Consider the following 124,010-nt stretch of genomic DNA (forward strand, 5'->3'; position numbering starts at 1 on the left):
CCGTCGGGGGAGCATTTTGTCTCTACGTTTGAAGCCCCGTCCACGGCAACCCTGGGAGGAGTCCATTCCTCGTTGCTCCATTGGACAGAGACGGAAACTGAGGCCGAGACGGGCTGCGCCCAGGGTTCACACCCCAGAGCCTCACCCCAGCTTCGAGCCCTCACCATCGCACCACCCTGCCAACTCCCTCGGGACAGAGCCTGAGCGGGCAGGGGCCCAGAGGTGCTTGGGGGAGACCTGTTAGGGACATCGTGGGCACAGTGACCGTGCAGGTGTAAAAGCCGTGTCCTGGTGAGGCGCGCACCGACCCGCAGGAAATGCCCGCAGAGCCCGAGCAGGCGCCGGCACTGCTGCCCGCTCCAGCACCACGTGTAGCCCGGGGCAGAATCACGTCTGGGACACCCCCCTCACGTGCCGTCCAACGAGCCAGCCCACCGCACTCCACTGCCCCGCCACAGCCCAGCCCCCACAGACCCACCCCCTGGGGGGTAGGGAGCCCCTGCGGGGAGAAAGGCCGGCAGCACCCAGGCTGTCGCAGGAGATGTACAAGGAAAGAAGGCGCTGCGGGGGGGCGGGGAGGGCGGGGGCGGGAGGCTTTGATTGGCGGCCAGGAGGGGAGGGCCCGCCTCTCCCCAGACAAGCTGTTCGCGAGTCCCAGCTGACTTCGGGAAGAGAAGAAAACCCCCAGCACCATCTGTTCCCCAGCGCGCGGCTGCTGTGGGGCCCGGGGCTTCCTGCGGCTCCGGCAGCCAGACTCGCTTTGAGAACGCGAGACAGCTGCCCCCTGGATTATTCTGGGAAGCACCCCGGCCTTCGAGGCTTTTCCCGTGATGGCGCACCCCGCGCGGGCTGCCAGTGCCGCCTCTGGCCTGGCCGCCTTCCAGGACAGCCCACCGCCGTGACCCGGCTTCCAGCTGCCGCGGCTTTGGCTGGGGTTCCTGGGATGGAGGGAGAGAGGGCAGTGGCCAGGGACTGGAGAAAGGGCTCCCTCTCCCCTCCCCCCGTGCCCCTCCCCCCGCCCCCAGTGCCAGGACCTGCCCCCTCCGTGAGTGCCAAGTTCCCGGGAGAGGGCATCCTGGACAGAGACGAGCCTCGGAAAGGCCTGGAACGGGCTCGGGTCTCAGGACGTGGCTGAAGGCCACTCACAGAACCCAGGGCAGGGAAGGAGACAGCAGGAGCCCCGAGTGTGGGAGTCGCCCCCAGGCTGGGCGCCGGGGGGGGGGGGGGGTGGCCTCAGGGCAGAGCGGGGGCCGGTGCGGGTCCCCAAGACAGAGACACCCGGCTGTGGGTGTGGAATGGGAGTCAGAGGGGTGGGGCAGCGGGTGCAGGGAGAGACCTGCCAGAGGGCGAGGGTGAGCAGGGGACAGGCGGACAGGACCCCACACCTACACTGGGGGCAGTGACCCTGGTCTGCAGGGACGGGGCAGGGCAGGGCGGGCAGCAGGAGAGGGCCAGCTCTGACTTCAGTGCAGAGGTTGGCGTGTGCACCCAAGGGCAGCTGTGCCCTGGGCAGTGACCCACGGGGGCCTGGACAGCGGGACGCTGGTTGTCAGGGGCTCAGGGAAGGGAGGACGGGGCTGGGGGAGAGCTCCCCGGGGGGCGGGGCTGCACCCCGGAGTTAACACCCTGAAGCCGCCTGAACCGCACCCTTGGGGACGGAGTGGACAGCGGGGACAGTGGGGACGGCGCTGTGCGCTTCACCACAATAACAAGCAAATGCGAGTCTGGAGCTGGAGCTGAGGGTGGCGGGTGACCCCCAGAGAGGAGGGACAGGAGGTGAGGGCGCAGACGGCATCGCCAGGCAGCAGGTGGCCCGGCAGACCCTGGACCTACGCCGGCGTCGTCCAGGGAGACAGCGGGAGGCAGAGCAGGAGGCCTGGGTCCATGATGCAGGGACAAAGGAGGTCGGTGCGGGGGGCAGCCCTGGCCGTGTGGGGAAACTGAGGCAGCCACCAGAGAAGGAGGAGTGGCAGAGACCTCGGGAGCTCTCCCTGGGGTCAGGGCCGCTCTGCCCACACCTGTGTGCGGCTGGGAAATTATCCAGGGGAAAGGAGCGGGCAACACCCTGGAGCTCAAGGGGGCGTGGCTCACGGTGGCACCCGCCCCTCACAGAAGACCCCAGCAGGTTGCCCAGTAGCCTGGCCCGAAGCCCTGGACTGGAGTCTGCTCTGGCCCCGCCCACGAGGTGAGGGACCATGGGCAGGCTGCAGAAGCGGGCCTGAGACCTCACTGCTGAGGAGTCCTTTCCAAATCCAGGGCCCGGGGACGTAAGTTCCCGCCACGCCCAGCACCTAACACAAAACCACTGGGCTCGATTCGGAAGACACGGAGCACAGCCAGGGGAAATCCAGAAACAGGGAACACCCAGACCCAGCTCCGATAATAGAACTGGAAGACCAGGCGTCCACGCTGGTACGAAGGTGCTCTGTGTTTTCAAGCAGAAGTGCGAGAAACGGAAGGCGCTGTGCTTTCTGAAAGAAAGATTTTATTCATGTTTTTGAGAGGCAGAGTTACAGAGAGACAGAGAGAAAGGTCTTCTATCTGCTGCTTCACGCCCCAGATGGCCACAATGGCTGCACCAATCTGAAGCCAAGAGCCAGGAGCTTCTTCCAGGTCTCCCACACAGGTGCAGGAGCCCAAGGACTTGGGCCATCTTCTACTGCTTTCCCAGGCCATAGCAGAGATCGGGATCAGAAGTAGAGCAGCCAGGACTCAAACCGGTGCCCATATGGGGTGCTGGCACTGCAGGCGGCAGCTTTACCTGCTATGCCACAGAGCCAGCCCCCAAATTCAAGATCTTGAGCCGAGGTGACCCCAGATCTTAGTGAGCTCTGAACCCCGTGACAAGCGTCCTCCTAAGAGCTCCGCAGGGCAGGGGCGGGTGCCGTGGACCTCGGGAGGCGTTGCTGTCTGGCACACACATCCCACATAGGAGTGATTGTTCGAGAAGCTGATGCCTCCGCTTCTGATCCGGCTCCCTGCTAGTGCTCCCAGGGAGGCAGCAGATGATGGTCAAGTCCTCCGGGTTCTGCCACCCACGCGGGAGACCCGGATGGAGCTCCTGGTTCAGCCCTGGCTGCTGTGGCCAACTTGGGAGGGAACCAGAGGATGCAAGACCTCTCCACTCCCACCCGTCACTCTGCCTTTGAAATAAATAAACAAACCTATCTTACAGAGAGAGACAGAGAGCACCGTGACCACGGAGGGGGGTATCAGGTGACGCAGCCACAGCCCAGGGAGCTGCGGGAGGGAAAGAACAGGTTCCGCTCCAGCCTTCAGCCTCCGGAGCCATGGAAGGAAGAAACTGTGTTGCTTTAAGCCCCCCAGTGTATGAGAATTGGCTTTGGCAGCCCCGGGATGGTCTAGAGCAACCGCGGGAAACGGACAACAGAAACGCAGCTCGCAAGCCGGAACTGACATAAACGTAGCTCCCGCCAAGGCCCCCACCCGAGAGAAACAGGAAAGAGGAAAGACAGGTGGGACACGCGGAGAGCAGGAGGCCCAGGCCACAGCTGCGAGAGTTAAACGGGCTCGGGGTTCCTGGGAGGGTCGCGGGACAGGGGCACAGGCGGGCGGAACGGGGCTGCAGGTTCGGCCACAGTTCTGTTTGGTTTCATAGAAAAGTTCCGGATGTGGGTGCGAGGGGACTTCACAAAGTTCCTGGAAAATCATGAGAAAACTGTGCATTTCAAAAACAAACAGAAACGTGCACCACAGTGAAGCGAACTTTTAACCGTTTCCCACACGAGTTTGGAGCCTCTCGTGGTGGGGAAGATGGCACGCGGCAGGTGCACTTCATCCGCTGGCTCGTGCCCTTGCCGCGGCTCCAGCCACGGACCCTGAGCTTACGTTTGTCACAGTGAGAAATGTGACCAAGCTCTCGAACTGGAGGGCGCAAGTCTTCAGATCCTATAAAAAGACAGATCCACTTTAAATATAGACAGCTTCAGCGGACAGCGGAGAAAGGGCTGTGAGTGGCTACATTAACATCAGACAAAGCGATCTCAGAGCAGGAGATGTTACAGACAACAAGAGGTCGGAGCCCAGCTGAGTGTGTGCGTAACAAGAGCTCTCCGGCAGGAACAAGAACTGACGGAATCGAGAGAGCGATCTCCAGTGTTCACGCCTCCGCCAGCCATCGCTTTTCAGGAAGAATCCAGAAACCAGTGAGAAGGCGGAAAACCCGACCGGCACAGCCCACCAGGCTGGCCTCGTCCGCACACACGGAGCCTCCCTCTCAGCGGCAGCAGGCCACGCGTGGCCCAGGACACGTCCCAGCACGTCCCCGACGACTGACGTCACACAAAGCACACGCTCCGGCCATGGCACAGCCCCGTGATGAAAAGATACTGGGCACCAAAGCCCACAGGCTTGGAAACTGCGCCCCTGTAAGTACCCCACGGGTCCAAGAGGCGCCCGTGAGAGCGGAAGCTGTACCTCCAGCTCCGTGCAGGTGGAAATGCACCCGAGCACGGCCGGTGCGGCACAGCGAAAGCTGTGCTGAGAGAAATCGACATCAAACGTTTCCATGAGACAAGGGCTGGTGCCGGCCTTGTGCCGCAGCGGGTGATGCCGACATCCCGCACCAGAGCGCCCATTCAAGTCCTGGCTGCTCCACGCCCCATCCAGCTCCAGCCTATGCGCCCGGGACAGCAGCAGAGGACGGCCCGAGTGCTTGGGCCCCTGCACCCACATGGGAGGCCGGATGGAGCTCCTGGCTCCTGGCTTCAGCCTGGCCCAGCCCTGGTGTTGTGATGAGAACCACAGAGGTCCAGTGACTGGCAAATACAGCGTCCAATCTATGGTGCTGTACTCAGTGCTACCACATCCACCTGTGGTGCTGTACTCAGTGCTACCACATCCACCTGTGGTGCTGTACTCGGTACTACAGTGTCCACCCTGGTGCTATACTCAGTGCTACCACATCTACCCCTGGTGCTACAGCATCCACCCCTGGTGCTGTGCCTGGTGCTACCACGTCCCCCCCCCCCCCCGGTGCTGTACCTGGTGCTACAGTATCCACCCCTGGTGCTGTACTCAGTGCTACAGTATCCACCCATGGTGCTGTGCCTGGTGCTATAGTGTCCCCTCATGGTGCTGTACTCAGTGCTACCACATCCCCCCGGTGCTGCACCTGGTGCTACAGTGCCTGCCCGTGGTGCTGTGCCTGGTGAGACAGCACCCACCCCCCGGTGCTGTACTCTGCGGACACAGGAAGGGGTCTGGGTGCAGGAAACCGCGGGAACCTCCGCTGAGCTCAGTGAAAGAAACCAGACGCGCGAAAGTTGCCTCCCGGGAGACGGTTTATAGGAAACTCTGGCGCAGGCAAAACACGGCAGACGGAAAGCAGGCCGCTGGTTTCCAGGCGGGGCTGTGGCCAGGCTCACACGCAGGCCACCCAGCGCTGGGTGCTGGGTGCAGGGCGCAGGGCGCAGCGTGCAGGGCGCAGGGCGCAGCATCAGGGCCCAGCGCACCCCCGGCCTTCGTGGAGCCTTCCCAGGACCCCCAGGGTCCCTCCCAGGAGAGCTTTTGCTAAATCAATGCAGCGAGACAGAGGCTGTGGGTGCAGGGGTGGGAGGGGGTGGGGCCCAGGCCGGCCCTGGGTCCCCAGGTGGGCGACCCGGCTTCTGGGGGACAGCGCGGTTAACGTGGGGCTCCGTGGGGCGCCTCCAGCTTGTGCTTGCGGAACAGGCAGTAGAGCAGCCGCAGCGTGCTCCTGGCGTCCTTGTTCACGATGGCTGTGGACGGGGTGGGGGCGCGGGTGACTCCCTGTCCCGATCCCCGGGACTCAGGGCTCCCCATGGGGCTTGCGCCGCTGCAGCCAGCCGGGGCAGTGTCCCTGCCAGGCCTGTGCACACAGCCCGCCCCCCTGCTCCTGTCCAGGGCGCCCCTGCAACCCCAGGCCCTGCCTCCTGAGATGGCTCCGCCCATGACCTCAGGCCCCTCCCCTCCGCGGGGCTCCGCTGCTTGGCGCCCAGGTGTCAGGCTGTCACCGTGGTCCCCGTATGCCCCACGCCCCACCCCACCCCACCCTGGAGGGCCCCACCCCCCACACACCCTCACACCTGTGTCCTGTGTGCCCGTGGGAGACGAGAGGGCCCCACCCCCCACCCCCCACCCCCCACACCCCCACACCCCACCCCTGTGCCCCGCGCCCTGTGCCCGCTCGTGGCCCCGCTCACCTTCGGGGCTGACCGGCTGCTGCAGGAGCCCGTGGTCCCTCAGCAGCTCCAGGGCCAGGGTCACGTTGTGCAGCTACAAGGACAAGGCCCTGGGCCCATGAGGCAGGGCCCCCGGCCCCTCCCCACAGCGGAGGTCGTCCAGCACCTACAGATGGGGCCCCCTCCCTCGGCCACTCGCAGGCCCTGCCCTGAGCAGATGCCGGACACTGGGCGCCTCGGGGGTTGGGGGAGGCAAGTCCCGCCGGAGCAGTGGCAAGGGTGCGTGGTGGGGGCGGGGAGCAGAGACCCCCTCAGAAGCCCCCGGTTCTTTCTCCACCGGCGAGGCAGGGTCAGGAGACCCAGGCTCAGCGACGCTCAGGAGAGAGAAGGTGATGGAGCCAGGCCTGGCTCTCTGATGCCTGGGCTAAGCTGGCCGGAGGCTGGAGGAGCCGCCCCCCAGGTGCCGTCCCCCGCCCAGGCGGGAGCCTCAGACTCCGCCCCACACCGGCTTGGTGCCCGGCCTTTCACGGCAGGGCCCCCCGGAGCCCTGACCGTGCCAGGACTCATCACAACCTCAGGGCCAGGCCGGGCCCCACACTGTCTGCCCCTGCACCCCGTTTGCCACTGCGCCCGTCCCTAGGTCCATAGCTTGTCCTGAGCACCTGCTCCGGGCCGGTCAGGTGACAGAGGCCGAGGGACAGCTGCTCCCTGGCCTGGAGGAGCCGCTGCCATCGCAGCCAGCAGTGACACCGTCTGCCTGTCACCTTCGTCACCCGGCTCTATGGGAACAGGAGACAGCTCGCGGGAGGGCGGCCCAGGCCCTGCGAGCCGGCTCCCCACGCTCCACCCTAGCCTCGTCCACTGTCCTTGCTGGCCTGAGCTGAGGTCGCTAGCCCGCTCTGCTCCTCCAGCCGAGGGAAGGTCGCGACCTGGGTGGGCCGTAGGGGAAGAAATCATTGTGAGTGGGAGGGAGCCGAGGCCTGGCGCGCTGGTTCCGTTTCTGCCGAGCCAGAGAGCCAGCGGTCACCTCCCTCCCTGGTCCCCAGCCTCTCTCCCCACGGCGCCTGGCAGGTGCAGGGGCCGCAAACCCACATCCTTGGGGCCCAGGTGAGAGCCCCGGCCCTCCACCCACCTCCACGCTGCCTGCTGTGGGGAGCAGGTTCAGAGACAGGGGCCGGCGGCGGGGCCTTGGGGACGTGGGACACACTGAGCCCGGGGGTCCCCTCACCCGAGCGACAAGGAGAAGAGCCCCGTCGGCTCTGGGCTGCGCTCTGAACCCTGGGCACTCACAGTGCTGCCTCCTGCGTGTGGGCCCTGCAGGGCCACCTGGCCTGGACTCTGCCCCTCCTGAGCCCTGGCAGCCCCTGTTCTCCCAGGGGTCTTACCCTGGCTCCTGGGAAGGAGACTAGGAGAGGGACAAACCCAGACGCCGGCCCGCCCTCCATCGTGACCAGCGGGGGGCGCTCTCAGCCGGGCCCCAGCCCCTCTCTGACTTGGTTCCCCCAGGAGGACGCGGCAGCCGGCGGGACAGCGCTCCCCTGGCCGATGCTGCTCACCCCTCTGCACCACCAAGGCCACGTGTACGCTCTGGCCAGCAGCAGGAGCTGGCAACGGAGCCCCCCAGCCCTACCCGGGCCTCCAGTGTCCTATTTGCAGGAGCACCCACCAGGGCTGCCCACTGGTCCCTGGAGGAGCACCGAGGCACCCAGCCAACGTGGCCTGATCACAGCCAGTCCCAGACAAGAGTGCAGGCCCAACCGAGCCCCTGGCCACCAAGCCCGGCCAACTCACAGGTGTGGTTCCAGCCACTGGGTCTGCGGGCAGGCCCGTGGTGGCACTGAACAATTGGCCCGGGGCCTGGGCGTGGTGGGAACCCCAACATGCTGTCCCTGCTGCTACCCCCTGGCCTGCAGGCCCCAGCCCCGCAGCCCTGTCCTGGGGAACCTGAGCATCAAGAGCGCCCCCTGCTGCCGGGGCGCAGAGACCACACCCACTAACAGTGGCATCTCTATGCTGCCGCCGCCATAGCGCTGGTCCAAGTCCCAGCTGCTCCACTTCCGATCCAGCTCCCCTCGGACGCACAAAGACTGTGCCAGTGGCATGGACGTGTGCACCCAGAGGCCCCCGGGAACACTTCGGCAAACTCACCCTTTCCGCAGGAGAACTGGGCGTGAGGTAGAATTCCTTCAGGTGCAGGAAGAAGCCTTGCAGCTGTCCAATCAGCAAGAGCAGGATGACCCCGTCTGCGAACTACAGAAGACGGGGCTGGGGCCGCCGCCGGGGACAAGCTGCAGCCGGGCCACCTGCGGGGCCTGAGGCCCTGAGGGACTCGCACAGCCTCTCTGAGCCCTTTAGAGAAGTGGGGAAAACATTCCTGACCTTCCAGGGGTGTTGTAACCAGCAGGTGCAAAGCCTGGGTCGTAGAACACGCCCACCGTACAGAGCTCTTTGTCTAAACAACACACGGTTCCGGGCGCTACAGAGACCCAGGAGAAAACAGTGTAAAATCGTCCCATGAGGAACAGGCAGAGGATGGAGCACGGGGCTCATCCTGCCTGCTGCCGCATTAATATTTCTGCCTGTTCTCTCTGGGCTCACAGACGACGCTGTCGTGCCCCCACCAGCGGATCGTGTGCTACTATAATCCCACCGAATCTCTTCAAAGATTCAAAACCCAAGATCGGATACGGGAGGAAATCCACCCTCCCGGGCCTTAATGGGATTTCCTCCCATTAAGCCTGCTTCAGTGTCGTTTGCTCCGACCTAAAATCTCTCCTGCCGAAACCCCGGGAATCCAAATGCCACCCCCGTGCGCGTGACCACACGCCAGACATCGCCTCGCACCAGGGGAGAGAAGAGGAAGGCACAGGCTGGGTCGAAGCCGGAAACCACGGTTGCATCCACGAGAAGCAGGTGAGAGCCACGCCCCTGCCACTCACCCTGCTGGGCCGCATCCCAGGCAGCCCGCGTGCATCCCCCACGTCCTGTGAGGAGCCCGGAACGTGACAAGGTCACGCAGCTACATGGGTGTGCAGAGGCACACGTCTGGCGCCGGGGGCGGGTGTTCCCCTCCCTGCCTCGTCTCCAGCACATGGGAGCAGGTGCTACGAGCACAGACTCTGGCCCAGCTGCCTGGGTTCAAATCCCAGTCCTACCACTTACACGCTGTGGCACCTCGGACGCGTTAATTAGTCTCTCCGAGCCTCAGCAGCCTCATCTGTAAAATGGGTGGTAATCGGGCGCCCACCGGGGGCTGTGGTGAGGCGCCCGTGAGCTGACACTGGGAACGCCCTTTGTCCATCTCAACCATGGAGCACAGCGTGTATCCGAGGAGGGAGCACCCTGGCTACGGCCCTCCTAAGCCACCGGCCCCCCTGGGGGCAGATCTCGCCCTTCACCTCACCCCCAACCACACGGCAGCACCCAGGCAGCCCGAGGCCCGCAGGCCCCCAGCAGCCAGCAGACTCCCAGGCCACCAGGAAGGCCCCGGGCCTGGCGGTCAGTTCTCTGCTCCTGTGTCCTGCTGCGCCGTGGGCCGCAGCACCTGGTGGAAGGCCGTGGCCACCTGCTCCTACCCAGGACCGCTGAGTTTAACTGGGCCCAGTGTGGGCTGAGCACCAGGCAGGCTGCGTCCGTGCCCCCAGCAATGCCTGGCCCCAGCATCACACGCGGCACACGGCACCGGCCAGCAAAGGTGCCTGAGCCCGTGCAACCGCCCAGGGAGGACCCACGGGCCCCTGCGCCGGCCTCTCGTCCACGGTTTGTCATGAAAGCTGGGCAGCGATGAACAGTCACGCCAGCTCTGTGCGGGGCTGCACGGCCCCCTCTCTCCCCCACCCCGGGACTCCTCTGGGAGAGGAAGACACTGAGTGTCCAAGAGGTGGCCCCCCCCGCCCCCGCCACACAGGGTGTTCCAGGCCAGGGGCACCCTTTCTCCTCCCCGCACCCACGGCCCTTCCCTGCCTGGGGCCCCTCCCCCGCCCGAGTCCCTACCTGGGTGTCCAGGTTCTGCACGGACAGGCCCAGGCGCTCCAGCTTCTGGTTGACAAACGTCATGATGGCCTGGCCGGGGGGGAGAGGGACACCACCTGGCCTGGAGCAGGCCGGAGCGAGGGCGGGAGGGAGGGGTGGGGAGGGAGGGAGGGAGGATGGGTGGGAGGGAAGAAGGAAGGACAGGTGGGAGGGAGGGAGCAAGGGTGAGAGGAACCAGGGAGGGCTGGAGGGGAGGAGGGAGGGAGGGAACGGAGTGAGAGTGGGAGGGGGGAGGGAGGGAATGAGGGAGGGCGGGAGGGGAGGAGGGAGGGAGGACGGGTGGGAGGGAGGAAGCAAGGGTGAGAGGGAACCAGGGAGGAAGGGAGGGGAGGAGGGAGGGAGGGAGCGAAGGTGAGGGGAAGGGAGGAGGGAGGGCAGGAAGGGAGGAGGGAGGCAGGGGGAGGGGTGGGGGAGAGCGGGGGAGGGGAGGGGAGGAGGGCGGGCGGGCAGGGCCGCTAGCGCTGTGCTCTCCCTACCTCGCTCACCGCCTTCACTTTCTCCGGCGCCAGCTTAAATAATTCATCAAAGACATCCCCTGCAGACCCAGATCCGGTAAACAGCTCATTACGCGGCCATTAGCCCTGCCAAACAGGGGCTGTGCCTCCCCACAGAAGGTTCCAGAATAACCGGCCCGGAGGGAGCCGGAGTCAGTGCCTCAGGGCTCCGGAGTGGTGCGGGCCCTGCTCCCCGGCTCTGGCCCGCGTGGGTGACACAGGGGGCCCGAGCCTGGGTGTCCTCACCTGTAAGCCTCCCGGGGCGGGGGTGGGGGGCCGAGATCCAGCTGGATAGCCGCAGGTAACACAGCTGGGTGATGGCAGCTGGTCACAGGGTGGGGCCGAGGGAAGCGGCTGTCCCCTCTGAGCGGACGCCTGGCACCTCCCTCCCCTGAGGCCCCTGCTCCACCTGGGGGCTCATGGGGCTGGCGCCGGTTTCTGGGACCCCTGCAGGGTGCGGGAGGCCAGCCCCTTGGGCCCTCCCACCGGCCGGGGGACAGAAGGGGCCCCTGGGCGGCTCAGGCCCTGCGTCCTCGGGCACCTGGCTTCCCACTGTTGGCAGTGAGCACCCCCACCCCCGCCCAGGGGACCCCCATCCTCGGGAACCGTGCGCCCACACTCAGCGCCGTCCCCCGGCTGCGTGCCTGTCTCCTCGACCAGACGGGAGGAGGCTGCACACACAGCACCGCGCACTGCACACCACGCACAGGCACCAGGGTCCCGGGGCCTCTGGGCCTGGGGTCGGGGAGAGCGGCCCTGAAGGGGCCAGGGGCTCTGTGTCCCTGCCCATCCTCACGCTGTCCTGCCCAGAACCCTGCTCGCTGGGCAGCCCTGTCCCCATGCCGCCTGGGGTTCTGGCTGACCCTGCTCCCCATCCTGCCTCCCGCAGCCTCAGTCTCCAAATCCCTCCCAGGTTATCAGCTCTCCTCAGGCCAGCTGCCACCCCCAGCCGCCGGGCCCACCAGCACTGGGTGCTAAGTACCCACAGCACACCAGGCCCACCAGCACTGGGTGCTAAGTACCCACAGCACACCAGGCCCACCAGCACTGGGTGCTAAGCAGGGAGGGTGCAGGAGGAAAGATCGTGTTGGGATGGATGGGTAGGTGGATGGTTGGGCAGGTAAATGAATGACTGGTTGGTACATGGGGGGATGGATAGAGGGATGGGTGAATGGTGGAGAGATGAATGGATGGTGATTGGGTGGGTGGGTGGATGGGTGATTGATTGGATGGGCGGTGCTGAGATGGACGGGTGGGGGATCGGGTGTGGGGGGATTGCCGTGTGGGTGTATGGCCGGCCGGCCAGACCAGCTACCCTAGGAAAGGACGCCTGAGAGGTACAACATCACAAGGGGGTGGTCGGGGTGCGGCGCGGCTGTGCCGTGTGAGCACACACCCTGCCCCCAGCACCGTCAGTCTCCCCTCGGGCCCTGCAGCCTTCGCTGGTTTCAGACCAGCACACCGAGGCGAGGCACTGATGGCTCAAAGGCTTGTCCTCGATCAGGCGGGGAAGCAGCGTTCGACCCCACCCCTCGGCGTCCAGGCCCCACCCCCGACTCCACCTCTCTGTCCACAGGAGCGGCCCTGGGAGGGAGCGGCCAGCCGCACGGACAGATGGACCGAGACGGAGACGGAGACAGAGGAGGTGTGGGTGGGAGTGGGGGCTTGGGGCTCAAGCAGCAGAGGCAGGGAGGTGGGGAGGGGGGCATAAGCTCCGCCCACCGTCCTTCTTCATCCTCCCGTGCACGGTCAGAGCGTGCAGGAGAGCGGGAGCGTGCAGGAGAGCGCCTTGCGTGATGCGCGCACTCACCAGGAGGCCGTCCTTGTCTGCGCTGGGGGAGAAATGGTTACAGAAACCATCAGGAAATGCTGAAACAGTCTACAGACCCACAGCCGCTCAACAAGACGGGCGCTGGCCCTGACACCAGGAAACCCGGGCCCTTTCCCTCCGGGCCCCTCTGGGGCGGGCGACGACCCGGCCCCCGGTCCCCTGCCCTGGCCTGTCTGTGTGTGTGGTCTTACCGGCCAGGGGCGGGGTGGGCACCCAACACCGCACAGATCCTCTGTCTACAGCGAGTGCCTGTGTGTTCTTGCACCCAAGTGGCCCCGGGGCCTCCCGCCCACCGGTGCCTCCGCCCAGGTTCTCGCCTGCCCTGGCCCTCTGCGAGCGACACCGCCCACTGCTCCTCCTTGTGGCCATGTTGGTTGGTGTGGGACGTTCTCTTTGCTCCTGTGGCTAAGCCCAGGGCCCGGCAGGCTCAGCCCCGCAGCCCGGGCAGAGCATCAAGGGCACACACAGGAAGCCGCTGCGCGCGCCCGAAGGTGACTCCGACTCGCTGGGCAGAGCCGGCCTCCCGGACTGGGGGTCCACCCCGGGGAGGAGGGCAGGGTGGCCGGCCGGCTGCGGCTGGATTGAGGGGCCAGCACTGCCCTGCGGGGCACAGGGAAGCCAGCAGTGCGAGGCCCCCGCCCGTGGGGGTCGGGTGGATGGAGCCCCCACCCCGGCCCCAGGCCCAGCCGCCACGCCTGCAAACCCAGGCCAGCCCCGCGTGGGCCCCGACCCGTCCTCACCCGCACTCGGTGAGCTGCTCCACCGAGGTCTCCGACTTCAGACCGGTCCTGGTGCTCTGCGAAGGCAGGAGGGGGAGACGTGAATGAGCGAGGTAATGAATTAATGATGTCTCTGACTTACATAAGAGACGTACACAAATCCACAGAGCGGCCCAGCACGGAATTTTGGTCTATGTTTTTGGAACGTGTTGGGTGGGAGTGACTCCTGGACTCAGTTTATCATCAGGGCAGGTCAAAGGTTAGCAGCACGGGGCAGACAGGTGCGTGGGGTCCCTGTGTGGGGTGGGCAGAGACTGCCTGGGGGCAGAGGTCATGGATTCCGGCGTTCACCGTAGCCCAGGTCACACACAGGCTGCAGAGTACATCCCACGGGGGTAGAAGTCAGAGAGGACTTCCTGAAGGAGGCGGCAGGCAGCTCCACCACCGGGACTGACAAGGGACGGGCACCACTGTGGGGCGGGGCAGTGGCTTAGCCTCAGCGGTGTGCAGGCTCCCCGTGGCCATGACCAGAAAGCCGCAGGTGGCCCCGGGTGAGATCTCCCACGCCTGGCCCCAGGAGCCAAGTGGGACTGGCCAGCCCCCGGCCCCTCTCGGACCCTGGCCAGGGTCTCTGCCAGCCAGGACCCCGTCACCGTCCCGGGGGGAAGTGAGATCTCGCTCCGCTCCCTGGGCAGCAGCCCCCCTGTAGGTGTGGCCACGGGCACCCAAGACGGGGGCAGGCAGCCCTCGGGGCTTGGGCCGCACCTCGATGGTGATGACCTCCACATGGACGTTGGCTGGGAGGGGCAGGTCCGGCTGGAAGCGCTTGGCCAGGGCCACAAGGAGGTGCAAGGTGGCCAGCAGGTCCTTGCTGAAGATGGCTGGGGGGGAGGGGGCGGAGCTCAGAGCCGAGGGACCTCCAGGACCTGCAGCCAGAGACCTCCTCCCCTTGTCCCCCTCCCCCTCCTCTTCCCCCTCCTCCCCCCCCTCCTCCCCTTGTCCCCCTCCCCCTCCTCCTCCTCCCCTTGTCCCCCCCCCCTCTTCCCCTCTCCTCCCCCCCCTCCTCCCCCTTCCCCTCCTCCTCCTCCCATCCTCTTCTCCCTCTCCCTCCTCCCCCTCCCCTCCGCCTCCTCTCCCTCCTCCCCCCTCCCCCTCCCCTCCTCCCCCTCCTCACCACCTCGCTCGCAGACCCAGGGGGCCCGTGCCCAAGGACCTGGAGACCCCGCGGCGTGTTCAGAACCCGCAGACGATCACGCCCGTCCAGCCCCGGACGCCTGCCGCCCTGGCTGACCCTCGAGGCCCAGGATTATCGTTTCAAAGCGGCAGCGCCATCGTCCTTGTCTGCCCCACAACCCTCCCTGCGCTGAGCCTCTCTGATCTCCCGCACCTCCCGCACGCCCTGGCAGGGGGCTCCGGCGAGCTGCCCCCGGCTGGCCGCTCCCTCCGTTTGCTCTCGGCCTGTCGGGGGGCTGGAGGACCCCGGCCGCGCCTGCCGTCCCCGCAAGGCCCCCGTACCCTCCACGCTCCATGGGACCTGCCGCTCCTCCACCTGCAGGCTGCGGTTCACGGCGTCCAGCACCACGGCCAGCTTGCGCTGCTGGCTCGCAGAGGTCAAGGCCATCTCCTCCACTTCCAGCCGCAGCGCCGCCAGCTTCTCTGTGGGCGGGAGGCGCAGTGAGGGCTCCCGGGGAGGCCAGCACCCCAGGTAGGGAGGGCCCGGTGGCACCCACAGCCCCAGCTGCCTGGGAGCCCCCTGTGCACCTGGGAAGAGGCCCCGTGGGCACGCAGGCCCCGTGACGTGAGCAGGTCGCCACCCGCTGAGCTGCCCCTGGCCCCTCTCACCTTGACAGCCCTGCACCTGCACCCCTGGCTACAGGGCGGTGTGGTCTAGGGGTTAAAGCCTAGTCCACCCTCTCCCCCCCAGGCTCCATCCCATACTTTCTCAATCTGTGAGCCTCTCAGGGCCTGGCAGGTGGGGCTGGGGCAGTCTGGCAGTCTCTGAGGCCCAGCAGCACCTGCTACGTGGGCCCCGGGCCCAGCCCTGCCCCTAGGACCACAGGAAGACCGACCCACAGCCCCCACGGGACCCACCTAGGGCACAGGGGGAGGGAGACTGGGGCAGGAGGCAGCCCTGGCCATGGACGCCGCCCCCCGCCCCCAGCCCCCAGCCATGTCCCTGGAGACTACGCACTTTCTCTCCAGCAGCTGGGGGCAGCCGAGGGTGGGGGAGGGGGCAGCAGTGGGTTTCTGCGTCTCCCCCAGGGCCTGCAAGCAGCAGGCGCTCAATACATGCTCGAGGGGCAGTGTGGCACGGACCCCAGCATCAGCGCCCGGGGCAGCCCCGCCTGGCTGGCTGGCGTGGCAGGTGGCCCGGCCCCCGGGGCTGCGCCATGTCGGGGCTGGGCTGAGCCCTGCAGCCCTGGGCGCGGCCGCTTACGGAATAGGTGGTGCAGGATGAGCCCGTCGAACAAGTCCTCCTCCAGGCTGCGCGCCACAATGTGCTCGGGCAGGAGTGTGGCGTTGATCCACTCCATCAGCACCTGCGGGCCCGGGGACGGCCACCAGGTCAGGGGTCACGAGGCCGGGGGTCACGAGGCCCATCCCCATTCTACTCCGGCCTCTGCCCTGAGACTCTGCCTCCCACCAAGCCCTCCTTCAAGGCCTGGTCGGATGCCGCCTCCTCTGGGAAGGCCTCCATGATCCGGGCTCCTCCTGCGGGGCCGTCTCTGCTGTGTGCATGGTGTTGGCGCCCACAAGTGGGGTCTTGTCCCACACGGGGACACGGCACGTGCTGCAGACTTAGGGTGCCCACTTGGCCACCGTGGCTGTGATGCACGGGCTGCTGGGGTCCTTCCCAGCCCCACTGCAGCTCAGCCTGGGACTGCCCTGGAAGGCAACCACACCCCACAGCCCCCTGAGGGGAGCAGCCCTGTGTGTGAACATCCCAGCGGCTCTGCGGTCCCTGCCCTGCACTGGCTCCCGGGCCCCAGGCAGCTCCACCCCTCACCCCAGGTCCCCCTTCCTCCCTGGACCCTGGGACACCCTCCCCGCTCAGCTACTTGTGCCCAAATCCCCAGGTCAGCTTCTGGTGGGCAGGTCAGCCCCTGTCAGGTGAGCCAGGGACCCGCAGGGCTGGGCTCTGGTCAGCACCAGGCGTGTTTGCTCCAGTGGGACAGGTGGGGGTGGAGTGAGAGAATGGGGGATAGGAAATGGCCTGCCAAGCCTTGGGGCTGGAAGGTGATTTAGGCCTGGAGGTCTCCCTGGAGGAGGCCACACGGAGATTGGAGAACAGGACAGAGGGAAACAGAGGCCAAGCCTGCCTGTACCCAGCTGGTCCAGTGGCCTCAGCAGACCGGCCAGGAGAGGCCCGAGAACTGGGAGACTTGGGCCCCTGTTGCCCTGGGTGCTGAGAAAGTGGCAGAGGACAGGGCTTGGGGCTGGGGGCCTGGGTCAGACCCCAGCTCTGTCACTGGCGAGCCGTGTGCCCCGCACGGGTGCCTGGCTGTCCCCTCCCTGGGATTCAGGGGACAGCAGACCCCGCGCGCAGCAGGGAGGCCACATGGGACGTGTGTGTAAAGGCATGCAGTCGGCGCTCACTCAGTGCTCACCCAGCAGCCACACAGCCGGTCGCCCAGAGGCCTCCAGCCCCTCTCCCCCAGCCCTGCTGTCACTGGCTGCAGGTGAGACCCCCCACCGCGGGAAGACGGGCCCCAGGGGAGCGGCCGTACCTGCTGCAGCTCTTCAAACCTGGGGTCCTTCCGCGAGGCGGGTGCCAGGTACTTCTTCTTCTCCCCTGGAAGCACAGTGGGCGTGGCAGGGTCGGGGCCTCGCTCACCTGGAGCTCCCCACACCGGGGCAGCCCGGGGTTCAACAGACGGCCCCGTCCCTTGCTGCCCAGAGGAACCACAGCCCAGGGGCGAAGGGCAAAGGTCGTGCCCCAGCTCCCAGCCCGACCCCTGGCGCACCTGCACCCTCTGAGGCCTGGGTCAGCCCCTCCCACGTGTCAGAGGCCAGGAGCCCACAGGACGTGGGGTTTAGGGGGATTCTGAGGTCAGCTCACCCCAATGTGCATGGGGGAAACTGAGTCAGCGGGAGGGCAGCCTCGCCTGAGCCCACAGCCGTGACCCCGCAGGAAGAGCTCCCCGCACGTGCTGAGACCCCGCCCATCGCCTGGCCACGGCCTCTGACAGAGAGGAGGTGACAGCCACGCGCTGGACAAACTCCCGGGGACGGGGAACGGCTTCTGTCCCCGGAGCCTCCCTGACCGGAAGCGCTTCCCCGGGGGCCGAGTCCCACCACCACAACCCACAAGGACCTCGAGACACTGCCCAGACTGAACCATTTAAAAACGGGGGTCCCGGATGGCCAGGAAGCCCAGCCCCCCTCCGGGACCCTGCCTGTGTCTGTCTCTGAGCTGGCTCCGGGGAGGAAGACAGGGCACCCTCGCCCCGGGCTCTCCCCGCTTCCAAGGGAGCCCACGCATGTGAAGGGGCCACGTCTGCAGCCCCCAGCCTGTGGGCGTTGGTGCTGGGGGGGCGGTACTGTGCGGTGGGCGTGGCCCCTCGGAACCTGTTACGTTACCTGCCCCCCACCCCTGCCCCTTGCCTCAGTTCCCTGGTCTGGCAAGAGCAGGAGATGCTGCCCACCCTGTGTGAGGCGCTCACGGGGCCCACGGGTGGGCGCAGAGCCGGCTTCAGCCACCGGCTTCTGTCAGCAGTGGCATCCACAGCCTGGGGTAGAGGCTTATGTGGGTAACTACGTGGAAGGTTCTGGAAGGAGGCGCTGGGTGGAATAGGGCGGGACCCGCCAGCTGGGACCTGCTGCCCACCAGACACACATTCGGCCCCACCCCTGGCCCCGGGGCACCCACCTGGGGGGAGCTCCCCCTCCGTGGGGAGGCGCGCCTCTGTGGGGAGCTGCAGCAGGCCGCGGGAGGACTCCGGCTCCATCCTCTCCCTCACCCGCCCTGGAGGGTTCGGGGGACAGAAGGTGTCGTGGTTGGAGCACAGCTCTGAATTCACTCTGTGCTCAGCGGTTCCTGGAGGGCAGGAGGCACCGGGCCGGGGTGGGAGCTGCGCTCTGGCTGGGCCAGTGGCCAGGCCGGCCTGAGCAAGGGCATGGGGCCCCCAGGAGGAGCAGAGGCTGGGCGGCGACGTGGGGCCCTCGGAGCAGGTGCAGAGCCGCCCGCCCCCCGCCTGCCATCCGCCCCGCACAGGATCCCTGCACCAGCCCACAGGACCGAGCAGGGGTGTGGCTGCCCTCAGAACTGCCGGCGCCCAGGGGCATGTTCCCGGGGCAGCCTGTGTGGGCCTGGTGGAGAGGAGCACGGGACAGTGAGCTCCTTGGGCCAGAACTGGGCCTGCCCCTCGCGCCCTTGGCACAGCCAGCCTGGGAGCAAGCGGGCTGGAGCTGGGGTGCCAAGGCCACCCAGCCCCACCCCTACCCCCCTGCAGGAGTGGCTGTGAGTGGGGCTCTCTGCAGGGGGCTTGGGGGTCTCGGGGCTCTGACCCACACGCACACTTAATGGAAAGGGCACACTCCCAGGGGCCCAGGACCCTGCCCACTCCTCCTGGTGCCCAGAGCAGACCGGAAGCCAGCCTCCCTCTTGTCCCCAGCCACTTCCTCCCCGGCTGAGGCCCCTCGCTCTGCAGGCAACTCTGCCCCCTCCCGTCCTCTCCCTTCGGCCCTGGCCCTGCCCCACATTTCCAGTCCTGGGGGGCACAGGGAGGAGTTGGTGGTCAAGGCAGGAGACCCCCGGAGATGTGGGGAGACCGAGGCCCAGAGCCACCCCATCAGACAAGCAGCTGGGGACCCTGTCCCTCTCTGGGTCGTGCAGGGGAAGGAGGCAGCCCCTGGGGGGACGGCTGTGCCCGCAAGTCCCAAGCTTTCTGGGGACACAGAGACTCGGGCAAAATGGCCGGGCCAGGGGGTGGGGGCCCGGGTTCTGGGTGGCGCCTCCTCCCTCTGGCTGGGTGACTCTGGGCCCCTCCCCCGTGTGCAGGGATCCCTATGACTCTGAGCAGCAGTATGCGGTGGGGGTTCGGGGTCTACCACCCCCTCCCCGTGCGGCCCCAGCTAAGCTCTCGGCCTGCCTTCCACGTGGCGTGCCAGGCCCACTGTGGCCTGCAGCACCCAGCAAACGGACAGGCGGAAGGTTCCAGCAGCCGAGGGCCCCGGGGCCGGAGGGACTCACCTGGCTGCTTCTCCGCACAGGGAATCGTGGCCTCGGTGGCTCGGGCGCTCGGAACACGGCAGCTTCCGGGTTCCCCAGGTCGCGGGGCTCGGAGGCAGGGGCGGCCTCTCACTTCCTCCACGGCTGCCACTTCCCCCATCCCGTGCTGCACCCACAAACCCCTGGGAGGCCAGGGGCCTGGCCATGCCGGCTGGCCCCCGCCGGGCTCTCAGAGGCCACTCCAAATATTTCTGTCTCTCCCTCCCCAGAATAACAGCCTTGGGGCCAGAAGTGTGGGGTCAGCTCTGCCCCGGGCCAGCAGTCACCTCTGCCCACATCTGATCCCAGCAAGGCTCAGCCGGCACCCCCAGGCCACCGCGGGGCCCCTGCCTCCCTGCCGGGGCCATGCCAGAGCCCCAGGTGCTCACGCCCACTGCCCGGCCCTGAGCTGCTCTCCACAAGCGCCAGGGCCCTTGCTCCCTGTCTGGGCACAGCGACACAGCCGGGGCAGCCACTTTGCAGGGTGAGAGCAGGTGCAGGCCAAGGGGCCGCGGCTGGCGGTTGGCTTCTTGCTGTCCGGAGCGGATGCAGGACATCACACAGCCAGGGACAGGGGCGCACCTGTCCCTCTCCCTCTCCTGGTGCAGCCACTGCCACGGGAGAACGGGGGCTCCACACCGTGAGCTGGAGGAACCCTGACCTCTCCCCAAAGGCCCCGCCCCTAACACCACAGTCGGCTCAAGTCTCCACCCTTGGGGCCGGCGCTGTGCCACAGCCAGTAAAGCCACGGCCTGAGAACCGGCATCCCACAGGGGCTCCAGTTTGCATCCCGGCTGCTCCACTTCCGATCCAGCTCCCTGCTAATAGCCTGGGAAAGTGCTTGGGCCCCTGAGCTTTTGTGGGAGACCGGGATGAAGCTCCTGGCTCCTGGCTTCCACCTGGCTCAGCGCCGACCACTGTGGCCACCTGGGGAGTGAACCAGTGGGTGGGAGATCTCTGTCTCTCCCTCTCTCTAACTCAAATAAATAAACCTTTTTTTAAAAGCATGCAGGTTCAAATAAACACGCATTTATATTATTCTTATTACACGTATCTGGAAAGAGAGGGAGAGGCGGCGTGCAGAGGAAAATGCAAACGTGGAGCGACGTGAACGAACAGCCCTGAGCGAACAGGAACTCCGGGATCTTGCAAACTTCCGGTATTCCGAAACGTGCACGAGATAACGCCAGAAGTCCTCACGCTCACCTTGTCGCCAGTACCAACGCCCGCTGTAAACTCCAGTGTCCTGCCCACGCAAGGCGAGGCCGCCCCGAGCGCCCACGTCCCCCAGTCCACGTCGTCCTCCGGGCGCTCGCTGCCTGCACGACGCCCCACGCTCACCTGGTGGACGTTTCCAGACTCGGCGGGGGAAGAAGCCCACGGCACCTTCCAAAGGCTCCCAGCATTTGCGTGTTGAGCGTGAATCTGCATGCTGCCCCCCCCCCCGGACCCTGCCCTGGCAGCTGGAACCAGGCACACGACCCACCCAAGCGCACGGGTGCTGGGGAACAGACCGCGGTGAGGCTCGGCGCCAACCCCTCTGCCTAGGGCCTCCCCACCCAGCTCTGTCTAGCCGACATCACCGCCCCTCTCTCCCCAGCCCTGCTCCTGCCTGCCTTGCGGTGCTGCCTTGCCCCCACTCACACCAGCCACCTCCTCCCTGGGCCCGGCCTGGCCTGTGGCACACAGCAGGTGCTCAGTCAGTACTGACCCACGTGTTGGTTTGGGTTCCCACGCCCCAGTGAAAGCTCTCCCTAGGGACTGACGGCGAGGTGTGGAATCAAACGCCAGGGACTGGGGCGGGGGTTGTGGCACAGGGTCGAGACACTGCGTGGGACACCGCGGCTGCTCCACTTCCCAACCGATTTCCTACGAATGATCTGGAGGGCGGCAGAGAACGGCCCGTGTGGGAGACCCAGGTGGGATTCCCAGCTCCGGGCTTGGCTCTGGGCCAACATTGGCTGTTGTGAGCATCTGGGGAGTGAACCAGCAGGACAGACTCCACACCCCGTCCCATCCCCCATCACTGCCTTTCAAAACTGGATGAATGCATAAATAGATGAACGCATACACAATTAGGTGAGTGCATAATTAGACTGCGCATAAACAATTAGATGTTTGCATAAATAATTAGATGAACGCATAAATAATTAGATGAATGCGTATTTAATTAGACAAACAATAAGGTTTTGCATGAGTGAAACCTGACTACCGCCGAGCTTCCCGCCCCAGGCCCAGGTCCTGCCCAGCTGGCTTCAGCCCGGGGAAGGTCAAACGAGGTGACCTTCCCAGTCTCCATTCCTGGATCCGGCACACTGCCAGGCCAAGGACAGGTGGCCAGGTCGTGTTGCGGTTTCCCAGAGACCACCACGAGGGAAGGAGGGGACCCAGGCCCCCGGGGAGGTGACAGGTTTGGGGGGGCGGGGACTTCCCTGAGAGCACCCTGCTCACGCCAGGGTGTCGGCCCGGAGAACAGGATGAAACCACCCCATAAAAGCCAAAGGATCAGGGCCGCCCAGAGCAACCCAGTCCCCACCTGAGGCCCCCAGATCCTGCTCCTCCTCCAGCGGCTCCACATCACTTCCTGGGGCGGGGCTTATGGTACCACCTCCCAGGGGCTCCACATCACCACCTCCCAGGGGCGGGGCTTCCATGTCACCACCTCCCAGGGGCGGGGCTTCCACATCACCGACTCCCAGTCTCCCCAGTCAGTCCCTCCCGGGCAGGGCAGCCACCCCCGCTCCGCCCCCAGTGCCCTCCACAGTTGAATGCACACTCCATGTGCACAAAGGCAGGAGTCCATGTCCCCCGGCCCCTCACCCCCGGCATGGACACACCAGCGCCTCGGTGCACGTTAAACAGGACCCAGGAGAAGACGGGCCCTGGACCCATCCTGGCCACAGAGCGCGGGTGTCTATGACGAGTGTTTGTTTCGTCATGGATGTTAACAGATGAACCCCACCGAGGGCCTGGTTGAGACAGGCTGGCCCGGGGACCTGGCTGCCGACACCGACCTCAGCACAGCCGAGGTTTGGAGCCAGAGGAGTCTGCCTTGGGAGCGGAGCTGTCCTGGCCACCTGGGACGCTGCCAGCAGCCCAGGCCTGCACCTGCCACCCCATGCCAGCGGCCGCCCCTCCCCGAGCTGTGACAACTCGGTCTCCAGCCACTGCCAACCACCTGCCAAGGGCAACACTTCCTGCAGCGGCGAACGGCTGCCCGAGGGAGCCCCGGTGGAGCCGGCGGCTGGGGTTCGTGAACCCCTGGGGTGGGTCGCACGGGGACAAAGTCAGCTTGGAACTGGGGGTCTCTAAAGCCCAGGTTCTTTCCAGCCACGGTTTGTCAATTCTAGGTCTCTCTAAAGCAGCACTGCCCCCTTTGCAACCAGCCCCCGAAACCCAGTTTTCTCACTGTTATGTGGAGGAAAGTTGGAAACCCCTAAAACAGCCCCAGCTCCGACCTCTGCCAGGGCCCGAGTGGGGCCCGGGGTTAGCCCACCATCACGGGTCACCCAGGGCCCCTTGCCCAGCAGAGCCCCGAGGGGTCACTTTCTGGCCCTCCACGCCCCTTCCAGAGGGCAGGGAGACCCCCGACCCCGTCCCATCCTGACCCCGTCCCGTCCCGTCCCCGACGACCGCTCTGATCCAGCCTCCCCGGGACAGCAGCCGCGTCCGGTTCTGGTTTAGATTTGCCCTGGTCTGTTCTTTATTAGTCACCATCTGCAGCTGCGGCTCCCCCCTCGGCTCCCCCAGCCCCGGGCGAGGCTCCAGGCCCCCAGAGCGCCCCCCTCCCCCACAGCAAGGCTGTGAGCCAGCTCTTCCGACGGGGAGCTCCAGGCGAGCTCTGGCCCCAGCGCCGAGCACCGAGCACCGGGCTGGCACAAGCAACGACCACTGCGTGTGAGACACAGACGGCAGCCAGAAAAGATGGAGGCGGCCCCGAGCCGGGGAGAGCTTTATTGGCGCAAACGGCAGCGCGGGGTGCCCGGCACGGAACCTGGGAACGCGCGTTTCCTCCCGTCAGCCAGGCGGCCTCATCAAAGCGCCTTTTATTTAACTTCCAAAGTGAGCGTGGCTTTAAACAATTAAAAAGACAATAAAACACTGGCCCTCGGGGGTGTGGGGGGGAGGATTCGGTTGCTTAAAAATAAAACAGCTCTGTGCTGCAGCCAAGGAGGGCACAGCGGGGCCCCGGCTCGGCGCTTGCATAACGCTGGCCAGTTGTCACAGGGGCTTCGGGGCTGCAGGCAGCTCCACGCCAGCGGGCGCCCCGGCTCAGGGACCGAGCAGAACCCCGCCACTGCCCGACCCCCGAGGCTTTCAGCCAGCCTCAGGACCAGGCCGTGTTCAGAGAAAAACAGCTCCCCGAGAACCAGGGGACCAGGACCTCCCGGAATCAGGATCCACGGGAGGGTTAAGCCACTGCCCGCGATGCTGGTCCCCCGAGTCACCGCGCAGGTTCAAGCCCCGGCTGTACTGCCTCTGTTCCAGCTCCCTGCTTACACGCGTGGGAAGGCGGTGGAAGATGGTCCAAGTGCCTGGGGCCCTGCCACCCATGTGGGAGACCCTGGCTTCGGCCCGGCTCAGCTCTGGCTGTTGCAGCCATCTGGGGAGTGAGCCAGTAGGAACCATGGCGCTGCTCAGGGTGGGCAAAGCAGAGCTGGCCCCGAGTCTCGCCTCGGCCCGGCCTCAGCCCGGCCCCGGCCACACCACGGGCTCCGACTGGGACTGGAGGCACAGGCAGAGCTCTGAGGTGGGGAAGCCCCGAGGGACCCCTTCTGGGAGCCACTGGGGTAAAACAGCACATCCGTGCCAGTCTCCCTTCCCCACCACCTCAGCCCTCGAAGCACGGACAGGTGGGACACGGGCAAGAGGCCGGGGCTGCCAGGAAGCTGATGCCCCTCCCGGAACGGGCACAGAATGGGCTGGAGCTGCCCCTGGACACCAAGGCCCCGTCCCCATCCCCGTCCCCCTGGGGTAAGCAAGGCAGGGCCTCGAGCTGGCCCGCCTCCAGGTTGCTGTGTCTGTGTGCGTGCGGCACAGACGGCACAGGCAGCTCGAGCCGCGGATATTTTGTCACCGTGGCTCTTTAATGTCACAGCGTCCCGCGGGAGCCGCCGTAATACCGTTTTAATTATTTCTCGCGCCTGCTGGCAAAGCCACCTCCGTCAAAAAGGCTATTTTGAACCCATCCCCAGCCTGGCAACAAGGCAGGGCTGAAGGAGCAAATTAAAGTGTTCTCTACAACTCCGTGTTGGCATCCAACGTAACGTTAGCCAGCACCGGGCTGCGGCAAGGGGGCGGGGCCGGCGGTGAGCGAGGCCAAGGGGGCCCCAGGGGCCGGCCCAGAACTCGCAGCCGATGGAATCCTTGATCCTCTTCAGAGCCAGGCCAGCCAGGGCAAACGAGCCCCAGCGTCTTTTACAGAGAGGCTGCTGGGGGTCTAGGGAGAATGAGGCGAACGCTTCGTGTCCTGCTGCCCACCCGCCTCGTGGGTCCCCCCAACTCCCCAGGCTGCGGTCCTGACCCCGAGGACCCCAGAACGTGACTGTAAGGCAGAATGAGGTCAGGCGGGGGAGTCACACCGGGCACGCCCGGGGTTCTCAGGAGAGACCAGGAACCGGCACAGCACGCGGGGAGAAGCGGCACCCACTCCTCCACCTCGGACTTCCTGGTAGACGTGGCCACCCACGGCCTCGGGGAACCCACATGACCCCCTCTTCCCAAGTCCCCCACCGCACCCAGTCCCAATCAGGAGCCGGGAAGGTTCTGTCGGCAGGTGCCCTTCAGAGCCAGGTCCAGAGAAGCAGCCCAAGGCCGCCCCAGCGCACCGCGCACAGGGAGGGAGGTGGCGGCTGGGCCCCCGGGCCCGGTGCGTGTGCAGAGGCCCCACGTGATGCAATGGCGAGGCGCCAGGAGGGGCCGGGGCCACGGGCGGACACGCACGTCACCTGGGGGACTGTGATGTACAGTGTGAGACTGCACTGGAGTGGCCTTGCCCAGGACGCAGGGGGGCGGGGTGGGACGCAGGGGGGCTTGCTCGTCCTCGGAGCTCAGCAGGGCCTCTAACAGGCGAAGGGGGTGAGGAGCCCCGGGCAGAGCGGGGCGGGGGCTGCCGCCGGAGCCCCTCACTCCATGTTCTTGTACTTGGTGAAGAGGTTGTACAGGACCCTCAGGGTGGACTTCAGGTCCAAGTTCACCACATCTGCGGAGGAAACAGAGGCACGGTCGGTGTGATGTCATTTCCGGAGCTGCCCGCCACGTCCGAGCCACAACTGACCACTGGCCACCACGTCCAGGACACCCCGGGCAGCGCCACCTCAGACACACGGGCTGCAGCCAGCGGTCCTGGGACCTGCTGCAGGATGGGCTCCAGCGCCTCTGTGTGTGTGATGAGGGAGGGGCGTCAGGGACCCGCAGCTCCCCTGTGAGCCTCGGGGTGGGGGGGTGGGAGTTAGGCACCCGGTCCTTCTCCCCGGCTGTGACCTCAGGTTGGTGCCTCCACCAAGAGCCACCCCCTGGCTGCACCCCTACAGGTAACCGCCGAGGGAGGCTGCCGGGTGCGGCCCTTCTCACGGCCAAGCCACAGCGACTCCAGGGCCCCAGCTGGCAGAACTGGGGGGAGCTGACGGAAGGAGACTAAGACCCCGTGGGCAACGGCCAGGCCCCCGCCCATGAGTGAACCCCTCCAGCAAACCAGGACCGAGCTCAGGGTACCCAGGGGCTGCGTCAGCACACCCAGGCCTCCCCAGCTGGCAGGATCCACGCCAGCTCCCTGACAGCCCAGGCGGCCACGGAGCCAGCGGCGGGGGCGGGAGCAGGTAAACGCCCTGGAGGCCACCGTGCTGCCCCCAGCCTGGGAGTCCCATCCGGTGACCCGGGGGCCACAGCCCCTCCCCTGTGCGTCCTGAACGCTCGCCCGCTCAGCCCTGGGACCGTGAGCAAGGTTCTTTCCAGCAAAGGCCCTCCGAGGGCGGCGTGGGAAGGGCCTGGCCCTGGCCTCCTGCAGGCTCCCTCCCAGGGGACCAGGGTGACCCATGAGAGCCAGAAGCAGGCCCGGCTCAGCCCTCGAGGGCCCCCACCTCGGACCCACCTCCTGCAGAGGCGTGAGGCCTGCTCCCCCCACTGATGGGGCAGCCTCGGCCTGAGCCTCCCGTGACCCTGTGAGGCAGGTGCATCGTTCCCCCCCACCCTGCAGTGAGGTGTCCTGGGCACAGAGAGGTAAAGGAGCCTGCCCAAGGAGACACAGCCGGGGAGAGAGAAGAGCGGAGCCTGTGCTCGAAGCCCCTCCCCCACGCCCTGACTGACGCCTGCGCCCTTTGACCCCACACTGAAGGGCAGTGTCCGAGCCAGGCAGGCAGCGGGCAGAACCCTGGCTCCCCTGCGGCTTCCATTCTCGGGGGAGGCGGGGACAGAATCCACAAACAGCCACACACACGCTGACACGGGAGGGAGTGGAATCCCACAGGAACCCCGAGAGGAGGGTGGGGGGCGGGACCAGCTAGGAGCAGTGGGGGGGGGGGGGCTGCAGCGGGTGGGCAGAAGGGAGGGGACCCACCTTCCAGGGATCTCAGAAACTGGACAGACCGTGCTGCTGAGTGGATGTGGGGGAGGGGCGGGTAGAAGCTCCGCAGGCTCCACCCACTCAACCCCACCCACGGGCCCACGAGCACTGAAGCGTGCGTGGGGGTCCTGCGGGGTGGTCTGTGTTGCCCAGGTCAGATGGACACGGACGGCTGCACGCAGGACTTATCAGTGCCTTTACCATTCGCCTCTGCCGTGAGCTTTCTAGACGGGCTCGCGGTCCATGCCGCAGAGACCCAGGGCACGGCTGGCAGACGCGGCCACCACGGGCAGAGACTCTCAAAGCGCTGTTCCCAGACGAGCAGCCCCGGGGACACCAGGAACCGAGTTCCAGGCGCACCCCACAGCCCCGGACGGACCTGGGCCCTCAGGAGCCCTCCTGGGATTCTGATGTGGCCCCGAGGCACAGACCCGAGTCACGAGCCGTGGAGGGACGGCGGGGCCACCTACACGGAGAGGAGGGCGGGGTCCCCGCCCCCAGGCCCTCATCCCGCAGTCAGGAAGCCCCAGGGACGTGGGGCCAGCAGAGCCCGGGGACGCAGGGCCCACGTGGGAGGTACCACGTCCGGCCCTCCAGACGGTCCCGCGTCCCAGGGCCTGGTCGGGGGCGTTACCTTCGGGACGGGCCTTGGGTTTCTTGAGCCCTGCGTCCAGCATCAGCTCGAAGGCGAACGCCACGTTTTGCACCTGCCACGGAGGAAGGGGGAGCGTCAGGGTCGGGCGGCGCCCCCACGCCGGGCCGTGCACCACTTCCAGGATGAGGGTGGGTGCGCAGAGGCCTGAGCCTTTGGGACAGCCAGGACCACGGGAGCCCAGGGCAGGGCACAGAGTCGGAGGCTGTGGAGGGCGACATAATCACAGTTCCCACCCCCACACGGATCTGGGGTTGACAGGTGCGAGGTGCGTGGTCCACCCTCGAGGGCTCACGGCCCCGAGCACCTGCTCTGCCCAGGCCTTGGCCACACGATGCTGCGTGACAGCGACCCCTTTACAGATGGGGAAACTGAGGCTCGCAGGGGCGGCGCCCCTTGCAAAGGCGTCCAGCCCTGCACAGAGCGCCCTCCCAGCTGCAGGAAGCGCTGTTGGGAGCCAGGTGTGGAGGGGACAGGAGGCAAGGCCAGTGGCCAGGCTGTCTCTGCAGGACCCGGGGCTCTTTGGTCTGAGCAGGTGCTGTGGACACTGAAGTCAGGCCGATGGGGGCTGCCGGGGGGGGGGGGGGGGGCTGCACTGGGGGAGGGCGGAGCATAGTTCCCTGCCCAGGGAGCCAATGCAGCCTGGTAGCTGCTGGGGCCCCCGTGTGACTCCACTCAGCCCAAGCCTACTCCCCCCGACACACCCTCAGCCCTGCCCGGGGCAGGTCCAGTGTCCCAGCTCCCCGCTGTGCTGATAGACAGGGCACCAGCGTCCAGACATGCAGGGGAGGGGGACAGCACTGGAGCACACGGAAGTCTGCATGTGGGATCCGGGTCTGTTCTGTAGGACCCGTCTCCTCCCCACCAGGGATGGGGGCCCCACCCAGGGGGACCACGCCCTGGCTCCCCAGCCCCCTGCCCACACCCAAATGCTCCAATCCCGTCTGTAAAGCGGCACAGACCCTCCCGAGTGACTCACAGGGCAGGCGTGCGACCCCAGGGGCTGATGCCCACGTCCCATCCTGGAGTGCCTGTCCCACTTCCACCCTCCGATCCAGCGCCCTGCTCATGCGCCTGGGAAAGCAGTGGAAGATGACCCAACTGCTTGGATGCCTGCACCCACGTGGGAGACCTGCAGGAGGCTCCTGGCTTCGGCTTGGCTCGGCCCTGCCGGACCCTGGCCACTGGGGCCACGTGGGGGAGTGAACCAGCAGAGGAAGATAGATCGATCAATTTCTCTCCCACCCTCTTCTTTCAAATAAATAAATCTTAAAGAGAGAGAGAGAGACAGAGACAGAGAGAGAGGAAGGGGGGGAGAGGGAACAGACCAGCCCACTCCTCCGCCTGTCTCCGGAGACTGGAGGAGCCTTTCGCCCAGCTAGGGGGCGAGGAGCAGGGAGGCCCGGTTAAACAAGGGCGCTGGGGGAGAGATGAGAGGTGGCTCCTGCCAACTGCCCGGGGCCCTGAGCGGCCACCACGCCCCAGGGAGAGACCCCACCCCCACAGCCCCTCCCGCAATGGTGGCTGGCTCTGCCCGGCATCTCTGGGGCCACACCCCCCACCCGTCAATCGGCCCCACAGCACAGGCTTGGAGGCCCCGGCGGCCTCAGGGCAGGACTTCACCTAACAAAGCCACCGATCAGCTGAGCTGACCACGGGGAGGCCCTGCCAGCCGCACAGCTCTTCCCGGAGTCTTCCCCCAGAGGAATCTCGTGTCTCCGGGTGCTCTGCCTGCCACCGAGAGGGGCCCTGGGGGCCGGCCCAGAGGGCGCCGACCAGCTGCGTTCACACAAAAGCCACATCTGCGCCCAAGCACCTGCTCGTTCACGTGGAGACGGGAACCTGCAGGGCCCAGACGTCCGCTCTCACTTTCTCCTAAGATTTATTTTTATTTTATTGGCAAAGTTGGCGAAGGGGGAAGGAGAGGGAGAGGGGGAGGGGAGAGGTCTTCCATGTGCTGGTTCACTCCCCAGATGGCCACAATGGCCTTGGCTAAGGCCAAAGCCAGGAGCCAGGAGCTTCCTCCAGGTCTCCCACGCAGGTGCAGGGGCCAAGGACTTGGGCCATCTTCTGCTGCTTTCCCAGGCCACAGCAGAGAGCCGGATCGGAAGTGGAGCAGCCGGGACTTGACCTGGCGCCCATATGGCTTTACCACTACACCACAGCGCCGCCCCTCATTTTTTTTTTAATCCAATGCAATTGTTTAAAAACCGAACTCATCAATCACTACACTCGCGGGGGCAGCTTGCGAGGCTGCTCGGTCCTCCCACCGGCCCTGGGTCTGCCACACGGACCCCAGGGCCAGAGCAGAGGCCCCACCCCAGGCTCAGTCCCAGACAGCGGGGACCCAGCCGGCTGCCCAGGAGACAGAGTACAGCCTTCATGGGCTCAGAGGACGTGCTGTGGCTGTCACTGTGGCCGTCGCCCCACAGGGAGAGAAAAGGGGCCGCAGGCCTGGGGGCCGCGAGGGATCCTGGCCAGGATCCTGGACTCTCCCAGGAGAGCGTCCCAGCCCGCGGGGCCAGGCCACCCTGGGGGAGGCCTGTCTGGGAAGGAACCCAGCCCCCAGCCAAACACAACTTCCGGTATGGACCAGGAAGGGGCCCTGGCACGTCGGGCCCCCAGGCACGCAGGGGCCTGGCCATGTGGGGACCCCCCTTTCCTCGGGGCCTGCTCAGGGCTGCTCAGACCTCCCCCGCCCCGCCTCCGTCCAACGCGGACTGCGCGTGCCAAGGCCTCTCTAATCTGTCTGATCCACCCCAGCAGGCAGGACGGGAGCGCCGCTTGGCCACGACGGAGGCCGCCCGGTGCCAGGAGCAGCCAGATGGACGCGGCTGTCTCTGCCTCCCTGACTCACGGGTCTGGCACTCTGGGGAAATGAAACGGCAGACGCCCGCGAGGCCGAAGCAACACAGGCTGCCCAGAGCCACGCTTTGCAAAAGGGGCCCTCCGCAGCCGCTGCGCCAGGCTCGCGGGCGGGGAGTCCCCAGGGCGGGGCCGGGGTGCTGGGGGCGGGGCCACCCCAACCCAAACCACCAGCCCAAGTCAGCTGTCTTCCCTAGCAAAACAATGCACAGGATTACCTCTAATTACATTTCCCAAGATCCTTCGGAGGCCTCCTCGAATGAGTGTGAGTGTGCATAAGTGTGTGGGTGTGTGAGCGTACTGTGTGTGCGTGTGTGTGTGTGAGGTATGACAGTGTGGGGGTGTACGTATCAGTGCATGTGTGTGTGTGCAGGGTGTTGTGTGTGGGTGTGTGAGTGCATGTGTGTGTGCGCGCACATGGGGTGTTGTGTGTGTGAGTGCACACATGGGGTGCTGTGTGTGGGTGTGAGTGCATGTGTGTGTGTGCACAGGGTGCTGTGTGTGTATGTGAGTGTATGGGGTGTTGTGTGGGTGTGTGCACACACATGGGGTGCTGTGTGTGGGTGTGAGTGCATGTGTGTGTGTGCACAGGGTGCTGTGTGTGGGTGTGAGTGTATGGGGTGTTGTGTGGGTGTGTGCACACACATGGGGTGCTGTGTGTGGGTGTGAGTGCATGTGTATGTGTGTGCACAGGGTGCTGTGTGTGTGCACGGGGTGCTGTGTGTGTGAGTGTATGGGGTGTTGTGTGTGTGTGCACACACATGGGGTGCTGTGTGTGGGTGTGTGAGTACACGGGGTGCTGTGTGTGTATGTGAGTGTATGGAGTGTTGTGTATTTGTGTGCACACACATGGGGTGCTGTGTGTGGGTGTGTGAGTACACGGGGTGCTGTGTGTGGGTGTATGGGGTGTTGTGTCTGTGTGTGCACAGGGTGCTGTGTGTGGGTGTGTGAGTACACGGGGTGTTGTGGGTGTGTGCACACACATGGGGTGCTGTGTGTGGGTGTGAGTGCATGTGTATGTGTGTGCACAGGGTGCTGTGTGTGGGTGTGTGCACAGGGTGCTGTGTGTGAGTGTATGGGGTGTTGTGGGTGTGTGCACACACATGGGGTGCTGTGTGTGGGTGTGTGAGTACACGGGGTGTTGTGTGTGTGAGTGTATGGGGTGTTGTGGGTGTGTGTACACACATGGGGTGTTGTGTGTGTGTGAGTGCACACATGGGGTGCTGTGTGTGGGTGTGAGTGCATGTGTGTGTGTGCACAGGGTGCTGTGTGTGTGAGTGTATGGGGTGCTGTGTGTGGGTGTGTGCACACACATGGGGTGCTGTGTGTGTGTGGGTGTATGGGGTGTTGTGTGTGTGCACACACATGGGGTGCTGTGTGTGGGTGTGTGAGTACACGGGGTGCTGTGTGTGGGTGTATGGGGTGTTGTGTCTGTGTGTGCACAGGGTGCTGTGTGTGGGTGTGTGCACAGGGTGCTGTGTGTGTGTGCACAGGGTGCTGTGTGTGGGTGTATGGGGTGTTGTGTCTGTGTGTGCACAGGGTGCTGTGTGTGGGTGTGTGCACAGGGTGCTGTGTGTGTGTGCACAGGGTGCTGTGTGTGGGTGTATGGGGTGTTGTGTGTGTGTGCACACACATGGGGTGCTGTGTGTGGGTGTGAGTGCACACATGGGGTGTTGTGTGTGAGTGCACACACATGGGGTGCTGTGTGTGGGTGTGAGTGCATGTGTGTGTGTGTGCACAGGGTGCTGTGTGTGGGTGTGTGCACAGGGTGCTGTGTGTGGGTGTATGGGGTGTTGTGGGTGTGTGCACACACATGGGGTGCTGTGTGTGGGTGTATGGGGTGTTGTGTCTGTGTGTGCACGGGGTGCTGTGTGTGGGTGTGTGAGTACACGGGGTGCTGTGTGTGTGGGTGTATGGGGTGTTGTGTGTGTGTGCACACACATGGGGTGCTGTGTGTGGGTGTGTGAGTACACGGGGTGTTACGAGTGGGTAAGGGAGGTGTGTGCTCAGTCAGCCCTTCCATCTGCGGGTCCGCGTGCATGGATTCAAACACGCAAGCACGGGAACTACTTCGGGGAGAATCAGCCTCCAGACTGGACGTGCGCGGCCGTCTCTGCCACCGTCCCCCGACGCCCGTGCAGCAGCCGCGAACACGGCACGTGCAGCGCTGGGCGTCGCGGGTCTTCCGGGCCGATTCAGTGCGCGTGGCAGAAGCGCCCCACGGCGCCCCACAAACACGCGACACGTTTCCACGCCGACTGAACAGAAGACGGCGCTGAGAAGGATCCCTCACCAAAGGCCACTGAGTGGACAGGAGGATCTACGAGGCGCCGCCCCTCTCGTAGAAGGGGCTCGGCGTTCGGGGACCCTGAAGCCAGCCCCAGGGTCCTGGGACCACGCACTCAGTCCAGAGGAAAGGATAGAAACGAGTCGCCCACGACAGGGGACAGGGAAACAGGCACCAGGGCCACCGCGTGGGACCACAGACAACAGTGACGTGGCAGGGCCAGCAGGCGCGAGCACGGGTGACCCTGTGGGGGAGGCGCCAGGCTGCGGGGAAGCTGGGGCACGGTGGGGCACTGCACGCCCTGAGCACCTGCCTGCATTCCTGGGCCCAGGGAGCCCGGGCCACGCACCTACCTTCTGGTCGAAGCTGTCCGGCGTCAGGTGGAAGTTGTGGAGAGGGACAAAGTAGCCCTCCAGGAGCCCCATAAGCAGAACCAGGTACACGCCGTCTGCAAACTGCACAGAGACACCGGTGCCATGTCAGCCGCCTGCGGGAGGCGCACGCTCTGCAAGGGCTCGGGGAACCACCTGGAGAGAAGTGACCCCTCCCTCTTCTCCCCGGCAGAAGTCTCTGGAACCCAGCTCCCTGCACCAACAGCACAGGGGTGCCAGGCCCACCGCCCAGGGCGCTGGAGGGCGGGCGGGACGAGGCGAGCGCCCCTGGAACCAGTCCCACCTCTGGCCCAGGGACACCAGCTCCTGTCTCTCCGGTGGCCAGGCTGCAGGGGGAGAGTGGACAGGGGGCTTCCAGCTCAGCCAGAGCGAGTGTGGGCTGCTGGAGTGACCGCGTGTGGCTGGCGGGATTCAGGTGCCGGGGGAGGGGGTGGGTGTCGCCACCCTGAATGCCGCCCCCTAACCACGCCTGCGGCTAAGACAACACTTGCCCATTCCCAGTGTCATTGAGAGCCGACAGCAGCAAGGCCCACCCGAGGCACGGTCAGCACTGGGCGGGGGCATGGAACAGCCCCCAGGCTGTGACACCCCCACCCCACCCCCCATCCTCCAGCCCCTCTGCCGACACTGCCACGCTGCCTGGACCTCTGAACTCGGGACAGAATTCCAAGCACGAGGGCCGGGCCCCCAGCCCCACAGGAGGGGACCAGTGACTGTCCTGAGCGAGCCAGGACAGGAGCCACGCGGACGCGGGGACCTCTGACGTCAGCGCGGCAGGAGGCAGAAGGAAACCCAAGGCCAGAGCTCGCCCCGGCCTCGGACGCCTGCACCTGCTGGCCCGCACCGCGGCCCCGGCCATGTGCTTGTGTTCGAACAGCGCTGACTTATGCTGGTAAAACACACAACCCAGGACATTTTCCACGTGAACTGCGTTTGAGTGGCACCCGCCCTGCTGTGCAGCCGTCTCCAGCGTCGGCTCCGGAACTTCGTCTCCCCAGGCTGCAGCTCTGCACTCTCCCCACGCCTCCCCCCACCCCCGAGGCCCTGGCAGTCCCGGTGTCGCTTTCTATGGACTCAGGGCGGTGGAGTCACACACGGCATTTGTCCTGTGTATGGCTCGGGCTGACTTTTCTCCTGAACTCGCTAACCAACCGATGCTGGCAAAACACACATCCAACATGAAGTTTCCCGGCTTCACTGCAGGCTAAGCACAGTCATGCAGTATGGCTGGTACAACCGACCTCCACAGCTCCCGAAGGTGAACCTCCGGGGCCGGCGCTGTGGCGCACGAGGCTAAGGCTCTGCCTGTGGTGCCGGCATCCATATGGGAGCCGGGACTCGGCCCGGCTGCTCCACTTCCGATCCGGCTCTCTGCTGTGGCCTGGGAAAGCAGTGGAGGATGGCCCAAGTGCTTGGGCCCCTGCATCCGTGTGGGAGACTGGGAAGAAGCTCCTGGCTCCTGGCTTTGGATTGGCACAGCTTTGGCTGCTGTGGCCATTTAGGGAGTGAATCCGTGGATGGAAGACCTCTCTCTCTCTCTCTCTCTCTCTGTGTGTGTGTGTGTGTAACTCTCTCAAATAAAAATAACTAAATTAAAAAAAAAAAAAAGGCGAACGCCTTAACAAGTAAGTTAAGCACAATGCACACGTGCTCAGTTTCCCCGGCCACACATGGCCAGCGGCTGCTGCACGGGGCCGCGCAGCCTCGGGCGGTCCCCTCAGTACTGGGAGTTCTCTCGGTCACTGCCGGCCTGGGGGCGGGGGGACTTCCAGGCAGGAAGCGGGCAGGGACGCCCAAGAGGCCATCAGTGCCCTGACACGGGCCACAGGCAAGGGAGGAAGAGGACCTGGAGGAGGGGAGAGCGTCTCACTAAGAAGAAACCAAAGCCCCCCTCCGCCATCCTGGCCTCCAGGCTCCTGTCCCGGCCTGCACTTGGTGATGGAGGTCAAAGCCACAAACAGGCATGGTCACGGCTGTGGGGATGGCTTGGGACCACGGGGTAGGAGGGCGGTCCTCCAAGAGGGAGCCAGGCCCTGGGCGGTCCCTCGTGGGTGGATTAGGGCCATTGCCATGGCTGTAGAGGGGGTGTGCCCCCCCTGCCTTGGGAGAGACGGCCTCCAAGGGCCCACCCCTCCTCTTTACAGATTCATAAAACAAACATCAGCCTGCGGCCCTCTGTCATAGCCACAGAGAACAGACCAAGGGAGTGGCAGAAAACACGGCGAAGGGGGAAAACACACGTGAGGCCGCCCGGTGTCCAGGAGGCAGCTCCGGCCATCAGCTGGGCTCGGCTGCCCCCCGAGAGGCGGGCAGGGGGAGGTGACAAGGGAGGGCTTCCGTTTTTCCCCGAGTTCACTTCTGCATCGTTAATTCGCCAAACAGTACCCATTCGAGGCTACGTGGGCGGCACGCGTGGACTGCTGGAGTCACCAATGTTTGTGAACAAGGCACGGACGGACGGCTGCGTCAGAAACGGAGCCGCGCAGGGGAGGGGCCCCCAGCCCCCCCAGCCCCGGGCGCCGCTCCCTCTGGGCCGGATTCCAGGCCGTTTTTCATTTGCTTTGCTTATCTGCGTTTTCAGCCACTCTGATTGAACCTGAATTACTTTTTTAATTAGAAAAGCAAATGAGGAAAGGTAAAGGCAGACAAGGCAATCGCCGGGTTTGAGCCGGATCGGGCGCCTCGGGGCCGCCTGCACCCACAGCTCGGCACCCAGCTAATCCCGGCAAGATTACCTTTTGTCTTTAACGCGCGCCCAGCACCTGAAAATGTAGGTTGGTGATGCTCTCTAAGCTCTGGAGGGGAACAGCTTATAGACTTCTAACAGGAGAAATAGTGGGTACCGTACTCCCCGGAGGGATATTTACAGAGCATTTCCTAGCTGACGGTCATAGCGCTGCTCTGTTGCAGAGAGAACAGAACATTCTAGAACAAGAGACCGCACAGGCGGAGGCCCCAGGCGGCCCCAGAGCCGGAGGAGTCCTGACCCCCGAGGGACCCGGCCCGGAAAGAGGCTCTCGACAGACAGCGTTCTCCGGGCGGCTGTGTGCCGGGGACTCCCCGCAAGACGGACGAGGCCGTGCCACCGAGTGCCCACGCCTCCCGGGACAGCACAGGCCAGAGGCCCCGGCGGCCCCCAGCTCCGCCTACCTGGAGACCGGGCTGCTGTGTGCCGGGGACTCCCCGCGAGACAGACAAGGCGGCTCTGCCGAGTGCCCACACCGCAGGGACAGTGAGTGCCCACGCCCCCCGTTGGCCCCGGCTCCGCCTACCTGGGTCTCCAGCTCTGTCACCTCCAGGTTCAGCTTATTCAGGTGCTTGTTCACGAAGGTGATGAGAGACTGCAAGGGCACAGGGGCGGGGACCCATCAGCGAGCTCGCCCGGGACATGCTTCCCTGACCCCTCGTCCCCGCTGGCAACACCAAACGTGCCATTTCAAACCCTGGGAGGCGCCCAGGGCTCTCCTTTCCCCTGGGGCACCGTGTAGGACAGGAAGCCGTCAGGCTCATCAAGGGGTTTCGTCCTCACTGTTGGTGGCGCAGGTGCCCAAACCAGAGCTTTTCAGAACAGCCGGTGGAGACCAGCTCCGCCGGAAGCCGGAAGCAAACCTCACGTGCCGCTTGGTCGCCACGGCGCCCCAGAGATGGGAAGGCTGAGAGACGGCTTGCCACAGGCTGAGAAGTCGGGGGACCTGGACTAGATGCACCCACCGAGCCAAGTGTCAGGGCTCCTGGGGCCAGGCACGGCCGAGGGGCGGGGAGGGGGCATCCAGGGCTCACTCGTGACCCCAGGATGCTAAGAGGGCTCAGTCCCGGAGAGCCATCAGGACAGCTCCAGCTGCCTCCCAGAGAGCCCTCCAGTGATGTGCGAGCCTGGAACAGTGGAGTCCAGGAATGTTACGTTGTACCTCACTACAGACACATGAGCTGGGATACACTTCCTCCCAAGCCCTCCCACAGAGATCTGAGCCGCAGGTCAGCCGGTAAAGGCTCTGACACGGCCTGCACTGAGCCCAAGACACAGCAGCATGGATGCCGGGGTCGGGGGGGCGAGGATGCCGGGGTCGGGGGGGGGGGAGGGAGGAGGCAGAGCCATCTACGGCCGCCTCCCCTCTGCGGTCCTGACGGCTTGGTGTGCGGTGAGGGGAGCCCGCGCCCCCAGCTGCCGCAGCCTCCCCGGACTCAGGTGCACGGTGGCCCTGAGCAGCAGGCAGCCTGGTGACGCCCGCCGGGCCCCGGGCTGCAAATTCACCCCGCACTCGGGGTGGGTGCACGCGCCTGGGGTCTCGGCGGCGGCACCAGCCGGCAGGTTGGCTGCGGAGAGACATTTCCACGCTGGGGAAAGGCCTGGACGCGGTGGAAGGAGCTGCCGGAGCTGGCTCCTAACTCAGTTAGCAGAAGCGGGCGGGTGGGCAGGAAGACACGGGGGAGCCGGGAAGCTGAGTTAAAAGGTGCTAATTTTATGCACTGTAGTCGCGTTTCTGGCTGTAATTACATTTCAGTCCACGTGGCAAACATCTCAGAGATTCCAAACAGCGTCCCACCTTCCCCCCGCAGGTGCCAGCGCCGCCGAGAGCGCCGCAGCGGGAGCACGCGCGGCTTACCTCCTTCACCACGCTCAGCTTGTCCGGGGCGTGGTCGAAGAGCGTGTCGAAGGCGTCGCGTTCTGCGGGGACAGGAGAAGGGTGGGTGCCAGCCCGGATCCGGGGGCTGCTCAGCCTCGGCACTCACGCCCCCCGCCCAGGAACCTCGGGACTCCTGCCAGCGCCAGAGCTGCCGCTGCCGTGGCCTCCTGGCCAGGCCGAGCAGTCGGGGCTGCACGCCACTGGGCTGTGGCTAACTCAGCCGCCAGCTCTTCCAATGAAAACCGTGGACCCCGGCCCGCTCGCCCTGCTCCCACCCTAGGACTGGCTGGCAAGGGTCCTCAGTTCTCCCCTCCCCCACACTCCACTCCAGCAGGTGTCCGGGACTCCGCCCTCGCCACGCTGTCTCCTCCCGCTTCTCCCCTGTGCACCCCGGCCCCTGAAAGCACAAACTGGGTCACCCCTCCTCCCCACCCCCACAGCTCCTGGTCACTCTGGGGATAAAAGCCAACCCCTCTCCCAGGGCTCAGCGTCACTCCCAGCACCCTCAACGACTCCACCCCGCCCACCCGCCCTGGGGCCTCTGCACTGCTGTCCTGTGCCGCCCCAACCCCCGCTCTCTGGCCTCTCAACCAGGTGCACCCCCACCCCTCGGTGTCCATCACATCTCGTTTCCGTTTGTCACCCTGCGCTGCTCTGGCTCCCAGAACAGTGAGGGCTGGGACCGGAGACCCTGCCCCAGAATCGCTCTCCAGGGGCTTGAGGGGGTCCTCCTCCGTGGGACATCACCCGGGACAGGCAGCTCCCTTCTCCCAGTGGGTCACATCCACCCTCCTCCTCCCAGGTGAGCCCCAGTCATGCTCGCGGCCACTCAGCCCCTTCCCTCTCCAGCCGGGCAGGAGGCCACCTGGAGACCTGCGGCACAGCCGGCTGCAGCCTGGACTCACAGCAGGGGGCTGGGTCCCTGGGGAGGGAGGGAGGGGACAGCTGGAAGGGCACCAGGGCACCCTGACCTCTGTCCTCAAGGGTCCAGGAAGCAGGCTCGGGTACAAGCCCGGGAGGGGCCTGGGGGCTGGGGAGCCCAGCCCCGGGTGGCGGCGGGGTAGCAGGTTGGGGGAGGAGCAGGAACCTGCCTCAGGGACCCTGGCCGGCCCAAGGGAGGGGAGGGGAGAGACAGAGAAGGGCCACTGCACGGGCAGAAGCCCCAACAGAGAAGCCGGCCAGGCCCTGGGGAGGGAGCAGCCGTACCCCTTCCCCCCACCCTGCAGCCCCCAAAGAAAGCTGCTCTGCACCCAAGGAGGTGGCTCGCTCGCTCAGCCCAGCCTGGGGGGCTCTTCCTTGGCCTACGGGGTGGGGGTGGGGCAGGCGAGAGGCAAAGAGGAAGGGAAACAGGAAAGCGTGTGTGCGTGCATACACGGGTGCCCATGTGCGGGAGGGGGAGCTCCCCAGAGGCCCCGCCCTCCTGCGGCCGCTGACTTCTACCACAGCCCGTGCTGAGCGCAGGGCCCGGGAAGAAAGCTAAATCTTGACAAAGCCACACGCCAACTTCAGACGCGGCTTAGCAAGAGCCCGGGGAGCAGAGCGCCTGACGTCAGCGGGGTATATTTAGCTGGGCCACCGCTGGGCGGGCAGAGTCAAGCCAGGCGGGAGGCGGCACACGCATCTCCCACGCTGGCCACCGCTCACCTGCGAGGGGCTGCGGGCACCAGGCCGGCTTTGAAGCGCCCCTGGGGAGCACCCGGCGGGGGGACAGAAACACACCCGGGGTTCAAATCTGGGAGCCCGACCTGAAGCTCTTAGACTTGGCGCAGACGGCTTCCTTCTCCAAACCCACCTCTGCCCCCCAAGTGGGTCCTGACAGCCCCACTGCACCCCTGGAGTAAGAATTAAAGCAGGCCAAGCCCACAGCCCGGGCCCCAGCACCTGGAAGCCCCTGCTGCCCTGCGCCCACCTGCCGACCGAGGCACGCCTGGGAGAGCAACGAGACACAGGCCTGCACTTGGGAGGGGCCGGGCCAGGAGGAGAGACAAGCTGCAGGGGCCACAGAGGGGCCCAGAGCCCACCCGAGTCCACCCAAGTCCAAGTGCACCTGCTGTTGCTGCAGTCGATGTTTCTGAAATTGGAAGACTTTGTCCCAAAGCTCTGGGTCTCTCCCTCTCTGAGGGGCGGTGGCAAGGGTGGGCCTGTGCTGCCACTTGGCTCAGCGAGCAGTGGGTTTGGGGCTGCCCTACCCCTGCTGCGCCCAACACAGGTCGAGGGGAGGCCAGCGCTCGCCAGTATATGGTCAAGCGACCCTCCGGTGGGCTGAGGGCCTGCTCCCCACAGACACTTGAATTGGGGGCCCGTGGGCAAGGACGGGATGGGGGTAGGCACAGGAAGGAAGCTTTAGGGGCCAGAAGAGGGGGAAGGGCGTTCTAGCACAGGGTTGGTGGCCTTGAGGGAGTCTGGGGGTGGCCCAGCTGAGTGGGAGACTTGGGGAGCAGTGTGAAGGGGACAGGCCAAGGGTGAGGAGGCAGCGCACCCTCCCCCTCCCCCACAGGGTCCTGGGAAGGGGCTCTCGGAAGCCTGGGAGCAGGAGGCGAGAAGAGGCAGCCACTGGTCCGTCGCCATGGAGACCAGGCTGCTCCTGGCTCCCTGGGTGGGCGGTGGGAGGAGAGGAAGGCGCTCCCGCCTCCGCCAGGCAGGGAGGGTTAGGAGCCGGGGGCACAGCCAAGCCCCTCAAGGGCTCAGCACAGGGCGGGGGCAGGGGGCTCTGCGTGTGCTGGTGACGCCAGGCAGGCCAGCGGCGGGCCCCATGCGTGTGCGATGGTTAGAAATCAGTATGACCAGGGAGGGGCGGCAATGCCAGGGCAGCCTCCCCGGCACCTGACCTCGAAGCCAAGAGCTGGAGGGGCTGCGGGAGCGAGCGGCTTGGACACAGGGTGCTGGAAGTGGGGGCGCCCTGGGCAGCTGTGCGGGCAGCAAGGGAGCCCCAAAGCTGGGCCTGGCCACTCCGCAGTGAGCCAAGAGGGGGGTCCCGAGCAGGAGGGGTGTGATAACCGGGGGCTTCAGGACCCACCCCAACAAGAGAGCCTGTCAGAAGGGGCAGCAGAGACCAGTGTGTGGTGTTGGGGTCAAGGTGTTGGAGGGGGTGGTGTTGGGGACATGGTTGTTGAGCATGATGTTGGGGGCACGGTATTGGAGGTGTGGTATTGGGGAGCAGTGTTAGAGGGCGTGGTGTTTGGTGGTGTTGTGTTGGGGTGCAGTGTTGGGGTGCAGTGTTGGGGGCATATTGGGAAGCACAGTGTTGGGGAGTACAGTGTCGGGGGCATGGTGTTGGGGGCACAGTGTTGAGGCACAGTGTTGGGGGCACGGTGTTGGGGGTGTTGTGTTGGGGGCACAGTGTTGGGGGCACAGTGTTATGGGGCATGGTGTTGGGGGGTATCATGGGGTGCAGTGTTGGGGGAGCAGTGTTGGGAGTGTGGTGTTGGGGGTATGATATTGGGGAGCACAGTGTTGGGGAGCACAGTGTTGGGGGCATGGTGTTGGGGGTGTCGTGTTGGGGGCACGGTGTTGGGGGCATGGTGTTGGGGGTGTCATGTTGGGGGTGTAGTGTTGGGGGCACGGTGTTGGGGGCATGGTGTTGAAGGTGTGGTATTGGGGATATTGTATTGGGGAGCAGTGTTAGAGGGCGTGGTGTTCGGTGGTGTTGTGTTGGGGTGCACAGTGTTGGGGTGCAGTGTTGGGGGCATATTGGGAAGCACAGTATTGGGGAGTACAGTGTCGGGGGCATGGTGTTGGGGGCACAGTGTTGAGGCACAGTGTTGGGGGCACGGTGTTGGGGGCACAGTGTTATAGGGCATGGTGTTGGGGGTATCATGGGGTGCAGTGTTGGGGGGAGCAGTGTTGGGAGTGTGGTGTTGGGGGCATGATATTGGGGAGCTCAGTGTTGGGAGCACAGTGTTGGGGGCATGGTGTTGGGGGCATGGTGTTGGGGGTGTCGTGTCGGGGGCACGGTTTGGGGGCACAGTGTTGGGGAGCCACAGGCCCTGTTTGGAGGCAGCCAGCTAACTGGGCTGTGGGGGGAGGTCTTGCCTCTGGGCTTACAAGGCTGCCAGCAGTGATGTGGCCAAGATGGCTCGTGGGCTTTGGGAATGGGGTGGGAGTCCTCCCAGCTGCCCAGGGTGCAGGGCACACCCTTCCTACTCCACGGAACCCCTCCACAGCTCTGCCCAGGGGCAGCCTCGGCCCTCGTGGAGGAGGGACAGCGGGTGGCTGGCCGGCCACAGGTCCTTGGCCGAGCCCTAGGCCAGTGCCGCCCCTCCCACCTCAGCCCCATCCTGCTCGGCTCCTGCCCCTGGCAGTGGGACAGTCCCACAGCCCACAGCTCCCCCTCTCTGGGCACCACCCGGCCCCTCACGGGGGGGTGGGGTGGGGGGGTCCTGTGAGCTTTCTCCAGGACTCCAGAGTCACTGGGAACAGCAAGCCCTGCCCAGGAGACCCCCAACCCTGCGTGACCATGTGCACCCCAGGACCCCCTCCTCCGGGGTACTCACCGAAGCGCCCCATCATCATCCTGCAAACAAGAGCACAGAGCACCATCAGGCAGGGAGGGGCCCGGACGGGGGAGGGGCCCAGGTGGGGAGGGGCCCAGGCAGGGGCGGAGCCCAGGTGGGGAGGGGCCCAGGCGGGGAGGGGCCCAGGTGGGGGAGGGGCCCAGACAGGGGCGGAGCCCAGGTGGGGAGGGGCCCAGGCAGGGGAGGGGCCCAGGCAGGGGAGGGGCCCAGGTTGGGGAGGGGCCCAGGCTCTGCTGCCTTCCCACCCTGGCTCGGAGACCACAGCTTCCTCCCATAGCTGCAATGTACAGGGAGGGGTGTTGTCTCCCACCCTGGACCCTGGATGACCCCCAGAGATGCAGAGGGCACCCCGGGAAGAGGCTGGCCCCCAGCGCATGTGGGGCAGCAAGTGGAGGCCACGCCAGGTGCCCCACGTGTCGGGGAGGCCCCAGTGCAGCCCTCTGGCAGGAACCGCCAGGCTGAGCCCAGCCGCAGTCGCCAAGCCGGAACTGGAAGCAAAGGCAACGGCTGTCGTTGCCACCTGGTTTGGGGCCTGCTGGTCCCCAACATCACGACCAAGACGCTACCCAAACCCAGCTCCTTGCAAGGAGCCCCAGGCCGCCGAGCCGGGCCCAGAGCCTGCGGGAGGGGCTTCTGGGGTCGGCCCCAACCTTGACAGACCCCAGGGGGGCTGGTGACTCGGGGGCTGGTCACTGCACAGGGGACCAGGACGTCCCATTTCATCGGAAGCAGGGCGAGTGGGGCACAAAGACTGTGGTCTGCAAAGCTCCTTCCGGGGGTGTCGCGAGGGCTCCCAGAAACCACACAGCGCGCTGCTGGCTCGGCCCGTTTCCACGGGGCTGGAGACTTGGACGTCTTTAAAAATGCCCCCGGCCTTGTCTAGGAGCGCGGGCTCATGGCCGGCACAGCAAGGCTCAGCAGGTGGATCGCGTGCCCTGGGGGTCTCAGACCACCTGGACTCAGTCTGGCTCTGGCTCTCCCTGTCTCCACACTCCCTATTTTTTTTTTTTTTTAAGATTTATTTATTTACTTTGGAAGAGTTACAGAGAAAGAGGAAGACAGACAGACAGAGAGAGAGAGAGAGAGAGAGACCTTCCATCCGCTGGTTTACTCCCCAGATGGCTGCAACAGCTAGGGCTGGGCCAGGCAAAGCCAGGAGCCAGGAGCTTCTTCTGGGTCTTCCATGTGGGTGCAGAGGCCCCAATATTTGACCCATCCTCTGCTGCTTTCCCAAGCACATTAGCAGGGAGCTGGGTCAGAAGTGGAGCAGCCAGGACTTGAACCGGTCCCCATTTGGGACACCGGAGTTGCAGGCAGTGGCTTTACCCGCTACGCCACAGCGCCGGCCCCTCCGTACTCCTCATTCTTAAAGCTCACCATCCGGCCGGCGCCGTGGCTCACTAGGCTAATCCTCCACCTAGCGGTGCCGGCACACCGGGTTCTAGTCCCGGTCGGAGCACCGGATTCTGTCCCAGTTGCCCCTCTTCCAGGCCAGCTCTCTGCTGTGGCCAGGGAGTGCAGTGGAGGATGGCCCAAGTACTTGGGCTCTGCACCCCATGGGAGACCAGGATAAGCACCTGGCTCCTGCCATTGGATCAGCGCGGTGCGCTGGCCACAGCGCACCGGCCGCGGCGGCCATTGGAGGGTGAACCAACGGCAAAAGGAAGACCTTTCTCTCTGTCTCTCTCACTGTCCACTCTGCCTGTCAAAAAAAAAAAAAGCTCACCATCCAGGGGCCAGCACTGAGGCACAGAGGGTTAAGTCCCTACAATGCCAGCATCCCATATGCCCGGGCGCCGGTTCGAGTCCTGGCTGCTCTGCTTCCAACCCAGCTCCCTGCTGAGACACCTGGGAAGGCAATGGAAGGTGGCCCACGTGTTTGGGCCCCTGCACCCACATGGGAGACCCAGATGGAGCTCCTGGCTCCTGGCTTCAGCCTGGTGCAGCCCCGGCCGTTGCAATCATCTGGGGAGTGAGCCAGCAGATGGAAGTCTCTGTCCCTCCATCTCTCTCTGTAACTCTGCCTTTCAATTAAACAAACAGATTTTTTTAAAAAAAGCAAAAAAGCTCACCACCCGAAATGAGCAGTGAGAAATCCCAAGGCTTGGGAGAACTGCTGGGTTCTAGCATCAGAAACGCCGCAGAGCGCGTGGGGGAGGGAAGCCTGCCGGAGCCGGGCCGCGGCCCAGGCTGGGCTCACGTGGGCCACTTACTCTGTGGTCGTGGTCAGCTCCTCCGTGACGTGGCTGGAATGCAGCAGGCCTTCCCGCTTCTGGAAATGCCAACACACAGACGGGCGGGCGGGCGGAGAGGTGAGAGGAAGGACACGCTGGGGGCGACCCAGTCGCACGCGGACCCCCTCCCCACTCGAGCGCTGCCAGCTATGTGGGTGTCGGGAGAAAGGCCCCACCCAGCTCAGACCCCCCAGGGGCTGCTCGTGTCCCACAGCCGGCAGAGGTGAGGCCCAGGGGGGAGGAGCAAGTGGAGAGGAGGCACCCCCAAAACGACACGTGTGTGTGCGTGTGCACGCGCCAGGCAGGACATGCTGCCCCCGGCTCACGCGACCTCAGAATGCCAGCTCATTTGGAAAGAGCCTTTGCAGGCATTGTGAGTCCAGACTACACGGGGTCCTAATTCCTAGGGGACCGGTGTCCTTGTAAGAAGACAAGCGACCCAGACAGTCAGAGGGAAGAGGCCCTGTGATGGCAGAGGCAGAGGCTGGAGGGGCGTGGCCACAAGCCTAGGATTTCGGCGGCCAGCAGAGACTACAAGAGGCGCAGAGAGACGGGGGCTGTGGGCCTCGGAGGGGGCCTGGCCCTGCCCACACCTGGTTGGCAGAACGGCGAGGGACTAAACAGCCCCCAGTCCATGGCGCCCGTTAGCACAGCCCTGGAACACTCCTTCTGGGGTCAATGAGGCCATGGTGGGGGTGTGGGGGCAGTAGGGGGGCTGCCACGTGTCACAGGAGCTCCAGTACAGCCTGGCAGGCAGCTAAACCACTACTTGGACGCCTCTAGGGACGGGGGGGCCCCCTGCCTGCTGAGGCGGCCGAGATGGGCTCGCCTGTGGGCTGAGCTTCCTCCGGGGAGGTCTCTGATGGCTGGGGCCCACCCCTCCGGAGGGCGCAGACACCTGCGGTCACGCAGGCACACGCCGAGCGCCCGCCGGGTGGGAGACGAGAAGCAGAACACGCAGAACGGCCCATCAGGGGATCGTAGCCCGTTACCGGGGAGTTCAAGTGATCTGCCCGAGGCCACTGGCCGGGCATGCCCCGGGGCAGCTCTGAGTGCTGTGGAGGCCGACCCCAGCTCCAGGGACCTCTGCTCCTCCTTCCCTCCCGCGGGCGCGGCCCCGGCCAAGGCAGCCGGTGCCAGCGAGTGCTTGCCCGGGGCAGCCGGTGCCAGCGAGTGCTTGCCTGGGGCAGCTGGTGCCGGCGAGTGCTTGCCCGGGGCAGCCAAGCTCACCGCAGACCCACAGAGCGCCTTGGCCCCAGCACAAGCCCGAAAGGAGACATCCATGAGCTGACGTCGGCGGGCGGGGGACGGCTTCTCCTGTATCCTTGGCACGCCTCTCCCGGCCAGCTGCCTGCGAGCCGGCATCCGAGACGAGGGGGCTGACCACAAGCGTCTGCCTTGGGAAGGACGCGGGGTCGTGGCAGGTGAGGTCCAGGCCGGGCTTGGAGGCTAACAGAGGGGTCAGAACCGCTCTGGAAATCACAAGTCTGGCCAAGGCCCCCCGAGATCCCGGCGGCCACGGGACTGACTGATGATAGGTTTAAAAACCAAACGGAATGGAGCCGGCACAAATACCAAGACATCCGGGTTCCAAGGGCAGCTGACTCCGTGGGCCCGGCCCCAGATTGGGGGGGGGGGTTCTCGGCATGGGGCGTCTGCCATGACCCACACAGGTGCTTGGTGCGTAGTAGCTGCTTCACACACCTGCACAAGCCAGGAGGCTGGCGGCTGAGCTGACCCTGGGTCCCCGGCCCCTCTCTCCGAGTGAGTCGGGGGAGATGAGCCCTCAGCAGGAGCCCGTGGGGCATGACAGGCAGCCCTGGGAGCCAGCGCGCAGAAGCCCTAATGTGGGGCTCGGTTCCATCCGGCTGGGCCTGCCCTCCCGCGGTGGGCAATCAGCAAGCGACGGGACTGAATCCGAAGAGCTGGCTGCCTTTTCAGAAATGAGGAAAATGAAAGCCCACGCCCGCCCACCCGCCTCTGCCTCTGCCTCTCTCCAAGTCAGCGCCACGCTGGCCACGCCAGGGCTCCCGTGGACGTCAGGGCGAGACGGGCGTTTCGTCAAGTGGAAGGAAGGCAAGGCCGCCTCCCGGGGACGGGAAGCAGACGAGGACAAGCGAGCGTGTGGCCCCCGGGCCGAACTCACCCGCACGACCACCACCTGCACAGACACGTGCTCGGGCAGGCGGATGGGGGCCCGGAAGTGCATGGCCAGCGCCACGAGCAGATGCAGGATGGCCACCAGGTTCTTCCCATGGATTGCTGTGGGCGGGCAAGAGGGGAGGCGGCTCAGAGCAGACCCCACGGCCCGCGTGCCAGCGAGCGCTCAGAGGCACGGGCGGGGCGGACGGGGCGAAGCCGAGCGCGGCCGGGGCACCTGGGGGCATGGACGCCCACGGCCGGGGGCTGCTTTCCCACCGGCCTCTGGTGACCCAGGCCGCCGCTTTTAAAAGCAGTAAACTGGGGAGCACTCCGGAGACGGCACAGGGTAGCAGAGTCAGCACGCCAGGCGGGCAAGGAGCACGAGAGAGGGGTCACAGCTACGTGTCCCTCACGGCAACCTCCGTGACTCCTAGGCACCGAACAACTTCTGCTCTGTGGTCAGCAACCCCAGCAAGGGGTGGCTGTCCCGGGTGGGGGTGGCTGTCCCGGGTGGGGATGGCTGTACCATGTGGGGGTGGCTGTCCCACGTGGGGGTGGCTGTCCCGGGTGGGGGCGGCTGTCCCGGGTGGGGGTGGCTGTCCCGGGTGGGGGTGGCGGCTGTCCCAGGGAGGGGTGGCTGTCCCGGGTGGGGGTGGCTGTCCCGGGTGGGGGTGGCGGCTGTCCCAGGGAGGGGTGGCTGTCCCGGGTGGGGGTGGCTGTCCCGGGTGGGGGTGGCTGTCCCGGGTGGGGGCGGCTGTCCCGGGTGGGGGTGGCTGTCCCGGGTGGGGGTGGCGGCTGTCCCAGGGAGGGGTGGCTGTCCCGGGTGGAGGTGGGCTGTCCTGGGTGGGGGCGGCTGTCCCAGGTGGGGGTGGCTGTCCCAGGTGGGGGTGGCTGTCCCGGGTGGGGGTGGCTGTCCTGGGTGGGGGTGGCTGTCCCAGGTAGGGTGGGCCGTCACGGGTGGGGGCTACTTCAGGGTAAGGAGGATGCCAGCTCCGACCCTGTGCACATCAGCCCCTGGCTGCCCCCTCAGCAGGTGGACTGGGCGTCCGGGACGATCACCACTTCTGGGCGGGTCCCACCTGCTCTTCTCCCCACCACCCTGCAACCGGCGAGGCAGGCTGGCTCCGGCCCAGATCTCCACTGCCAAGAAACCAGGGCACCAGTCTCACCCCACAGCCTCAGGCTTGGCTCTCCAGCCCCCAAAGACCTGGCCCCCGCAGAGAGCTCTGAAGCCCCTTCCTCCTGCCCTGCACTGGGAGAGGGGGTGGCCAGGGCAGAGCAGACCTTTGCCATGTGTCTCAAGCCAGCCCACCCCGCCTCACCTCCCCCAGCCCTGCCCAGAACCCGTGGGGACTTCCGCCTCCCCAAGCCGGCCCTCTGCTCTGACAGCCGGCCTGCAGTCTCCCGGGCGGCAGCGGGGGTGGGGGAGGAAGGCGACGGTGAGCGACAGCGGCAGAGAGGAAAGGAAGGAGGGGGCCCGCACCCCGCTCCCCCGCGGCCACTCACAGTCCACGTTCCAGCGCAGCACCCAGCCGTGTGGCCGCAGCAGGTCCTGCACGGCTTCCAGAACTGTCCGCAGCTTCTGCTTCTGGCCCGTTTCGGACTGGGTCACCTCGGCCACGTTCAGCTTGCGGTCGGCCAGTTTCTCTGCAGCGACAGGACGAGCGTCAGAGGCAGAGTGTCAGGAGGGCTGGGGCGCCCGGGGCCGCCCGGCACACCCGCCAGACGGGGGTCCCCCAGCCAGGGGGCCAGCTGGCACTTCCACGTTCCTCAGAAGGGGAGGGAGGGAGAAAGCCATGGCGGCCACGTGGGAACCTGCCACGCACACCCAACAGGGACCGTCACTGTGATGCACTGTGGAGGCGGGGGGGGGGGGCCTAGCGGGGCGGGGCTGTCCACAGGCGGTGGTCCCTCCCTGCACGCCCAGCCCCCACGCTTGCTCCTCTAACATTTCGATGCCATGGGAGGAGTTCTGGGATGTGCAGTGTCCAGACAGGAAGCGTCACGCTCGCTCAGGATTCAATCACAAACACAGAGACCCCGGTCCTGTCCGCACGCCTTCCATCTCCCTCGGGAGCAGGGCCGAGGGCCCCACACCTGCAGGCTCCAGCGGCCCAGCGCTCGGCCCCACACCCACCTGCGGGCTTCCCTCCCGCCTTCTGTCTCTGCAGAACAGCCACGGTGCCACCACGGAGCGTCCCAGGACAGCGCCCCGCCCGGCGCCCGACACCCAGCCTTCCACACACAGCCGCTGTAGGAGACGCGGCTCCGGCGGCAAATCAGCAAACCAAGCGAGTCCTGGCTGCCGCCGACGGGGCTTTGGTTCCGACCCCCAGCTCGGCTCCGCTGACAGCCACGTGGCTGGAGGCCCCCGTGACCCTTCTACCCCCCCCCACTAGCGTCCCAGGTTCACACGGTCAGGGCTGACCTCCCCGCGGGCTCCCCCCAAAGCTGCACCTGCCTAAACACCCACAGGCTTTGTTTCATCGTTGTCCCCTCACGATAACAAACCAGGTGTCACACGGGTGCCGTGACCCAGAGACGGCCTGAGCACACAGGAGGGCCTGAGCCGGCGCAGGTGTCGGCAGCCAGGGGGTCCTGGAACCAGCGCCCAGGGACGACTGTTGGCCGTGAGGCCTGCCGTGTGGATACCCCACAGGCGCTCACGACTTCATTCCTTCACTCACGAAGGGTGGCCGAGCTCCCACCGTGTGTCAGTGTGCTGCGCGCAGACCAGACGGACCCCACGTGGGAGAAGGACCCCACGAGGGAGACGGACCCCACGTGGGAGACGGACCCCACAGGGGAGACGGACCCCACAGGGGAGACGGACCCCACGAGGGAGACGGACCCCACAGGGGAGACGGACCCCACAGGGGAGACGGACCCCACGAGGGAGACGGACCCCACGAGGGAGACGGACCCCACGAGGGAGAAGGACCCCACGAGGGAGACGGACCCCACGTGGGAGACGGACCCCACGAGGGAGACGGACCCCACAGGGGAGACGGACCCCACAGGGGAGACGGACCCCACGTGGGAGAAGGACCCCACGAGGGAGACGGACCCCACGAGGGAGAAGGACCCCACGAGGGAGACGGACCCCACAGGGGAGAAGGACCCCACGAGGGAGACAGACCCCACGAGGGAGACGGACCCCACGAGGAAGACGGACCCCACGTGGGAGAAGGACCCCACGTGGGAGACAGACCCCACGAGGGAGACGGACCCCACGAGGGAGATGGACCCCACGTGGGAGACGGACCCCAAATAGGAGAAGGACCCCACAAGGGAGACGGACCCCACAGGAGAGAAGGACCCCACGAGGGAGACGGACCCCACGTGGGAGACGGACCCCACGTGGGAGACGGATCCCAAGTGGGGAGGACCCCAAGTGGAGAGGACCCCACGTGGAGAGGACCCCACGTGGGGAGTCTGACCATCTGGAGATGGCCAGAGGCGGGGTTGTGAAGAGACTGACCCCAGTGTCAAGCCGGGCAGACGCAGAGCCGCCCTCACACCCCCCGGCCGCCCGCCCTGGCTGAATCCCCCAGCCGTCTGTCTGCTCCTGAAAACAGCCAGCGAGCCGGTCCCACGGGCACTCAGCATGGGACAGGGACAGCGCCAGGCAGCAGTGGGGAGAAGGAAGGTGGGAGAGGCTCAGGGAAGCCCAGGCCCCCCAGGGCCCTCCCGTCCCCTCCCATCCCCTCCCGTCCCCAACCTGCAGGCTGCGCGTGGCCACAGCACCTGGGGTGCAGGAGGAGCAGGTGACAGGAAGGGGGGTCAGCTCAAGCCGGCACAGAGAGGGCTCCCGCCTGGCAGTCACACCACCAACCTTTGTCCCCACGGTCTGGGGACCAGGAGCCCAAGACTGAAGTGCAGCTGTGGGCGGGTGTCTGTATGCGGGGTGAGGGTGTTGGGGGGTTGTGGGTGTGGGTGTGTTGGGAGGGTGTGGGGGTATGGGGGTATGGGGGATGTGTGTGGATGGGGGGTGTGGGTGTGTGGAGGTGGGTTGGGGGACAGCTATGTGTGTGGTATACATGGGGGGTATGGACATGTGTGGGTGTGGGGGGAGTGTGTGAGGGAGTGTGGGTGTGGGGAGGTGTGGGTGGGGGATGTGGGTGTGCGGGGAGGGTGTGGGTGTGTATATGTGAAGGAGGTGTGGGTGTATGTGGGTGTGTGTAGGGGGTGCTGGGGGAGTGAGATTGTGGGTGTGAGAAGGTGTGGGTGTGTGGGGAAGGTGTGGGGGGGTGGGGAGGGGACTAGGGGGTGTGTGTGCAGGGGGTATATGTGGGTGTGGGTGTGTGTGGGGCTATGGGTATGTTGTGTATTGGGGGTGTGGGGGATGTATGATGTGTGTGGGGGTGGGTTGTGGGAGGGTGTGGGTATGTGGAGGTGGGTGTGGGGGATTGGGGAGGGGACTAGGGGGTGTGTGTGCAGGGGGTGTATGTGGGTGTGGGTGTGTGTGGGGCTATGGGTATGTTGTATATGGGGGTGTGGGGGATGTATGATGTGTGTGGGGGTGGGTATATGGGAGGGTGTGGGTATGTGGAGGTGGGTGTGGGGGGTTGGGGAGGGGACTAGGGGGTGTGTGTGCAGGGGGTATATGGGGGTGTGGGTGTGTGTGGGGCTATGGGTATGTTGTATATGGGGGTGTGGGGGATGTATGATGTGTGTGGGGGTGGGTTGTGGGAGGGTGTGGGTATGTGGAGGTGGGTGTGGGGGGTTGGGGAGGGGACTAGGGTGTGTGTGTGTAGGGGGTGTATGTGGGTTTGGGTGTGTGTGGGGCTATGGGTATGTTGTGTATGGGGGGTGTGGGGGATGTATGATGTGTGTGGGGGTGGGTATATGGGAGGGTGTGGGTATGTGGAGGTGGCTTGGGGGTATGGGTATGTGTGTAGGTATGGGAGTTGTGGGGGGTAGGGTGTGTGAGTATGGGGGATGTGGGGGTGGGGGGATGTGGGGGGTAGGGTGTGTGAGTATGGGGGATGTGGGGATGGGGTGTGGGTGTGGGGGGATGTGGAGGGTAGGGTGCGTGTGTATGGGGGATGTGGGGGTGGGGGGATGTGGGGGGTAGGGTGTGTGAGTATGGGGGATGTGGGGATGGGGTGTGGGTGTGGGGGGATGTGGAGGGTAGGGTGCGTGTGTATGGGGGGTGTGGGGGTGGGGGGATGTGGGGGGTAGGGTGTGTGAGTATGGGGGATGTGGGGATGGGGTGTGGGGGTGGGGGGATGTGGGGGGTAGAGTGCGTGTGTATGGGGGGTGTGGGGGTGGGGTGTGGGTGTGGGGGGATGTTGGGGGTAGAGTGCGTGTGTATGGGGGATGTGGGTGTGGGGGGATGTGGAGGGTAGGGTGCGTGTGTATGGGGGATGTGGGGGTGGGGGGATGTGAGGGGTAGGGTGCGTGTGTATGGGGGATGTGGGGGTGGGGGGATGTGAGGGGTAGGGTGTGTGAGTATGGGGGATGTGGGGGTGGGGGGATGTGGGGGGTAGGGTGTGTGAGTATGGGGGTGTGGGGGTGGGGTGTGGGTGTGGGGGGATGTGGAGGGTAGGGTGCGTGTGTATGGGGGGTGTGGGGGTGGGGGGATGTGAGGGGTAGGGTGCGTGTGTATGGGGGGTGTGGGGTGGGGAGGGGTGGGGGTGGCTGGTTCTTCCTCTTCCTGGCCACTCTAGGCTGGGAGAGCCCAGGTGCGGTCCTCAGACCTCCGTGCTGTTCCGTTACCCACGCGGAAGCCAGCCGTGACGTTCGGCCAGAGTCTGCCTGGTTTTAGCTTCCGCCTTTGGGAAGCCGGCGACTCGGATGCCCGCGTGAATGTCACAGCCGGAATCCCTGGGCTCAGGGTCACGTGCTCACAGGGTGTACCCCAACATGGCACTCACAGGGGTACCCCAACACGGCACCGGCCTCATCCACACAGCCAGGCAAGACGCTGGGCTGCTCTGCTCATATCTGGGCCGATGTCAGCCCACTTGACACACGGGAGACTGCGGAATCGCCTCCCACGCTGTCTGGAGATTCTCAGGTGAGACGACACAGCGGCCACCCACGATCGCGAGGCTGCCTGAGCCATCGCGGGGTCACGCGGGGCTTCACAGACTCGGAGAGCGGCGGGGCGGGGCTCAAGGACGGCCACGGCAGCCGGCTGAAGAGGGAACCGCGACGTGCCCCGAGGGGGCGGGACCCCGTCCCGAACACGCCCCTGCCCCCTGCTCTAGGGCGGCATCCGCACCCGAGACGCCGTGGAGCTCGGCCTGCCGGAGGTGAGGCTTAGGCCACGGCTTTTCAAAGGATCGGGTGCATAAAGCCACAGGTGCGTGCCAAAGAGTCGGAAATTAAAGACGCGAGTGAGTGCGACACTCAGGTTTGCTTCTTCACCTGACGCCCGAGCTGCCCCTGAGGTCTCCCGACCGATGCGTCAGCCCCCCACCCTGACCCTCCCAGGAGCCCAAGGGAGCCCCCACACTCATGGCCCTGCCCCAACCCCCAGCGGCTGCCTGTCATCCAGAATCAAGGCCTGTCTACCAGTGCCAGACATGGCCTGACCCTGCCTGCCGTCACCGCCCCCCCCACCCGCTCCACCAGGGCTGGACGTGGCCTGACCCTGCCTGTCATCACCACCCCCACCCCCACTCCACCAGGGCTGGACGTGGCCTGACCCTGCCTGCCGTCACCGCCCCCGCCCCCCAGCCTCCTCCGCTGCTCCTCACAGGCGCCCCCTCGCTTCAGAGCTTAGTTCTGGAACATTCTCCACACGCGCACTGTGCAGGTGTCAGCTCCCAGAGGGGCTGCCCCCGACGTGACCGCATGGCCCTCGCCCAGCCCGGCCGCGCGGTGCCACACAGCCCTGTGTACCCTCGCCCCCATCACTTCCACCACAGCCACGCCACAGCGAGAGCCACAGCGGCGCACGGGAGACGGTGAACGTGTGTCCAACACGTGGAGCAAGCGAGTGAACGAGTGAGTGCCCTGCTTCCCTCCAGCGCACCTGCTGGGGACAGAATAACACGGTCCGGCGAGCCCTGCGGCCTCCGGGCTGGGTGCCGCGACCCGGTCCCCAGCGCCGCCTCGGCGGGTTTCCCTCCCGGATGGCAGAGTCTGTAAGAGACGGCTCCACTGAGGCTGCAAGCCCTGCCCAGAGGGTCTCGGGTCTGGAGGAGGAGAGGGATGCTGGCCCCCGCACCCCCGGGACACCCCCTCCAGGGAGCACGCCCTGGCTGCGCCCCCTCAGTATCTCCGCCTCCTGTGCAGTATCTCCATGCCAGGCAGCCCCCACCCGGCTTGCCCACCGCCCGGGTGCCCAGGCTACAGCTGTGCGGGGGAACATGGTCCTGCCTCCCCCCGCTGCTGCTCTGCCATGGGGCGTCTGCTGGGGAGACCCTTTCTCCAGCTTGGCGGGGGCGGGGTGGCATCAGAGGGCAGGGCCTTGGGTGAGAACGGCAGCTCCAGACAGCAGATCCGCCCGCTCCCCGATGCCGGGGGCAGGGGTCTCCCGTGACCTGTAAGAGCTGTGTTATCCCCATGCACACGGGGACGCCAAACCCCCGGAGCCACCTAGCAGGAGCCTGGACACACGCCGGCAGCCGTCGGACACACGTCCCGTCTGCTCCTTTCTTCCTGCCAAGGGGCCCACGGCCGTGCAGGGGGCCAGCAGCAAGGCCAACGCCGCAGCCCTGCTCTCGCTCCCCACGCCCGCGTGTCCCTCTTAGCCACACAGAACACACAGACACCACCTCAGCCAGCAGCCCGGGGACAGCAGACAGATGGGCCGACGTCACACACCCCACGCACGCACTCACGGCCTCGGGACCCTCCTCAGTCAGCACGTCACCCCTGCCATGGCCCCAGAACCGCTCTGGTCCCAGCCACCGACCCGGCGGTCACACGGCAGGCGCCAAGGCAGACCCAGAGCCAAGTGCACAGTTATCCCCTGCCGCCCAGGAGAGCACCACACGGAGTGACGGGGAGACAGTCCTGGGACCATCGACCCAGACACACAGCCATGGGCAGGATGGAGGGAGCCCGACACGGTCCCAGCTCCAGGACAGGAGCACCACTCAGGACAAAGGAAGTGTGCGAGAGAACACACGGTGCAGGGAGGAAGGGAAGTGTGTGTATGTGTGTATGTGTGTGTGTGCATCCTTTTTATCATGGACGGGGGCCTCGTCTCAGAACCAGGAGCGCCCACCAAGGCCCAGTCATCACAGGAGGCGACCCGACCCGTGCCGGCCGTATGTTCCCCAGGGACTGCGCGGGGTCTGCTCCACGGCCACCACGTCCCGAGCGCCCAGCGCGCAGGGGCACTTGGACACGGACGGATGGACAGCCAGGTTATCCACCCAAATGTCCTCAGCGGGGAGGGTGGGCGATGGGAGCCGCCCCTCCGGGGCACAGTCAGGGCTCACCTGGCCATGTGCTCAGCTCACCCCAAAGTCTGTGTGGCCGCTGCCCTCCCCCCCGCGCCTCCGATCCTGAGACAAAGGTGCCCGTGGAACAGGGAGAGGCAAGGCCGGCGGGGAGGGAGGCGGCCCCGTTCCGCCCCATCCCTGTGGGCACGGACAGAGGCTCAGGACGCTCCGGAGGCTGGGGGTGATCTGAGCCGGCCCCTGCCCCTCCCCCCCCCCCACTGGGTGCACAGCCCAGGGCCTGGGAACCCGACCAGGGGGCGGGGAGTGCTGCTGGGGTCTGTGGCCGGGCGCGCAGGGCTCACCCAGCAGCCTCTGCAGCACCTGCCCGTCTGTCACACAGCCGACCAGGGGGCGGGGAGTGCTGCTGGGGTCTGTGGCCGGGCGCGCGGGGCTCACCCAGCAGCTTTTGCAGCACCTGCCCGTCGTACAGGTCCTCCTCCAGCTGCTTCACGATGATCCGCTCCTCCACCAGCACGTCGTTGATCCAGTCCAGGAGGACCTGGGGAGAGGCGGCGTCAGGGCCTCGCTCCACCCGCACCACGTGGCCCGGGCTGCCGGACGTGCCCTGGGGGGCCCTGGCGGGGATGGGGGAGGTCACGCTGGCGCCTCTGGGCTGGCTCCCAGCTCCACAGGAAGTTCCTGCTGACAGTGCCGGCAGCCCCTGCGGCCCTGCCCTCCACTCCCATGGGAGCCACACAACACCCCCCACCCCCAGTCCCCACCTCAGCCTGCAGCATGAAGGGGTTGCCACGTGGAGGTCAGAGTTTCAGAGGGAGAAGGAGAGACAGAGACAGAGAGAGAGAGCGAGATCTTTCATCTGCTGGTTCATGGCTGAAATGGCCAGGGCTGGGCCAGGTCAAAGCCAGGAGCCAGGAGCTTCCTCCACGTCTTCCACGTGGGTGCAGGGGCCCAAGGACGTGGGCCATCCTTGGCTGCTTTCCCAGGCCATAGCAGAGAGCTGGATCGGAAGTGGAGCAGGTGGGACTGGAACCGATGCCCGTGTGGGTGGCGGCACCACAGGTGGCAGCTCTACCCGCTACGCCACAGCACCAGCCCCTTCTCTGCGGCTTTGGGGCTGTTTTGTGCCGGTCGCAAAAGCACCTTTGGAGAATCTGGATGCCCACGGAGCAGAACTCCGATTGGCTGCCGGCACTCACTTGCGCTGCACACAACAAGACGGACGGCCGCGCAGACCTGGCCGACAGCAGGGTGCCCAGGATTTTCCTGCGCAAGCAAAGCTAATAAAACTCCCTAATTGGTCGCGGTAACCTTTCGGAACCAGCAGCTTACGGCCCCTCTGGGAGACGAACCAAAGGGCACAGATCCCGAACACGTCACTCTCTGTCGCTCACCAAACGCCTGCAGAACAGCTCAGAGCTGAGCTGGCGAAGGATTCTATTTCCCCACTAACTGAAAAGCATTCAATCAGACACGAGCGCACAAAGACCGGCAGGGAAAATCCACCCGAGGGGCTCAGGGAGGCGGGGAGGCGTGTGGCCCTGTGGCGTGCAGGCTGTGCCAGAGCCAGTGCCGCAAGGTCAAAAGCCCAGAGCCGGCACCGGGCTCGCCCTGACAATCCCGGGAGTCCCAGCTGAGCACGCGTCCGACCCGGCCACCTGCAGTCCCCTCCCGCCCTGTGCTCTCTTCCCAGGCCAGCGCACGCCCTCCTCCCATCAAGTCCGGAGCCAGCGCTGACCCAGGAACCTCGGCAGCCAGCCCCCCCTCGGCGTGGGTTCCCGTGGGTGTCCCTCACCAAACCCTCCCCTCCCCGAGCCGGCTCCTGCTCTGGGAAGCAAACAGGACCCCTGTCCAGCCCCCGCTCCTGGACTCCCCTCCTCCCCCAACTGATGCCCCCTTCCCAGCACCGTCCTCTTGCCCGAATCGCCACCTCTCCCCGGGCCCGGCCCCACCGGGCACCCCGCCTCCTCACGGGTTTTCTTCCAACGCTCCAAACTCCCCTGGCCTCAGGGCCCTCACACACGCTGCTCCGGCACATCCCTTCCCCCACGGCCGGACATCCTGGGCCAGTCCCGAGGGTCTCAGCCCCCGTCACTGCCTGCCCCCATGCCCTGGCCAGGCCACCTCCCCCGCCGCAGCTCTCACTGCACCGGATGCCTGGAAGAGATCTTTGCAACGACCTCCCCTGTAGACTCGGAGCTCCCCGAGGGCCGGGACCATGAGCTTCTGGCCCGTGGCTGTCCCCGGCACTCAGGGCTCGCTGCGTGGCACAGCCACTCTGAGAATGCAATGCATGTGTTTAATGAGCACCTGCTGTTGCCAAGCTTGGGATCCAAGGAAACAGATAAGGGCTCAGCCTGGAGGCCCGAAAGCCTAATCAGACACTAAATGACAAACAGGTACACACGCCCGGGCTGGGATCGGCTCACGGGAAAACTATGGAAGCAGAAAGCTTCCATAGCCAGGTGACCGAGGCCAGCCGTGAGGGAGGCAGCCCCGCCCCTCCGCCAGCTTCCTCCGAAACCCAGGGCCCCGATGGCATCCTGGGACGTCAGACCACACCCCGCGAGCTGCCCAGCTCGGCCACCACGAGGGACGAGTGGAAACACGCGGGCTGGACACCACGTGGGTCCCCGGGGCGACCCCGGCGACGGGAAGGCAGCCGGGCCGGAGGAGCAGACACGCACCAGCGTGGTGCAGCCACGTGTGGACGTGGGTTCAGGGACTGAAGCCACCGCGACGGCTGGCGCTGGGGACAGGACGCGTGGAGTAGGGCGAGGGAGCTCTCCACTCTACCTCCACTTTACCCGTACACCAAACATTATTCCACAAAAACTACTTCAGCAGGGCAGGGTCTGGGGAGACAGGGAGGAGGTGACGCGGGGGGTGTCGGGGGCCTGAGGGCAGACGGGGAGCAGGTGGGTGCTGAGTCCCGGGGGCCCCTGAGGGGACAGCAGCCAGGGGGCCGGGCACTGGGAGTGACAGGGTAAGGAGGGGAAGTGACGGCGCTCTCACCTGGGCGGAGGGCCACGGGCATGCGGGAGGGGGAGGCTGGACACCGAGACGCGAGGGGCACAGCTGGGCAGTGACAGGTGCAGGGACTGGGAGAGGGGACGGGGCGGGGCAGCCCAAAGGACAGGGAACGGGGGACAGGCACTGCAGGTGTCCCCAACCGGAGGAAGTGACCCAGTCAGGGCTGCGGACAGAGGGGCTCAGGGTCAGCGGACTGCAGGCGGGGGCAGCACCCAGGAGCTGGGAGAACAGCTGGCCGATGCCCACGGGGCAGCAGCCAATGACGATTTGGGGGACACGCCCATACCTCACCCCCTCCCACCTCCTTGGATGCCTTCACCAGAGCTCTGGGGTTCGCCGTCTGGGCCAAGTGAAGCACAGTACCCGACCAACGCCCCACCGGGTGCCTCTGAGCCGGGCTGTGGGGCCAAGGACACGGAGCAGGGACGACAGCGAGAGGGACCCGCGGCCCTGGGGCCCCAGGGGCCGGCACAGGAAAGGGGGGGCAGAAAGCAGAGTGCGGGCAGGGAGCTGGGAGGGATGGCAGGAGCCCGGGCCTGATGACCCCACCACTGCCCACAAGGAGAGGCCCAGGGACCCCCGGTGACCAGGTCTGGAGGTCAGACCCCGGGGAGCTGCGGAGGGTGTGGTGAGAGAGTCTCAGTGCTGGGGTCATCTACAGCTGCCGTGAGCTGGAGAGGCCTGTGTAGAACGCACGTGGGTACCCCAGAAGCTGGGGCGGGGTGGGGGCGGGGGCAGGTCCCTCCCGTTCCCCCAGGAGCCCTGGCTGGGCCTGCAGCCGGGCTTCAGGTTGGAGACGCGGAGCAGAGGGCTCGGCCCCAGCACGTGACCCGGCCAGAGAACGAGCGTCAGAAGCAGCTGTGGGCTTGGCGGCCGAGCCGGCGGCCAGCTACACAGCGACGGGAAACTGACGGCACCGTGCTCAGCCAGCAGGCAGCCTTGGGTACAAAGCACAGGAGCCGGTGCCAGCAGATGAACAAACCACACACACACACACACACGTATACATACACACACATATACATACATACACACACATATACACACACGTATACATACACACACATATACACACGTATAGATACACACATGTATACATACACACGTATACATATACACATGTATACATACATATACACATACACATACATACACACACGTATACATACATATACACACGTATACATACACACACGTATACATACACACGCATATACACACGTATACACACATGCACACACGTATACACACATGTATACATACATACACACACGTATACATATATATACGTATACATACACACATGTATACATGCATATACACACATGTATACACACACGTATACATACACACACATACACACACAAATGCAGGATCGAGCGCCCCTGTTTGGACCCAGCTTTCCCGGGGCGTCTGCTGTGTGGCCTTGAGCCACTCCTCAGCCTCTCTGGAGTTCAGAGCCTTCCTTAGTGGCGCTGTGACCCAGCAGCTCCAGTTCCCAGTGCGGTCCCAGCCCTTGGGCAGAGAGCAAGGCTGCAGGGCCCGCACAGGCTGCCTCCCGCTCCACGCCCAGCCCGCCAGCAAGCAGCAGCGCCCCCACACATCCAGCGCCACGCAGGGACAGGTGCTCCTCCACGCACACGGAAACCCTAGGGGCCCCTCCCCCACACACAGGAGAGAAGCACAAAGGCGGAGGGCTCGCGCTTCCTGTGTCCGATCTACCGCAAAGCCGCAGGAACCAACACAGCTCCGCTCTGACAAGAAGCAGACACCGGCCTGGGTGCCACAGAGCCGGAGCCAGAAATAGACTCGGACCGCAGTCAGCCGGCAGCAAGAAGGTGCCAAGGGGAACTCGGCCTCTCTCTAAAGATCCATTTATTTATTGTATTTGAAAGACAGAATGGCAGAGAGAGACAGAGATCTTCTCACTCCCCAGATGGCTGCAACAGCCGGGGCTGGGCCAGGAGCCAGGAGCTCCAGCCGGGCCTCCCACGCGCGTGCAGGGGCTGGGCCAGGAGCCAGGAGCTCCAGCCGGGCCTCCCACGCGCGTGCAGGGGCTGGGCCAGGAGCCAGGAGCTCCAGCCGGGCCTCCCACGCGTGTGCAGGGGCTGCAGCACTTGAGCAGGGAGCTGCGTCGGAAGCAGGGCAGCCGCGCTCGATGTGGGATGCGGGCGTGGCAGGCGGCACCACAGTGCCGGCTCTGGGACGGCAGCACAGCCACGCGCCCCACGGAAGCCGGGCTTTGCCACGGCGCTGGGCATCCACGTATGGGCCGCGGGTTAGGCTTCCCCGGAGCAACGTCTGCTCAGCCCCTGGGCCCACTTCTGATTGGGCCACTTGCTGGGCACGCTTAGCCCTGGGCGAGCTTAGTCCACGGGTCTGGACACAGAGCCCTCGGGGCGCGTTTCCCAGGTGTCTGCCTGCCCGTGGGGGTCGCCTCGCTCTCGTGAGCGAGAAGCACAGAAGTTTCCAGGTCGTTACGCCCAGCGTACTAACGTTCTATAAATGCTTGTGCTGTGGCGTCACATCCCGGAGGTCACGCCTAAGCCACGGCCCGAGGGCTCACCCGGTCTCCTGGGCGCCCTCGGTCAGCTCTGTGGATCACAGAACGTGTTCCCTCCACGGGCAAAGGGGAAGGAGCCCCCGAGGCACCGAGCAGAGAAAGCGCCCGCCCGCCGAGGCGCCCGCGTCCAGTAGGAACGCAGCTTCGACCTGAGACCGTGGAGACGCAGAGGGACTCACACTCGTACTGCTCCTGTGTCCCAAACCCCACGGGTTACGGCCACGGGGCGTGGCACCAGCTTAGCGAAGACGGCAAAGGCTCTGAACGGCAGGCCTGGCTCCGCCTGCAGGCCCAGGCATCTTGGAGCGCATCCCGGCAGACCGGGGCTGGGGGCAGCGTCCACCAGGCAGGGCCCTGGGCACTAAGATGCAGGGAAACCCGGGTCATGCCCCAGGGGGGTGGTGAAGGCGTCGCAGACATGCTGGGAGGGCGCAGGTGGGGAGGGCGCCCCCGAGAGGACATCGGAGGGCAGAGCGCCCTGGTCTCCCCACAGCCGCGGCAGACAGCGGGTCCCACCGCCCCTCTCGCTAGAACCCAGTCGCGCATGAGACGCCGTGGGACCCTAGCACCTGCTGCTGCTCCCCCCAGGGAGTCTGCCCAAACGCCACCTCCCTGACCACGCTGCCTAGAACAGGCAGGGGTGGGACGGCCCTGCTTCCTGCTGTGGCCAGCGGAACGGCTGTCCCTGCCACGTCCGTCTCCCAGCTGAGCCGCCCCCTTCCCGTGGGCGGGCCCTCCGCTTTGCGCGGTGCTCCACGCCCGGCAGCTAAACGTGCACACGTCCAGGGAAGAGGTCCAAGCAAACCGCAGGACGGCCAGGAAACCTTCTGGAAAGTTCTCCCAGGCAGGGACGCTGTGGGTTCCAGAGGCTGCCCTGCCCCCAGCACAGCTCAGTCAGGAAACTCAGGGAGGCCACATCTCTGCTTTGTAAAAACTCAGACTTGAGGCCGGCACCGTGGCTTAACAGGCTAATCCTCCGCCTTGCGGCGCCGGCACACCGGGTTCTAGTCCCGGTTGGGGTGCTGGATTCTGTCCCGGTTGCCCCTCTTCCAGGCCAGCTCTCTGCTATGGCCCGGGAAGGCAGTGGAGGATGGCCCAAGTGCTTGGGCCCTGCACCCCATGGGAGACCAGGAGAAGCACCTGGCTCCTGGCTTCGGATCAGCGCGGTGCGCCGGCCGCAGAGGCCATTGGAGGGTGAACCAACAGCAAAAAGGAAGACCTTTCTCTCTCTCTCTCTCTCACTACACACTCTGTCAAAAACAAACAAACAAACAAACAAAAAAAAACCCTCAGACTTGAAAGGAAACGGGAGCTGGCATCGTGGTGCAGCAGGCGAAGCCACTGCCTGCGACGTTGGCCTCCCATGTGGGCACCGGTTCAAGTCCCGGCTGCTCCACTTCCACTCCAGCTCCCTGCTAATGCCCTGGGAAAGCAGCCGAAAATGGTCCAAGTGTCTGGGCCCCTGCACCCATGTGGGAGACCCAGATGAAGCTCCTGGCTTTGGCCCAGCCCAGCCCTGGCCATTGTGGCCATTTGAGAAGTGAACCAGCAGGTGGACACTCTCTGTGTCTCTCCCTCTCTCTCTGTAACTCTGTCTTTCAAGTAAATAAACATATCATCAAAAAGAAAGTTAATGTTGAAGAGCTGAAGAGACTAGAATATCTTAGAAGGAAAAAACAAAACCAGCTCAGTGGAGTCCCTGAGTCGGTTGCAGCCCAAACACAGCAGAGAGGGACAGCAATCGAGCTCCCTGCCCAGGCCACACAGCCGGCTCCCCCCAGCCCCCACAGCTGCTCCCCGCCCCCAGCAGGTGCAGCTCATTCTGGGCCCCCGAACCACCCCGCCTGCGCCTTCCCAGGCCATCCGTCTCCACCTGTCGCTGCACTGGAGATGTTAAAGACGGCGGCTGGTCATCACTCATAGAGACAGCCTCAGCCTCAACCCCGAGTGCCCGGGCAGTGTCCGGGCCAGTATTGATGGCGTCCTCGCGGCGCATCCATCACCGTGTTTTACGAGCCTCTCGGGGAATAAAACACTGCTCATGCCCATGGGGCCTGCAGTCTGTCTGCCCCCAGCAATGGCGGCTCCAAACAGGACAAGGGCGCCTCTCCCGGGCGAAGAAAGGAAGTCAAAGCCCACAAATGGGGGAGTGAGTCTGCGAGGGGGCCCCGCCCGGGAGGAGGCGCGCCCTGCGGGGCCGAGCTGGCGTCCTGTGCTTTATTCCAGCACCAGGCGTGGTGCCCCGGCGCCAGCTTCTCAGAGGCCGCCTGGTGTCTGACGTAGCCACGGGAGCCAGGGCCACAGCTACCAGCGGGGCCCCGGTGTGCGGAATTCAGGAAGGAACCAAAGCGGCCGTTACACGTTTGTTACCAAGGACCCGGGAAGGGCTGTGTAGAAACAGAAGCCCAGGGCAAGGTGGGGAGGGGCCGAGCGTCCAGCCCTCCCTGGTGCCCCCAGCAGCCCCTTGCCTCCGCAGCCCTGGGGCGTGAGCCTCAAGTCTCCGTGCCCGTGAGGACGTCCTCGGCCCCGCCCCTCCCCGTGGGGGCCGCGGGGAAGCGGGCGGTGTAGGTGGTCAGAAGTCAGCAAGGGCGCCCCTCCTGCTCCACAAACCCCCAGGGTTTCCAGAGCCTGGGCTGGGGACGAGGACTCGGCACGGGCCCGGGCACGCCCCGGGCGGGCACGGCTCTCTCTGGCCTCCGCTCCGGAAAGCATAAGAACCGTGGCTCCTGCTTCACGGATCGTTAACGACACACGCGGGGTCTCCCCGGTAAGCCGGGAGCGGCTGCCCTCCCTGCTGACCCAGCGGGAGGAGTTCAGCCCGCGTCTGGAAGGTTCGGGAAGAAACTCACGGCAGACGGCTTCAGGATGCTCCACCGAGACTCCAGGAGCCACTGGAGCCCTGGCCAGGTGGGGCCACCATCAGCCCCCGCCCCAAGCTAACAGGTGCTCCCCATAGGGCCTCGCTGTGTCCCCACAGCCCCCGGGGAGCCGGGACCTGAACACAGAGGCTGCCCCCAGTCCCCAGAGCCCACCTCACTGCTCAGCGGGTTCTGAACCCCCACCACACGCTCAGTGCCAGGGATGTTACCAGGGACTCTCTGGGAGCCGAGAGCAGCTGGAATTCTCTGAACAGCACCAGACCCAAGGTGCCAGGGCCCAGGACCGGGAGATGGGTCCTGAGGCACGGCCGTCCCCACCGTGTCCAGCAGGGCGGGAGGTCAGGCGACTGGCGGTCCCTCCCCACCTCCCCGGCTCAGGCTGGCACACTGTCCACACCGCCCCAAGGCACCTGCTTCTGAGCTGAGGACCGCGAGGGCCCCTAGGAGGTGGCCCCTGGAGGTGGTCACTAGGAGGCGGCCCCTGGAGGTGGCCCCTGGAGGTGGTCACTAGGAGGTGGCCCCTGGAGGTGGTCACTAGGAGGCGGCCGCAGGCTTCACGCAGCAGAAGCGTCCACCCCATCAGTGTCCACAGAGGATGGTTTGAACAGCGTCAGAGCCACACGGGGAACGTGGACGGGGGTTTCTCCCTGAGCCTCCCAGGCTGGCCCTCTGCACCTGCCCCTCACCCCTCCTCCCGGAACCCCCAGCTCCCACCCACCAAGACACAGGTGTGCAGGGGAACAGACCCCCGCCCCTCCTCCCAGAATCTTCTGGGGAGGGGCAGCCACACGGTGTGCCGTGTCCTTTTCCTGTGGCTGCCGAAAGAAAGGACCACAAACCTCAGGGCTCCCGACGATGCCACGGATCTTCCCACGGTTGGGAAGTCCAGACAACCCCACTGGCACGCTGGCAAGGCGTGGGGGCCCCTCTGGGGGCGAGCCCGCTGCGTCTCCTCCGCCGGCAGAGGCGCCCGCCTCCCCCTCCCCCCCTGCCCCCAGCGTCTGCCTACCTCAGCGGCATCAGGGCTCCCTCGGCCCCCTCGGTGGTCCTCCCGGACCCACCTGGGCGATCCCTAATCGCTGCCGTGGAAGGTGGCACTCGCGGGCTCCAGGGGCTGCACACGCCAGCTTCAGGGCCAGCACGTGACGTGGCCCAGCGCGCCCGGGTCCCCAGCAAAGCCGGGCCCCACAGCCGACCCCTGAGGCTTTCCCGGGGAGCCGCGCCCCAGAGCAGACCAGGGAGGGGCAGCCGGGGGGACAGGCAGGTGCAGGACCAGGCTGGCGGCCACTGGGATGGGAGCAGCAGTCAGGGGCTGGCGTGTGGCTCTATTGGCAAAACCATCGCCTGCAACACGGGCATCCCATGGGGGCGCCGGTTCAAGTCCCGGCTGCTCCACGTCCGATCCTGCTCCCTGCGCTTGGTCCCACTCTGCCCCCCGCCCAGACCTTCCCAGATGCATTAGCAGGGAGTGGGGTCAGACGTGGAGTGGCTGGGAATCGAACCACACGGGACGCCAGCACCACGGGCAGCAGCTTTACCTGCTACACCACAGTGCCAGCCCTCCACCAACTTTTTAAAGTACCCTTGTATGTGCACACACGTGTGTGTTCACACGTGTGTGTGTGCACTGGGTCTGTTTCTCTGGGGACCCCCGGTGATTCTCATGCTTCCCTCCCTTACCCACGCAGCATGAGAAACATTTTGGTGGCCAAGACACAGAGCTACTTTCCTCATGGAAATTCTGTTCAAGGGCCCGGCGCTGTGGCACAGCAGGTAAAGCCATTGCCTGCAGCTCAGGCATCCCATAAGGCCGCCGGTTCGAGTCCTGGCTGCTCCACTTCCCATCCAGCTCTCTGCTGTGGCCTGGGAAAGCAGGAGAAGGTGGCCCAAGTGCTTGGGCCCCTGCACCCGCATGGGAGACCCGGAAGAAGCTCCTGGATCCTGGCTTCAGCCTGGCCCAGCCCTGGCTGTGGTGGCCATCTGGGGAGTGAACCAGCAGAGGGAAGACCTCTCTCTCTCTCTCTCTCTGCCTCACTTCTCCGTAAATAAAGAAATCTTTTTAAAAAAGGAACTCGATTCTGTGTAAGATAACGAAGTGGGTGGTGAGGAGAAAATAACAAACCAAAAAGCCTCTTCAGAGACGCCGGCTGACGCTCGCGCCCCTCTCGGGGGGGCCAGCCTCCAGCCCCAGCTCGGATTCCCACGTCCAGCTCCCCGGGGGCAGCAGGTGCGGGCGCCATGTGGGAAGCCTGGACTGCGCTCCTGGCTCCCAGCGGCAGCCTGACCCAGCCCCTGGCACCCTGGGTATTCAGGGAGTGGACCAGCACACGGGGACGTGGTCTCTATCCATCCATCAAAGCCGACCAGTGATCTACGTTGTTGAGGATCAACCTCACGGGGCTGGCGTTCGCATGCTGTGGGCTATGCTGCCACTCGCAGTGCCGGCATCCCGTGTGGACGCCAGCTCTGGTCCCGGCTGCTCCACGTCCGGTCCAGCTCCCTGCTGATGCGCTGGGGAAGCAGCTGTGGACGGCCCGCCACGCGGTGTCATGAGGGTCCGCCCCAGGGCTCGCTGCACACCCCCACACCGTGCCGGGCACAGTGCAGAGAGGCGTCTGAGAGGTGCTGAGCAGGGCCGGGCCCACGCCAAGGCTCCCCATCAGCACTCAGCCCCTTTCCCGCGCCCAGGCCTGGCCCACCAGGGCCCTGAACCCCCACAGACCCTACCTTGACCAGCTCCTTGAATCTGGGGTCTTCTCTGGAGGTGGGGTCGATCATGGTGCGTTCTTCATTCTCCTCTGCCAGGGACAAGAGAGAGGCAGGGGCAGTGTTTGCGGGGGCGCGGCGGGGACGCTGCGGCGGCCGACTCCCCCTTGCTAACAGGTGGGCACAGAGAAGCAGAGAGCCTGGCTCAGTGGGGCCGCCCTCCAGGGGGTGGACGCCCCAGCTGTGCGGGGCTGCCACCGACCCTCGACCCTGCTGCCCAGGGCACTCCCGAGGGACAGTCACCAGCAGCCCTGGGCGGACCACAGCCTGGACACAGGTGACAAGATCTGCGGGGAGCAGGCGGCCGCCAGCTAGCAAGTCACGGGGCCTGGGCCCAGCGCCGGCTCCAGCTCCCTGTAACGCACGCCCTGGGCGTCAGCGGTGCTGGCTCGGGCTCGGGCCCCTGCCACCCACAGGAGACCTGGACGGAGTTCCTGGCTCCCTGGCTTCCTCCTGGGGAGTGAACCTGTGGATGGATGGAAGTTCTCGCATGCGCGCGCGTGTGTGTGTGTGTGTCTGTCTGTCTGTCTCAGATAAACACAGAATTTTTAAACAAGAGCCCTGTGAAATATGAGCAGGGAAAGCAGAGCGGAGCGTGGGCGGCAGGACCCTGGGGAGCCCGGGCAGCCCTGGGCCCCGGCATGATTGGCAGCTGCACTTGGGATCATGTCTCCTCCCCGCAACCTCCTGCTGGCCCAGCCCTGCCTTGGAACCCAGAGAGAGGGATGAGCCGGGGCCTCCCTGGGAGCCCGAGTCCACACCGCTGAGCACATCAGCTGGGCCCCAAAACACACTTGCGGGGACACGCGGGGGCTGCGTGGGGCTAAGCACGCGCCCCTGGTTCTGGGTCCTCTGATGCACTGACCATGGGGGCCTCGCTGCCCGTGGGAGGCTGCCCCTCCAGGGCCGGCTCTCTCTCGGGGACGGCCACTGCTCTCCCCCGAGGGCACACCTTTCTCCCTCGGCTCCCACCCCTCAGGCCACCGTCCCCAGCCCTCCACTCCCCCAGGAGCAGGTCCAGCCAGCTCAGGACAGCTCCTGGGCCCCATGGCCCCAGAAACACCGTAGACCAGCTGGGCCTACACCCGCTAACCCGCCCCACTGGGCCCTTCTTGCCAAAACCACAGAGAGGGCTTTGTCCACCCACCCTTTGTCCACCTCACCCGTGCCTCCTGTCGGGCACCGGTGCTGCCCCACGCGGCCCCTCCACGAGCTGCGAGTCTCACGGCATCGGCCCCTCACCCATCGGCTCCCCTACACCTGCAGACGGGCACACGCTTTACTCCTGCATGTGTTTCTAAACGTGACCGTGAGCTAAGAACCCCGCCGTCAATCGCTGTCCGCCACGGGGCACGACCCGGAGGCCTCTTGGAGGGAGCCCACAGTACCTAGCTGGGTGTCCTCAGGGTGGACGTCCGGGGTGGCAGACATCGGTGAGTTGATGGCATTTTTCCCTTCTTCCTGCAGGTCACTCACTGTTGAGAAAAGGAGAGAGAGATCAGGGGAAGGCGAGTGGGAGCAGAGACAGACGCGCTCCTGGTTTGGGCATTTAACAAACATTTCCTAAACAGCTTGGCGCCCAGCAAGGGTGCAGGAAAAATGCTGCAAACCGAAAATTTATTCCACAGTCTCTGTCCCAGTTCCCTGCCCGTCGACTCTCACTGCTCCGTGGAATACATGACTTAGACACGGAAGCTTCCAGAAGCCTCCGGATCTAGCCAAAGCTGCCAGAGCAGACAGCTTAGATGACAGCAACAGCAGCTGAGAAGGCAGGGCTGCCCGCCCTCCCGGGGACCCGCGGCACTAAGACCCCTCCTGACACGTGGACGGCTTGGAGCAGACCGGCCGGGGAGGACCCCGCCCAGTGCTGCCTGGGGGACCCCAGCCCCCTCTCGGCGCCCGTCTCCCCACATGGCATGAGTGGAGGATGGCAGGGCCCCCAGCGGGGCGGAGAGAAATGATGAAGCCAGGTGCCCAGTCCGGCCCCAAGCACGCGGTGGGCTCGCAGGCCTGGGTTGTGGAGCTGGCTCTCTGGGGACGACCGGCCCCCACCCCACCCCCATCCGTCACAAGGACAACAGCAGTGGGCCCCAGCCCATCAGCAAAGGCGCCGATGCTCAGCTCCTGCGACAGTGGAGCCCCCACCCTCACGCGGTCAGAGCAGCGCCTTTCACAGTGCCCACGGACAGACGAACGGCCAACGGGGTGGCCCACCACCACCTCAAACCCTCTGCACCCAAAGAGCTCATCACTGAACCCCACGTTCCGCAAAGCACTGGAAGTGGGCCAGGCGGGCAAGACTAACCGGGAGGCGGGGCAGCAGGTGCCGGGGCGGAGGTGAGTGGGATGGTTTCCACCTGCAGAGTGCGTGGCTCTGGAGAGGGCGATGGCCGGGGCCCCGAGCTGGGAGTGGGAAAGCGGCCGAGACGGCAAATGGCTAGCGGGTGATGTGCACCTTACCACGGGGAGGGAAAGACAACGAAACACGGAGTCCCTCCCCAGCAGGGCAGTCTGGAGCTCACACCGCGGGGGGCCCCGAGTTGCCTGTGCACCCCGAGCCTGGGCCAGCGAAGTTCAACACCACGGCGGGGAGGTGGCGGCCAACCCGCACACAGGGAGCTGCTCTGCCCAGCGCCCTCAAAGCATTGCAAAGACCCCCGGGCGCCCAGGGGTGGAAGCAGAGACCAAGTGTCCGAGGGTCACCGACTCGGGGCCGCGGTGTGTGTCGGGTAGCACGCAGTCCCCGAAGGCGGCCAAGCCGAGGACGCAACACGGACTTCCCAGAAGCCGTCATGCACATGGCAGCCCTGAGGCCAGGGGTCTGGGGGCTCCTGGGCCTCCTTTCCAGGGCCGGCTCTCACGGGGGAGGCCGTGCAACGCCCAGGAAGAACAAAGACCCAGGACGGCACAGGTGAGCCAAGCAAGTGACTCCCGTCAGAAACCCCAGGGGGCGGATCCCACGGCGGTTACCACGCCACGTGGAACATCCGGGTGCCTGGGCTCGAGCCCCAGCTCTGCCCCAACTCCAGCTTCCTGGGAACAGGACCCTGGGAGGCAGCCGTGACGGCTCCAGGTGCTGGGTCCCTGGCACGCACGGGGACCTGGGTGCGCTCCTGGCCCCCAGAGCTTACCCTGCACGCGGCCAGCACGGGCACCTCTCGTGTGGCCTACAGGACGTCTCCCAGGCGTCTGCCCATTTCACAGATCTAATCCGAGGCACCGCCGGGGACCCCACGGGCTGCCGGCGGCCGGGCTGGGATCTGAACCGGGCAGCCTGGCTCCAGAGGACAGGCGCTGTCTCCCCGTCCGTCTCTCCCTTCCCAGAACATAAATGATGTTTAAGTGTTTCAAAGAGAGCCCCGGAGCCGACCCCCTTAACCTGGCCATCGGACCAGCAGCCGCGCGGCCGGGGGGGGGGCGGCCGAGCCCGCCTGGCTGCAGATCACCGAGGGGGCGGAGGAGACAGCATTTGCAAAGCCTGCAAACTGGCTCACGCAAAAACAGAAATTTCCACACCGCCTTGAACATCGAAAATAGCACCTAACGGGCCAGGTCCTGGGCGACCTCAATGAGAAACGCGCTCAGGCATCCGCAGGGCTGCAGGTCAGCCACGCCACACACGGGGCCCCAGGGCCCGCGGCACAGAGCCCTGGGAGATCTCCGCCCGTCACGCCGGGACCCTGCAGAGGCTCCACCTCCCCTCTGCACCGTGGGGCAGCGGCAGAACCTCTCGCCTGGGGAGCAGCCAGGAAAGGCGCACACTCCGCTCGGCACGTGGGTCAGAACGTGGTACCCGGGGCCGGCGCTGTGGCACAGCTGGTTAAAGCCCCGGCCTGCAGTGCCGGTATCCCATATGGGCGCCGGTTCAAGTCCCAGCTGCTCCTCTTCCGATCCAGCTCTCTGCTGTGGCCTGGGAAAGCAGTGGAAGATGGCCCAAGTCCTTGGGCGCCTGCACCCGCGTGGGAGACCCGGAAGAAGCTCCTGGCTGCTGATCAGCACAGCTCTGGCTGTTGCAGTCATCTGGGGAGTGAACCAGTGGACACAAGACCTCTCTCTCTCTCTCTCTCTCTCTCTGCCTCTGCCTCTGGCTCTACCTCGCTCTGTAATTCTTTCAAATAAATAAAATAAATCTTAAAAAAAAAACACACACACATAAAACACAGTGCCCACAGACAGGAGGGACAGCCGCAGATGGACACGGGCTCCGTGGGAATGACCTGAGCCACGAGTGACCAGCAGGGGGCTGAGGGCCCGCACTCCAGGCAGAACCACTGAGGGCTCCCTGGAAGAGGCAGCCATGGAGCTGGGACAGTCAGGGCAGGGCCCCGTGCTGAGCGCGACAGGCGACAGCCTACAGCAGAGGCCCTGTCGGGGCAGAGCCACACAGGGTGTCGCGGGACGCAGCCCCGGCACGGAGGCCCCCGTGTCCCCAGGGCCCCCCCGAGGACCTCACCCTGCCAGTTCAGGGGCTTCTGTGCACCCCAGGGATGTCTGGTTTGAAAGCACCAGGGAGACGCGCAGTCTGGAGTCCCAGAGGGCCGAATGCAGGCAGGCGGGGACGAGAGGGGGCGGGGCTCGGCTCGGCTCGGGGTAACGGCAAAGGGCAGCGGCCGGCTCGCGCCGCCCCAAGTGTCCGCCTCTGTCCACGCAAAGCCCACACCAGCCACGAGGGGCAGGGAACCGACGCCCGGCGTTCCCGCTGTGTCACCGCTCACCGTGCAGCACCGGGGCTGGAGACGGGTGGGGGGTGGCAGAGGCAGGAGGGGCTGGGAAAGGAGGGCTGGAGGCCAGGGCGGTGTCCGATGGGGCGGCCCCCGTGCCATGGCGGTGTCCCTGCGCACAGCCACTCCTCACCGCTACAGGTGACCACGGCCATGATAACAATGCTGGGCACCGACAGGGTCACCAGGCTGCGCCCAGCCCCCTGCCGACCCCCTGACCTGGGCACCTGCTACAGGCAGGGCACCTTCCTTGCTGTCCATCCGCTCCGTCTCCGGGTTGGGCTAAAGGAGTGGTGGGGCTGGCGGGACGTGAAGCTGGTGGAGCTGTCGCCCCAGGACAGAACCCCACCCTCCCAGGGGCCCGCACTTCCCAGCAGCCACACCTCCTCCAGGAAGCCCTCCAGGGCACATCTCTCTCACCCCAGCTCCGTCTGCCTGCATCATGTCCCACAGCCCTGTAGCCACCTCTCCACCAGTGCTAACTCCGCCCCCACACACAGTAGGTCTGTGAATATACTGGAGGCCCCAGAGCCAAGTGTCAGACCCCAACTCGTCTGTGGACAGGCTGTGCGATCTTGGCCAAGCTCTGTCATCTCTCTGTGCCTCGGTTTTCATCTATGAAATGGGTGTGCACCCGGGAGAGATGATGAAGACGGAGCAGGACTCGAACCTGCAGCAAGCAGGAAGCCCTGGGTGACTGCAGGTGTTGGAGTTGGGGGCCGGGGGGACGGCCAGCTCCGCGTGGGTTTCCAGGGCTCGGCCTCACCATCACGCCACCCACAGACAGAGCAGGGTCTCAAAACAGAGACAAAAGCGCCCGCTCCCGCCCGGAATCGCAGTGGACGTGGAGCCGCTGGGATCGTCCAACTTGGCGTCCTCTCCGAGCGGCCTCGCCTGGTTCTCTCTGTGTCCAGGCACCACTGAAAGGGGCTGTGGGCAGCTCTTCTCCTTCCGCCACGATCTGGAAACCGCAGCCCGGAGAGGCACCAGGGAGCACAGGGCAGGCGGGGACCAGGCCGGGGACCAGGGCGGACCCCAGCAGACGGGCACTAGCAGCTCGGGGCATGGGGTGGGATGGGAGCTCGGTTCCCAGGGTGGCGCCCACCCAGCCTACACCACACACGTACCCCGGCCACGTCCAGTTCCCACCGAGCCCACCCAGACAAGCCCTGGGGTCCTTGGGGCGGCCAGGGAAGGGGCGAGGAAGAGGACCAGTGCCTGGGCCAGCGTGGGAGGGAGGAGCCCCCAGACGCCCCTGTTAAGACCCCAGGCCCTCGGGGTCCCTGCCCCGGAGAGAACTTTCCATGAATTTCCCGGTTTCCCCTGCACCCGGAGGCCAGCTGAGTGCGGAAGCTGTCATTTATCAGGATAATTAAATTCCCCGCCACGAAGATCTTAACAGCGCGGCGCTAAAAATAAACCGAGTATACTTCAAGGAAGAGCGGCAGCCCGGCCCGCGGAGTTCGAGTGAGGCCCAGACGAAGTCCTCGTCAGACTGGAGTGGCTGTCGGATCCGACGGCGGAGGCGGGAGGCACCTGTCACTCACTCGGCCGCCAGCCGGTCGGAGGCGCGCGCGTCCTGCCCCCCCCCCCCCCCCCCGCGAGATGCACCCTGGAGACAGCAGTGACCCTCCCGACCTGGAGGTGGGGCCCCAGCCGTGGGAAGCAGGGGGCTGCGCCATGCTGGAGAGACCACTGGAGCCAGAAGGCACCACTCCTAGTGCCCCGACCACGCCCACGTTCTGCTGGGCACGAGGTCCCGCCCCACCGCTCAGACGCACACGGGAGACCCCGGAGGGAAGGCAACAGCACCCTGACCCCCGGCATCCGGTTCAGGGGCCGTGAGCTCCATCGCGGGAGCTGCCCGTGTGACACAGACCCATGGAAGGGCCGGGCAGCCGGCGAGGGCAGGAGGCACCGGGCCACCTCGCCCTACTCCTCCTAGCACCGGGGCACAGAGAAGGCGCTCACAAGACCCAGGCTATGGACACCGCGTGTCGTGGGGCGGAGCTCTTTAAACAGCGGGTTTCAGAGCGGTGCAGCCGGCGACGGGCAGCTCCCAGGAACATGGGGGATGGGCTCCAGGGCTCCCCAGGGACCCCAGATTCCACAGGTGCTCAAGTCCCCGTCTGTAAGACTCCATCCACACCCCGCCCTGTAACTCTACCCCTCCAAGCAAATACAGTCTTGGTTTTTACTTTTTAAGATTTTATTTGTTTATTTGAGAGGCAGAGTTACAGAGAGAGGGAGAGACAGAGAGAGAGAGAGGGAGAGACAGAGAGAGAGAGAGAGGTCTTCCATCCGCTTGTTCACTTCCTCAATGGCTGCAACGGCCGGAGCTGAGCTGATCCGAAGCCAGGAGCCAGGAGCCAGGAGCCAGGAGCTTCTTCCGGGTCTCCCATGTGGGTGCAGGGGCCCAAGCACTTGGGCTGGCCTCTACTACTTTCCCAGGCCACGGCAGGGAGCTGGACTGGAAGTGGCACAGCTGAGATTCGAACCTGCGCCCATATGGGATGACAGCACTGCAGGCAGGAGCTCAACTGGCTACGCCACAGTGCCTGCCCCAAATAAATAAAGTTTTTAAAAAAACAAAAAAAGGGGCAGTGCTGTGGCATAGCGGGTAAAGCTGCCACCTGTGGCGCCGGCATCCCATATGGGTGCTGGTTCAAGTCCCGGCTGCTCCTCTTCCAGTCCAGCTCTCTGCTGTGGCCTGGGAAAGCAGTAGAAGATGGCCCAGGTGCTTGGCCCCTGCACCTACGTGGGAGACCAGAAAGAAGCTCCTGGCTCCTGGCTTCAGATCAGCGCAGCTCTGGCCATTGTGGCCAACGGGGGAGTGAACCATCAGATGGAAGACCTCTCTCTCTCTCTCTCTCTCTCTCTGCCTTTCCTTCTCTCTCTGTGTTCTGACTTCAAATAAAAATAAATACATCTTTAAAAAAAAAAAAAAAGATGTTGCAGTGTTTGCATGAGACTCCACCCACCCGTGTACTTTTTGTCACCAGCCGGAGGCCAACAGCAGGGCGCGGGCCGGGAGCAGAGCCAGGGACCTCTGCGCACCACGTGGAGCCACAGAAAAAGAAACGCGAGGGCAGCGGTCCCCCCGCCCCCGAGGACGGGGAGGGAGCCCCTGGGGCAGGCGGGCGGGACAGCCACTACGGTGCCGCTTGGGACCCTGTGTTGGAGCCCCTGGCCAGCTCAATGCCAGGAACGCAGGGCAGGGGTCCAAGACGCTGGCCCCGGGATGGCCACCAAGGCCCCTTCCCATCGGCCCCAGCCTCTCCTGCACGGAGCACCCCGCCCTGGCTGCTGTGCCATCCCCTGCAGTGCCCCCTCAGCCCTCCCTGGGGAGAACCAGCCCCGCCCACTACCACTCCCAGCCATAGATCCCAGTCCAGGTAGAGCAGGCCACAGCCGGGCAGTCAGAGGCAGCGGACGGCACCGAGGCCACGCTCGTCCCCTCTGGCCTTGACCCTGAAGCTGCCCGTCAGCGCCCCACACACCTGGCGATGACGGCACCGGGCCAGGAGAGCTGACAGCAGAGCACAGAGCGAGTGGCCGCCTCCGGTGCCGGATCCGGCCTTCCCCGCCGCCCGCCGCCCCCAGACCGCTTGGCAAATGCACCTCTGGGCTCGGCTTCGTCCCCAAGCCCCTGAGCTGGGTTTTCTGTCACTGAAACCGAGGAAGGGTGGAGCAATGCTGGCGACACACAGAGCGGGCCACACCAGTCCCTGGTGGGCGGGTCCCGGGGGCTCTGCCAGCTCTAGGGCGGTACCCAGAGACCCCAGGGGCGACCCCTCCGCTCACACACCGGCTGCGGTTGCCCCACAGCCACACACAACTCCCGAGGAGGCCAGCCCAGACAGCCGCCCGCTTCCCCTGCCAGAAACCCGTCCTCTGTGCACCCACCCAGCCCAGGGAGCTGCAGACCCCAGCCCCACCCCACCCCCACCCCCACCCCCACCCCCAGCCCAGGGAGCTGCAGACCCCAGCCCCACCTCAGCCCCACCCCCACCCCCAGCCCAGGGAGCTGCAGACCTCAGCCCCACCCCAACCCCACCCCCACCCCCAGCCCAGGGAGCTGCAGACCCCAGCCCCACCCCAGTACCACCCCCACCCCCAGCCCAGGGAGCTGCAGACCCCAGCCCCACCCTAGCCCCACCCCAGGCCGGAGGCGTGGCTGGGACCTGCTCCTGACCACAGCCCCGCACCAGCACTCAGCAAACACCTGTGCCATGAGTGAGCGAGCGAACACAGCCGCAGATACAGAAGCCAAACGGAGCTCAGCACAGAATCGGGGGCGGGGGACCTCCCACCGACAGAGGATAAGGGGGCTCCCATCACGGCGGACACGAGCCTGCCTGGCACAGGCCACCGAGACCCCAGTCACCACGAGGCGCCCCAGACCGCGCAGGAGGGCTGCGCTCTGCAGCGAGGGGCTCACGGTGCCCGGGCCGCTGAGCCAGCCCGGCGCTTCCCACTGGGGACCAGCCACACACCCGGTCGGCACCCAAGTCCCCTCAGCAGATGTGTGTGTGTGTATACATACATACAGTACATGTGTGTGCATACATACATACAGCACGTGTGTATACATACAGCACGTGTGTGTATACATACAGCACATGTGTGTACATGCATACAGCACGTGTGTGTGTGTGTGTGTGTGATGCTAGCAGCCAGCGAGACCAGCTCACTCCCTCCGCCCACAGCCAGCCCTCTCCTCCCCTCTGTCCCCAGGTGATCAGAACAACGTTGGAGCGGGAAAGGAACAGGAGGCTCCCAGCGGCACCTGCAGGGTCAGGGCCCGGCTCGCTGCACAAAGCCACCGTGGGCGGGCGGGAGCCGGCACCGTGGGGCCGCCACTGCTCACACAAAGGGCTGCCGAGCCGGTGGGGAGGACGGGCAGTGGCTCGGCCTTGCAGACAAAGCCACGCAGGGCAACCGCTCCACCTGACGCCTGCAGGGGCCCCGGGGGCCATCCTCAGCGCAAGGCCGGGGCAGCAGAGCCTCACTCTCGGCTTAGGCCTGGAGTCCTGCCTCCGCCCCTCCTGGCCCCCTCCCCCACCACACCTCTGCCCCTCCTGGCCCCCCCCCGACCCCCGCCTCTGCCCCTCCTGGCCCCACCCCGACCCCGCCTCCGCTCCTCCTGGCCCCCCACACACCTCCGCCCCTCCTGGCCCCCCCCGACCCCGCCTCCGCCCCTCCTGGCCCCCCCCGACCCCGCCTCTGCCCCTCCTGGCCCCCCCGACCCCGCCTCCGCCCCTCCTGGCCCCCCCAACCCCGCCTCTGCCCCTCCTGGCCCCCCCCGACCCCGCCTCTGCCCCTCCTGGCCCCCCCCGACCCCGCCTCTGCCCCTCCTGGCCCCCCCGACCCCGCCTCTGCCCCTCCTGGCCCCCCCGACCCCACCTCCACCCCTCCTGGCCCCCCCGACCCCGCCTCTGCCCCTCCTGGCCAGGCCCCGGCTCAGGGCCACGGAGCACCGGGTCCTGGCCAGGCCCCCGCTCGCGGCCACGGAGCTCCGGGGCCTGCCCCTGCTCAGGAGCCACCCTCCTCTCCTCCCAGCCCCCACAGCACGGACCACGACCAGCCAGGGAGAAGGTGGCAGAGCGGCAGCTCCTGAAGTGCCTCCGAGAATGGCCACGTGGCCACGGCCCACGCTGCAGCCTGTGTCCCGCTGCCCCATCACAAGGCTGTGGCGCCAGCTGCCGGAGCACGGTGGCGCACACCGCGCCAGCAGCCAGCCCCGGCTCCTCTCCTGTCGTCGGCACCCGCACGGGGACCAGGGAGCAGCACAGCGCTACGCCCGGGCATCTGTCAGCCAGGGCGGGCATGCACCAACGGCCTTGGCTACCTGCAGGTGCCGGGCAAGGAGGGGGCTCGTCAGGGAACTGTCCAGACCTCCCGGGGACTCTGCTCATCCGTGAGACCCGAGCCCGCGCCCCGGCATCTCCCACGGTCACCCACATGTGCCCTGAGCGGTGCTCACTGGCACCGACCAGCCCCCATCGGAACCTAAACTCCAGCTCTCAGGGAAGACAGCAGGACGGCAGCAGGACACTGCCCACCCTGGGAAGGGCCAAGGCCACCCAGAGTCCCCACGGCGAGCTGAGGTCGGACAGGTCCACAGGGACGCCCAAGGCTGCAGGAAGCGAGTCCCTCGGGCCGGGGAAGGAGGGTGGCAGGGGCCCGGTGCAGACCGTGGGGCTGGCCTAGGGACGGGAACGAACCAGCACTTCAGCACTTGCCAACCCCCACCTCTCAGGTGGGCAGCTGGACACACATCCCGGGCGCCAGCTTCCCGAGGCCCCAAAGGCCCCCACTCCCCTCCCACTTTCCCAGCACCCCCTTAGTGCAAGCCCACCGACCCCCCCCATCACCTCCATCCCGACCCACAGCGAGCGCTTGCTGGGTTTCCGGAGGGTGCACCCGTCACCTGTCCATCAATCAACCACACTGGGCGACACCAGTCACGAGACGCGTCACTCATTAATGACAAGGGACAAAAAGAATCTAGAAGCAGCAGAAGGTAGGGGGGTTGGCATGGGCCCCGAATCAGCAAAATAGCGACTGCTCCATCTCCCCTGGGACAGCCACAGCTCCAACACCAAGCCACTTGCCGACAAGCTGCACGTGTGCCACGGAGGCGGGGAGGTGAGGAAACCCACGGCGGCTTCCGGCAGCGGGAAGAGCCCGCTGGGGCTCTCACGTTGTTAGAGAGATGTGCTTAATAAAGAGAACACAGAAACAGCCGCGGGAAAAATAAGCCGGCAGAAGCGCGTGCAGCTGGTTCTCGGAGCTGCGAAACTCGTATTAATTAATCTGATCAGTAATGTCCCAACGTATCTAGGGAAGTCCAAAGCACGCTCTGCTGAGGAAATAAGAAGATTAAATTATTAAGTCATTAAAAAAAAATGGACTCCACTGTGCACCTGCCAGAGATGCTCCAGTGGGGAGGGCGCAGGAGAGCCGGGAGGACGGCGCCCTCTAGTGGCCGGTCTTCGCCTGCAGCAGTGAGAGGAGGCGCTGGCTTCCAAGGCGGCGTCCACTAAGAGACCCAGGCCCCTTCCAACTGTGGGTGGTTGGGCGGTTCCGGAAGCCACTGGCCCCTGGTGCTCGCATCTCGGTCCCCACCTGGGATACTCAAAGACCTGGCTCTGCCCAGGCACAGGCTCCATGTAGCTGAATAGGCACAGCGCCGTCCCGGGCAGTAGAACCTGGTACCCCACAGGTGCCCCCGCTGCCAACCCCGAGACCAGGCTGTGAGGGACTGGGGGCTGAAGGCCTGGTGGGAGTCCCTCCCCACCCCCACTTGTCCACGGCACCCGTTCCTTTCAAGGCCCCATCCGGCCAGGAACAGAGCACGTTACCAGATCCCACACCGGCTCTGGGCGGCGGGTGCTCGGAACAGCCTGGCAGCCCCATGGTGGATTCCCCCTCGGTGTCTCTTGGGAGCCACAGGACCGACCCTCTGCTCCGTCCTCTACAGCTTCCGTCTCCGCCAGGCTGGCTAGGCACGCCCACCCCCACGGAAGACACGGCCAAGGGGGCTGTGCGGACGTGGGTCTGTGTCTTGAGACCGGAGAGCAGCCGGGGTTCTGCAGTGTGGTCCCAAGGGCCCCTGCAGCCCAGAGAGGACAGGTGGCGAGGGAGGCAGGGGGGAGCGGCTGACGCCACCCTCGGGGTTGCCCAGGTGCACGAAGGGGCTGCTCGCCCGGGAAAGCCGCGCTCTGCAAACAGGGAAAGGCAAAGGAGCCCCTGGGGGCCGGCACTATGGCGCGGAAGGTTAAGTCGCCACCTGCAACGCAGGTCCCCCTTATGGGCACCAGTTCAAGTCCCGGCTGCTCCTCTCCTGATCCAGCTCCCTGCTGTGGCCTGGGAAAGCAGTGGAGGATGGCCCAAGTCCCTGGGCCCCTGCACCCGCATGGGAGACCCGGAAGCAGCTCCTGGCTCCAGGCAGGACCTGTTGGAAGTGAGACGGGGTTGTCTGCTCCCCCGGGCACATTCTTCGGCGGCCCCTGCTCTCTGCCAGACGCCATGCCAGGTGACAGCTCCCATTACCGAAACAGGCAGCCTGCGCCACACAGCAGAACAAACACGGAATGGGTGGGCGGAGAACGCTGTGGATGAAACCACACGGTCCCCTAGGCTGCCCAGGTCTCCCCCCCCCCACCTCCACCCCCCGCCACACCGAGGCCCCGGGAGTTTCGGGTCCCGGCAGCAAACTCGCAGGAATGTGAAACATTCACGTGGGAAACAGCAGAGCAGGCTCAGGTCAGCCAGACCCGAGACCACCTCCCCAGGGTGACCTCCGGGACACCCGCGCACAGCAGCCCGGGCTCGGTGCTGGACAGGGACATGGCTGCAACAGCCGGAGCAGCCGGCGGCCTCCGAATGGTCGGACCTTTCTGGCCACAGCTGTGCCCTTGAGCCTTCTCTTCACCAGGAGCACCTGGCACAGGTACCGGCCCACCAGGTTCAAGCACAGCCCCAAGGACAGCCGGGGTCAGGGGCGGGACCCCAGGGGGGGCTCCTTGGTGCAGAGACATCCTGGACTCTGAGCTGTCTGCACGGCCACACTCACCTGGCCACACACTCCCTGCAGCCACGGCAGGCGGGGGAGGGGCAAGCACCATGACGCTTAGTGCTCCCCCACCCTGGGGGTGGGGAGGGGGCCTGCACGCTTCCACCCAGCAGCCCAGAGTCAGCCGGCCCCGGGCTCCCTCCCAGGGCTGGGAGAAGCTTGGCTGGTTGCCCAAGGCCTTGGCCGCCCACTTCTGGTTGCCAGGGCAACCGGGAAGGGCCCCCTCCCCCGCAGAAACCTAGCAAGGTGTTCGCTGGGGACACGGGTGACAGCTGGGGCCGGGCAGGGACGGCCAGACCAGCCAAGTGTGCAGCCCAGACGGCCGCTGCCCAGAGCCAGGGGACACAGTGGCCGCATGTGTGGGGTGAGCCGTGCAGGTGATGTGGACCGCGGGCTCAGGACGCACCCCCCACCCTCCGCTGGAGCCCACCTGCTTCCGGTGGCCAGCTCCCTCTTGGGCCTCCCTGCCAGGTGTCCCCTGGTGGCCCTGCCAGCACCCTGTGCGTCCCTGACCCAAACCTGTCCCCCTCTTATTCTCTCTGCCACCTGCAGCTCGGCAGGAGCTCCCTGGGAGCAGGCCCTGGTCCACTGCCACACACCCCCCACGGGGGGATGCCCGGGGACCTCTGAACGTCCCTGGGGCTTGTCCAGGCCAGCTGCCTGCGGGGACAGCAGCTGCGACTCCAGCCCTTCTGCCTCCGGCTGTAGCTGACGGTGAGAGCCTCACGGGTCAGGCTGGGACGAGCAGGCACGTGCTCACTCACTCTGAACTCAAAATGCGTCCCCGCACACGTCCAGGAGACAGGGCCGCGAGGGCACAAGTGGCAGTCCTGGGGGGCTCCTTGGAGGTGACACACTTGCAAGTGAGTCTTAAAGGTGTTTTCCTACAGGGCGGAGGGAGAGGGGGCCAGGCCTCCTTCCCCCACGGCCCCAGCAGGTAGGCGGCCCGTCCACAGAGACCACGTGTGTCTGCCTGGCGTGGTCCAGGTGTAAACACAGGACAGGCGGCCGTCACCTCGCCTGGAACCATTTGGGGGTGACATCAGTTCCTTGAGCTTTGGAAACCCGGGTCCTTCTCCAACGGCAAACTGACCAGCGCTCGCTGCGAAGTGTAAGTAAGTGAACAAATAAATAAAAAACACAAGCGAGCCCTAGGCCACGGCCTCCACGCTGCCCTCCCTGTGCTCTGGGGGAGGCGGGGCCACGGCCCACAGGGGCTGCCAGCAGGCCTCCGTGGACGGAGCCCACGCGCAGGCTCACCACACAGAGCCAAAGCCGGGCAGGGCTTCCGGGCGGCCATCCTCGCGTTCCCACCCCGAGGGACTGGGCGGCTCCTCAGTGTCTCCGCCCCTGCCACCGGCGCTGATCCCAGGATGCCAAGGGGAGCGAGGCTCCGGGACCCCTGCTGACTCTGACCCCCCCCCACCACCACCAGGCTTTGTCGGGAATTCAGAGGAGCCCGGGTGACTGCTGTCCCTGTCCCAACACTGGCACTGTCCTGTCCGGCACCGGCACTCTCCTGCCGATTGTCGCAAGGTCTGTGTGTCTGCCCCGGACCAGGGGAGCCGAGCCCCTCCCTCCCCTCCCAAAGTCGGCTCAGAAGATCCAAGGCACAAAGCAGCCGGCGTCCAGGAGGGCCGGCTCTTGTTCCTCTTCCTGCCTGGAGCTTAAGCAGCCACCACCTGCCGGGAGGCCGTCTGAGCGGACAGCCAGGCTGCTGGGGACACCCCTGACTCCTGACCCTGGCTCTGTGGCCCGGGCCAGGCTGCTCAACCTCTCTGGGCCTCGGGCTCCTCAACCGTGCCCAGCGGCCGCACCACCGCCTCCATCTCCCAGCGGGAAAACAGAAGGGCAGGGCCAGCAGTCACGATTGGCACCTGTCACTCAGCGCCGAGCCTCGCCCAGGCCCGCCCAGTGCAAGCACTGTCCCTCAGCTGTGGCCTCCCGACGTGGAGCACAGCCAGCAACAGGACAGGACGGGACCGAGGCCCACGCGTCACACACCACCACGCCACCACCAAAACTCCTTCAGCCGCACTCGGACCCCTCCCCCACCCTGCCCAGCGTCCAGCAGCCTAACAAAGCCCAGGCAGCCGCACCCGGACCCCCCCACACCCCGCCCAGCGTCCAGCAGCCTCCCTAACAAAACCCAGGCAGCTGCTCAGAGTCTGTCCAGGACAAAAACAAAAAGAGCTCGGGGCCGGTGCTGTGGCGTAGCAGGTAAAGCCACCTCCTGCAGTGCCGGCATCCCATACGGACATGGGTTCAAGTCCCGGCTGCTCCACTTCCCATCCAGCTCCCTGCTAGTGCGCCTGGGAAAGCAGCAGACGACGGCCCGAGTGCTTGGGCCCTTGTACCTGCATGGGAGACCCGGATGGAGCTCTTGGCTCCCGGCATCAGCCTGGCCCAGCCCAGCTGGTGTGACCATTCGGGGAGGGAACCACAGATGGAAGATCCCTATCCCCCACTCCCTGTAACTCTGCCTTTCAACGAACTAAATCTTGAAAAAAGAAAAGAAACAAAACAAACACCTCCAGCATAGAGCAGAGAGGGGCTGGACAGGAAGGGAAACCAAGCAACTCACTGGTGCGCAAGTGCGGCTGCAGGCGGCGAGGGCGCAGGCAGGGCGGTGGGCACGCGGGGCACGCGGCGGGCTCCTATATGCACTGGCAGGGCTGCGGCCCCGCGAGGGAGAGAGAGGAAGGGAGGAAGGGAGGATGGGGCTGGTCCTCGCTGATAGCAGCCACCCACCCTGCTCCTCTGGGGCCGCACAGGCCTGGGAGCCGCTCCCCAGGAACGCCAAAAACCGCAACACTGGCAGGAAAGGAGCCCGGGCCAAACCCTGGGCTGGACTCTCTCTCCCTCTCCCTCTCCTCCCCCCCCCCCCCACAACCGCCTCCCTTTCCCATAGCCCTGCCTTTCAAGTAGATGAACACAATAAATAAGAATTTTTAAACAAATAAAAACAGGGGCGGCACTGTGGCATAGCAGGTAAAGCTGCCACCTGCAGTGCCAGCATCCCATATGGGCGCCGGTTCGAGTCCTGGCTGCTCCACTTCCGATCCAGCTCTCTGCTGTGGCCTGGGAAAGCAGTGGAGGATGGCCCAAGTGCTTGGGCCCCTGCACCCACGTGGGAGACCTGGAAGAAGCTCCTGGCTTCAGATCAGCACAGCTCTGGCCATTGTGGCCATTTGGGGAGTGAACCAGTGGATGGAAGACCTCCCCCACGCCCGCCTCTCCTTCTCTGTAACTCTTTCAAATAAATAAATAATTCTTAAAAAAAAAAAAAAAAAGAGAGAGAGAGAGAAAGAAAAAGCAAGCAGAAATGTCGGCCCCTCCCGCCGTCTGTAACTGGGCGGCTTGCTGGTCACCAACTCTGCCCCCGCCCAGCCCCGCCTGGCCCTGTCCTGTGCTCGCTCTTCCCCTCCCCACAGCGAGCGGAGAGAAGACGTGGCCACGTGGGCGCCACGAACCAGACACGCAGCACAGCACAACATAGGGAAGGGAAGGGCTGTGCCGACGCCCACCGTGTCACCCACTCCACCCCCACCCACTGCCCGACTCCAGCCCTTCCCAGAGCCAGCCGCAGCCCCTCCCCAGCAGGGCAGGAGGGGGGACCTGCTCAAGCCCAGGCCGCTCCCCTAGGAGACCGCAGGCCCCCCCTCCCCAGCAGGGCAGGAGGGGGGACCTGCTCAAGCCCAGGCCACTCCCCTAGGAGACCGCAGGCCCCCCCTCCCCAGCAAGGGCAGCCCCTGGCCAGGAAGCAGGAAGGTCTGAGAGCTGATAAGGAAGTGGTAACCAGGAGCACAGGAGACCCGGGGCCCTGGGGGGAGGGCGGGGGGGGGAGGCCCCCAGCCCTGGGAACCTTGCGCCCCGCCCCGCCCCCCACCCCTGGGCCGGGCTACACAGCAAGGATTCCAGCCCTGTGACTCCCTGAGCAGCAGGTGCTGCTGGGAGCGGCTCTCCTTCCAGGGTTTGCATTTCAACCCCAGCTCCCAGACCTCTGGGGAGCTCCGGGGCCACAGCAGCGTCTGTCCCCTTTGTAAGGCGACTCTGGGTGCGCTCCTGGCTGTGGCCGGTGGCCAGGAAAACCAAGCCAGGCCGAGAAGCTTGGCCCTCTCGGCCCATCCCCCACCCTCTAGAGAGGGCGCCAACCCCGGATCCCGCCCATGTGGGGCCACCTCCATAAAACCCCTGAACCATGGGGTCCCGGGCGTTCCAGGCTGGCACACACAGCTGCGGGCCAGGACGGCTGCCCCCAGCTCCACCGGGACAGGAGCTCCCACAGCCGGGACCCTGCCACACCTCCCCCTTTGCTGTTTTGCACCTGCCTGTTCATCTGGATCTTCTTTTTGGTACGATGTGGTTATTTATTTGAAAGAGTGATAGAGCTGCTGGTCCACCCCTCAGTTGCCTGCACCAGCCGTGGCTGGGCCAGGCTGAAGCCAGGAGCCAGGAACTCCATCCGGGTCGCCCACGAGTGGCAGGTACTGGAGCCGACACCTGCTGCCCCCCAGGTGCCTCAGCAGGAAGCTGGACTGGAACTGGCAGAGCCACGATACGGGATGTGGGGTCCCAGGCAGCGGCCCAGCCCGTGGCACAACGCCGCCACCTGCATCTTTCACCGTTCCCTTTATGAGCTGAGAAAAGGAAGACAAGGGACCGCGCTGTGGCACAGCAGTGCAGACCGCCTGCAACGCCGGCATCCCCTAGGGCGCGGGTTCCCATCCTGGCCACTGCACTTCTGTCCCAGCTCCTGGCTAACGCACTCGGGAAAGCAGCAGGAGACGGCCGAGTGCCTGGGCCCCTGACCCCACGTGGGAGACCCGGATGAGTTCTAGGCTCTTGCATTCAGCCTGGCCCAGCCCCCAAGAGCAAGGAAGGTGTTGTCCCGAGTCCTCCGGGCAGTCCCAGCACACTGCTGAGCCCCGGGAATCCCGGCAGCCCTGGCTCCCGGCCGGTTGGAGAAGCCTGGGTCACGATGGGTGCTGTGGCCGGCATCTCACGGGGCTGCTGGCCAGGTCCACGGCACGGCTGCCCGGCGTGTGCGCCAAAGCCCTGCCTCTGCAGCCCTCCCCCTTCCTGGATCACAGCAAGGTGGTTCCTCGTGTCACAACCGCCCCCACGCCCCGCGCGGAGAGCGACGAGCGCTATTTAAATCTTCGCCACGGCAGACTCCGCATCTGTTTAACAACACGGCTTCTGTGCCTGTCAAGCGACGCGCCGCTTTCCCAAGGCAAAATGAGCGACGTCGCTTCTCTCAGCCCAGACGGGCGGCAGGGAGCGCCGGGGCGGTCCCCTCGGCTGCCCTGAGCGCGGGGCCGGGCTGCGGCGCCAGCTCCGGGATTCCCCAGGGCTGACCGTGCGTGGCATTTATCTCAAAGGAGGACAGGTGGAAAAGCTGCCGTGTATCCCATGGCTGCCCGAAGTGGCAGAGGCGACCCCGAGGGTCCTCGGGCCTGGCTCCTTCTCTCACCAAACCAGGGCGGGGCCTCCGTGGCTTCGGGGAGAGAAGCCCCGGAGCTTCCCCATCCCAGCAGATGCCGGGACCATGGGAACCGGTGGCTTTCAGACAGCAGCCAAGTGCAGGTTCCATGGCATCCCCTCGGGTCCACCTGGAATCCGAGCGCCTCAACCGGATTATCAGGGGCTCTGCAGCCGCACCCAAGCTCACACGAGACCACACCGGTGCAGGTGCAGCCAGCCGCTGCCCTTATTAGGACACTCGGACACAGGCTCACACGCAGTGGACAGAGACAGAGGCCAGGTGACAGCAGAGACAGAGACAAGGGACGTGGCCACGAGCCCGGAGTGCCGAGGACCACGGCTGCGGGAGAGCCTGGAAGGACTGGGGGGGGGGGGGGGGGGGGGCAGGGTCCGTCCCACACTTGGTCTTGACCCTGGCTGCAGAGCCATGAAAGAACGGAGTTCCGCCCTGCGAGCCGGGCGGGTTCGGTCAACGCAGCCCTGGGCCCTGGCTGCCGGATCTGCGATCTCTCGTTTACCATCTCCGAGAGGTGGAGACGGAGCCGCGGCTCAGGCAGCTCGTGGCCCCGGCCCAGGGGACCTCACAGGACAGCGAGGCGGGGTCCGGGAGGCTCCCGGTGCCCACTCCAATCCTGCCCTCCTCCAATCTGCCCAGGACGTGAGCCAGGCCCCCTAGCGGCTGCCCTGTGCCTCTCCACCCTCTCCTGCCTGTCAGCCTGCCTACCGCACCTGGCAGGTGTCTGGTGCTGGGCCAGCCCTGCCCCGACCCCGCGCCGAGGGCCGAGACCCCGCTGCACTTGCCAGGCACTGTAAGCCACAGACCACAGCGGGCACGCGGTCCCAGCCCCAGTCGCCCAGGCCCTGACCCCGGCGCGCTCAGGTTGGCAAACTCCAGCCGGGGAGTGTGGAGGTCAGGCCGGGCCCTCGGCGCTCACCCTTGGCTGACCCGGCAGGAGCCTCGGCCGCACCGGGGGATATTTTTAAAGCACACGGCTATTTCTAGCAGCTGTCACAGCTCTCGAGTCGGTTCATTAGTTTCAGGAGCAAGTAATCAAGTTACGCCGCCTCCATCGGCTCCGGCGATCGCTGCTCCCGCTGACAGCGCCTCTCGGCACTCGCCGCAGTGCGCCTGCCTGGGAAGCTCTGCTAATGATCACAGATCTGCTAATTTAATTTACCCCTAAATGTGTTTAACTTTCCCAGAGAGGCAACTAGCCGTTTCCGAGCCAGGCGCTTTCGCCAAGTTGGGACAAGCAAGAGAACAGTGAGGGGAGCAATCACGCTCCCCACAGGCAGCCAACCCCGGGACCTGGCCAGGGACACGGGGGCACAGAGAGCCACGGCCTTGACCGAGGACGGCCAGCAGGCAGGCGGTGCCCACAGGCCATCCCGGCTCAGCCTGCACCGCAGGTTTGTGGATAGGAAAGTCACATCAATGTCACGATGTTCTCACGGGAAAACACAGCGTGGCCCCGGTCAAGGCCAGGGCAGCCCACGGAGCGCAGGGCGGGCAGGTGCGTGACCCTGCGAGGGAGGGCGGACCGATGCCACCCCTACCCCAGCCTCGTTTGGTGGAACATTTTTCTGGGTGTGTCTGCGAGGATGTGAAATAGCACCTTGACAGTAGGGACTCCATTTTGGAGAACCTGAGACTCCGTTCTGGGAAGGTGCCCCCCCAGGAACACACACCGTGAGACTCTGGTCTGAAACTATGATCTAAAACAGTAGAACAATAGCAGTCCACTACCTCACACTTGGCAGAGCACAGAAACCCCCTAGCATGATTGCTCAAGCTTGAAAGTAGAAAGGTTGCACCTGGGTCAATGATAAAAATGCAATTTGTCTATGTCCTACATATAATTAAAACCAATACCTGGATTAATGTCAGGATTATAAGATTGTAACTGGTGTTGTCAAGATTATAATTGATACTAGTTTCGCATAGGTTTTAGGTCGGCTTGACCCCGGTAACCATGTATTCCCCCCTGTTCCTAGCAACCATGAATTCCCCTCCTGATTTTGTGGTTTTTGCCTTTATAAACCCTGTTGCTTTAGGCTTCAGGGTCAAGAGTTCTTTAGGGCATGAGCCCACTCTCCACCGCCGGCAAATAAAGGACCATCAAATGTTATCAATGTGTGGAGCTCCTTTGTTCATACTCGCTCAGGTACAACAGATGTTTCTAGGTGAAATTAACCCGGGAGTCAGACAGACGCCTCCCCGGCCTGGGCGGCCTCGTCCGATCCCTCGGGGGTCCGGACAGACGGAAAGGCTGAGGGAGAAGCCGCTGGGAGCCTGGTGCTCTCCTGCCCAGGGACAGACACTGACCATCGGCTGGCCTGGTCTCCAGCTCACACGCCTCCCTAACTTGGACAGCAAATGCCTTGCAATAAACCGAAGTCAGGGAGGGAGGGGCACAGACGGGGTGGGGATGCCGGAAGCAGAGAACCGGTGGGTATCAAGATGCATGGCTGATGGACAGACAGACGGATGACTGACAGGTTGTCAGGTGGATAGACATGACTAGATAGACAGTAGGATGATTGACAGATGATTGACAGCTACACAGGTGGTGACAGGCGAGTAGACGCATGATCGACGGATGGATGAGAGATGGCAGACACGTTAGAGACAGTTTAGTTAGACGACAGCTGAGTGATACTCTATTGACGCTGCAGACAGAGCTAATAGATTACCTATCACCCATCCACACATGGCTGGGCTTCTTCCGAGTGACGCAAGGCTGAACACGTCACTCAAGACGGCGCTGGCCACCTGTGGCAGGGAGGGCACGAGGAGGGGACTGGCGATTACGGGAGCACGGGACCCTTTCACAGTTAATTCCTGCACCACACACGTGCACACTCTCGTGTGTGTAAAATCTCACAGCGGTTTTCCTCTCGTAAGCTGTAGTGGGATACACGTGTGTTCACCCGGCTGTGCGGCCATCACCGCCACCACTCCCCGGGCCAGCTCTTGCCTTGCAAACCTGGAACCCCCTCTCCCCTGAGCTCCCGGCCCCCGGCTGCCAGCAGCCCACTCCGTACAGACCACCCACCTCTCAGGTCCCCAACCCACCACCCAGACACTCGACTCGCGCCCCCTGGTCAACTGCCAGCAACAACCCCATGACGGCACAATGCTTTGCATGACAGCGCGCCCCAGACGAGCGAGCCAAGTAGAAGACAGACCTCGTCACACCTCCTGGGCCCTCCCCATCTGCCCACGTGGAAAACCATTGCAGATGCGGCGCCACCTGCGACACCGGCATCCCATCCATATGAGCGCAGGTTCGAGTCCTGGCAGCTCCACTTACGATCCAGCTCCCTGCTGTGGCGCCTTGGGAGGGCAGCAAAAGATGATGGCGCAGTGCAGGGGCCCCTGCACCCACGTGGGAGACCCGGAAGAAACTCCCACTCCTGGCTTCCGCCTGGCCCCACCCTGGCCGTTGCAGCCATTTGGGCGGTGAGCCAGCAGACAGAAGGTCTCTCTATCGCCCTGTCGCTCTGTCTTTCAAAAAAAAATCTCCAAAGGACACCTTTCCTGCTAATGTCCAGAGGATTTTGGGGGCCGCACAGATAAGCCATCCGGGACGAACTCAGCTCTCCCACGGCCACGGCTTGGTGCAGGCAGGGCCAGGAGGCTGGTGGCCGCGGTGGCAAGGGAGTCGCAGGCCCCCTGGCAACTTCGGAACAGATCGGTCGAGAGCAGACAGCTCAGCACCTCAAGGGGGCGCCCCTGGGGTGCAGGTGGCACCGAGTCCCAGCCCAGCCCTGGCTCGGTCTCCGTTCCCACAGCTCTGTCTGCACCATCACCACACTTCGCCCCCCACAACGCTGCGAGACAGGGAACGGAGGTGGAGCCGTGGGCCCCCTTGACCAGAAACATCGGGGCTGAGCCTAACTCAGGGTCACAGAGCAGACCGGGGACGGGGGCCCCAGGTCCCGCCTCCAAGCCGCACAGCCGCCCCACGCCTGCCACACCGGGGATCCGAGAGCGTGCAGAACGCAGCGGAGGGGCTCGGCTTCCGGGGTCTCCTTTGAACCAACAGTTTGGGAAGGCAGAAAGAGAACCCCAAACACGCTCAGACCCAGGGCAGGGCCTCCCCGCCACAGGCACCGGGTCACAGCGTCCGTCAGCACAGTGGGGCACCCAGATCCACGCTGCTCGGTCCCCTGATGGGAGAGGGCACAGTATCCGCACGGGACCCGCGCCCTGGACCTCAGCCCTGGATGGCACAGAGGGCCCACGCAGGCCCACATCGATGGCGGTGAGGCCGCACTGCCCGGGGAGCAGTGAAGCGAGGCCTGCACCTGCTCCGCCAGACGGTTTTATTGTTTGAAATATCTGGGGTCCCGGGCTGCGGAGTCTGGGGGTGGCAGGGCCGATGGCACAGCTCGCGTGGCTGCCTCACAGGTCTCCCCGGCAGAGACCGAGAGGTTTACTATCTGTCCCCTAGGCTGAGCGAGTGCCGGCCCCCGGGCAGAGGACCCCTGGGAGATGAGCGAGTGCCGGCCCCCTGGCAGAGGACCCCGGGGAGACACCAGGGAGGACGGGGACTTGTGTCTGGACAAGCCAAACGGCCCCCCCAGCAGGACACGGGCAGCAGAGGCACCGCTTGGTGAGGAAGACAGGCCGGGCTCCCCTGACAGCTGCCCTAGGTGTGCCTGGGACCCCACCCGCTGCGCTAGCGTGAGCCGGCAGGGACAGGCCCGGATCCCATGGCTGTGCCGCCGGCAGCTTTGCAGTAAAATCGGCTCACTGGCGTCCCTGTGGCCCTGTGGCCCCAGCCGGCCTCTCCCTGGCAGGGGTTAAAGGACTGGTCACACCCTTCCCCGCCCCATTTCCTCCCAGTAGTGGAGACCCCTCCCTAACCAGACCCTTCTCAACACCTTGCAATGCAATGGCAGCCAGGAAACAGATGGGGGCGGGGAATTCCCAGAAACTTCAAAGAGCCCCCTGCTCTTCCGCCAGCGGCCCTTCCACACCCCTACCCCCACCATATTGGCAAATTCCCTCCTCCTAACCCGGATAAAACCCATCGCCAGAGCAGGCTGTCGCCAACCTCCTTGCTTCCAGTGAAGCGGCCTGTCTCTGCTGAGGTCGGTCTCCGGCTCCTTCTTCCGTCCCTCCTTTCTGCGGGACGAAAGGCCAGAACCCCGAGCCTTCCACACCCAGCAGGGGTCTCCCGCTGTAACAGGACGAAGCCCACTTTGGTTTCCGGCCCATGTGGCCGAGGGCTGCGGGGCCCCTGGAGTTCCTTGCACGGGGCTCAGAATTAGGACTGGAACGGGATCAACACCACCCAGGGTACTCGCACCACCCACGGCGCTGCAGCCCCAGGCCTTCCGCAGCTGGGAAACCAGGCCCCTCAGGCCGCCCTGCACTGGCGCACACTCTTACCTCGCGATGCGAAGTGCGGCCAGCACCTGGACTGGCCAGAGGGGAGCAGCGGACCCTGGGTCCTTGTCTCGAGCCTGGACCGAGAAAGCAGGGAGGACCACAGCCCCCCACTTTACCCCTCGCTCCCACGTTCACCGCTGGGGTCGCTCACGTCCACGCCTGTGCCTGGGACTGTCGTGCACAGGGGTGAAGGTCAGGCTGCCCCCGGCTCCTGCAGCCTCACTCTCCCCATCTGTAGAATGGGACTCCCTTTCATTTTTGGAGGTAGGCAGCCTGGAGCACAGCTCACCCCGTGGTCCAGCCCCGCCTGCTGCCCAGCAGGGTGTCCCCAGCTCCTGTCACACACCGGAGCAGAAGCAATACCTCCAGGGGCTTGTGACCCCTCCCCAAAAAACCAGATCCGTCCACGTGGTCCTGAATGCTCCCCGCGTCTGGACAGACAGCAGAGAAAGCTGGGAGGAGCGCTGGGGTCTCACCCCCCACGCCCTCGCCCAGCCCCTGGAGCCCGCAGGCGGCAGACCCAGGTCCCCAGAACCGCTCCCCCAGTTCTTCCCCAAACCTGCAAACGCGCTACAGGGGGCCCGGGGCCCTCACGAGGTTTCCCTTCGTGGTACCTGCTGCTGCCGGGGGCAGTGAGCGGCCCCTACCGCCTCTCTCAGCCTTGGAGCTCACGGAGCCACGGTCACTGTCAACAGCACTGTCCCTGTGCCGGCACCCGAGCTCCAGCTGGGGCCCAGGGAGGTCAGGGTCGCGCCCCACCCCCCGCCCCGAGGAGAACGCGAGGTGCGGCACGGCCTCAGGACAGCGCTCCTGGCGCCAAGGGCGTTCCCGGGAAGCCGGGGCGGTCCCGTCCCATTTCAGCGTGCTCCTGACCTGCAAGGAACATCGGCCCGACGGCAGCAGGAGGGCGATGCCGGGCCCGTGCTGCAGGAATCGGCCCAGGGAACGACCACGGACGGCAGCAGCCACGGCAGAAGCCACGGCAGAGGAAACGCAGCCACAGAGGCCACACTGGTTTCCATCGCAAACGCCAGGGCTGTGCTAAAGGAAACTAAGGGAGACTTGAGCCAGCAGCCAGGCAGCCGGGGCTCAGGACCGGAAGACCGAATACTGCGAGGACCACAGCACTGCCCCAAGATGTATTTATCTACTTATTTATGTATTTGAAAGGCAGAGTCACCAGAGAGGTCTTCCATCTGCTGGTTCACTCCCCAAATGGCCACAACAGCCAGGGCTGGGCCAGGCCAAAGCCAGGAGCCAGGAGCTTCAGCCAGGTCTCCCAGGTGGGTGCAGGGACCCAAACGCTTGGGCCATCTTCTGCTGCTTTCCCGGGCGCATTAGCAGGGGGGGGATCGGAAGCGGAGCAGCCAGGGCTCCAATATGCAGTGCCGGTGTTGCAAGCCTGGGCTTAAGCACTGCACCACACCCAGAGCCATCTGAAAGTCCAAGCGATCCCTATCAGATTAACTCAGGGCCGGCGCTGTGGCACAGCAGGTACAGCCACCACCTGTGGGGCTGGCATCCCACATGGGCACCAGTTCAAGTCCCAGCTGCTCCACTTCTGATCCAGCTCCCTGCTATGGCCTGGGAAAGCAGAAGATGGCCCAAGTCCTTGGGCCCCTGCACCCACGTGGGAGACCCAGAGGAAGCTCCTGGCTCCTGGCTTTGGATCGGTGCAGCTCCGGCCATTGCAGCCATCTGGGGAGTGAACCAGCAGATGGAAGACCTCTCGCTCTACCTCTGCCTCTCAAATAAATAAATAAAATCTTATTTAAAAGGGGAGGATCGCAGCCCCTTAGTGCAAGGGGCACGGCACCCCCCAGGTGCCAGCCTCCAGCCCAGCACCTGTGTCAGGAGAGCCCAGTAAACACCGGTGGTGACGAGCGGTGACGTCAGACCCCAGACCCAGCGAGAAGATTCCCCGAAGCGCACCGCCCCTACGGCCCCGGCTCGCGCGTCCTCCCAACGCCACTCCAAACAAAACTTCCCAGCCGTGCCCGGTCCGCCCATGAAGTGGGTGGGGGTCAGAAGGTTGTAGGCGGGGCCTCGCTCCCGGAGCTGGACCACGACCAGCCACGAACCAGCGACCACAGCTGTCACAGCGCGGCTCACGACCAGCGGAGCGGAAGCACCGGCCTGGCGAGGCCACACCGGGCTCTCTATGGCTGACTGTGCTCCTGAGGGTGAGGGCTGACTGTGCTCCTGAGAGGGTGAGGGCTGACTGTGTGCTCCTGTGAGGGTGAGGGCTGACTGTGCTGTGAGGGTGAGGGCTGACTGTGTGCTCCTGTGAGGAGGGTGAGGGCTGACTGTGTGCTCCTGTGAGAGGGTGAGGGCTGACTGTGTGCTCCTGTGAGGAGGGTGAGGGCTGACTGTGAGCTCCTGAGGGTGAGGGCTGACTGTGTGCTCCTGTGAGAGGGTGAGGGCTGACTGTGTGCTCCTGTGAGGGTGAGGGCTGACTGTGAGCTCCTGAGGGTGAGGGCTGACTGTGTGCTCCTGAGAGGGTGAGGGCTGACTGTGTGCTCCTGTGAGGGTGAGGGCTGTGAGCTCCTGAGGGGTGAGGGCTGACTGTGCGCTCCTGTGAGGAGGGTGAGGGCTGACTGTGCGCTCCTGTGAGGGTGAGGGCTGACTGTGCTGTGAGGGTGAGGGCTGACTGTGTGCTCCTGTGAGGAGGGTGAGGGCTGACTGTGCGCTCCTGTGAGGAGGGTGAGGACTGACTGTGCGCTCCTGTGAGGGTGAGGGCTGACTGTGAGCTCCTGAGGGTGAGGGCTGACTGTGTGCTCCTGAGAGGGTGAGGGCTGACTGTGTGCTCCTGTGAGGGTGACGGCTGACTGTGTGCTCCTGAGAGGGTGAGGGCTGACTGTGTGCTCCTTTGAGAAGGTGAGGGCTGACTGTGCGCTCCTGTGAGGGGGAGGGCTGACTGTGTGCTCCTGTGAGGAGGGTGAGGGCTGACTGTGCTCCTGTGAGGAGGGTGAGGGCTGACTGTGCACTCAAGAGGGTGAGGGCTGACTGTGCGCTCCTGTGAGGGTGACGGCTGACTGTGCGCTCCTGTGAGGGTGAGGGCTGACTGTGCTCCTGTGAGGAGGGTGAGGGCTGACTGTGTGCTCCTGTGAGGGTGAGGGCTGACTGTGCACTCAAGAGGGTGAGGGCTGACTGTGCTCCTGTGAGGAGGGTGAGGGCTGACTGTGCTCCTGTGAGGGTGAGGGCTGACTGTGTGCTCCTGTGAGGAGGGTGAGGGCTGACTGTGCGCTCCTGTGAGGAGGGTGAGGGCTGACTGTGCACTCAAGAGGGTGAGGGCTGACTGTGTGCTCCTGTGAGGGTGACGGCTGACTGTGTGCTCCTGAGGGTGAGGGCTGACTGTGCGCTCCTGTGAGGGTGAGGACTGACTGTGTGCTCCTGTGAGGGTGAGGACTGACTGTGTGCTCCTGAGGGTGAGGGCTGACTGTGCGCTCCTGTGAGGGTGAAGGCTGACTGTGCTCCTGTGAGGGTGAGGGCTGACTGTGCTCCTGTGAGGAGGGTGAGGGCTGACTGTGCTCCTGTGAGGGTGAGGGCTGACTGTGTGCTCCTGTGAGGAGGGTGAGGGCTGACTGTGCTCCTGTGAGGAGGGTGAGGGCTGACTGTGCACTCAAGAGGGTGAGGGCTGACTGTGCGCTCCTGTGAGGAGGGTGAGGGCTGACTGTGCACTCAAGAGGGTGAGAGCTGACTGTGTGCTCCTGTGAGGGTGAGGGCTGACTGTGCACTCAAGAGGGTGAGGGCTCACTGTGCTCCTGTGAGGAGGGTGAGGGCTGACTGTGCTCCTGTGAGGGTGAGGGCTGACTGTGTGCTCCTGTGAGGGTGAGGGCTGACTGTGCTCCTGTGAGGAGGGTGAGGGCTGACTGTGCTCCTGTGAGGAGGGTGAGGGCTGACTGTGCTCCTGTGAGGGTGAGGACTGTGTGCTCCTGAGGGTGAGGGCTGACTGTGCGCTCCTGTGAGGGTGAGGACTGACTGTGTGCTCCTGTGAGGGTGAGGGCTGACTGTGTGCTCCTGTGAGGAGGGTGAGGGCTGACTGTGCTCCTGTGAGGGTGAGGACTGTGTGCTCCTGAGGGTGAGGGCTGACTGCGCTCCTGTGAGGGTGAGGACTGACTGTGTGCTCCTGTGAGGGTGAGGGCTGACTGTGTGCTCCTGTGAGGGTGAGGGCTGACTGTGCTCCTGTGAGGAGGGTGAGGGCTGACTGTGCTCCTGTGAGGAGGGTGAGGGCTGACTGTGCTCCTGTGAGGGTGAGGACTGTGTGCTCCTGAGGGTGAGGGCTGACTGTGCGCTCCTGTGAGGGTGAGGACTGACTGTGCTCCTGTGAGGGTGAGGACTGACTGTGTGCTCCTGTGAGGAGGGTGAGGGCTGACTGTGCTCCTGTGAGGGTGAGGGCTGACTGTGCTCCTGTGAGGAGGGTGAGGGCTGACTGTGCTCCTGAGAGGGTGAGGGCTGACTGTGTGCTCCTTTGAGAGGGTGACGGCTGACTGTGTGCTCCTGTGAGGGTGAGGACTGACTGTGCGCTCCTGTGAGGAGGGTGAGGGCTGACTGTGCACTCAAGAGGGTGAGGGCTGACTGTGTGCTCCTGTGAGGGTGACGGCTGTGTGCTCCTGTGAGGGTGAAGGCTGACTGTGCGCTCCTGTGAGGGTGAGGACTGTGTGCTCCTGTGAGGGTGAGGACTGACTGTGTGCTCCTGTGAGGGTGACGGCTGACTGTGCTCCTGTGAGGAGGGTGAGGGCTGACTGTGCTCCTGTGAGGGTGAGGACTGACTGTGCTCCTGTGAGGGTGAGGACTGACTGTGTGCTCCTGTGAGAGGGTGAAGGCTGACTGTGCTCCTGTGAGAGGGTGAGGGCTGACTGTGCTCCTGTGAGAGGGTGAAGGCTGACTGTGCTCCTGTGAGAGGGTGAGGGCTGACTGTGTGCTCCTGTGAGAGGGTGAGGGCTGACTGTGCTCCTGTGAGGGTGAGGGCTGACTGTGTGCTCCTGTGAGGAGGGTGAGGGCTGACTGTGCTCCTGTGAGGAGGGTGAGGGCTGACTGTGCTCCTGTGAGGGTGGTGAGGGCTGACTGTGCTCCTGTGAGGAGGGTGAGGGCTGACTGTGTGCTCCTGTGAGGGTGAGGGCTGACTGTGCTCCTGTGAGGACGGTGAGGGCTGACTGTGCGCTCCTGTGAGGGTGAGGGCTGACTGTGCGCTCCTGTGAGGGTGAGGACTGACTGTGCTCCTGTGAGGGTGAGGACTGACTGTGTGCTCCTGTGAGAGGGTGAGGGCTGACTGTGTGCTCCTGTGAGAGGGTGAGGGCTGTGCTCCTGTGAGAGGGTGAGGGCTGACTGTGCTCCTGTGAGGACGGTGACGGCTGACTGAGCTCCTGTGAGAGGGTGAGGGCTGACTGTGCTCCTGTGAGGACGGTGAGGGCTGACTGTGCGCTCCTGTGAGGGTGAGGGCTGACTGTGCTCCTGTGAGGAGGGTGAGGGCTGACTGTGCTCCTGTGAGGAGGGTGAGGGCTGACTGTGCTCCTGTGAGGGTGACGGCTGACTGAGCTCCTGTGAGAGGGTGAGGGCTGACTGTGCTCCTGTGAGGACGGTGAGGGCTGACTGTGCGCTCCTGTGAGGGTGAGGGCTGACTGTGCGCTCCTGTGGGTGTGAGGGCTGACTGTGCTCCTGTGAGGACGGTGAGGGCTGACTGTGCTCCTGTGAGGGTGAGGGCTGACTGTGCGCTCCTGTGAGGGTGAGGGCTGACTGTGCGCTCCTGTGTGATGTCCCGACTCTGTTTCATTGTTGTTCCTGCTTGCATTTTTTAAAGATTTTTTTGCTAAACCATCTGCTCGTGTTTGCTGGGTCTTTTTCCCAAGGTTATTCATTTATTTGAAAGGCAGAGTTAGAGAGAGGAGAGGGAAGACAGAGAGAGGTCTTCCATCTGCCGGTTCACTCCCCAGATGGCCACAATAGCCGGGGCTGGGCCAAGCCAAAGTCAGGAGCCAGGAGCTCCTTCCAGATCTCCCAGGTGGGTGCCCAAGTCTCCCAAGGACTTGGGCCATCGTCCGATGCCTTCCCAGGGACACTGGCAGGGAGCTGGATGGGAAGTAGAGCTGCCGGGACTTGAACTGGCGCCCACAGGGGATGCCGGCCCTGCAGGCAGCGGCTTTACCCGCTGTGCCACAGCACTGGTCCCCTTGATGCACGTCTTGACAGCATCGAGAGACCACAGGCGGGAGCGGGCACTCGGCTGCCCGATGTCCACACCCCGGAGCCTGGGTTCGAGTCCCAGCTCCGCTTCGATCCCAGCTTCCCAGACGCTGTCCGGGGTTGAGCCACACACGGCGCGTGTTGTGGGCACCTGCAGGGAAGCGGGGAAAGGCCCGCGTGAGCCAGGCTGTTTAGGAAAACGTCCTTCTTACCGCGGGCAGAAACAGCAGTTTAACAACCACCAGCTCCGTGGCTCCGGACCACGTGTTGGGTCCACGGAAACGAAGCAGATCTCCTTCCAAAGACCAGAAGATGAGCAAAACGGCACTCATCGTCCACGTGTGCCCACGAGGACAAGACCAGAGAGGTCTCAGAGCCAGCACTGGTCGCAGGAGACAGGGCCCACGGCCACGTGCCCAGCCGGGCCAGCAGGAGCCACCGTGCAGGCCGAGGACGACAGGAGGGAGGCTGCGCAGGCCCAGCTCTGCCGGTCTCGGTTAGGGATCCCACCCTGGAAATACGCAGGGAGCTGGTGCACACCTGGAGGAAGTGGGGGCAGCTCAGGACTTCCAGAGCTTCTCCTGGTCTCCCATGGGGTGCAGGGCCCAAGGACCTGGGCCATCCTCCACTGCCCTCCCGGGCCACAGCAGAGAGCTGGACTGGAAGAGGGGCAATCGGGACTAGAACCCGGTGCCCATATGGGATGCCGGCGCCGCAGGCGAGGATCAACCAAGTGAGCCATGGCACTGGCCACTTGTTTCTGTTTTACCAGCTTTAGTGAGATAGAGTTCACACTGCATACAACCCGCCCTCCTAAGGCGTACAGTTCCAGGGTGGGCATTTAGCCAGGAACGCAGGGCTCAACCCAGCCCCCCCCCCCCCCGTGGCTGGCGCACATCCCACGAGCCCCGAGCCGTCACCTGCTGCCTCCCAGGGGTGCTTTGGCAGGAAGCTGGAAGCAGAAGAGGAGCGGAGACGCCAGCCCAGGCCCGCTCACGGCGGCCGGGGGGCCAGCCCAGGCCCGCTCACAGGCGGTGGGGGGGGTGCCCCAAGCAGTTAGGATACCACCTTCCACACCGTCATGCCTGGGGCCCACCCTGGCTCCGGCCCGGCCTCCAGCTTCCTGCTAACGTACACAGGCTCCCGGCTCCCACGCGGGAGACCTGTGTGCCGTTCCTGGCTCCCAGCTTCGGCCAGCCCAGTCCTGCACCTGGGGAGGGCACCAGAGGACGACAGTAAATAAATAAGCAAAACTGAAAGTGTGCAGTTCAACTCTACACTAACAGAGTTTTACCATCGTCACCACCCGAAAAGAAACCCTGCGCCGTTTGCCACCATCCTCCGCCCCCAGCCATCGTCTGCTTCCGGCCTCCACGGATTTGCATATTCCAGAAACTTCACACCACCGGGGCCCTAGGGGCCTGAGCCTTTGCTCAGCGCACCTGCCGGCTCCTCAGCTCCAGCACGGACGGACCACGCCCTGCTCCCCCCACCACCAGTGAGGGCCTCGGGCGGCCATCAGCGCCGATGGGCTGCAGCTGCCGCAAACCCTGCACACGGGGTCGCAGGCGCAGCGCTCACCCCCCATGGGGGGCACAGGGCTCACCCGCCTCCACTCTCCGCAGGGGCACCCTGCTCACCCCGCCTCCACCCCCATGGGGGGCACCACGCTCACCCACCTCCACCCCCACGGAGGGGCACAGGGATCACCCGCCTCCACCCCCACGGGGGGCACACGCTCACCCGCCTCCACCCCTACCAGGAGGGGGCACACGCTCACCCACCTCCACCCTCCACGGGATCATCTTAACAAGAAAATTAAGAGCACATGAAAGCAGCCCTCTGAGGAGGAAAAATTAAGCAACTGTTGTAGAAACATGTCCTGGTGATGAGACCCAAGCCAAGAAACCAGTAATGAAAACCACCCCCGGCCGCGAGCAGCCAGACGGAAACACTCCGGGAGCGGCTCCAGCTGAACTCCGAACCGCGCGAGTCTCTCACGGATCAGGCGGCCTCTAGACGCCCCGGAAACTCTCACCACCGCCAAGAGCAGGTGCTGGCGGTTCCAGGACGTGGGGCAGGGTGGGGGCACCTCTGCCTGCCGCACCCCCGGCCCTCGGAGGAGCTGCGCCTCCCACCCCTCCCCACCCCCTCCCTCCGCTCTTCCTAAAGGAACCAACTCTGCCCACTGCGCACTGGCCAAGCCTGGTCTCCTCTCCCAGAGCCACTGGATGGAGGGAGGGTGGGAGCGGTTAAGGGACACACCACCAGGTCACGTGAGAGCTCACACGCAGGGGCCAGCCGCTCCCCCAGCATTCCACACTAGGACTCGCAAGTGCACAGCTGCCCACCCCCGGCCCGGGGGCCGCCACTCACCTCCATCCCTGTACCTACCCCGGCCCCCCCGATAACCCCCGTCAACATCCCCACGTCTGCTCCCAGGCTCCAGGGATCAGGACACAGACACCACACAGTCCACACCCACATTCATGCTGTTCAGAGTTCAGAGCCCGTGCCCACTACCGCACCTGGGAAGCAGCAGGGGACAGCCCACGTGCGTGGCCCCTGCCACGCCCATGGGAGACGAGGATGGAGCTCCTGGCTCCTGGCTGTGCGAGCATTTGGGAAGTGAACCAGCAGGTGGGAGATGGAGTGCGCTCTCTCTCTCTCTCTGACACCTGCCTTTCAAACACATAAAGAAATATTTTAGAAAAAAATGAAAAAGAATCTACCGAACTGACACCCTCGCTGGCTGCGGCCCTGCCCCCGCGGCCCGGCCGAGCCTTGGTGTGCTCGGGCCCCCTCCTCTCCCATGGCCCTGGCAGTGCCCCCAGGTCCCCTCCTCCCCCCCTCCCCCCTCCTCTCCCCCTCCCCCCCCCTCCTCTCCCCCTCCCCCCCCTCCTCTCCCGTGGCCCTGGCAGTGCCCCCAGGTCCCCTCCTCTCCCCTCCTCTCCCCCTCCTCTCCCGTGGCCCTGGCAGTGCCCCCAGGTCCCCTCCTCTCCCCCTCCTCTCCCCCTCCTCTCCCCCTCCTCTCCCCCTCCTCTCCCCCTCCTCTCCCCCTCCTCTCCCGCGGCCCTGGCAGTGCCCCCAGGTCCCCTCCTCCCCCCCTCCTCTCCCGCGCCCTGGCAGTGCCCCGGGCCCCCTCCTCTCCCCCTCCTCTCCCGTGGCCCTGGCAGTGCCCCCAGGTCCCCTCCTCCCCCCGTCCTCTCCCGCGGCCCTGGCAGTGCCCCCAGGTCCCCTCCTCTCCCGTGGCCCTGGCAGTGCCCCCAGGTCCCCTCCTCCCCCCCTCCTCTCCCGTGCCCTGGCAGTGCCCCCAGGTCCCCTCCTCTCCCGTGGCCCTGGCAGTGCCCCCAGGTCCCCTCCTCCCCCCCTCCTCTCCCGTGCCCTGGCAGTGCCCCCAGGTCCCCTCCTCTCCCCCTCCTCTCCCCCTCCTCTCCCGCGGCCCTGGCAGTGCCCCCAGGTCCCCTCCTCCCCCCCTCCTCTCCCGCGGCCCCGGCAGGTATCCCTGGGCCCCCTCCTCTCCCCCTCCTCTCCCGCGGCCCTGGCAGTGCCCCCAGGTCCCCTCCTCCCCCCCTCCTCTCCCGCGCCCTGGCAGTGCCCCGGGCCCCCTCCTCTCCCCCTCCTCTCCCGTGGCCCTGGCAGTGCCCCCAGGTCCCCTCCTCCCCCCGTCCTCTCCCGCGGCCCTGGCAGTGCCCCCAGGTCCCCTCCTCTCCCGTGGCCCTGGCAGTGCCCCCAGGTCCCCTCCTCCCCCCCCTCCTCTCCCGTGCCCTGGCAGTGCCCCCAGGTCCCCTCCTCTCCCGTGGCCCTGGCAGTGCCCCCAGGTCCCCTCCTCCCCCCCCTCCTCTCCCGTGCCCTGGCAGTGCCCCCAGGTCCCCTCCTCTCCCCCTCCTCTCCCGCGGCCCTGGCAGTGCCCCCAGGTCCCCTCCTCCCCCCCTCCTCTCCCGCGGCCCCGGCAGGTATCCCTGGGCCCCCTCCTCTCCCCCTCCTCTCCCGCGCCCTGGCAGTGCCCCCAGGTCCCCTCCTCCCCCCCTCCTCTCCCGCGCCCTGGCAGTGCCCCGGGCCCCCTCCTCTCCCCCTCCTCTCCCCCTCCTCTCCTGCGGCCCTGGCAGGTGTCCCCGGGCCCCCTCCTCTCCCCCTCCTCTCCCGCGGCCCTGGCAGGTGTCCCCGGGGCTTCTCGTGTGTGTTGCGCCAAGCCGAGTCCTGCTCCAGGTGTCTGTGGCCGTGCGATTCTCGCCCGGGGGAGGAGGGCGTGTTCAGCCTTCCACCTGCTCTCAAATAACCTCATGAGCTAAGGCCTCTACAGAAGAGGAAACCGAGGCACCTTCCCCCCACGCGAAGCCCCAGCGTCCAGCAGGGCCAGCTCAAAGCTGCACGGTGCGGCCTTGGTCCAGTGCCCCAACCGCTGGGCTAACCTGCGGCTTGCTTCCTGAGCAAACACTCAGTCCACACCTCAGCATGGCCGCAGCCTGGTCGCAGGGCCAGGTTTCCCCCGACTCCCAGGGTGGGCGTGGCCTCCAGGTCAGGGGGAGAACACGGGCTGACGTCCAAGAACGCCTGGCTACAGCCAAGAGTCCTGGCCACGGGCCACGGGCGCTGCTGCCCATGGCAGGGAGAGGGAGCCGGGAGCCGGGAGCCAGGGCCGCCCTCCCTGTAACGGCGGAAAGCTCACGCCTCCGGGGTGCGCCGAGAGCGCTCCCTGCTCACAGCCAAGCTGGTGGCCAGATCCCGGGAGCCGGCAGCACCAGCTGGGCACCCACTCCCCGCGTGGCGTGAAGCGGAAACTCGGCGAACACGGTGACGCGGAGTGAGACGGGCGTGCTGGGTCGCGTGTTTGCACTGCTGAGTTCTTCCCCAACTTCTAGATGATTTCCTTTCCTTTTTTTTTTTTTTTTAATTTGAGAAACAGGGGAGAGGGAGAGAGATAGAGGTCTTCCATCTGCTGGTTCTTTCCCCAAATGGCCACAACGGCCAGGGCTGGGCCAGGCTGAAGCCAGGAGCTCCATCCGGGTCTCCCAGGCACTTGGGCCACCGTCTGCTGTCTCTGGGGCCGTCAGCAGGAGCGGCGCTGGCACCCAGGGAGGCCGCAGGCCACGGGTCTTCCTTGAAGGCCACGCTGATTGTCAAAAACAGAGAAGGGGGCGAGCCCCTTCCGATCCAGCGCTGGGCAAGGTGGCCCTCAGTGGCCGCGCATTCCAGAACTGACACAGACACAGAGACACAGAGAGACACACACACACACAGAGACACAGAGAGAGAGACACACACACACACACAGAGACACAGAGAGACACAGACACACACACACACAGAGACACAGAGAGACACAGACACACACACACAAAGACACAGAGAGACACAGACACACACACACAGAGACACAGAGAGACACACACACACACAGACACAGAGACACAGAGAGACACAGACACAGACACACACACACACACAAAGACTCAGAGAGACACAGACACACACACACACAGAGACACAGAGAGACACAGACACACACACACAAAGACACAGAGAGACACAGACACACACACACAGAGACACAGAGAGACACACACACACACAGAGACACAGAGAGACACACACACAGACACAGAGACACAGAGAGACACAGACACACACACACAGAGACAGAGAGACACAGAGAGAGACACACACACAGAGACACAGAGAGAGAGACACACACACAGAGAGACACACACACAGAGAGACACAGAGAGACACACACACACAGACACACACACACGTCCCCCGACGCGCTGGCCCAGGCGCCACCCCCCACCTGCCCAGGGACGCTGTGCCCTCACGTGTGCGCCCCCTGGAGGCCGGGGAAGCAGCTGTGGCTGAGGGGCAGAGACGCCATCTGGCATCTGCTCCGGGAGCCTGGCCCGGGCCGGCCCCGTCAGCAGTCCCGGGGGGCAGGCAGCCGCACGCCTTCCCTAACCTCTATGCGACTCCCCAGGGAAGCGGGGCCCTTCGGAATCCCAAGTCGTGATTCCAGGGCGGCGACGGGGAACTGGCATCTTGGACTGAGCCTGGTTGGCCGGCGGGCAAGGACTCAGACCCAAACAAAGCAAGGCCACTGTGTCCCCTTAATGCACCTCTGTATCTGCAGCACAGAGGTCCTCCGTCCGCTGCCTCTCCTGCACACGCCCACGGCGGCGTGGGAACGCAGTCCCGGCCTCCCGCGCGGTGACCGGAGCTAAGTGCTGGGACCACCGCCTGCTGCCTCCCAGGGTGCACTGAGCAGGACGCTGGGACGGGAGGCAGCAGGGACTCAGCCCCGGCTCGCTGCTATGGGACATGGGCTTCTCCAGTGACATCTTCCCTGCCACACCAGACGCCCACCCCTCGGCTCATCGTTCCAGGATGTCTCAGCAGGGGCCGGCACCGTGGTGCAGTGGGTAAAGCCACCGCCTGCAGGGCCAGCATCCCATATGGGCACCGGTTCGAGTCCTGGCTGCTCCACTTCCAATCCAGCTCTCTGTTAATTCACCTGGGAAGGCAACGAAGGAAAACCCAAGTGCTTGGGCCCCTGCACCCACGCGGGAGACCCAGAGGAAGCCCCTGGCTTCAGCCCGGCTCTGCCCTAACCCATGTGGTCATCTAGGGAGTGAGCCAGCGGACAGAAGATCTCGATGTCTGTCTTTCTGTAACTCTTTCAAATAAATAAAATAAATCTTTAAAAAAAAAAAGTCCCAGCACAGAGGAGCATCCGCGCCACCACTAACACGCAAGCGTTAGATGCAGCTCAGTCCGCCCAGTGCTGCCGATTCCGTGAGCAGGGTCCACAGAGACCACAGCAGGCGAGATGGCCCCCCGACGCCCGCCTCGCCGCCTCAGACCCCCAGCGCACGGCAGGCGGCTCAGGAACACCTGCCAGCTCAGGACCCCCTTCCCAGCCCGGGGCGGGTGGGGCGGGCACTTGGCTCCCAGCTCCCTGCCGCCAGGCACCTGGGAGGCAGTGGCGAGGGCTCGCGGGGTTGGGCCCCTGCCACCCACACGGGGGACTGGGCGTGAGCTCCAGGCTTCTGGCTCCGTCCCTTGTGGGCATCTGGGGAGCGAGCCAGGATATGGGCTCCTCTGCCTGTCAGTAGTCAAACCGCGCCCTCGGGGCTCCAGGCCACGCCAGAACCCAGCTCGTCCCACTCTGTCCTGCGACCAGAGAGAATCTCCCCTGTGACTGCACGGCGTCTTCGTTCCCTCACTCCCGCAGCAATGAATGCGGATAAACCAATTAACACCGCTGGGCTGGCACCTGCTGCCGGTGCGCGCCCGTGCTGACTGGCAGGTTTTCCAGCAACGACGCTCATTAGGAGATAAACCGATTTCTCATCTGAGACCTGAACAGGAACGCACACAGCTAATGCAGAGAGAGAGAGAGTCCAGCTTTTCCAAGACGGCACACGGAACGTGAGCAGAGGCGGCCCTTTGCCAGCCGCGGCAGGAAGGCATCCATCAGAGGGAGGGCTTTCAGACCACTCTCGGCAGGTGCACACGGCTGACGTCACAGAACCAGCCTCTCACCGCTCTGACGACCGGACAGGCAAAGCGGTAAATATCCGCTGCACGAGGCCAGGCAGGAGTGTGAACGGAGAGCCCCGTGTGGGCGCGGCTGGCGCGGCGATGGGCTCCCCCAGACCTCTAGGGGGTCACGGCCGCCCCAGGGAGGTGAGTGGCACGGCAGGGGAGGGTCCCAGAACAGCCTGTTGTGTCTTCTGAGGAGGCAAGAACGAGCCCAAGCCGGCCACAAGCCGGCCACGCTGCCCGTGGACGTGAGAAGGCGGCGTGGCCACACGCGGGAGAGACGCTGGACTCACAGGCTGTAACCAGAACAGGAGCAAAGGGACTCTCGCTAAGCCACACCAGGCCACCCTCGAAAGCCGCTCCCTTCCTGTCTGCCGGTGACTTCCAGGAGCGCCTGTGACACGGAGCAGGGCCACGCCCCTCGTCCCCTAACGGGACCTCCTCCTCTCTCAAGGCCTCTTCTCCGGGGCGGGGGAGGGGTTTGGGTTTGGAGAAGAACGGGCCGTAGAACTGCTGCTCCCCGAGCAGGGCCTCTGGCCCGGCGGCGCCAAGCGGGGCCTCTGGCGGCTGCTCCTTCCCCCGGAACATTCCGGACACCGAAGCGAGAGCGGCCTGCTCCTGCCTCTGCTTCCTTCCTGCGCTGCTCCCTGGCCCCTCTAGCCCGGCCTCCGTTAAGCCGAACTCAGCCCGCACGGCATCTGTGCCCACTTCCCCGTAGGTCCACTCCACAGCGCAGCTCCAGAACATTCTAGAACATTCATGTCACCGAGCGGGGTCATCTTGCCTGACCCTGTCCTCGCCAGCCTCCCGCTGCAGCTGACCGCGGCCCACGGGCCCCACCACAGCCCAGCCACTTCCCCACCCAACCCTGCCCCTGCCCCTGCCCCTGGGGAATTTCCAGCAAGCCTCACCCCTACAGGGCCACCCCCGCCGGCCACACCAGACCTGCTGGGTACAAAGCCGGCTGTCACAGTCACACACCCTGTCCCTGGGCTCTGTGGCATCCCAGGACGAAGGGGAGGAGCTAGCCTTCCGTCCCCTCCCCTCCCCTCTCTTCCCCTCCCTTCCCCTTCCCTCTCCTCCCCTCCCCTCCCCTCCCCAGCAGGCAGGGATGGAGAATCTGACTGCATTTCCTTTCAGCTCCACAAACACTGAATCCCCCGTGTCCGCCCCGTCCCCTCCCACGGCAGCTCTGCCCGTCCAGGGAATGGGGGGGGGGGGGAGGCAAGGCCTCGAACCTCCTCCCACCTCTGGGACCTGCCCCCGGGGCCCCTCACAGCTGGCTCCCAGGTTTGAACCACACCGGCTGGCCTGGCCCTGCCTGCCTGCCTGGCCCGGGGAGCCACTTGCAGTCTCCCTCTCGGGGGTCTGAACTGAGACCCCCGGGGCGGGCGCATCAGGGTGGGCTCTGGGGGCATGCCCAGACCCTGGCACCTCTTCCTTGCCACCTCACTCACCCGTGTCCCAGAATTCCTAGCACAGCCGGCTGGGAGCCACCACAGCTACTAGAGTCACCGCGCATGTCCCTGGGGACCTAAGCCTCCAGGAGCAAAGCGGCAGCCAGGTGAGGCCGGGGCTCCGAGGTGAACCGGGGAGGGGGCGGGAAGAAAAGAACAGGCTGTCATGTGAGGGCGGGGCAGGTGGTGGCCCCGCTCTGGGAGGGGACCCGTGGCTGACCGTGGGCACTGACCAGGGTGGAAAGGTCCCTGGGAAGCCCCGGAGTCCCCGCGGGAGGTCTGGAGGCTTCAGGGGCCCCGGCTCAGGGCACGGGAGCAGGTGGGGAGAGCAGGCTCCCCACAGGCAAGGGGATCCAGAGGCGGGGGCTAGGCCAGAGGGGCCAACAGAGTCAGCTCCACCAGAGCCCCGTCGTACCCCCGTGGCCACGCTCACACGTGGACATCAGCGGCCACTGGCCAGAACAGGATTAGGGTTAGGGTTAGGGTCAGGGTCAGGGTCAGGGTCAGGGTCAGGGTTAGGGTTAGGGTTAGGGTTAGAGTTAGGGTAAGGGTTAGGGTTAGGGTTAGGGTTAGGGTAAGGGTTAGGGTTAGGGTAAGGGTTAGGGTTAGGGTAAGGGTTAGGGTTAGGGTCAGGGTCAGGGTCAGGGTTAGAGTTAGGGTAAGGGTTAGGGTTAGGGTTAGGGTAAGGGTTAGGGTAAGGGTTAGGGTAAGGGTTAGGGTTAGGGTAAGGGTTAGGGTTAGGGTTAGGGTTAGGGTTAGGGTAAGGGTTAGGGTTAGGGTTAGGGTTAGGGTTAGGGTTATGGTTAGGGTTAGGGTTAGGGGGTGGCGGCTCTGTTCCAGCGGCACTGAGGGATTCACCACGGGAGTTCCTCCTGAGTCCGGAAGATGCGAGCCGCGGTATAAACACACGTGGCTCTCAAAACGTCGCCCCCAAAGCAAGCTTCTCTTTTAATTCCATTTTGCGTAAAGTTTCGGAAGTACCTGTCTCGGTGTGTGTTTGTTTGTTTGTTTGTTTTTTAAAAAAATATCGTTGGAGAGACAGGCTGAGTTCCCGATACTGATTCGCTGTCCAGATTCCCACCGGCTGGGCCGGGCCAGGACAAAGCAGGGACTGCAGGAACCTAAGGACACAGCTGCCGCCCGCTGCCTCCCACTGCCCTCGTTAGCAGGAGGCTGGAGTCAGAGCAGGGCCCAGGCCCTCCCGGACTTTTCCTGCCCACCGGGCAGCGCACCCTGCCTCCTCCCCAGGCACAGGTGTCCCCACACCCAAGCCTGCACCCCCTAAGGAAGAAGCAGACGAAGCAGACTGAGCCCCCCAGGGCTGGGGAGCCTCCTCCCCCAGGGCCCTGTCCTGCTCGTTCCCTGGCAGGCGCCAGGGTGTGCCCGCTGATGGCCAAGGTCAAGACCAGGAGCTGCCGGGTAACCTGGGCACAGCTCGGTGACTCAAGTCCTCGCTGGCCAGCCTCCGAGCCCCGGGTCTCCCCCACAGGTCTCTCCTACCTCCCTAGAGACCCCAGGCCCCTCACAGTCCAGCGCCTGGCTTGGCTCCTGCCAGACTCCAGGGAGGGTCTGTGGCCGTCTGAGCGGGGAACCCCCACGCGCCCCTCAGCCCCGAGGACCAGGCGCAGACCCCGCCGGAGGGCGGCGGCGGCTCCAGGCCCCTGTGTTCCCCACAGGCATTGTGGCTCTCGTTAAACCAGACTGGCCCTCGTTTTCTCTTGTTTAGTTCTGGTTATCTGGTTCTCTTCATCTAATTTGAAAGCCAGAGAGAGAGACCTCCATTCCGCTGCTTCACTCCCCAAATCCCCACAAACAGCCAGGGCTGGGCCAGGCCAAAGCCAGGAGCCTGGAGCTCCCTGTGGGTCTCCCACGTGGATGGCGGGGGCCGGAGCACGGGAGCCATGGCCTGCTGCCTCCCGGGGTGAGCACTGCCGGGAACCAGGCATCCGGGTGCGCATGCAGGGTCCCAAGGACAACCTGGCCGCCTGGCCGAACGTCCAGTTTCCAGGTTTGCGTCTGTCCAGACCAGCAGGGAAGTGCTTCACTCTGGGACTGGGCCCGGTCCGGTGCGCCCGCGCGTGCGAGCCGAGCCCCGTGTGCAAAGCTGTCACCGTGCCTGGGGTCCCCTCCCCCGCTGCTCTGTAGCCGCCCTGTACACCTGCCCTTCTCACCTCCTGTTTCACAAAGGCCACCTGCCACTCTGGCGACTCCCCAGGGCCTCCGCCAGACCCCAGAGCTGAAGAGAGAGGCGGCTGGAGCTGCCCGCCACCTGGCATGGCCGCACCACTGGACCAGGGCGTGCGGGAGGAGGAGTGGCCACCGAACCCCGGCACCCTTCTTGCTGCCACCCCCACCCCCGTCAGCTCCCAGCTCCCTTCGGTGCCGGTTCAAGTCCCGGCTGCTCCACTTCCAATCCAGCTCCCTGCTAACGCACCTGGGAGAGCAGCAGAAGACAGCCCATGTGCTTGGGCCCCTGCACCCACGTGGGAGACCTGGAAGAAGCTCCTGGCTCCTGGCTTCCGCCTGGCCCAGCCCTGGGCATTGTGGCCATTTGGGGAGTGTAGCAGAGGATGGGAGAGTTCTTTCTCTGTGTGTCTGTCTGTCTCTCTGCCTCTCCATCACTCTGCCTGTCAACTAGATAAATCTTTATATTATCATTATTATTACTGCCATCACCATCATCAGTAGTAAGGGCTTCTTTCCCTGGACCCGGCCCTCTCTGAGGCCTCGCCCAGGCGCCCAGCCCGCCGCCCCCTCTTCCTCACAGCACGCAGGGTCCTAGCGCCTCACTGCGACCCTCACTCCCAGTTCTGGCAAAGCCACAGCGCATCTGCGCCCCCCCCCCCCCATGGGTCCCGTCTGAGCCCGGCCCAGGCTCCGGAGGATGGATGTCAGCCGGCTCTCTACCCGCCCCAGGGCAGAGAGGAAGCAAAGGATTCCCTCCGGATAAGGGCGCCTCCTACGTCACTGTCACTGGCAGTAGTGATGACAAGGCACAGGGGAGCCACGGGGCGTGGCCGGCCTGCTGGGACATACCGAGACACTGCCCTCAGGGAGGGGCCGCTCCCACGGGAGAAGCCCCCTGGGGGGAGATTCACTGCCCAGCCCCGGGCGGATGGGCAGGGCACAGGCTGGTGAGGACGCCCATTCTGGGGCGGCTCAGGGCTCAGAGGGGAAATCATACATCACCCAGCGGGGGAGCAGGGGTCCCGGCATCCCTGCGGGAAGAGGCAGCCCAGGGCGAGGGGCGGGGCCTTGGAGTCGGAATCACGCCCAAGGGGCACTCGGCCTGTGGGTCCGGGGACAGAAAGCCACCGGGGCCGGTGGGGGGGCTTCCTTGGCTGCCAGGTCCTCCTGGCTGTGGACACAGGCGCACACAGGTGCCTTTGCCAGGCTGACTGCATCGGAGTGTACCGCGAGGGCCGACACCCTGCGCGGGGCCACGGCCGGCTCCCGGCGACCGCAGAGTCACCCGCAGCGGCCGGCTTGGCCGTCCACTGGCTGCCCGGCGGCCCCACCGCCTGGCGACTCTGGCAGGGTGGGTGCGGGGCCCCGGGCCTGCGCCACGTGCCGCCCCCTGCCCCCACGCCCAGCTGCTCCGCGCGCGGTTCCGGCCGGCAGAGGAGGCAGGGCCTGTCCCCAAGGTCACGGCCCAGGGGAGGCCCCGCGGGCCGCACTCACCCGCCCTGGCCTTCCTCTTCCTCCCCAGCGTGCCCAGCCGGCCCAGGAACGAGTCGTCCGCCTTCATCCTGCGGGCCCGCGTCGGGGGCGAGCGCGGCGGCGCGTTGGACATGGGCCCCGCTCGCCGGCCCCGGTCCCGGTCGCCGGTCGCAGGTCGCCGCCCGCCGGGGAGTGGCCGAGGGCGCCGCCCCGCCCGCCCCGCGCCCGCCCCCTGCGCCACGGAGCCGCCCTCGGCCACAGAGGAGTCCGAGCGGGGCTGGGACCCCCGCCCACCCCCGCCCGCCTCTGCCCCGCCCAGTGCCTCCGCGGGGGGCGGCCGGGAACCGAGTGGGTGTGTGGTCTCCTGCAGGATCCGGCGTGGGCCTGGAGGCTCCTCGGGGCCTGGGACTCCCGCGGTGGGTGAATCCGGGGTCCCAGCAGGGCGCGGGGCGCAGGGGCAGGGGCCGGGCCAGGGCCGGGCCGCGAGGGGGTCTGGGGGCTCCACAGGCGGACCCTGGTGGTGATGCGCGCCCCGTGGGGCGGAGGGGGGCCAAGGCAGGGAGCAGGAGGCCGACAGCGGGAGTTGAGCCTGTGGGGGCCCCGCACCCCGGCCCCCCGCCAGGCGCCGTCGGAAGCCCCTCCACGAAGGCCCAGGGTGTGGGCTGAGGTTGTGCGGGGCGAGGCCTCCAGTTCTGCACCGGGAACTGGCAGGTGGGTGTCGGGGCTCCTGGGGGGCGGGGCTCCCTCCAGGAGTTTGAGCCAGAGGACAGGTGTCACGCGCGGTCACGTGGGCACAGGGCCTGCAGCCACGGGGATACAAGCTAGCGTGGGGAGAGGGCCAGAGCCACAGGGACCTGCGGAGGGGAAAAAGGGGACCGAGCTGGGCGGGGCAGGGCTTGAGGACGCTGACCTGGCTCAGGGTGAAGTGACCGCTTCCCCTCCCTCGGCACAGGAAGAGAAATCTCCAGGCGGGGGGGGGGGGGGGGGGTGTTCCTGTACCGGGGTCCTGGGGCAGGGGTGCGGGGGCCACACGCGGGCGGCCGGGCAGCACACGCAGGGCAGCACATGCGGGTGGGAACCACCACACGGGCAGCACACTCAGGGCGGCACACGTGGGCGGCCGGGCACAGAAGCTCCGCCTCGGGTGTCAGCGGCAGCAGAGCCTCACAGGCCTCGTGCTCAGATCCAGAGGTCCTGCCGGTGCTGGCCTGCGAGCCGTGGCTGGTGGTGGCACCACCCCGACCCCGCCTCTGTCCTCACGTGGCGTCTCCGACATGCCCGCCATGTGCACATTGGCGTCCGGAGTTCCCCTCTTTTTTTTTTTTTTTTTTTTTTTTTGACAGGCAGAGTGGACAGAGAGAGAGAGAGACAGAGAGAAAGGTCTTCCTTTGCCGTTGGTTCACCCTCCAATGGCTGCAGCGGCCGGCACACCACGCTGATCCGAAGCCAGGAGCCAGGTGCTTCTCCTGGTCTCTCCCATGGGGTGCAGGGCCCAAGCACTTGGGCCATCCTCCACTGCACTCCCTGGCCACAGCAGAGAGCTGGACTGGAAGAGGGGCAACCGGGACAGAATCCGGCGCCCCGACTGGGACTAGAACCTGGGGTGCCGGCGCTGCAGGCGGAGGATTAGCCTAGTGAGCCGCGGCGCAGGCCCGGAGTTCCTCTCTTTATGAAGACGTCGTCGGCCGGGGCTGGGGCCCACCCTGAGGAGCTCCTCCTGCCTTGGCTGTCCGCAAAGACCCCACTTCCGGAGCGGCATCCGCACTGGCCCACTGGGAGGGGCCGCAGGCAGTGGGAGGCAGCATGGCGGCTCGGGCAGGTGGGCTCTGCCTCCCCCTGGGTTCCCGGCTGGAGCTCTGGCTCCTGGTGTCAGCCAGGCCCAGCCCTGGCCTTGGCAGGCATTTGGGGAGTGAGCCGAGGAGGGGGCGCCGTGCGTGCCTTTCTCTGCCTGTGTCTCGGCCTCTCAAATATTGTTTAATGTGGTTTTTTTTTTTTTTTTCTTTCTTCCATTGGTTCACCCCCCTGGTCTCCCATGGGCCATCCTCCACTGCACTCCCAGGCCACAGCAGAGAGCTGGCCTGGAAGAGGGGCAACCGGTACAGAATCTGGAGCCCCAACCAGGACTAGAACCCGGGGTGCCGGCGCCGCAGGCGGAGCATTAGCCTAGTGAGCCGCGGCGCCGGCTGTTTAACGTGCTTTAAAGACCCAAGTCCACCCGTCCATTCCAGCAGAGCCACGCCAACTCATTCTAAAACAATACATGTGTATCTCTGAAAGGCAGGGCGACAGAGAGGGACACACACGCGAGAGGTCTCTAATGGCCGCAACAGCTGGGACTGGGCCAGGCCGAGCCAGGAGCCTGCAGCTCCATCCGGGTCTCCCATGTGGGCGCAGGGGCCCAAGCGCTTGGGCCGTCTCCCGCCACTCTCCTGGGTGCCTGGGCAGGGACCCGGATCGGAAGCAGCTCCTCAGGTTTGCTGGCATCAGGAGCAGAGGCTGCACCACAGCGCTGTCCCCGCCCCCCACCCCTAGGGATTCCTGGCAGGAAATGTGTAGACCTGCTCTGTATTTTATTTTAAAATGGAATTATCCTCCAAATGCAAGCAAGGTGTTTATTACTAGGACCCTCAGGCGAGGCGCTGGCCTCTGGGTCGGGTTTTTTCTGGTTCCTCCCAGGGGGAGTCGATAGCCCTGGGCTCGCCCCGATGTTTGCCCTGGGAGACTGCTCGTTCCCTGTAGTCCGGAAGGTTGCGTCTTGGCCCTGTCGGGTCGCTGTCTCGGCTCCCTGGGCGCTGACCCCATGGCTGTGAGCTAATTTGCATTTTTTTCGAGTGAGGAGAGAAGCAAGGACCCGATTCCCCCGCTTCTCCCTCCCTCCTGGCCTAGCCCCGAGGAATTCCCGAGGCTGGCACTCCCCCCAGGGCAGCCCGGCTGAAATCCGGCGTCATCGCCCTGCAGAGTGGCGGGAGGGCTCGTTTCCAATGAAAAAGCAAGAACTCAATGAGAGGAGACACGGGCACGGAGTGTCGGGGATTCCACTCCCTGCGTCTGCGGCGTGCACTGTACCCGGGGGATGAGCATCACAGCCAGGCCACTGAGCCACGCCTACCACCGGAACCATCTGATTGGCTTTGCAAGGGCCCAGTTCCCACGAGCACCAGGGAGCCAACGTCTGCGCCACGCCTGGGCTGGGCCCCACCACGTGGACTGGCCACCCTCAGTCACCACATCTGTGGACAGTGAGCCGCGGGGCGAAGCCAACGGAAGACCTGGGGCATCCACACCAACGCTGCTCGCAAACCCATGTGACAACATGAAAACACTGGGCACGTCCCGCTGGCTCGGTTTTTCTTTTTAACACTGATTCGTTTATTTGAACGGCAGAGCGACAGGGAGAGGAAGACAGATCTCTCGTCCACTGGTTCACTCTTCAAATGGCTGCAGCAGCCAGGGCTGGGTCAGGCCAAAGCCAGGGGCCAGAAACTCCATCCAAGCCAGCGGTCCATCCTCCACTGCTTTCCCAGGGGCATTTGCAGGAAGCTGGACCAGAAGTGGGGCAGCCAGGACTCAAACCAGCGCTCGGATGCCAGCACTGACTCCTTATAGAACCAACTTGCCTAATAACTTCCGCATAAGCAAACCTAACAGCCTTAGAAGTCAAGAGGCAGGGGAACAGGTCGACCAGTTGGTCTATGCACCACCAAGCAACTAAAATACTCAAATCAAGGTGTATGGGTGGAGGCAAGAAGCCGAGCTCAGACACAGAGCACGGACATGTGCGACCACTTACTGCAAGCTCGAGAGTGGGCCCTTGGGCTGTGTGTTGAGAGTGGACTCCGGGGGGACAGAGGGCCCTGCCTGGACGTGGGCGCCCTGCTCTTGGGGGAAGCCACACAGGCGTGCACACCCCTGAGAAGCCATCACACCGTGCAGCGCAGACCTATGCGGTTCACTGGATACCAATCAGACCTGGACAAAGCCCTGGGGGCGCAAGCCGAGGAGGGACCCCTGGTGGCCGTGTTTGTGCCTTCGCCTTGCCGACGGGTTCATCGCGTACCAGCGTCGGCTTAGAGGCGGCCCGTGCTCTGGCACTTCCGTTTCCTTAGCTGAAAACAAGGTCACAGCCTTCCAAAGAGGCAACCCTGGCCCCTCTCTCCCTGGAGGGAACGCCCAGGCTGTGAGCTGTGTCCCTGTGTGGCTCATTCTCTAACCTCCGAGCAAGCCAAGGAGTCAGAGTGCATGCTGGGGGACGAACCCGATTCCCAGGCGGAGACGCAGCCTGACCCCCACCCTAGAGACGGGGTGCTGGGCCTCCCCGCGCTCTCACTGCCCTGGGGGCCGCGCTTCCCGGCGCGCGGGGATCCTGGCACCTGCACAAGCAGGGCTGTGCGATCCGTCCTCTCATTCCGCGCTGTGGCCAGGCAGGAAGCGTGATGGTTCCGCTGCAGATGCCAAGGGCCGGAAATGCTGACCAAGCCCGCCTGGAATTTCAGAAGTGAGGCGGTGACGCTTCCCGCCAGCCCGTGCGCGCGTGAGGCTTTGGAATCAGCGAACGCCGAGAGGAGGCTGCTGGGCCCTGGTCCGCCAGCAACACTCCGGGTGTTCCCTACACAGGAGGCAAACAAAGCCGCAGGGGCCCTTCGCCCCTTTCTTCCTAACCGAGGGGGGAGTGGACGACCGGATGCCAAGTATTCACCACCACCCCCCCGTCGTCTGTGGGGCACAGTCGGGGACTCCCTGAAAGACTGCATCCCCCTCGAAAGAGGCCACCCCGCCTGGCTTTAGAGAGAAGGGGGAGCCGGCTCCTTGTAAGGCAGGCCTCCTGGGCGCTCACGCCTCCGTCCGACGTCTTCCACCGCGCAGCACCGGCTGGCACCACCCACACCGGACTTTGCAAAGCGCCAGGACCCAGGACCCGCCGTATGGACGCTGAGGGGCTACGCCGACTCTTTGCGGTGTCAGCAATGCGTTCTTGACAGGCAGGCCGATCACAACGCTGCGTTGGGCGCACGTCCAGGCGCCGCGGGTTAGACCACCTCGGGACGACACCTGTGCCAGCGCGCTGGCTGCACTCCGGCGCCTCGGCTTCCCATCCAGCTCCCTGCGAGGACGCCTGGGAAGGCAGAGGAAGACGGCCCCTGCCGCCCACGTGGAAGACCTGCATGGAGCTCCTGGCTCCCGGCTTCAGCCTGGCCCAGTTTGGGAACTGAACCAGAGGAAACGGCGGATTTGGACTCTGCCTTTTTATCTCTCAGCGCCAAGAAATAAATAACAAATCGATGTTTATGCAGAGCAAACAGAACAGATTCCAAAACGAACTGGAACCCAGGTTGACGGAGAGAGTGATGCTCGCTGGACCAGCACCGCGGCCGGCAGAGGGCCAGGCTGGCGTGGAGGTGACAGAACAGGTGCACAGCTCCCACGGAACACGCCCGCCGTTCGTCCTCACAGATCAGACGGCTGGGCAGCCGCCGGCGGCGGTGAAGCGCGCTCTCCAATCAGGACCCCGCAGGGAGCCCGGCTCTCCACGGAAGTGAGCCCAGCGCTGCTGCGATTTCAGGTTTGCAAGGCAATCAGTAACCTGCGAGGCCTGAAAAGCGATGCAAATGCCAGCGCTCTCAGACACGTGTGACCGGAGCTGGGAAAACGTGCGGCTGTTTTCTTTAAGAATCACCGGCAGTGGCCAGGCTGAGCCGTGCGGCGCCAGCACCCGTGGGCCAGACTCTGATGGCCTCGGCTTTCCCATCCTCCGCAGGGGACGTGCGAGGTGCGAGCCTTTTGTCTTAGAAGCGTGATGCCTGCACACAGTAGGTGCTCGGAGGTAGGACTCGCCCAGTGGGGGTGTGGTCTGTGCAGCCCCATCAGAGCAGGTGGACTCCCAGCTGCACTGCCAAGTCCAGCCTCCTGCTCACGTGCACCCAGGGAGCAGCAGCGACGGCTGGGGTCACTGGGTCCCTGCCACTCGCGTGGGAGACCGGCATTGAGTTTCTGGCTCCTGGCTTTGATGCGGCCCAGCCCTGGAGGTCGCTGGCATTTGGGATGGCAGGTGGCAGAGCTCTGTCTCTCTCTGCTCCCTCTGCCTGGCTTGTTCAGGAGACGTCCTCGCACCCTCACCCAGGCCCCACCACCTCCCGACACCAGCACGCCGGGGACCAAGCTTCTGGTCACGGTGGAAATTGGGGCGCCCTCACCGCATCCAACCACAGCAGATAAAAAAGCCTGTGTCCAAGACCACAAACGATTCGGGCCCTGAGACTGCAGGCAACCTCAGACACTCTGGAAAGTTCTGCCCGTGGGTGCCGGAGACCCCGTGGAGGAGATGCAAAGAGAGCTGATGGGCAAACAAGGGAGACCCTGAGGGCCGTCAGCTCTTGGGGCAGAATGTCCACTGTGACGTGGGCCCCAGCCGGGCACCCACAGGGAGCCAGAGGCAGCCTCGAGCCACACACAGCCGCTGCCAGCGCGCAGGACAGGGGCGTGGGAAACTGCAGGTCCCTCCTCCCCTCCCCGCCCACCCCTAGGTCCAGCACAGCGTCCTCCCGTCTCCCCACCACGACCCCTCTCCCGGCTGACTGTCCGTGCTCCCCGCTAATGGGCAATGACATCTCCACCTCGTGCTCCACACAGCCTGGCATGCCCAGGAGTGCGGTGTTCGCTGAATGCATGGACGGACGGACGGACGGACGGGCGGATGGCTGGTTGGATGGATGGATGGACAGACAGATGGATGGGTGGGTGAGGATGGATGGACAGACAGATGGGTGGGTGGACAGATGGACAGGTGGACAGGTGGACAGATGGATGGATGGATGGACGGACGTACAGATGGACAGACGGATGGATAGGTGGATGGATGGATGGATGGGCGGGCGGATGGCTGGTTGGATGGATGGATGGACAGATGGACGGATGGGTGGGTGGGGATGGACGGACAGACAGATGGGTGGGTGGACAGATGGACAGGTGGACAGATGGATGGATGGATGGGTGGGTGGGTGGATGGGTGGGTCGGTGGGTGGATGGGTGGGTGGACAGATGGACAGGTGGACAGATGGATGGATGGGTGGGTGGATGGGTGGGTCGGTGGGTGGATGGGTGGACAGACAGATGGATGGATGGATAGGTGGATGGATAGATGGATGGATGGGTGGGTGGCAGCAGGCTGGCGGGGCTCCCGCATGAGACCACAGGGTTGGAGGCCGCTCAGGATCACGATGCTGCCGCCGGCCCCAGAAAAGCTCTCACTGCTGCAGCTCACCTGCGGGTGCCACCCACTCGGTCTGGGCACAGCTGGTGACGAGGGTGGGCTGTGCCCTGGAGCAGCCAGGGGAGACACATCTATTTATTTAAAGATTTACTTGAAAAACAGAGTGGCAGAAAGGGAGGGAGGGAGATCGACCTCTGGCCATCCCCCAAATGCCCACAGCAGCCTGGGCTGGGCCAGGTTGAAGCCAGGAGCCCCATCCGGGTCTCCCACGTGGGCGCAGGGGCCCACGCGCTTGGGCCATCTTCCACTGCTTTCCCAGGAGCTGGGGAAGCGGGCAGCCGGGACTCCATCCTAGACTCCCCGGTGTGGGATGCAGGAGTCCCAGGCGGCAGCGTCACCCACCGCACCACAGGGCCCCGTTCAAAAGCGCCCGTGGGCTTCTGGGAAAGTGCTGCCGGCCAAGGACGCAGCTTGCCGCCTTAGAACTTGTCCAGCTGCGTGGTTCTAGGAGACGGAGCCCCGTGAACGGAGGCCTCCGGGCCCTGACCACGGGGACTTCCGGAGTCTCACATCACGCGTGTGCCCGGCGCTCGCCGGTGTGGGTGACAGGTTCTTACGTGTGACTTTACTGCCGCGTGACGAGGTCATGACCGGAGCAGCAGGGTGTGGGGACATGGCAGGGCGCTGCCCCGTGGCGGGGACAAAGTCCTCTCTCCCAGGGATCCTGACAGAGCACTGACCACGAGCTGCGGCCCTGCTGAGCCCCCCACCCCCAACACTGCATCTGCCGGCCGGGCAGCTGCTCCACGCGACTCGGGCACCTGCACCCCACACCGGCGCCTGGGGTTGGATCCTGCCCCCGCTCCCACTTCCAGCTTCCTGCCAACACACCCGGGGAAGGCAGCGGTGACGGCTCGAGGAACTGGCCACCCTCACAGGAACCCGCATTGCGTTCCAGCTGCCTGCTCCACCCTAGCCCAGTCCTGGCCATCGCAGCATCTGGGGGAGCGAACCAGCAAGTGACAGCTCGCTCTTCCTCCCTCTCATGTCACCTTTAAAACACTCCCCCGGGGCTGACATTCCCGGCCACCTGCTGCTCTTCTACCAGCCGACTTCTGCCGCCGCGCAGGTCTGAACATAACAGCCGCTCTGCTTGTTGGAGAAACGCTATTTAAACACTTGACCTTTCGTGCCGCTGAGCCGGGCCGTCTGAGAGGACCACGCGTGCCGCAGGGGCCTCGGGGACGTGGAGCCGGCACGGGGCACACAGAATGCAGCTGGGGGACGCGCAGGTCACTCGGCAGCTCCTTCACCCAGAGGGGTCTGCCCCGCGTGTCGAGCTGCACCTTACGACTTCAGAGCTATGTTGTCCACGGCCCGGGAAGCTGCCGGGAACTAGCAAGGGAATGCCCACCCTCGGCTCCCATCGCCACGGCCTTCCAGAATCCTCCCGGCTCCAGCAGACCGCAGCAGCGCTGTTGGGGAGCTGTCAGACCGCGGGAGACACCTCGACTCGAGCAGCGGCCATGTCGTAGCTCGCCTGCAGTTCCAACAGGGCCACTGCTCCCAGGCTCCCTTGCGGTTCCCTCACTCGTGGACAACCCGGGCGGTTGGGCAGCTGTCGGGCTGCCGTGAAGACGCACACCGGAATGCCCGGGTTCGAGTCCTGGCTACACCTCCCCTTCCAGCTCCCTGCTAGCACACAATGGCTCAAGTGCTTGGGTCCCTGCCGTCCACAAGAGAGACCTGGAATGAGCTCCCAGCTCCCAGCTTCAGCCCGGCTTCCGAGGGCATTCGGGGGAGCGACCCAGCGGATGGAAGATACCTCTGCCTTCCAAAGAAAAGTAAATAAAAATGTTTAAAGAAGACCAACCTGTAGCTGCTAATGGACCAGAGGTGAACCCGTCTTTCCCACGGCATCAAGCTTTTTTTTTTTTTTTTTTTTTTTTTTGACAGGCAGAGTGGACAGTGAGAGAGAGAGACAGAGAGAAAGGTCTTCCTTTGCCATTGGTTCACCCTCCAATGGCCGCCGCGGTAGCGCGCTGCGGCCAGCGCACCGCGCTGATCCGATAGCAGGAGCCAGGTGCTTCTCCTGGTCTCCCATGGGGTGCAGGACCCAAGCACTTGGGCCATCCTCCACTGCACTCCCTGGCCACAACAGAGAGCTGGCCTGGAAGAGGGGCAACCGGGACAGGATCAGTGCCCCGACCGGGACTAGAACCCGGTGTGCCGGCGCCGCAAGGCGGAGGATTAGCCTAGTGAGCCGCGGCGCCGGCCGGCATCAAGCTTTTTAACCCCCTCCTTTCTCGGAAGCCTGACAAACACACGTCCCCCAGGAGGTGGACAGTGACAAGCCAGTCGAGGTCTCCAGGCAGAACCCAGGGCTGGGGGGTGGGGGCGGCGAGGGCACGGCCCGCAGGTCACTCGGAGGGCCAGGCGAGGGAGCCGCGCACCCGCACGGCACCAATGCACAGAGGAAGAACCCAAAGCCCTCTCTGGCCCCCGGCCCCGCCCACACAGGAAGCACAGGGCAGGGCCGGGCCGTGTCCACGCAGAGGAAGGGCCAGGCTCCTGGCGGTGCCGTCCAGCGCCCCCGCCCCCGCCTCGGCGCCTGCGCAGTCGCTCCCATTGACGGATGGCGACCACCCATCATCATCGCGCCCTCCATCAGGCCCCACTCTGGCCGGCGCCTGGAGGGCTGAGCGCCCACGCGGCCTCCATCGGGCCCGCTCTGGCCGGCGCCTGGAGGGGTGAGCGCCCACGCGGCCTCCGTCGGGCCCGCTCTGGCCGGCGCCTGCAGGGGTGAGCGCCCACGCGGCCTCCATCGGGCCCGCTCTGACCGGCGCCTGGAGGGCTGAGCGCCCACGCGGCCTCCGCTCTGGCCGGCGCCTGGAGGGCTGAGCGCCCACGCGGCCTCCGCTCTGGCCGGCGCCTGGAGGGCTGAGCGCCCACGCGGCCTCCGTCGGGCCCCGCTCTGGCCGGCGCCTGGAGGGGTGAGCGCCCACGCGGCCTCCGTCGGGCCCGCTCTGGCCGGCGCCTGCAGGGGTGAGCGCCCACGCGGCCTCCATCGGGCCCGCTCTGACCGGCGCCTGGAGGGCTGAGCGCCCACGCGGCCTCCGTCGGGCCCCGCTCTGGCCGGCGCCTGGAGGGCTGAGCGCCCACGCGGCCTCCGTCGGGCCCCGCTCTGGCTCGGCCCCGCTCGCCGGCGCGCGCTCTTCACAAGACCGCAGCTCTGACCCGGCAGAGCGGGGTGGACGGCCTCCCTCGTCCACACCTCTGAACCGACTTCTGTGCGTGCAAGCGCGCGTGCCTTCTGTCCAATTCAAAACTCACAGCTGGGGCCTGACGGGGGGCGAGGACGCCCCAGGGACACCACATCCCATACCCAAGGGCCTGGGTTTGAGTCCCGGCTCTGCTCCCCTGCCAGCTCCCTGCTGAGCACCCAGGAGGGCCTGGGCCCCTGAACCCACGTGGGAGACCTGGAGCTCCCGGCGCCAGCCTGGCCCGGCCCCACCAGCTGCAGGCATCCGGGGAGTGACCAGCAGATGGAGACCTCTGTCTCTCTCTTTCAAATAACAGTCGGAAAAATAACAATTCCAAGTGTTGCCAGTCTTTGGGCCGTCAGGGTCACACGCACGCGGGAGAGGCTGGCGCAGCACCGTCGCCCGGAGGCTGGGCGGCCCTGAGCCCGCCTCCTGCCACACCACGGGCACCAGCAAGGCCCCGTCTGCGGTTTTTATTAAAGACACAGCAACAGAGAGGCTGAGAGAGACACAGGGATCTTCCACCCGCGGATGCACACCCCAAATGGCCGCCCCGGCTGGGGCTGGGCCGGGAACTCCATCGGGGTCGCCTACACGGGTGACAGCACCCCAAGGACTTCCCCGGCGCGTTAGCAGGACACTGGGTCAGAGGCTGGGCTTGGACTGGCGCCCATACACGGCACGCAGCTGTCCCCGGCAACACCGCCGCCCTCGGGCCCCGACCTTTACCCTCTGCCAGCACCCAGCCCTCACATGAGCACCAGCACCATCCACTGTGTGGCCCCTGCTGTGGGCAGGGTGGCTGTGCCCACCTGACAGAGGGAGGGGACAGTGACACGGGGGGGGGGCTTCCTCCTCATACAGGCCCCGCCCACCTGCATCGCCAGGGCACTCCCTCTCTGCCGTGAGGGACAGCCCCGTCTGTGCGGGGCTCTCAAAGTATGGCCCAGGGACCCCTGGGGGTCCTGAGACCTCGAGGCTGCGCCCGCCACTCGGTCCCGTGGTTCCCTGGGCTGGCGTCTGAGCAGAGGTGAGCGCGAAGGCACCGAGCTGCCTCTGGGCCCCTGCACACCAGGCCACGGAGACACGGGCTCCCTTCACAGAGACGGCAGGAACAAGGCCACCGATGCCAGCCCTTCGCCTGGCCCCGGCCCCAGCCCCAGCCCTGTTCCACATCAGCTGGGGGCACCGCCACCCAGAGCAGCCCTTCCCGGGGAAGCCGTCTCGCCTGGAGGCTGCGGTCACTCGGACTCGGGCTCTGCACGCATTTCCTCGAAGGCGGTGGGCGGGGCCTCCAGCGGTGACTGGCAGGACCTCGGGCGCGGGGCTGCAGTGGGGCCCACCCCGGGAGCCCCGCTCTCCCTGCTGCAGCCGGAGCTGTTAGTGAATGGAGTCTGATTCTGCATGACCACAGCGGCCCAAAGTGGGGGACGGGCCCGAGGGGCGGGCTGTCCTCTGACGTGGCAAACAGACGGCTCCCAGGTGGCTTGTGGCGCTGCTGGGGTGCGCGTGGCCGGCGAACTGGATGCAAAAGGTCACATGAGTACGGAGGACACCAGGCTGGCGGTGATGGAGGACGGAGCCCGTGGCAGGTGCTCAGGGGCTCGGGGAACCATCTCCCTGGTGCAAGGCAAGGCCACAGCCCTGCGGGGTCCCAGCGAGGGAGACGGCGCTCGCCAGTGGAAACCAGGAGCGGGCTTCCCGGCGGGGGCCTGGCAGCGTGCAGCGAGACGCGAGACACCTAGGCCAGCTCCACTCCCATCCGGGGCACGGAGGGATTCCGAGCAGGGAGTGCGATTCCGACGTCCACGCCAGAAACTTCTCGCGACGCTCGCCCTCGCTCCTGGCCGTGCACACGAAGCACCTGAAAGGCTTCCGGCTCGGGGCTTCGCCGCACCGGCGCACAGAATTCGCACCTCTCCCCGGGGCCTCCAGGCCTCGCTCGCCTGGCGAAGGTGCAGCCTGGGGAGTCGGCCTGCAAACTAAACCCGTCTCATCCCCGCCGGGCACAGCTGGCCCCGGCCACGCTCCATCACACACAGCCTTGTCCAACAGCGCCGTCCCCGCTCCGTCCCCAGAGGCCACGCATCTCAGGGCTTGGGCACTTGGCCTTTGCTGTGAACCAGCGGTGAGGACAGGACACTGCGGTCACACAGAGCACACGTGGTAGACAACGGGGCGGGGGTGTTTCTTCCCACGTCCCTAAGACACAGTGAGGGGTGGGTTTCTGGCCCAGCGGTTAAGACGCCTGCATGCCCCACTGGAACACCCGGGCTTGGTAGGCGCCGACTCCAGCAGACCTGGGAGGCAGCACCGGCGGCCACGCTCTCGCACTCCTGCCAGGACCAGGGAGCCCTGCGTCCTATCCCAGCTCGCGCCTCGAGCGCCAGCCGTCGTGGACGTTTGGGGAGTGAAGCAGCAGATGTCTGCCTTTGAAATAAGTTAGAAACTCGAGAACAGGCAGCGCTGGGTTCCTTCTTACACACTCTGCCAAATCCCTGTGCCAGGCAGGGAGGGCGAGACGGTCCTGGGGGCCTGGGAAGATGCGGCTCCCGGGACGCAGGCTGCTGCCAAAAACCAAGGTCGAAGACAGAAGACAAGTTACAGGGAGAACAGGAAGGCAGTCGCGCTGACCCCTCCCGGGCACCCTCGCAACCCTGCACTTCCCCTTGTTGAATCTGAAAAATTATTTCATGTTTTCCTACTTTCCAGGCAGACACTGGGTCAGAAGAACTAAGGTGCCCTTGACCTACAGCGTCCTGTTCTCTGTTGAGCAATAACACTGAGAATACTGTGTCCTGCTCGGCTCGGCTCCCGTGCCCCCGCCAGCCCCACCCCCCTGCCAGCGCCCACAGCCGCGCAAACTGCAAAGGGGCTGGCGTCACAGCGCAGGGGGTTCAGCCACTGATCCTGACACCAGCACCGCCTACTGGAGCCTCGGGTCTCAGCCCTGCCTGCACCGTGGCCTGGGCCAGCAGACCTCCCCGGACTCTGGACCTCGGAGGATTCCCCAGGTGTTGCTCCAGGGCCCTAGGTGTGCGGGGACGCGTTAGAGCCAGCACGGGAAGGGACACTGCTCTCCGGCTCCTGCTACCAGTCTGCAGGGGGCAGCCCCCTCCCCCGGGGTCACGGCTGGCACACGGCGTGATTCTCCCCCCACCCACACCCAGCACCGTGGCCCCCAGCTCTCTGGCCCTGCTCAATACTCAGGAGCGTGGGAACCGAACCCTGAGCCGGGCAGTCGGGGTGGGAAGGAGTCAGACTGTGAGGCCTCGGGCCGGGAAGTGTGTAGGCCAGCGTGCGACACAGGACCAGGGAGGTGGGTCAGATCCTCACGGGACCGGGGAGAGCGGGTCAGACCCACGCGGGACCAGGGAGGGAGGGTCAGACCCACGAGGGACCGGGGAGAGCGAGTCAGACCCACGCAAGACCAGGGAGGTAGGTCAGATCCTCACGGGACCGGGGAGAGTGGGTCAGACCCACGCGGGACCAGGGAGAGTGGGTCAGATCCACACAGGACTGGTGAGGATTGGTCAGACCCACGCAGGACCGGGGAAAGTGAGTCAGATCCACGCAAGACCAGGGAGGTGGGTCAGATCCACACAGGACCGGGGAGAGCAGGTCAGACCCACATGGGACCAGGGAGGGGAGAGCGGGTCAGATCCACGCAGGACCGGGGAGGGGAGAGCGGGTCAGATCCAGGCGGGTCCGGGGAGGGGAGGGCGGGTCAGACCCACTCGGGACCAGGGAGGGCGGGTCAGACCCACAAGGGACCAGGGAGGGCTGGTCAGATCCACAAGGGACCAGGGAGAGCAGGTCAGACCCACATGGGACCAGGGAGGGGAGAGCGGGTCAGATCCAGGCAGGACCAGGGAGGGGAGAGCGGGTCAGACCCACGCAGGACTGGAGAGGAGAGAGCGGGTCAGATCCAGGCAGGACCGGAGAGGAGAGAGCGGGTCAGACCCAGGCAGGACCGGGAGGGGAGAGCGGGTCAGATCCAGGCAGGACCGGGGAGGGGAGAGCGGGTCAGACCCACGCACCCACGCAGGACCGGAGAGGAGAGAGCGGGTCAGACCTACGTGGGACCAGGGAGGGGAGAGCAGGTCAGACCCACGCAGGACCGGAGAGGAGAGAGAGCGGGTCAGATCCACGCAGGACCGGAGAGGAGAGAGCGGGTCAGACCCAGGCAG

At 65.4% G+C, this 124,010-nt stretch overlaps 2 protein-coding genes across 2 annotated transcripts; both read right to left on the bottom strand.

The window, feature by feature from the left end:
- Window positions 1–5,643: 5,643 nt before the first annotated feature.
- PARVG (parvin gamma) lies at window positions 5,644–19,679 on the bottom strand. The gene is made up of 14 exons (XM_062201868.1): window positions 19,431–19,679; window positions 18,108–18,275; window positions 16,966–17,030; window positions 15,675–15,777; window positions 14,753–14,893; window positions 14,003–14,118; window positions 13,259–13,314; window positions 12,410–12,519; window positions 10,934–10,974; window positions 10,670–10,753; window positions 10,155–10,223; window positions 8,310–8,411; window positions 6,183–6,255; window positions 5,644–5,738 (listed from the first exon to the last, which is right to left on the bottom strand). The coding sequence occupies exons 1-14, from the start codon at window positions 19,567–19,569 to the stop codon at window positions 5,644–5,646; spliced, it is 1,362 nt and encodes a 453-aa protein (XP_062057852.1). The 5' UTR covers window positions 19,570–19,679.
- A 3,684-nt stretch (window positions 19,680–23,363) lies between these two features.
- Window positions 23,364–109,521, bottom strand: PARVB (parvin beta). Its single transcript, XM_062202714.1, has 13 exons — window positions 109,372–109,521; window positions 67,713–67,799; window positions 66,286–66,356; window positions 55,522–55,624; window positions 48,227–48,367; window positions 46,725–46,840; window positions 44,558–44,616; window positions 42,324–42,343; window positions 37,810–37,871; window positions 36,478–36,546; window positions 33,167–33,268; window positions 27,644–27,716; window positions 23,364–25,650 (listed from the first exon to the last, which is right to left on the bottom strand). The coding sequence occupies exons 1-13, from the start codon at window positions 109,481–109,483 to the stop codon at window positions 25,574–25,576; spliced, it is 1,092 nt and encodes a 363-aa protein (XP_062058698.1). The 5' UTR covers window positions 109,484–109,521; the 3' UTR covers window positions 23,364–25,573.
- Window positions 109,522–124,010: the final 14,489 nt, after the last annotated feature.

This window comes from Lepus europaeus, chromosome 10, assembly GCF_033115175.1.
Source record: "Lepus europaeus isolate LE1 chromosome 10, mLepTim1.pri, whole genome shotgun sequence".
NCBI classification, from domain to species: domain Eukaryota; kingdom Metazoa; phylum Chordata; class Mammalia; order Lagomorpha; family Leporidae; genus Lepus; species Lepus europaeus.

Coding starts and splice junctions, on each gene's coding strand:
- PARVG (XM_062201868.1), bottom strand. CDS start 19,569: ATGGGGGAAGTGGCAGCCGTGGAGGAAGTGAGAGGCCGCCCCTGCCTC. Junction 10,975..12,409: donor CGGGAGGATGAAGAAGGACG/GTGGGCGGAGCT, acceptor GCGGCTATCCAG/CTGGATCTCGGCCCCCCACC. Junction 8,412..10,154: donor TGCAGAACCTGGACACCCAG/GTAGGGACTCGG, acceptor CGTCTTCTGTAG/TTCGCAGACGGGGTCATCCT.
- PARVB (XM_062202714.1), bottom strand. CDS start 109,483: ATGTCCAACGCGCCGCCGCGCTCGCCCCCGACGCGGGCCCGCAGGATG. Junction 36,547..37,809: donor AGCTGAGCGTGGTGAAGGAG/GTAAGCCGCGCG, acceptor GTGCCCTTGCAG/TCTCTCATCACCTTCGTGAA. Junction 27,717..33,166: donor CGGACAGCTTCGACCAGAAG/GTAGGTGCGTGG, acceptor CCTCCGTGGCAG/GTGCAAAACGTGGCGTTCGC.